General features: G+C 30.1%; 8 protein-coding genes, 2 long non-coding RNA genes and 1 pseudogene across 16 annotated transcripts in view; 6 read left to right on the plus strand and 5 right to left on the minus strand.

Moving 5' to 3' along the window:
- Positions 1–11,840: 11,840 nt before the first annotated feature.
- LOC114127776 (epidermal growth factor receptor) lies at positions 11,841–89,333 on the plus strand. 5 transcript variants are annotated; one of them, XM_050198156.1, is made up of 18 exons: positions 53,909–54,426; positions 72,222–72,704; positions 82,334–82,669; positions 82,741–83,066; positions 83,183–83,380; positions 83,439–83,740; positions 83,807–84,042; positions 84,102–84,234; positions 84,303–84,591; positions 84,708–85,073; positions 85,167–85,309; positions 85,389–85,668; positions 85,796–86,093; positions 86,161–86,391; positions 86,460–86,743; positions 86,845–87,064; positions 87,209–87,391; positions 87,671–89,333. In XM_050198156.1, exons 2-18 carry the CDS (start codon positions 72,566–72,568, stop codon positions 87,982–87,984), a joined length of 4,278 nt encoding a protein of 1,425 aa, XP_050054113.1. In that variant the 5' UTR covers positions 53,909–54,426; positions 72,222–72,565; the 3' UTR covers positions 87,985–89,333. The 5 variants fall into 5 exon arrangements, with proteins under 5 accessions (XP_050054114.1, XP_050054113.1, XP_050054112.1 ...); XM_050198155.1 differs by having other exon boundaries at positions 53,917–54,426; positions 85,392–85,668; positions 87,668–89,333; XM_050198154.1 differs by having other exon boundaries at positions 53,919–54,426; positions 87,668–89,333.
- LOC126549325 (uncharacterized) lies at positions 76,122–79,862 on the minus strand. The gene is made up of 3 exons (XR_007603473.1): positions 79,772–79,862; positions 76,280–76,371; positions 76,122–76,198 (listed from the first exon to the last, which is right to left on the minus strand). It is a non-coding gene; the product is annotated as an uncharacterized LOC126549325 (long non-coding RNA).
- Positions 89,334–94,328: 4,995 nt separating the features above from the next.
- On the plus strand, positions 94,329–100,564 carry LOC114127775 (uncharacterized). 3 transcript variants are annotated; one of them, XR_007606979.1, is made up of 6 exons: positions 94,371–94,621; positions 95,254–95,393; positions 96,427–96,634; positions 96,933–97,045; positions 98,050–98,256; positions 100,471–100,564. XR_007606979.1 is itself a non-coding variant. In XM_050210752.1 (6 exons), exons 1-5 carry the CDS (start codon positions 94,546–94,548, stop codon positions 98,173–98,175), a joined length of 663 nt encoding a protein of 220 aa, XP_050066709.1. In that variant the 5' UTR covers positions 94,377–94,545; the 3' UTR covers positions 98,176–98,220; positions 98,548–98,756. The 3 variants fall into 3 exon arrangements, 2 of the variants coding, with proteins under 2 accessions (XP_050066710.1, XP_050066709.1); XM_050210752.1 differs by lacking the exon at positions 100,471–100,564 and adding an exon at positions 98,548–98,756 and having other exon boundaries at positions 94,377–94,621; positions 98,050–98,220; XM_050210753.1 differs by lacking the exons at positions 98,050–98,256; positions 100,471–100,564 and adding an exon at positions 98,548–98,820 and having other exon boundaries at positions 94,329–94,621.
- Positions 100,565–106,331: 5,767 nt separating this feature from the next.
- Positions 106,332–108,033, plus strand: LOC114126706 (nucleoside diphosphate kinase). The gene is made up of 4 exons (XM_027990709.2): positions 106,332–106,630; positions 107,339–107,440; positions 107,507–107,619; positions 107,687–108,033. The coding sequence occupies exons 1-4, from the start codon at positions 106,496–106,498 to the stop codon at positions 107,808–107,810; spliced, it is 474 nt and encodes a 157-aa protein (XP_027846510.1). The 5' UTR covers positions 106,332–106,495; the 3' UTR covers positions 107,811–108,033.
- Positions 107,322–110,152, minus strand: LOC114126697 (abasic site processing protein HMCES). The gene is made up of 7 exons (XM_027990701.2): positions 109,861–110,152; positions 109,622–109,719; positions 109,138–109,372; positions 108,840–109,034; positions 108,488–108,712; positions 108,242–108,387; positions 107,322–108,136 (listed from the first exon to the last, which is right to left on the minus strand). The coding sequence occupies exons 2-7, from the start codon at positions 109,639–109,641 to the stop codon at positions 108,034–108,036; spliced, it is 924 nt and encodes a 307-aa protein (XP_027846502.2). The 5' UTR covers positions 109,642–109,719; positions 109,861–110,152; the 3' UTR covers positions 107,322–108,033.
- Positions 110,153–112,130: 1,978 nt separating this feature from the next.
- On the plus strand, positions 112,131–114,802 carry LOC114126688 (transcription factor IIIB 90 kDa subunit). Its single transcript, XM_027990693.2, has 3 exons — positions 112,131–112,435; positions 112,914–113,578; positions 113,651–114,802. The coding sequence occupies exons 2-3, from the start codon at positions 112,930–112,932 to the stop codon at positions 114,475–114,477; spliced, it is 1,476 nt and encodes a 491-aa protein (XP_027846494.2). The 5' UTR covers positions 112,131–112,435; positions 112,914–112,929; the 3' UTR covers positions 114,478–114,802.
- A 622-nt stretch (positions 114,803–115,424) lies between these two features.
- LOC114126716 (JNK1/MAPK8-associated membrane protein) lies at positions 115,425–118,528 on the plus strand. Its single transcript, XM_027990718.2, has 7 exons — positions 115,425–115,844; positions 116,197–116,272; positions 116,368–116,639; positions 116,723–116,950; positions 117,092–117,267; positions 117,341–117,417; positions 117,493–118,528. The coding sequence occupies exons 2-7, from the start codon at positions 116,243–116,245 to the stop codon at positions 117,715–117,717; spliced, it is 1,008 nt and encodes a 335-aa protein (XP_027846519.2). The 5' UTR covers positions 115,425–115,844; positions 116,197–116,242; the 3' UTR covers positions 117,718–118,528.
- Positions 118,529–125,396: 6,868 nt separating this feature from the next.
- Positions 125,397–130,783, minus strand: LOC126548883 (uncharacterized). Its single transcript, XM_050196935.1, has 9 exons — positions 130,403–130,783; positions 130,220–130,312; positions 127,147–129,387; positions 126,977–127,087; positions 126,609–126,919; positions 126,243–126,552; positions 126,077–126,181; positions 125,513–125,987; positions 125,397–125,452 (listed from the first exon to the last, which is right to left on the minus strand). Exons 1-9 carry the CDS (start codon positions 130,560–130,562, stop codon positions 125,422–125,424), a joined length of 3,837 nt encoding a protein of 1,278 aa, XP_050052892.1. The 5' UTR covers positions 130,563–130,783; the 3' UTR covers positions 125,397–125,421.
- A 274-nt stretch (positions 130,784–131,057) lies between these two features.
- On the minus strand, positions 131,058–132,798 carry LOC126550761 (uncharacterized; annotated as a pseudogene).
- A 6,407-nt stretch (positions 132,799–139,205) lies between these two features.
- On the plus strand, positions 139,206–141,895 carry LOC114126896 (cathepsin B-like). Its single transcript, XM_027990939.2, has 7 exons — positions 139,206–139,356; positions 139,410–139,670; positions 139,762–139,977; positions 140,070–140,270; positions 141,015–141,159; positions 141,246–141,362; positions 141,428–141,895. The coding sequence occupies exons 2-7, from the start codon at positions 139,530–139,532 to the stop codon at positions 141,646–141,648; spliced, it is 1,041 nt and encodes a 346-aa protein (XP_027846740.2). The 5' UTR covers positions 139,206–139,356; positions 139,410–139,529; the 3' UTR covers positions 141,649–141,895.
- Positions 141,731–144,179, minus strand: part of LOC126550477 (uncharacterized) — a 2,882-nt gene continuing 433 nt past the window's right edge. Inside the window, exons 1-3 of the long non-coding RNA XR_007604596.1 lie at positions 144,066–144,179; positions 142,648–142,858; positions 141,731–142,581 (exon numbers count right to left, since the gene is read on the minus strand). The exon at positions 144,066–144,179 is cut by the window's right edge and continues 433 nt beyond it. This is a non-coding gene — a long non-coding RNA (uncharacterized LOC126550477). The remainder of the gene's footprint in view (positions 142,582–142,647; positions 142,859–144,065) is intronic.

Consider the following 144,179-nt stretch of genomic DNA (forward strand, 5'->3'; position numbering starts at 1 on the left):
TAATTCAAATCATTATCTATGAATAGTCAATTAAACTAAATTAGATAAAATGTAACATTTTTCAAGAACGAGAAAAATAGATAAAAAAACTAAAAAATAAAGAGTGAGAAAAAAATTAAATTTAAAATAACCATAGTGAACTTTCAAACAAGGTACGAAACTACAAAATATACAAATTAGAAATAGAATATTATTATCATCATTCATCACATTTAAAAACATTTGTTTTACATAAATATAAGTGAATATTATAAATAATGAGAAACCTATTTTCCAACTATTTAAAATCGCATTATAAATTAATTTCGGCTACAATGCAATATAAAAATTTTAACTTAAAAACCGATTAATATTAATGTATTTCAGCAACGGCGATTACAATGCAACAATAATTCACATATAGGTAGATACCAAATAATATTTTTAAATAAGTACTAAGAAGGAATATATCAAAATATTTACTGTAAACTACAAATGATGATTAACTAGTACGTTCTAATTTTTATTTTATTCTTGTGATCACCTCCATAGTGAAGTTTCAAACTTTGTGCGATGTCATATGATTTTAATACAAAATGTATTAATTTATTTATTTATAAATATTCTATTCACTACCTAAAAAGCAGGACAAAAACTCGAGGAAGATATTTACGTTTTTATAACATAAATTGTAATAATTAAACATTAAACATTACAATAAATTGTTATAAAACGTACAGGAAGTCCAGGATGTCCAGGATATTAAAACCTTTATTTCCATAACATATTATGTTGTAATTATCATTAAATAGATACAATGTATAATAATGTGAATCAATTCTGATTTATTAAAAATATAAATTATTATCATGTTTACAAAAACCATTAATATGTTTAACCTAACTAGTTAGCAAACGATAATTTGTTTTAAAAAGGTTTCAAACATTATAAAATGTTTTTAGTAAAAGTTACAATAAAATAAAACGATTGTATCTTGATTAAAAATAATGACACATTATTATAAAACTTAAAACGTATCCTCAATTAGTTTAATAGGCCTCTAGGGTGCGTCCCATTCTTTGGATAACTACAGCGTCAATCGTGTACACGAAAATGTATGTGGCCTGCAAGGAAAATATAAGGAGTAGTTTTATAAGTTTTATTTAGTACATTAAACTATATAAAGTAATCGTTAACACGAAAAAACCTCCTATGTGGCAAATTTGCAATTTTGAGATATTGGTATCCATGGATTCAGAAAAAATAGGCGGTCATTTTGATAAAAACTCTAATATGCTATCACCATTGTAGAATACCTCTTATGTGGTTAAAATGTTGATCAAAATTACATAGGAGATATTGGCATGCAGGTTAGGCATGAGTAGATGTATAAGTATCGCGTATGAAATATACACATTGAAGATTTTTCCATGTTCATAAATGATATTACTTCCTATGTACTGTTCGGCAAAAAAAAAAAAATTAACCTAACATAATCTCCTACGTGAAGAAATATTTACAATTTATACAATAAATACAAATTATCAATTTTTTACTTTAATTTTTTTTCAAAATAAAAATTTATATTTTTTTACATTTTTTAAAACGTTTTTCGTCCCTCTTGAAAAATTAGGTTTTAGCTCATAGGAGATTAGTTCGTGTCAACGACGGTATATTATAATATACAGTAAACGTTGTTTTTATTTTTAACTATCCGTACAATTATATGTATCTATACGAGGTGCGCCTTTCAATATTATATAACAAATATTTTTTTTTACGTAATTATGTAAAGTATTTTTTTTTAATACACAAATAACGTAATACCTATGTACTTTACTTATAGTTGAGACCTTTTTAAATGATTATTAACCCATACCAATGCTATATTCACACTTCATGAAATATGAAAAAAGAACACATACACTGTAAAAAAAATTGTCTTAGTCTTCTACTTAACTTTTAACCTTTATATCAATTATTATTTTCATTCAATAAATGTATGATATACATATATCATTCATCATACATTATTTATTTATGCATAACAGCTTTTTAATCAATATTTGTATACAAAACATGTAATAAAAAAAAAAATTATCTATTTCATAAATATATAATTTTTTATTGTCTCCGTCTTTACATAATATAGGTATTTTTTTTTAATTTTTTTTTTATCGAATTTCATCATTTTTATTTTTGCTTACTCATTCTTTGTAGTCCATAAATGTTAAGTTATAATATAATATAGAACATAGATAATAATGTAGTATAGTATACTATGTGCATTGTGCATGTACACAAAATAATATAATATAATATAATATAATTTTAACTTCTTTCAAACCTATAAATATTTTTAAAATATCACAACTGATATTAATTTGTTATTGAATGTGGTCTATAAAATAAGGAAAACCGTGAGAGGTATAATGACAATACAAAAATATTTAACAATTTTTGATGATTCATTATTCATTGTACATATTTTCTTATATTTTTCTGATTTATTTCATTATTAACATATTAATATACTTATTAGTCATTACTTGCATAGCTTTATTAACGTTAAACATGGTATTGTCTAAACTATAGTACTTATGTATACAATAGACAATAGTAAATAGTATACTAAATAGATATTTTTGACAAATACCTATGTCATTCAACGAATATCGGATATGCTGTAATGCTATATACATTATACATATACATTTTATGTGGGTTTTTTTTTTTGATGATTACATTGGTGTACAAGAACAATAAAAATACCGCTATTTAACGATTTAATATTTAAAAAAATTAAATCTTTATTTATTTGTTTAAACACCCGTGTAATAGATACTCCAGCACAGTAGTTATATGAAATATAACATAGAAATATAATATAAAGGTAGTAAAAAAACATGGCTGCGTATAAGTTGATTCCCGGGTCATTATGTATTTTTTTCAGTATAGTATATATTTATTATATTTATTTAAAAACTTATTATTAAACAATTTAATAATTAAGTAAAAAATTATAATTAAATTTTTTTACTAATTTGGTAAAAATGTATAACACATTGTTTATAAAAATTGGTATCTGGTAAAGAGATTAATTAATAAACCAGTATACTGGTAAATCACTTCTCTCAAAACAATTTGTTTTTCTTAGAATTTTTGGTTCTATTGCTCCTGAATTTTATATGTGTTTCCGACTGCACTTACAACAATAGGGAATCAACTCGTACATACCTTTTAATGACCTGTGAATCAACTAATATGTTAAGTAGGTCTCGAGAATCAACTCACTTACTGCGCAAAATATTAAAATATGAGTTGAAATTAATCAGGTATTAACATTAATATTAAAAATAATTAAAAAGTGAATTTAGATATTAGATATATAATATATATATATATTATAATGGAGGCTTATAATAATTTCTTTAAGACTTTTTGTGTTTAATATATCAATATTAATTAAAATATTACATTAACGCGAGATACGGTCCATTGAATTCGGTCCGTTGACCGTTTAATAATTTCCCCTAAGTAGATTTGTGTATTCTTCAAACGTAAAATAATGAACATAAATGGTAAAATTATACTTTATTATATCTAATCAACATATATTATATACAGACCAATCATACATAGTCGTAATAATCACGTAATCGCATATTTTATTAGTCCAGAAATTAAATCTTTATTTTGATTACAAAGAATTATATTACATTATATTATATGTAAATATGTATGTAATAAATTAATAAGTAATTAGTAATAACTAATAACTATAAAACACTATCTAATAATGATTATGACTTTATGCCGTTATGGGCTATAAGCCTATAACATTATTCTTTTTAAAAAAAATTACATAACCTAACAATTTTTGACAGTCAGCAGTAATGAAAAACAGTAATATTTATATTACTAAAAATATTACATAATATCTTTATGTTTATTCAATGTTGTAAATTTCATTCTATATTGCTTTTTGCAAACCTATAGTTTAGCTGTGAACTTCCAAGTTAACATATAATATGGTGACGATGTACATAGTACATTATACAATATGTTCAAACTAAGAGGTACCATTAACTATTTCTTCAGCTGGATGACTTTTTAATGAAATGAGGTTTTCAAAACATGAAAATATTAAAATACATATTTTCGGACTAATTTCAAACGTTCAACCCTTTCGGCACACTCATACTAAATACAACTTATTATTTTTTTTTAATGGCTACACAATTCTTTTTTTTTTACAAATTTCGAATAAAAAGTAAATAACTGTTTGAATACCGATAAAATATAAAATAAGCTCTTATTTATTTACTAATAATTTACTCTCATTTTCACCATTCACATAAAAAAAATTGTGTTTACTTATGTTTTATATATGTCTGCAAACACTGTGTTATTCACTTATTTAATAATACCAGGTATTTATTTCAATTTTCGATTATAAGTAGAACAAGAATATAGTTAACATTAATTCGTTAAAAACAATTTTTCATAAATATATATGTATTAAATTAAATTTGTTATTTTTGTAAAATTGAATTAGAAAAAAATGTTTAATACAAAAATAGAAAAAAATAAATAAAAATACTCTACCTTAATCCAAAGACAAAAAATTGTACTGCTATATGAAAATATATATAAGTTGTATTTGCATTGAGCGTATCAAAAGAGTTAAACATTTGAAATTTGTCTGAAAAAATGAAATACAGTATACCCTTTTCATTCCCCGAAAACTCCATTTCAATTTAAAATCATCCAACTAAAATATTGATGATGACTCTTTGCGTGAACACACAAGTATAATATACTAAACACACGTCTTTCATATATATTATATAGGTATATATAAATATAGTATACAAAAAATTAAAAAATAATAATAGTATTCGACCTTTCTAAGAACCAAGTTTATATTGTGTCTATCTAAAGTACTTAATACCTACCCAGTATCCATTAAAAACATTAAAACTATGCTTTATATAATTAATGTAAAAAGTATATAAATATTTCTAATATTGAGTATTAATATTTAATAGTATCAAAAGATTAAGTATAATGTTATATTAACCTAACTTTTACGACGATAATATTAATTGTAAAATAAAACAACCATAATAAACAATTAATGTTAATTAATGATCTTTTAAAATTTAAATCGATACTTTAATATGAACTCTAACATAAAAGCTAAAATCTAAAATTTAAAATTAAATTGTTGAAAGTTATACAACCTTCACCTACTTACATAATATTATTCAAAACAATTTTTAATAATAAAATTGTTCATAAGTTTATCTTTCACACACAAATAATAAAGGTATAATATAATATACTAGAATACAGTACCTACATATATATATTCTAGTAACTAGAACTATATAGATTTACGGATTTAAATAACTTACGTTATTATTTAATATTTATCAAATGCTCGATGCATATTATAATTTTTTTAAATTTAAAACTTAATATACCTGTATTTTTTAATTTTTAATTTTGAACAGAACATTTATAAACACAATGAAACGTTTCATGGCATTAAAAGAGGTGTTTTCGTCAGTCTTCCCATCACAGCCTATTGCAGACAGCTGAACATCAGGTAAATGGAGAATCATAAACGTCCAGATGGGTAACTATACACTATTATTTACTCGTGAACGTCAATTTTGATCTTTCTTTTCTCTTTTTTTTTAGAAATTCAATATTATACACCATTAGACACAAATAAAATAAATTTAATTCTGTATAATAATATAATAGTATGTACGATTTATACTTTTGTCTAAATAACTCAAAAAATTATCGGTTTAAAATAAAAATGTCTTGAAAATCTATTCTTATAAAATGAACGAGATTCCGCATAAAAATAACCACGCCATTATGGCATAATTATTTGTTGTTATCACTTATAGTTATAATAATTCATTGTTAATTAGTTTTTTAATTCTTCTTTATTAAAACTAAAAATAAATTATGGAACAAATATTAAACTAATATTGTGGATTTCTTAAATATTTTGCAATGCTAATAAACGAAGACTTGATCATAATTATTAATGTAAGGTTTTCAAAGTTATATTTATTTAAATGTTTCAAAATTATCAATAATAACAATATACTATGACTTCGCATCAATACATCATATTATGCAGGTTGGATAGTTCCTACAGAAATAACATCAAATAAACGTTATATAGTAACTCGTATTCAATAAACCGTCACAGAAATAAAAAAAAAATCCTACATTTTTTTAATAGTTTACTTGATTTATGCGATTTTGATAATTGGCGAATTCTAAATAGCACACTAATATTAATTTACTAATTTTTTTACCCATTATAAAAACTTTAGTTATATTAAACCCCTTAATAAAAATATATATTATCTAAATTCTAATGTTTGAGTAAGTAAATATTATATTTTTACTTTACTTTACTTTCGTTAGTAATCGTAGCTAGTATCAAACAGTAAAATAACTTTTCACGTGACCTACATTATTATTTAGTATACATGTATGTTATTAAGATATATGTATAGTACAACTTGATATAATAAAGTGTATATAGTTTTTAAATTTACATTCAGACGGTTATACTTAATGTTTTGACGCTATCCTAAGCATATTATAATTTATGCAATTCATTAAAAATGATGTGGATTTTTAACCTATTCAAATAAGTGTAATATTATATCATGGTTTTTATACTTCCATTGGTGGCATAATATTTATGCTTGATGTCATAAAATTTTATATACCTATTAGATATCAGTCCACGAGCAAAATAATTTTACATATAACATATATTGTTATATAATAAATTTTATGTAGGGACTATAACTTTGTTGATAAATTTTATTTAGACGTTATACTTTTATGTGAAAATAATGAAATTACTAAGAATGTGAATTATTACTGTATTATACTTATGTGAGAACTGTGAGTTGAATTTGATAAGAATGATAAGAAGAATAAATTGTGAAAATATAAAAAAGTGAAATACTTATTGTAATGTATAATAAATTTTATAAAGTAAACATCCATATACAAATATTAGGATCTAGACAATTTACTATAATACGTATGACTTGAATTCAAATAGATACCCTATGATACCACTGATTTTTTTATTTTTATATTATATTATTAAGGTTTTGACATATTATTTACCAAAAGAAATTAAGTCATTACAAGATGGATATTTTTTAGTCGTTATTTAAAATTTAGAATAAACGTCCGATGACGATCATGTAAAGTTTAATGTCATATATGCGAATAAGAAAAGCATTATTTTAACTCTGCAATAGTTGTGTTAGACCACTCAGATCATACAAACACTCTATATTCTGATTTATGCAGATTAATGTAGTACTAAAATTAATTATTTAAATTTTAAAAAATTTTTAATTTTAAATTCTTATTTTTTAAGTATATTTTTAAAGTATCATTTTTCAGATTTTGTATATCCTTGAAATTCGATGATATACTTACCTAAAGGTTCAAATTATAAACGATATTCTATAAATTCTAAAGAATAGTCATGTGCATTTAAAAAAATAACAAAGAAAGAAAATGGGATACGATGAATGAAGTATATAATTTTTTATTAATGGTAGTAACGATGCAAGGGTAAACCTATTGATGATTTCGATCTTTATTCACTAACGATATTCGAGGTGTGTGGGAAGCATTAACTCGGATTCGATAAACACGATTCTTAGGATTTATAAAAACAAAACCGCTAGACCAATTTATCAAAAACCTCAATCTAAATAACGCATTCCATAGGTACATAAATACAGTATTGTACCTACATGGCTACATATTATATACACTTGTTTAACATCAACACAGTTTTGATTATAATTCTTAGTGAAAAAAAATGTAAAATTACCTTTTATATGAGTTTTTTAAACGTGATGTTTTATAGATGTACAAATATATAATAATATATTAAGTATGAATAAAACAATAAAGGGCGTTTAATAATAATTAAAAAAAAATACAAATGTACTTATAGGTTTATTAATTTAAAATAAATGAAGTACCAAAATAATTTAGCAATTGTATTAACATAAAATTGGATATTATGAATAAAGTTTTTTCGTATATGAATAAACATAATTGGCATACTTATTGTAACTTGTTAATAGGTATTACATTAGCTAATTGTACATTGTAGTATTATACTATTTACAATTAAGTTTAAGGCATTATACTATTATTTGAATTAAAAGGTACTTACAAAATACAAAAATAACAATCGCTTATATGTTTGTAATTTACTAGTAATTTACATGTTTCTATTATTATTTTAGAATAAAAGATTATACTAATGCTCTAGAATTGGCAAAAATTATATTTAGATATTATTATAAATGATTATATTTTAATTTTCTTTTCGCAGGCCATTATTATTTATTGATGAACAATACTTAAATAAAGGTAGTTATTACTTATTTATTTAAACGCATAAATACTAGAACATCCGACATAAAATGTATAATGCTTATATAATTATATGGTTTTAAACATTTGAATCAAATACTTTTCAATGAATAAGCACTTATATTGAATAGTAATTGTACAGTATACACAAATACATTGAAGACTTGGGCAGATTTCTTAACGATATGGAAAGTAATTGTTAACAGAAAATATGTCAATTAGTAACAAATAATTTAGTTAAGTATTTCAATACAAATCTTTTTTTTTACTAAACAATTAGCATTAAGGCAGCTGTGGCCATTGGTCTAAACATACAATAACTTAAATTACAACATATTATAATACATTAATAGTACATTAGGATACATATATAACAAATGTATTGTTCTATTATATCAAAATGCATTTATTTAATAGTTACTATACATATATATACACACACACGCCTACTTCGGGATTTTATATTCAATAGTTTATTATTGTCAATGACCAGAGTAAAAGATTATTATTATAAAAGAAAACAAAATTGAGTTATCCTTATCAGAAAGAATTCTGGACACAAATAATAAAATATATGTGCAATTATTATTTTACAAGACATAATTTTGTATGATTTTTATTGAATTTTCTGATATCTACTATAGTACTATATAACCTATATAATTGTATAAATTTTTTTATACGAATTAGTTAATCAAAAAGATTTTTTTAGGAATCGAATATATGATGTTACGTTAACATTATTGTTGTCTGTTAACCTAAAATATGTATTCTGTATAAAACGTGTTGTATATTTTCAAATATAGACCTTTCTAATTGAAAATTATATGCTCATGAGTATACTACAATCGCATGTTCACATGACGTACCACGTACACTGTTAAATTTTACTTCATAACGAAAAGTATCGTTTTTTTTTATATTATATATATTATTATTATATAACTAGATCGGATCGTTTTGCACACCACCCTGAGACTAGTTGATATATATATATATATAACAGTGCTAAATAAGAGACTAAAGAATTAAAGAATATACATGGTGTTCCGTATAATAATAAGGGTGGACTAACATAAAAGACGGTCGAAACCGATTCGCACCGGTTGAGTTCATGAATGATGAATCAATATTCAATAGGAATAGGATTACCTATATAGACATAATATAATATATAGATCGTGCACAATATGTAGTTTCTAAAAACACGAAGTTTTTTTTTTTTACCAGACTTTATTGTCATTTTGAAGTAGTGGTATTTTGACACTTAATTTGGTAGGGTTCGTCTACCAAAGTACTTAAATACTCATGGTATATTATATAATATATAGATAGTAGTATTATTTAAAAAATTAAATCATTTATGGTACTTCAGGTATTTTAATTAAATTTTTATAACATTAATTGATTAATTTTGTTCATTATTATTTGTATGGTACTGTTGTAGCGTGATGCATAAGTATTTAATATTATATAGTATAAATACTCATTATGTGAATCGTTATCACAAATTCACATCATTCTATCTTCTACCAGAATAATTTAAGTAGTATTTCCATAAACATTAAATATATTCTATATAAAAGACATAAACCGTTTAAATTTATTGACTCGAACATTTTAATACATAATTTATAAAAATAATAATTTAATAAATAATTAAATATATAAATGTATAATGTATATATATATATATATATTATGTCACACTACTTGAAGCCTTGAAGAATATTTCTCATACTTTAAAAAGAAACTAATTTAAATAAACCACGTCATTGCGTTAAGATTATTTTGTGTTTTATCTGTATAACATTAAATAAGAATATTTTCATACCTATTTATACCCAGTATAGATATACTAGTATATGTTTATACTTCATTAAATATACCTATGTGTTTTATTGTAATTGAACTGACCAAAGTCTATAATCTTCCGATCGATCACTAAATTTAAAATTTATTGAACATTTACTATTTCGTGGGACTAAAAAACAATTTAAAGTTAACTTCCACTCAAATTCATATATTAATAATGTCGGGTTGGTTTTTCATATAAATGTATCTTAGGGATCCATAGGCTACGGGCGGGTGCATACAGAATACAGATACTATGTATATAAAAATAATATAGTATGATAGGTATATGAATGTAAAGTATTAAAATTTGTTTTCCTGAAATTTAAATAACATAAAAATAAAATCATTAAATGTGTTTATCACAAACAGGTGTGAAATGTATATTCTCGAAAAAATCTATATAGGTAGTGTTAACATAAAAACTATGTATCATACAGTGTAACATAATTACTTTATCAAGGTTTTTCTCGAATTTAACAAACTTACCCATAAATATTAATAATTTATTCTTATATTATGTATACAATATATACATAAAAAAAAAGAAGGCTTTTTTATATACCACTTTTATGACGACACTATTGAACTTTTTACGATTTTTTATTCGCAGAGTTGTACCAAATACTTTCTCTCGTATTCTAATAATACTGTGACCGATAATGTATGAATTGGATTTTCTAAGATTTAAAGATATATTGATATATAATATTGCGTTTACTCGTATATTAAGTAAAAATTAATCAACTACGTTGTACATCAGCTTCTTTACTGTAAAAAATTAAAAAACCTATATAGGAACACGCAATAAATTAGTATTTATTTGTCTGATTCACCCCCGTATAGGTACATTCTAAGACGACATTGACGGTATAGTCGGGTAGCATTAAATACGACGTTTGGTACCTATTACCTATATACAATTATACAATAATGTTAGGTTGTAACAGTGCCATACGCAATACCAGCGTATTGTGTACATTCATATTTAATATTATGCGCATTAAATATAATATAAAAATCATTGTACACGACGTGAAAAATAATACTAAATTTTGTTCGAAGATTCGTTTGCAAGAAATGCGACACCGCGTTCTCATTGCAGCGCGACTACAATCGCGTAAAACAATGTAACGGTCGTGTTCGTTTGATTGTCGTCCGCGAAAGAGCTAAACATTAAAACGATATGATATTGTAATAATATTTTAGAAACAAAAAATCTTAAGTAAGTCAGTAATTGAATAAGAGGAATACGTAATAATATAATATAACATCATACTATACCGTCTGCGAGCCGTATAATCGCGCGTGCGTGCGCGTTTGCGCGCATGGGTACCGGGAAATTCGCACGCTGCCGCGCCCAGTCGAGACGCCCCCCACCCACTAACCGCGCACGACCGACTCACGCCGATAGATGGCGTGGCGTCCGGTGGCGAAGAGTGTGCATTGTCATACGGGCTCGTACGACGCGGTTACCGGTTGCCACCGGAGAAATAATAATAATAATAATATTATCCGCGCACGCTGCAGTCGTGTGGACTGGTAGTACCAGACATCAGTAGTACGGTATCGCTCTGCTAGTGTATCGCGGTCGACATCGCCGTCGTCGTCCTCTCGATCGGTATCAGTGCGCGTTTTTCGTTTTATCGTGTGCGATTATTCTCCCGTGTATTATTTTCGACTTGGTCTCTTAAATCGTTCGTACCGCTAATGTGCGGCATTGCGTCTTCCGGTTGAATAAAAATCGACTTAACGACATCGTCTCTCTCACACACCCTTCGACCGTCGGGACACCTGTTGTAATCGGTCGTAGTCTTCTGATGGTTTCTGATCTCGTGTCGACGCGATGGTAATTTCGTCGTCAACGGCGTCGAACCGTTCGCGGCTCTACTGTGCGGCCGAGTGACGAGGAGCAACGGGAAACCCGATTGCGTGAATAGACGTGAAAAAAATACCGTCCGTTTTCCGACCACCGTACGCGTGTACGTTGTCTTGTTCTCGGGTTCGAAGTGTCCGCGATACGATGCCGGGCCTACAGCAGTGGATTTTCGCGACGTTGCTGTTGACACACGCGGTGCTTGAAACCCATCAGGTGGAAGAACGAGGTGAGTGATGATTACGATTATGACGACAAAACGATATTTTTATTTTTTTACGATAATTTATAGGTAGTATTATTTAGGTGTATAAAATATAGTATATTAATCGTCGCGATATTCATGATAATCCGATCTGCTGATCAACTATGCTGTTGTGTTAATTTAGACGCGTATTATCCGTACGGTTGTAAAAATAAATAATTTCTTATATATTATTATGCAGTATTGTTAAATGTATATATACGCCGTGTTCAGCGGGTGATGTAATGACGACGGTGGGTGGTGGTCACGTGTCGGTGAAATCTTAACCGTAGGACGTCAAACGATCTTCGTGGAGGGTATATTCGATATGGTACAATATAATATTATCATCATTCATCGACCTGAACCGAAATTGATATAATGAACAATTTAGAGGGGACAACTGAAAATTCTTAATTACTCTTTTTCAAAGGGATTTAAACGGAATAGACGGATAAGCCGTTTACAATAACTCGTCACGATATTATTTTATCTTTTTTTTTACATCAACACATACGGATGTGATGTTTAAGTATTGTGGATTAGGTTGCGATGACTCTCTTCGATCGAATTCATACGATATCTTTGCAGATAAAGCAGTGTACATTATTATCGTATAGATAGGGAGGCACTTTTCTATTTCGGATTTACAATAACGGGGTCAAACACTTGATATCTCGCAGTACACGGTATCATTTATTTGACTTGCTTGTTATGCCTTTTATTCTTCTTTATTGTCTATTGCATGCGTGTGATACGATACATTTATTTTTCAATATCGAATAGATAAAAATATGAATTCCATGAATAACCACTTGACTCCGTAATTTAATTAATAATTATAAAAACGCATTCTTTTTTACTATTATTTAATAGACTCGATACAGTACCTATTTACAAGTACATTATTTACATCCTTAACAATGAAAATGTGTACACATACCTAATTAGGTACTGTATCGCTTACTTAAAATGTAAATCAGTTTTAAAATTTAAAATTTAAATACCGTGCTTGAAACTATTGAATTATTCATTTTTGATAAAACTTTTAATTCTTAAGGTACAATCCAAATAATAATAATAATAATAACAATAACTGACAGATTAATTGACAATTAAAAATTACATCCACTTTACGTCTTTACATATTTATTCACATTATTATTAACTACATTACTAAACAGTAGCTTGTTTTTTACTTTGGTTTTACTACGTGATTAAATTGTTAAAATATATAACTATTTTAGGTACGTTGTTGGAAATAACATTAGCAATAATAAGAAATTGTATGAAATTGTATTTATTAGTATTGTTCTCGGTATTGTTAGATATTTTAAAACAGGTAGGTATTAATATTTGGTTTTATAAGTTACTTGGTGAATTATTTAAATTCTTGAAGTAGTAATATACAGTTTCAATTTTACACCAATAAGTAAATATACAATATTTAAAAGTGTATTGATTACTTGGGCAAAAATCGAAAGAGGTGTTATCTACTTGGCTAATATATTTCAATTAACAATTATATACATAGCCCATAGGTACTCCGATATTATAATATACCTACCATGAAGTAAATTAGCGTATAATTCAAATAGGTATAACTTAGTTATTACTTATTTGATGATTTTGGAAAACAATTAAATTGATAATTTTGACTAGGTTGATATCTACCTACGGCGTTTATAAATAAAGAAAAGTTATATTAAATAACTTTAGGAATTACTAATTATAACAAAGAATTATTTAGTTAATAATAAATAAAGAATTTGATTTATTTATAAAATCAATTCCCATTTTTACTTAACTCGTTCAGACATCACATATCCGACTACTTTAAAATTTGAATCATTTATAATATGTCCAACGATATGGTGGTTATAATAATAACAAAACTATTTAATTAATGTTAAGAAATATTTCTTACAGATTGTAGTATTATAATATGAAAATATTATACATAACTATTATGTTTATTTATACACCTTTGTTCGCGGGGAATAATTAATGGACTGGTGAAAAATTTTTTTGTTAATAGAAGAATTCCCATTTCCATTCAAAATATATGTTCTTTTACTTATGGTCTTGTTTTATTCCGTTTCCTCCACGGACTCGGCTCTGGTGTTGGTACACGTAAGACGAGTTTTTATTCATCGCAAATTTCGCCCTGTCTCGATAATATTCATAACTATTACTTTAGGTCGTTTACTCGTTTATGTTAATGCTAATGCAGGTCGTAGCTAAAGGCTAAAAAAATTTGCATTATTTGTCTTTCAGCGCACAATAATAAACGTGCATTATTTTCAAGTGGTATTCTTAGAATGTTTAGGTGATATATAAATAATAATATTATTAAAAGCGTAGTCGCCGCGATCGTATTGTATTGTGTTGTCACAGCAAGAGGTCCAGTCACCAAACAATTCTTGCATTATACGATCTATATTATTGTTAGTAGTTATCAGTATCGCAATCGTGTTTTGTTTATGACCATTTTCACTTTTAGAAATACGAATCTTACAATGCGTAGACACTACAATAAAAACCAGGATATTATTTGAAAATACCGTGTTTGTAGAGGTTTTAGATAAGGTCTGAGATTATGATTTAAAATACTTCTCCAATTCATAAATTTTTTGATTTACAATAATGTGTGTTATTTTTTTTATCTCGATTTTAAGTTTTCATAAATTTTTACAGTAACAATAAGCTTTAAAATTTATCTAGGTACATATTTATAAAGCCCATACATTTATACAATATACTAAAAGTGCACATATATAATTGAGTAGCTTAATATAATATTATGTGCATAATTTAAACTAAAAAGTGCTAATTCTATGCTAAGTTGGTAATATATTTTAGATTTACATTGATGATAGTAAATGTATTAATAAAAATAAAAATAAAGTTGTTATTTTAAATGATAACAATTCAACTATAAAAACTAAGTCATAACAGATACCTACCTATCCATATTTGTCAATTGTATAATAGTTTAATTTACGCGTGAAAATAGTAACTTGTTCTTAGTCGGTAAATATTAAGGTTTGATTCTGATCAAAATTTGATAAGTCAAAATGCAAAATGGTACTTTTTGTCCAAATTAACAATAAATAAATTGACACGACTATTAAAAAAAAAATTAATTATTTACGTTTAAGATTTGAGATTTTGTTTTAAAAAATATCTTTAAATACTTATTTAAATTGAATGTCGTTGCATAAAAATATTTAGCGTTAGTCTAACATTTTTTTTGATTTTGATTATCTTGACTTTTAGTCATCAATCATAGGTAATGAGTCTTATAAAAATAAATGTATTGAAACAACATAAGTATCTACAGAACTCTCTCAAAACGCCGTCTTGTAAGTTTTAATTTTAATTTTTAATATATAATTTATTAATCAGCATTATTTAATTTTATCATAACACAGTAATAAATGTAAAAATACTAAATGCTAAAATTGAATTAAATTTTTCTATAAATCTTAGTTTTTTATTTTAGTGGTCATGTATAACAATGCATATGTAGTCTAAGACAATCCAATATTAAGTGTAAACAAAACAAGTATAGACTAAATAAATAATTCTCAATCCAAAAACTACAATTTAGCTACAAACATAATTCCGACGTGGCGTCAACTATTATAGTTGGTAGGTATATATTTCAATGCATCAATACATCATATTAGTATACGCCCGCAGAATTTAATAGTACTATGACAGTTATAATCATTGTTCTCCTCGTTTACGTATCCTTCTGTTACGACGACGTTTCCGTGTCTATCGGTCCCTTTTGCTGAGCACGCGGTTCAGATACCACTCGGGTTCTTTTCAAAAAATGTTAAGTAAAACTCGCTATTAAACCGTCAACGGTTTTAATTATTGGAACCGGATGGACGTCACGAACATCCGAGGTGTAAGATTACTGTTTATTTCCTCTATTCAGGGGTGTTGATGAGAGGATGTAGAACCTGAGTAGGAAATGTGCACACGCAAGGGTTGCGGAAGGCGCACATATTTCTTTTATATGAATAATTTTATAATCATATTATATACACGGATTATCTTGTGAACGCCCGGATTAAGGGTTTGTACGTGATCCGGTTGGAAGTGTGCGTGTATGTTTTTTGAAAAGGTTTTTATATTTTTATAAGTGGCGCCCATAATGGGGTTGGCGGCCCCTCTTCCCGCTTTGAGACGTGGACTTTATTAAGTATAACGTTAAATGGGGCTTTTTAATATTTAGGGATACAAATAATTAAACGCATCGTCAAATCTGTATATTGTAGTATCTATTCATCGTAATGCTCAATGAAATGCAAAGGATGCGTTTAAAATATGAGAAGACATAAAATATTGGATTATTCATTTGTGTAGAAGGTATACGAGTAACCTCCATAATATGGAGACTACTTTTAGTAAATCTTTATAGGTATACTTTCAAAAAACAAAAGTAAATATATTAAAATATATATATTATATATATGTATTTATTTTTTGTTTTTAAAAGATATATCTAATGTACCTATATCCTAGCAGGGAACATTAAGAATCATGTAATAAATGAATTGCTTAATGCTTAATGTAAGAAGCCACCCATGTAGTGGGTGAATTATTCTTTTTTTATTTATTTTTTTTAAACTTTAAACTGTAGCTGATGACTGCAACAATTTATTTTAAATTTTCTAACAGATCAACAGAAATCTTGATTTTTTCGTCTTTAAAAGTTAAATTAGATATGTTTAAACAATAAACATATGTATCAAAATGAGTGTAATTAAATTTAACAATTATTAAACGTTATCTGTACGTTTTATTATAAATTAAAAGTTAATTGCAGTTGAAAAAAGTGAACAAGCTACCAATCGCCACGATAAGTTCTATAATTCTATACATAATATATTATATATAAATATTATTTTATTCATTTATAGATAAGTTAATATAAAGGCCCTACTGTCCTAGTTAGTGGTAAGTGGTCTGTAATTTATTTCACAAAAGTACATTATTTTTTATGTGATATGGTGTTCTTATGTGTTTCTTTTATTGGTAATTACTAATCACCTATTTATTATATTTTAATTTCGCTCTGTAATATGACCTTTTATCTAGATTTAGCAGAGTTTGTAACATGCAATGATTAAGTTAATTTATATTATTGAAATTTAATTCTTTAAATCAATAGACTGCATATTTTACTAACTTTTTCAATCAAAACATCTTCATCTTTGATATAACTTGTTGATATTATTTAAGCAAAGTTTATAATTATTTTCAGTTTTACAAAGTTTAAATTGTATTTGTAATACATTTTAAAGTAACAGTTACGTAATAATTTTATACTTTTTAATGCTTTTATTTGGATATCGAACATAGATAACTATAATGTAAACTACTATAAGACCTCGTGTAAGATTTGGTATTCTTATATATATATATATATTGTACTAGTATCGAAAAACTTAACTCACCAATGAACCACAAGGACAATAATCTTACTTAACTATTGAAATTAAGTAAATTTAAATATGGTGGCTTATGAGTTATAACATTTATTTATAGAATATTAAAAACATAACAATTTCATTACCTCTCATAATCTACGTTATTATAATTGCTATCCAACAATAAATAAATGCATTATTAAATATGTATTTTATATAAATAATGAACGGTTCACTGTGAACCGGTTAAGTTAATACCTATTTGAATTACGCAAACTTGTTAACCCTAACAAATAATAATAAAAAATGTTATTTATCATTCAATATTCACGGTTCAAATTACGGTAAGTGTCTATGGTGCACTGTATCGCGTCTTTTTTTATGTTCTAAGATAGTTAAAATTATACTCTAATATAATCAAGTTCTCTGACCTTAGCCATGGATTAGGTAAGTGTGTAAGATCTAGACTTTTTTTTTAATTTTGGTTCAACTATCTTCGTGATGATGTTGTTGGTGTCAAATTTCGTCGAACTGTGAAAGAATAAAAAAAACATAACAACGGTCTTGTGGGCAACTGATTAAGGTCGATTAATACGACCCGTTGGCGACATAATATACGCTTGTTCTTTGTCGACGAATCAATTTTTTTCCAACTTCGTTCATCGAGATTAAAATTATGTCATTGATTTTTTTTTTTAAATTTAAGCAGCTTGGTATTAAACAAAACAAATCGATTTGCCAATTGTATATTTCAAAAGATATGTTAATTTAAAAATACACATAGTTGTTCACTATAAAAACTATTGAAACTAGTTCAGAAAAAATTATAATAATAATAATATTAACTAAATATAAGTTGGACGTTTAGGTATAGTATGATACATAAATATTTATTGCATATAGTGTATTTATTTTAAATGTATGTATAACTTATTTACTATCACATTTTAAATAACATTTTTTTTTATGCTACAGTGTTTAATATTTTTTTGTCTTGTAAATTGAACTTGTTATTGTAATTTATATTAATCGTAATAATAATTATGTTATTTATACAACAATTTATCATTTATTTATTATACAGTATACACCATTATATTTAAACGCCTACTAATTACAAATATTTTTTTTTAAACTTAAATACATTTTATTATATAATGTATCTTAAAATACGCTGAAATAATTCAATAATATAATGTAATGATTAATGAATATAATGACTCTCATGATTGACGTCCTACATACAATTCATTTTGTCACAACAGTCCACTTTTGGAACCAATAAATTAGGATCATAAAAATTGGATGTTTACAACGTATTTAAGAGACTCGTGCAAGTGAGCATACCGATGTGGTGCCACTTGTCACGACTCATGAACGAAAGAAAAAACAGGGTTAGGAACCACCTTATTTTAAAGTGGCGTGCCTCCGTATAAACGGCGACAGTAATAAACCAGAACCAATCGGTTTAATGACAGCGGCTGGTCAGAAAGGATGTGAATTCCTATAACAGGCGCCCGACCCTCCCTATAATAACCATGTATCGGGTGCACTTCTCGCGCAATCTTAAGTGGAAAACGATTTCTATTACCTGTGGACAATGCATTGGCTTCCAACCGAGAAGGTATACTGACCGTTGGGTTGGGCAAAATCAATTTTTTCTATGTCGAACATTTATTATCAAATTATTTGAATTATTTTCTTAGAATCCTTTTAAATTATATTCTTTTTGTCATGACTCATGAGTAATAATAATAAATAATTCGAACAGTGTGGTTGTCAAAATATAAAATTGGTATTTATTCAAAAAATACATTATTATTTCGATGAAGTTATATTTTTTCAATATTGCAAGCTACTTATATAACAATTTAATATCGTATTATTTTATATAAAAAGCTCGACTTATGAATTATTAATTATACTTGTAACTCATGATTTATGTATACACTCATCATTCGTATGGTTTTTTTAAAACTAAGTGACACGTCGAATTATTGTTAATTTCAAGTATTTTTAAGGATAAATACAATGCTATTATTTTTAGAAATAACGGCTGATCTCTTCTCAGGCTCCTCTTAAACAGCATGTTGATCGGCGCTAACCAATACAAAACAGATGTGACCCAGACGATAAAAATTTAATTTTGTTTTTGTTTTTTTCTCGTTATTATTTTGACTGTTTTATTAATTATTTTAAAACGAATTTACTACTAATATTTTTTACAAAGATATAGTTGCTTATCGGTGCAGCTTTTTCCGTGTACTATTTGTAAAATATTTTTTCAACCTTGAACTTTCTCAACTAAGATCAGTATCTTGATCGACAAGTGGCGATTATTTAGTATATTGTGTTGTATATTTTCTAAGTCTCTCATCTTCTGTCTCTATATATATATAAAAAAAAAAAAAAAAAACGAAAAAGAAACATTCCTTCAGAATTGGCGTACACCAACCACTCATGGCAGTAATTAACTAATTTAGTACTGGGTCACAGAATTGTATAGATGGCTCACCTAATTTTAAAAACTCGCTCAATGATACTTAAAAAATGTTTGTACGTATATTAAGTTTAATTGAAAATTAATAATATTGAATTATTGCAGTACATACAACATATAGCCATATTTTATTGAAAACAACTAATATAATATATATATATAAGTATCGGTATGGTAGGTATATTATATTATATTATAATATATTCTTATGTAGTCATTGTTGGTAATTAATTCTAATTACTTAATGATGTTTGATTCAAATGTTTACTCTTTTTTATAATTGCCCAATACCTAATAGTAGAAATAATAATTATTTTATATTTACCTAGTCAAATTATATACTAATATTATAATAATTAATAAGATATTACCAAAAATAACTAATAAGCAGTCATAAACTCATATTGTATAAGTTGCAACAAAATGATATTCAATGATATTTATTTATCTGACGTTAATTGAATACCTAACCTTATTATTCTTTAAAATATTCATGTAAAAACAAAAACCGCATCTAACTATTAAATTAAGTTGAATACTTATATTGTAGTTTATCGAGACTATACTATTACTGTATATTATTATGTATATTGTATATAGTTCTATGTATAAAAAAACGATTCTTAACGATATAGTATTTTAGCTTTAAATCTATACCGTTTAAAAATCAATCATCTGACGGTTAATAATTATTATTCTTGTATGATGCCTATATTTAAGTGGAATAAACAAAAAAGAACAAGAGCTCCACCATATTTTATTTAAACACAAGTCAATGACAATATTTATTGGCGAACAATGATAATTATACGATGCGATATCGCGTGCGCGTATACATATAGGTACGATACGATATATCTCGCGCGTCGGGGGCGGGGGAAGGACTTGATTTATTTGGTACAAAAAAAATCTCTCACGTATATAAATACACGGAAAATCAATGAAGTACCCGAACACGTTTTTTCTATTTCAGTAATCCGCTACATCCATTGTTGGACACTTTTTTTTGGGGGGATCAATTGAAAAATATACGGTCGTTTCGGAAGTACTCGAGTTACTCTCCATCATAACGCTCTGCTATATTACCTTCAGCACATCACGGCCGGTGTTTTTATGTACACCGTATTACGATTGTATATTATAATATTTACACGATGGTCTTGTTTGTGCCCGCGTGCACGCGAGATAATCTCGAGAGGCGGAAGGATTCCCACGACGAGGAGTCCCGCGCACCAGCGGCAGCAGCCGATGCAGCCAGCGGTAGCGCTCCGCGAGTGTGCATGCATGTGCGACGTTGCCAACGATGACAGGTGTGTAGACGGGACGGGTGTGGGTGGCTACGGCGGCTACGGGTGGTGGAGGGGCAGGTGTGTGCCGCGAAGCAGGTGGCCATATACTTCTCCGGGTTCTCACGACCTTCCATGCACATTATATACGCATAAGGTCCCGTTTTCGTGGATTTCTTTTTTTTGGGCCCGCGACACGACCACGGTCTATGCGTCTATATATGTATAACAATAATAACATAATCGTCATTTACATGCACCTAATTATAGTGTTATATTATGATATTATAAGAGCGCGCTTTTCGAATTGAAGGGCCCGTACGGTTTTTCGTGCTATACTCATATTAAGCCCTCTTCGGGATTCCGACGATAATAACCCACGAACGGATCATCCCTTTCAAGATCTGCGGTGCTTTTTAGCCCCGGATTAGATGGGAAAGCAAATAGAAAAAAAAAATCAAAAAAATAAATAGACGGGAGGTTTTAACTAAAGAGTTTAAACATTACAGAAGTCAATATAATTTTACTTTAACGCTCACACACACACACATATATATATATGTATATAAATATATATGTGTGTATTTTGTTCATGCTCAAGTATAACGTTTGAATTATTGTGTTTTCAAGAATACAATAATCCAAAACTACGAGCACTTTCAATATTAAAAAATAACTTACAATATGAAAGAAAAAAACAAACGATAACTATTAGTGACTTTTTAAAAATATGTCCTCGAGATGCATATTTTTTAAAATAACCGAGTTCTTTTTTACATTTAATTTGATCTTGAAGAGCATTCAACAACCGTCAGACACGACCTTGGATACATTTTTTTATATCAGTGAATATAATATTTACGAAGATTTTTAACTCGTCCTATATGATAGACAATATTCTACTAAGTTTTTTTTTTTGATTTTGTTATTTTTTAGACACGCGATGGTAACCGCGACTATATGTAACCACTGAATGGGATCTGTCATGAGGCTCTAGCTGGCCGGCCGGTGTATGCGCGTATATAGGGGGTTATTGTACTTGGACGTGCCCGGTATGAAGGTATGTTCCGTTCACACTTCACCGAACACGATGAATTGAAAGTACAAAAAAAAGTGTGTATAATATTGTAGGAAAACCTCGTCTGAATAGAAATTCCATTCGGTATAGACATGAGGCATAAAAATATTAGACGCTGCGCGTGTACCACCACAGAGCACGTCGTAGCTCTCGACGATGGGCTAATTAAAAAATAAAAATTAAACATCTAACAAGAAGACGATAGGTTCTTAAATTCCAGTATACTCACATTCGTATAGAGCACTTTTAGTCTTAATGATATGTCTCCACAGTTTTAATTTAATTTTCGTAAACTTATAAACTCTTAATTATATCTATATGGTATAATATTTCATAAATACATTTCAATCATATCATCATATAATTATTACAATTTAAATAAGAGAAATAAGTTAAGGATGTTTACTATTGGCCTAATGAATTTATGTACCTAGGTACTTCCTAATAATTCAGTAATATATATTCGTATTAAAAATAATAAGCTGTATAATAATTAATAAACAATGAATGACCATATTAAATAAAAAGAATTTTAGCAGTTAATTGGTTTTCTACATTTTCTGTATCGTGGGAATTGCGTGCAATTAATTTAGTTGACCCAAAATAGTATTAAAATTGTTACAACTACTTACAGTTCGACTAAACTAATGCTTTTAAAAATATTTAATGAAAACTTTGTTCAACCTATTTATATCCTAATTTCATAATAATTCTATATTTCACTCAGACAAACACTGCACGTTGTACATGCTAATTAGGTAGTTGTTTTTTGTTTGTTTTGCTTTAGATCTCTACATTTTGAGATGCTCTGACTACCAAATTATTAGCATTATAATTTCACAGCCCCTCGATGATACTTGTGTGTCATGTATTTCACTCGAGTTAAGTGTTAAAATAAATGGCGTATTTTATCTTTTTCATGAGTTTTATTGTTAGGTATATGTACTAGAATTTTTTGATGATGCATTTTTTTAAAAATGTTTGTAGTATAACTACGTTGATTAAAAGATCTTTAAAAGTTATATTTTATTAATAGTAAACTAAAATATTGATGGACGAATAAGAGTATTATTAAAGTATACCAATATTATCAAAACAGTTTTATTATTTTACAAAATAAATGGTTTTTTTGTTATTTTAATTGGAATCGCTACTTATACTTGAATAATAAATATAAAGTAATAATTAATAAGTACCTATTAACTTACTTAAATACTTATGAAATCGCGGACGAAGAAATTATCATTTCATAACGAAACTTTATAAAGTACTCTCAAATAATTCATTGCGCATAAGCAATGTTTGTATTTTTTTAAATATCTAGTGATGACATAACGTTTGTTAAATATTAATAATGATTAAATATCTCAAAAATACAATAGATCAATCGCTTATCGCGTAGTTTGAAAAAATAATACGAATACTTATGTGTAAAAACTAAAAATAATTGCTGCAAGTAGCACAAAAAGTATAATATAAATATTTATCAATTACCAACAGGTATTGAATATAATAAATACATATTATAGTACCTAATTCAGATTTAACTCATAATAAAGGATCGTGAATACCTTATTTGTTTATTTATTGTTTTTATTTGAGGAACTATGAGCATATTATACGACTCAAAACATATTAATATTTAAGTCCTATATTATTTTTGTATTTGTATTTAGATTTTAGAACATAATCATTTGTAATATGTGAGTAGATAATAATATATGTTCGTAAAATAGAGAAACTTTGATAAGTCTGTAGGCTATTTTCTATAATTTTTTTATTAAAATTGTTCTGATTTTTTACACTGTTTGTCTGTTTTTTTTTAAACCCGATCATTAAAAAAATATTTGGTAAACTGATATAGATGGTTTATTATACGAGTAGTGTATTTTCAAAGGGTTATTTCGATACGGAGAATTTTGACCGCACGCTAGTCCACTGCCGTTATCGGCTAGATAGACCCCCTCGAGTGTTTGTTTGTTTTAACCGACAATAATGATGGCTGCAACTTTTGAATGGAACCGGTTTCCTCATTCAGATGATGCCCTGGAGGTAAAAATACAAAGTAGATAATAATTATTGCCTATATTGTCTTGTAGCCCACCGCATGCGTATAACTCACCCGACAACTTAATTTATATTAATCGGTATTATTCTACCTTTCAATCCCGTCCCCATGAGCTATTTGCTCACGATTTATTTCCCCATATTCATTTTCCATTCATCATATTATTCTGTTATATTTGCATAATATATCGACCGGTTTTGAATTTGCTCATAGATTTTCCTCTTAGATTCGAAAATCAATTGCAGTGATAGAGACTATACGAATAAAACAGTACACATTTTATACAATTATTTCAAAACTTTTTCGTTTCTTAATACAGAGTTATTGATTAAAACCTCATGCCATCATCATATTAATATATTGAAATATTGTGATGAACTTATGAACTATCATTTCGAGTTGTTTTTTATATGTATACTTATTTATTACGCCCGATAAGTAAGTAAAAAAATAATTATTACGTAAAAAGAAAACTTAAAATAAATACCATACGACAAGATAAATATATTTTATAAATTTAATTCGTTACATTATTCTTTATCTGGAAAATTATCAAATCATGATATCTAATATATTATCTAAATATTCTAAACACAACAAAACAAAGAATGTTGATCATTTAAAATGTTATCAAAATTATATTTTCAATGATTTTTAAGTATTTAAAAATAAGACATTATTGCAGAAAATATTGAATGGACAAAAATATAACTTTTATAAAAAATATATAAATATATAAATATATATATTTTAGCAATCGATAAATTAATATTTTTGTGATACTTAATAAATTAATTCTTTTTGGACGTCAAAATGTACTTTAAATACTCGTAGTTTTGGTTAGTAAATAATATTTTATTTATCATTTGACACAACTATAATTTTGTTACTTGTTGGTTTTTTTTTATGAAACTAACGAAATTTATGCAGTTGAATGTTTGTAATTTGTACAGATAGTTTTTCAAAACAATTTAACTATAACTAAAATAATTTAAAATACTATGTGTTGTACAGCGTTAATATTCTTTGTAAAAATAAAAAAGTTCTAGTGTTTTTTTGAAAATAATATGTGTCTTTCTAAATAATTAAACTTGTTTTTAGAGGTAGATTTGATGACAGTATAGATAATAATCTAGCAAATACGTGACCAGATTATAACATTACTATTCACTTGTCAAAGACCATGTATACCAATGGTAAAGCCCATAAACATTGAGTCGTGTACACAAATGCATCATAAATAATTTTTAAGTACCTACCTATATGTTTGTATATTGTTGAATAATTATTTTTCTTGAATATCTAACAAAATAATGACTTTATTTCATGTTTCATATTTTATTTAGAATTTTAATATCTATATTTATCCTTATTCGCCGTTGGCAAATAAACAAATAGAAATTGAAAAATACTAGGTATGCCTATAATTATTTGAGTTTAATATCATTAAATAAAACTTACTCATTTTTAAACTTATTTAAAATATTAATATAAGTAGGTAGTTTTATATGTATTAATAATATATGTTGTAAAAGTATGAATTAATACTGTTTTTAAGTATATTAAAGTAGGGTAAAGTATAGGTTTATAGAATCCAAAATTAATTATAAAAATTCGATGTCGCCATGTAATTATAGTAATATTTACGTACACGGCGTCAATTAATTATTAATAGTATCATTACATTCGTTTCTCCAGTGTAGGGTAATATTGTGATTTGTATTGTTTGTGTTTTTTTATGAGTTATTCTACATTTCAAAACATTAATACGAAAAACAAAACTTGACATTCAACCCAAAATTTTCTTGTCCCGCTATCAAGAGGTTAAAACTTAAAAAGTAGATGGATATTTATTTTAAAAAATCTTATGACAGTTACTTGTTTAAAGTTTAAATGTATTATGTAATAATTTGCCTAAAAATAGGGTGGGAAAATCTGGTAAAGTAGATGTTTATACTGATTTACATAAACAACACATAAAAAACATCGTTATAATTAATAGTTCTTAAAGATTATTATTAATACAAGTATGTCTATCCGGTAAATAGAGTATACATTTAATTATTAAAAAACAACTTAAATATTTAAATATTTGTTCTGAAGAAAGGATTTTTTAGGAACGTTGTAAAAAAATTGTTCTCATAATAAAAAATGAAAAAAAAAATGTGTTGAATATCAACTGACTGACATTATACATGTTCACGAAGGAAGTTTCTTTGAAATGTATTGTACTTCAAAAGACCGTTATATTTTCTTTATTTGATTAAGTTCCGGTCGTCACGATGAGAACCTCCTCAATGCAATTTATTTAGTGAGCGAGGGTTATTTAAATGTAAACCACGCCTGCTCCGGTTCTTCTTCTTACGCGGATTTATCAAACCGATTATCATATTACTTCCGACAAAATCGTAAGGACAAACTGAAACACAACACTGTGCTACATAACATAATATAAAACGAATATAGTATTTATATAGAAAAAATTAATATTCTCTAGTTTTTGAGGATATATATTATATAATATAGCTACGTCATTATAACATATTTTTCAACTTAGCGCGGGATTTTAAGGCACCCTTATAATTACTATAGAAATCCGGAAATCCCATATGGACGACCCACATTCGTCATTTATACACGTCTCCGTCTGTCATTTTTTTCTCACAGTAAAATATATGGCCAAATGTGGCTCGTTAAAATCAAAACCAACCTGAGTATAATATTCTACCCACGCTCACGTGTATATTATACAAAACGGTTAAAAATTATGCCACATTCAAATCATCAATAATGATTTCTTCATTTTGATTTTTTGGGTTGCTGCTTTAGTGCTACCATACATTTCTCAAATTATTTATACTAGATTATAATGTAATCATAACTAATTTTATCTGTCGAAACAGCTATTATTAAATAATGTTTTATCAGCAGGAATATTATAGATAAGGTGGCAGACGGCGGTTGCATAAATTCTTTATCGGATGTGCTCGAATGCTTGTACACACCAAAATAAACATATTTCATCCCCATGATATGCGTAGGTTTTCTCTGTCTATTGTCGGTATAGACTTGAATCAAATATTTAATATACGTCATAATATAATATCATGTAGTCATAGTAGCATACTAGCATACCCCCGGAAACTACGTATTACAACTGTATACTTCATCGTTTACGCATACGAGTATACAATAAAATTATGTTCTTAAACGTGATTAAATTCAAGTACCTACGGTGGCTATCGAGTATCGACGTCTATAAATCTAAAACGTTACTATTGTATTTATTATTATAAATTATAATGTGTATCTGCTTAAGTTGTTAACTTAGTGGGAAATTAAAGTTTGCCTGTCCGTCTAAGATAATAAAGTTTGATATAGGTCTATTAGGTATTAATATCATCAATGATGCGTGTGGGTTTTTAAAGGTTTATCGGATTTGTCGAGGCACTCGTTTGAAAGTGGTAAGTACGTAATATCGCGATTCGTTTCGGCGAGCTATCGCGGGATCTCGTCTCGTTATCCAAGCCTTGAAAACTCGTTAAAAATTTGTCGTGTAAAATAATTATAATCGTGACGATCACGCACTTCATTCAATTATTATTGCGTTAACATTTTTCATATAACGCAAACTTAAATAAATACAACGTTGCACGTTTTCGCTCAAGTAAATCGCTACCTATATAATATAGTACTCGTGTACCTCTATGACGTACAATACTTTTCTTTGAATATAATATAGTGTAGCTCATATAATGAATATAATATTACAGTGTATTTACGTGATTTCTTGCAGGAATTTCTTTTTTTTCCTGGATTAAACGCTTTTTTTTGACAGCGGTATAGAAGAGACTTCTCTCGGGTTTGAGGAGGGCCCTATGTGTGTGTGTGTGTGTGTGTATGTGTATGAATGCGAGATACTGTGTACGGCGGCGGCGGAGTGCGTATATACTCTTCACATGCACACGATCGGAGCGGCAGCAGCTATTTTGTCAAGGGGAGTCGCCGGAGCGTGGCCGTGTTCTCTCCGGTCGTTTTCGGTCCCGGCAACGTTGCCAAGTCTCCCCGGTCTGCACCACATCGCGTGTGCGTCTTCTCCAACAGGTAGTCGTCGTCGTCGTCGTCGCGACTCCGATATAGCGCTGCTACCGTGTACCTACTATACACCCTACCTACCTACCGCTGTACCGACGATACTCGTCCGAATTCCATTCTACGACCGCAACGTCTCCGAGTGCACACGCACGCATACGCGTCATTGCAGCACATACTTATATATATATATATATGTATAATAATAAATATATAAGTATGTGCGTGTGTATTAAATATTTATATATCTGTATATTATGTTTATAACATTCGTATCATTATGTATGTACGGGCACATATTATGATGATTTATAACATCGTGTACGCTCTCAATGGCCGCCACTGCCCGCTGGTTACTCTCGTTCTTGTTATTATTTCCCCTGCCTCCGACATCACCCTCACACCCCTTCGAGCTCACGTACCCGTTTCGGTAATCGTTTTGAATCGATTATACGTAGTTATATGATATATTATACCTAGGTTCGTCTGGATCCGCGGTCTTAAGACGTCTCTCGACACGACCGCGACGGCGGGTTTCGTACAATATATTATATATGATCGTCGTCGAATGACGAGTTTCTTTTCGAAATATGCGCGCGAGCTACGTTTTGGTTTTCAATTTTTCATGATAACATACCTGCGCCTACACAAATAATATATACACTCCGTATATAGCTGCTAGCCGTGGCGGTACTTTATACATGGTGTAATTGGTGTAACGTGTACCCATATAATGTACTTATTATTGTGATAAATTTTGATTTTGATTTTATTCTAGACCGCGTGATTTATAGAGCTCACGTATATAAACGTATAGTTGTAATCGTGTGTGTGCGTGTGTGCTCGCGTATCCGATCATTCCGATTGTCTTTTATACATCATTATAATAATATATTATAATATTGCTTCTACATCGTAAAATGCGTACCTGCAAGTTCTAATCGAGGTTCCAATGTGGGACGCCGCGGATACGCGGTGAAGTTATTATTGTTGCTATGTATACATAATATTATACGTTTTACGACGATCCTAACTCTGATTCCCGATGAGAAAATGTATTATGCATTAGAGTTTACATCTGACCCGCAAACGTCTATAAGCGCTATGCATTTTTAAATACGCCGCAGACAAATATAAATATTGACGTTTTTAATTGAATGGTTTTAATTAACTGTGCGCAATATGAGAAAAATCTTAATAACTGCAGCTATACTTGCTGGTTGAGATACATTCTATGCCGAGATGTCGATGTCGTAATATTGATTTACAGCATAATAATAATATGATGGCCAATGTTTTTCTTTATTATTGTTAATGCATAATGTTATATTATAATATAGCTGCAGCTTCGTCGGTTGTGAATTGTATTGTTTATCGCGTTTCCTACTACTTGTGTGCGATTGTTACGAGGTTAATAACTGGGCTAGGTCGGTAGACTACAGTCAGTCTCCGTGAACCATTTTGTAACAATAATGGTTATATTATTTGTTTTGTTTTATTTTTATCTTTCCTCTTATTATTTTTTTTTCATTTTAATATATCTAGTAATATTCATAAGATTGTATTATTATTCTTAAGACGAACCTTGTAAATTCGGTCGCGGTTGTTAAATATCAAGGCAACACATGCAATATGATCGTAAAAATAAAATAATTCAAATTATAATGCAACCCAAAAGAAGTGTAATGTATATTTGTTTACTATTTTGAGTCGTTTATTTTAATTCTATATGTTAACGTAATACAGTATAAAATATTACTTACCTAATAAGTATAAAAGCAAAAAACACGGTATATTAATTGTAGCCTGTTGGTAAAAGTGGGTTTGGTAATGAAGTTTCTTCAAAATATATTCAAACAAATGTATTTATGATAGTCTATATATAATAACATTGACCACATACCTCTTATATATGCAATTGATTTTAAATTTTTCAAAAACAAACATTTGTATGCAAGATCAGTCTATGTATGTAGACGGTAATATTTTCAAATATGCGACTGTTATAGCAGATCCAAAATATGTGATGAGCTGTCGAGTATAAATTTATTAGTTCTTCGTGAACAACATTTAAAACGAAACGAATATGATTTTATTTTATAAAGCTTTAAATTAACGACTATTGGATGCTATATATTAAAAACCACGAAAAAACTAATTTAACAATGTTCTTTGCTTCGATGGTTGGAAAGCTTGCAATGTCAAGCATCTGTTGAAAATATACAAAGTGGAGGTTACCTATTATACTATAGCTTATGTTGTATTATGTCGCGAGGATGAGGATATAATATTACTGAAAATCGTTGTTTCTGAAAAATGAACGTGTAAAGACTATTCTAGTTTTTTTTAAATAATTATTGCTGGCACACTGAATATCATATTCACGTGGCCGTGAAGTGAAACCAATTAAATTCTCACAAGACCGCCTACTGCTGACTATATTACTACTGGCATTAGGTTGTTTTTAAATACAGAAGGCACGTCTAGTTTATTGAAAAGTACCCCCCGAGGAAACCGTGTTTTGACGGTTCGTTAGTGTTTCCTGTTTGGTGTCCCTTATTATTGAAGCGGGGAGGTTGTGCAAAGCACCCGGAACATCGCACCTGTGACCCCGATCTCGCTTCCCCAGAAAAAAAAACAGCATAATATTGTAGGAAGTACTCCCCCTAGTTGTGTGCACACCACAACAATATTCTGTGAACCACAAAATAATATATAATATTATTAGACAGGTCTTTTTCTAACGGTGACAGTATTTTATCCGTCAATATCTCCGCGGTACACAAGCGTCGCATTTCTTATGTCCAACGGGGAAAGTGAGGGGTCGTCGACCAAAAACAGGTCTCCAGCTGACCGGTTTTGCTCGGCGGTTGACCATTTACAGAAACGAAACTCGCGATCGCGGAAACGCGAATCAAAGTCAATACTCTTTGGATTGATGGGGAATAAAGGGAAAAAAGCCGAGCCGACAGTTAAAGAACCTAGTGAACGCGCACAATTCTACTCCGCATGTGTGTGTGTGACGTGTGCATACTATACGTATACAGTGAACATTATAGAAAAAATATCTCCTTTCTCCGAAACGTTTCATTCCTTCTGTCGTCGTCGTGCACCGGTCATACAAGCCAAGTATGCGAGAAATAGGTAGTAGGTTCATTGAAATATTGATATTCTACAGTTACTGCAGCACCACCCGTTTTTGTTTTTAAAAACCTATGTGGAATAACCGAATAAATATGCATAGGTACATGTTAAACATAACTGTCAATTTATAATTTATTGCCTCAGAATTACGTTCATTGCCGTATATATTTATGTAAACTATGGTAGGTACTGACATAAAAATAAGTTAGCTAAGATAACATCATATTATAACGCAATAGATAATATAAATAATAATAAGATGTTACCTACAATAGTCCCAGTGTAAGGTTAATTTTAGTAAAATGTTAATTGTTTAGTGGTTAATGCTAATAGTTAATTGTTTTGCAAGCGGAAAAAATATATTCAAGTTCTTTAAATAAGTTACCATTATTATTATATTAAATCACACTATTATGATAGTCCTGTTTCAATTTTGGAAATGCTGTACAAATTTATTGTAAATTGTAATTCTTATAAATTAAAACCGAGCAGTTATTGTAACAAAACGTCAACTCGTTAAGGAAAATTAAATTTTATTTATTTTACGCCGTTTAATAGCAACACGTGCAGCAGTTTGAAACAATATATTATGGACCGCAATATTATATCTTTGTGCGATTGGTCTGTGTAAAAAAAAAAAAAATAAAATAAAAACGAGCACGTTAATTTGAAATCTAATCGTGTACGAAATGAATCGCGTCACATGTAAACAAGGCTGTTGTTAAATAATAATAATAAAAAAATACGAAAACTAAGTACAAAAAAACCAAAGACAGCGGCTTTTGAACGTCTGCCAGATACATTGCCAATGGAGCGTGTATACCACAACGACAAATGCAACGGCAACGCCGACGGGTCCGTGTGTAAAATATCAATTTGCCGGTTTATTGGGCAACGAATTTTTAACACTCCGCCAAAATACATATTGTCTTGCTAAACACATGGTTTGATGTTTTGTTCTTGGACTCTCGCATGATTTGCCCATCAATATCGAACTTAATAATAATTGTCATAAAAACAAAAATTACTTTGTTCAAAAATCGGTCGTTTATACTCACTGCGGTGACGAATTAGCGCGTTGTTTGCATGTAAGTAGGTACTTGCAAAACTAGTTTGAACTCTAAATTCCTATTCGGTGCTCCAAAATAGATGCAATCATCTTTTTTTCTAAACAATTTTTTGTATTGACTGCAGCATTATACTCGTACCTAAATTATATGGCGGATGTTGTTATGTATTTCTTAACAAGAATGTTAGAATTTACAGTTGCAGCTCAGTGATTCCTTTTAACGACTAAAACTCATTATGACGAAAATGATGAGTATTTTGTTTACAAAATTCTAAGTTTTTTAAAATAACATTTTTGAAAAATCATAATATTTTTTACTATGTCTATTTATCGTCACGGTATTCGTTCTCTTAATGCGTTGAATTTGTACGTATTATTATAATTTTCGTCATGTCAGTATTCAAGATAGAGTCGTAGGAGTATTATACCTTTCAAAAAAAAAAAAAAAAACGACGTAATAACATAATTTTTGAATTGTGCCGTTGACACGCGTATATAAGAGAATAGTATATAGGGAGTAAAATTGCAGTATATCCGGACTCCCTTAAATAGCGCCCCCTGCTGTGCAGATCGTTAATGGGGCAGAGGTTTTGTACACGCGCAATTCATTCCGTCTGTAAATATTATTGCGTAATTATTTAAAAGGAATATAGGCATAATTAATATGAATTCAGTACTTACATATTCTATATAAATATGTACAGCCTATTGTCTAGGTACGGTTACAGATGGTTTTATTCGAATAGTAAGTTTGTTGAGTTGCAAGATTAAGTGCGAATGTGCTGTTACGTATTACTTATTAAGATTTGAGTGATGGCAGTGGTATCTACACCATAAAACAATCTTGTACTTATATAGAGTAATATAAACTATGGTTTATATAACCTATATATAACTATACCTATATAATAATACAATATCGTCAATATCTATTCTGTTGTATTTTATAATTGTTAAATATTAATTATTATAAAAGAATAATAGTTTTATGTCAAACATAAATAAATACCTAATTAATATTTACACCTGTATGTGAGAAGATAATTTTTTTTTAATCTCATTTATCAATATTATATCAAGCTTTTTTTATTTCCATAAATGCTTTGTATTTTTAGCGCGATGTTTATCGGCATATATTACTCGAACATAATAATAAATTATTATCAATGATATGAGGTTGTTTGAACGACGCGATAATTATCATTGGTGAATTCTTCTCCCATTAGTCACTATCTTGCGTGTATGGATAACGTATAAAATAATATAGTATCATATTCTATAATATTTTATATTACACGCTACACTTTATGATATCGTTTCGTCTCGCGGTGGTTTACCCCCTGGTCCTTATGACGGTCGGTAATCCGGACGGCTGATGGAGATGGAAGTCTTCGGTGGCAGGATTGGAATTCTAGATAAAAAATCGACTCTATACAATGGTGCGGGATAGTTAATGGTTTAATTGAGTATCTATGTACCTACATAGTTTTTAGAGCAGAGATTCCCGACCAGGGTGCTCCGAACTTTATTTAGGGTTCCGCGAAATTATTTGAAATGTATTTTTATCATATTTTTTATGCAATAATAATTAAAAATAAAAATATATAGTTAATTTTCAATGTAATAATTTGTTTTATAAAATATAATGTGTGTAAGTTATAATATATTATATAATCTGCATCATATTACTTTTGTTTATACTTATGCACTGTTAAATAAAACCTAAGTTGTCAATAGGGTACCTCCAGATTTTTAGAAAATGACTAAGGGTGCCGTGAGTCAAAAAAGGTTGGGAACCTCTGTTTTAGAGTATATTATACGCATTATAATAATATAGGTACACTATCGGTGGCGGCTTCAGTCCGCGGTGTATTATTAGAATATCATAACGGCGCAAATCCAGATTGTACGTCGTCGTAATATTAATTCCTACGCGCAGAATGAGCGAGCATATTATCATACGTTTAGCTCCCACAGCCTCCACGGTCAAATCTACCTCCGCGTTTGTAAACCGCGAAGTCCTTCGACGCTCATGTTTTGCCGCGGACTCGGGAGTGCGATACGTCGTAGCGTGGGCGCAAATATTATAATGTAGTCGTTTTTAGGTTAATTACCACGGTTCGATTACAATAGTATGCTATTATAGTATTATTATATCATTATGTGTTACACACGCGGCTCGGCGCGGCTGTTTCGTAGTTTTGTTTGTCCAAGTACAAAATATAACTGCGGATTGGTTCAGGACAGGTCTCAACGCGTGCGTTGGTCGAAATTATTCTTCTAATCAAAACATTGTCGAAAATACGAAATCTGAAAAATATTGCCGCATAGTTCGTAGGAATTATTCAAATATTCGTTTTATTGTGTAAGTGTTTCTTAAAAGTCAGGCAGTGATCAAGTGATGTCGCGGTATTTAAACCGAAAATAGTTGAACGATAATTACTGCGTGATTTCCGTCGTTAATTTTAGTACATCATAAAGTCATTAGACACTCATAGTTAAAATAATTCGTATTTTCATATTATAATATTTTGAAAATTTTGATAACAATGTTTAAACGTATATAGTAGTATTTACATACTAGTAATTGTCATGTACACTAATGTTTGTAGGTAGATATTATTATTATTTGAATAAAAAAATACATATATTTTCTCTATTTATTTTGTACATACGTCTGAGCCTTACCATATTATTATAATCAAAACATGTATTTAATACGTATAGAGTGTTTAATAAATTATATTAGTTATGTAACACAATAACTATTATCCTATAGCATTATACACATATTATAATATTTTGTTTCTACGATTTTTTTTTCACGGCCATTAGTGCGTGCAGTATACCGTGGTGTATTCGTGGTTTCACCCGGTCTCATCGTACGGCGATAGATACCGTCATCGTATTTAAACGTTTTCGCTGTACATTTTTATATCGTGTCGTCGTAATGCGCGATCAGTCGCGCGATGGCCTGCAGCGAACCACGAGAAGGAGAGACTGGAGAGGTGCTCCCGCCGTCGTCTCCCACGCGCACCGAAATATTATTTTTCCTCTACTTACACCGGTGTGTTACGACGTCGGGGCGAGCGCACCTGTAGATTCCGCGTTGTTATGATAATATAATAATATATTATGTCGTTGCGTATTATAATATTATGTGCGTGTGCTGGTCGAGGGCACTCCGAAACGCGCTCATTTCGCCGGTAAAAAATTAAATAAATAAACACAAATGACCATCATTGACGGTTCGCGGCGCGGATATACGTATTATTATAATAAGTCGTATATTACGTGGCACAAAATCGTCACGTGCGCCCGCCGATTGGCGATCGAATAAACTTGTGTAATAATAACAATAATTTAGTCCGCGTCACCCGATGACTTTACCTATATACTTACTGTATTATAAAACCCGCAGTCGATAATAATATTATTATTGTTGTATTATGACACGTCGGGTTCGCGCCTAAGACACTTGACGTGCCGACGCGGCGTAGGTATATATTATTATTATTACTAATATTGTTAGAATATTCAATACGCGACGGATGACGACCACCGTTATTATTGTTATCGTTTATAAATGTATAACAATTAAAAACGCACATACCGCGGGAGGTAATTTTTACACTCTCGATTCGTGTCGGTTAACGAGACGTCAGTGGAATAATTTACAAGCGTGTAGTGTCGGCTTTAACGTCTTTATCAGTGTCGCGTATAACATATTATAAATATTATATTGTTGTTTTAGATTTATTTCTAGATAGTCCTTCATTATCTTTGCGAATATAGTTTACGTGCGTTTTGACAAATGATAAGAATTTTATTAATTTTTTTCTTCCCTTCCGCCGATCGACAACAACGTAGATAAATACCAATAGATTTGTTCACAGACAAAAAATTATTATTCTACAACGTTAGGCTACGAAAACGCCCGATGACGCTCTGTGTAGGCAACCCGACTGCCATCGGCCAACAAACGTGTTCGTTGGGTTGTGACGAGCGCCCGTTTGGGTTCTCATGTTTTTATCATATTGAGCACCACGAATATTGTTTTAATATTTTATAGTTATACTCACCGGTCGCTATAGAAGTATAAAATTAAAATATCGATTAAAGCCCATGCCCTAGATGGCTAAATAATAATATTCTTACCATCTTTATGTTCAAATAAACGATACAAAATGGATTCTTTTTAACGCTCTAATTTACTATGTTGTACATCACTTGTACGTTTAAACGTTTGTGTTAGACGGAGACATCAGGTCATGCGGGTGTAACTACGTCTTCTTAAATTAATGATACCGTAGACACATTAATGCGACTCGTAATGTGTAAGTGAGTTTGTGTCACTGTGCGTCGATTACGCGTGTAGATATGGTTTTTGGTATATCACAAAATTTCATATTTTTATAATATTTTGTAGGTGCCGCGTAATTTTTAGTGAACACTTTACGATTGCTGGTAATTTTCAATAAATTAATGATTATAAGTTTACATTGTAATACGATATGCCGCTGTGTGTGAGATAACAGTCACATTTATACGTAAAACAATATTCAAACATGTTTTTCTCTTTGAGCACTTGTGCAATACTGTACCGTAATAAGATATTTACACGTAAATTGACCAGTCAATTTAACGTTGAATATTTTTGTGAATGATTTTTCTAAAGAAATTAACTTTATCTACCAAACGAATGAATGAAATAACTTCATGACAAATTGACAAAACTCTATCGGTTATAATTAATCGTATTGCATACTTGCATAATATACTAAATGACGAAGCTTTGTGCGTCAATATAATAGAATGCCGTCTAATATAATATCAGCCATCAGATAATACCAGGAAATGTGAGTGTATTGAATTCAATAATCCCCCTCTCCGCCATCATACATGTAATTTTTATTTTAATGAATGGTTAATAAATAAAAAAATTTCGCATATTTACGATGTAATGGACATTTTGTTACACTGTTTTACAAGCCATTATGAATTGTGATGTAATGGCAAATATTATAAAATCGTCAAAACGCGCGCGCTAAACGGTTAGTATAGTTATACAACATTTTTTAACGATGATGACCTAACGTTATTGTCTGTATATTAAGAATTTATTGTAAGATTTTTACTGTTGAACATTTTCGTTACCGGTAAAGACACGAACTTACAATTTTTATTATGATTCTAATAATGCATTCTCAATAAATTTCTCATCCACTTATCAATTAACATAATATGATATCGCGTCTCAACTGTAGCTGCAGGCCGAAGAAAAGATTTACAAATTCGATGTGGGCTTCTAAACACGATATCCCCCATCGTCATCGGATCTAAGATTGCGTTACAGAACTATATTTTATAATATCATTTCTCCTGCCCGCATTTTACACCCGATCGGTTCCGGCCACGTCGAGTAGTGGCTCCGTTTCATAATACGTTTGTCACGAAAATAGTAGTGAAGATATTATAGTTTTAAGCCAAATTAACCGCACGCATTTTTAAGCATGAATATCAGCTATTGAAGTTGAATATATATTAAGTAACAATTTAACAAGTACAAAATAGCCACCCATTGTGAGCAATATAAAAGTATACTGCTTTTTTAAAAAATATTTTTCAATGTGATTTTTGAATAATACATTTTTTAACGAGTTCATTTATATCGTTCGAGAAAGAACACAACTCAAATTTATAAGAAATTAGCTTATAAAAGATAAATAAAAAATTGTAGATCATACGAATATACGATTAAAATAGACTGTCTTTGGTAAGTACCCATTAAGTACCTACCTGGAAAATCTTCAGCTTTCATCGATTTTTATACTTGGACGAGAAGTGCATTGTTAAATTATAAACCTAACCTAACCTAATCTAACAGCGATTTTGTTCAGCATATTATGACGAGAACATTTTAAGCGCCATCATACTATATTATTAAGCACAGTTTCCTTATGCGGTGCTGACACACATCCTTGGCCGACAGAAACAATGTTTTATACACATTAGTGACAATATTTATTGGCCGCACATATTATTACACAAACCTGTAAAAATTATTCAGTTCATATGTTTAATCTTACATGTAAACGTAAAGTCAATTTGTCATCTCCCGCATAAAAAAAATTGATTGTTATTATATTTTATTATTGTTGTTTGATGGCAATTCAATGAATTTGTTTTTGCTTAGTCGTTGTTCTCCTTGACCGTTTGCTTGTCACGCTAATTCGACGGTGACATTTTCCTCTTATTATACGTTTATTCGTCATTTCGTCTATCGCAAGAATAATTGTTCGTCACTTGTATCGAATGTGTTTATATTATTTTTATTTAAATGCATAATGTCCATAAAATTAATCGTGAGTGTTTGGAGGGGGAGCGTTTGAGCAATATTATAATAATGTTATGAATTAATATTGTATTCTCGAACTGCTGTGAAATGTGTTGCTCGTTCTTACGCCTTGAATGGAAATATAGTGATGTGTACGAATCCTATCAAGTCGCGCACTCTAGCGATGACTCGGTGTTAGACCTTGTTGAATTTCCTCGTAATAAAAAAAAAATGATGTCGTTTTTCAATCTACAATGTCTGTTGCTCCGTTTCAGTCGGTTATAATATTATGGTATGTATATTTTCGAGACGTTTCATCAGAACGTCGTGCGCTTTGCAAGAAATACGTTAATAAACACGTTTTAATTATAACACAGTGGCACGCGTGTACGAGCTTTATTTCGGTTGAGAAATAACAGTGACTAATTGACATCACATCGTACGACCATAATAATAACAATAATAATAATGAAATGAAATGAGTACTCGTTACAGTACATACGTACATTGTACATAATATTATATACGTTTATGGGTATTTCTTTAATTAAAATTAATTTATGAAAGTCGAGATATGACACAGGGAATCATTATTGCCATTAATGCCGAGCAACATATATATATTATTGAAAAGCTATAATTATGTTTCCGACCATATTACACTATTATTATTATTATTATTATTATTATTACTATATTGTACAACACATATCAACAAGTTCGTAGTCCGTGCGGTACATAATATAAAAACATGATGTGTCGTTACAACTTGCAAATGGCTACGACGCGTCGAGTTAAACAGTAAATGATACTATAAGTACCTGTATATTATATTTAATTATTATGCGAATAAAATTAGAAACACGATTAACACGGGAACCAGTTTGTAATTTTTTTTTTTTTTTGTATTAATATGCATAAGTTTAGATAAATGCGGCCGTTGTACTTAAACTACTTAACTACGTACTTACTGCATTCACTGCAGTCCGACCGAAAACTCTTATAACATTGTAGATCGTATACTATAGGCCAAGTTCGGTCTTCGTTACAGTCGCGACTATTGATTGCAATTTACAATAATCACCTATTCGCCGTGTCGGTTGTTATAATAAATAATAATATTAGTGGTAGGTATCTTCTATATCTGTACGGTTTCAATTGAGTTAGCGGGACACAAAAACATCTGCTGGAAACATGATAAACGCGAGAAACGGCGCAAATCACTCTTTATAGTCAAAAAGATTCATCAAAAAATAATCGGAAAAAATTCTGGTGGTATACTTAATAGACGGATAAAAGTCCGAGTAAGTCAACATGTCCCATATACAGATCAAGCCGTTCTCGTACCGCGTCTAACTAACGAATAGGTTGTACAAATTAAATTCTCTGTCTATTTTCAAATTTAACTCGAGGTTTAGTGGAAACTAATTTACTCAGCGACGTTTAAAGACGTTTGTTTAATTACAACCGTTTTTCATCGTTACAATTGGACAGAAACAAACATACTCATGGAACCTGCAAAACACAAGTCCTCAAAGAACATGAAATCGCTGTTGAAAACGTTCGACTGCTGAAACGATCGTCCACCGTTACTTTGTAAAAGACTGCTCGTTAAAAGTCAAGTCGTCGATCGTCGGATTACGGAAACACATCCTTTAGTTGAATTGCGATCGCGTACAATATAATATAGTAATATAACCTTGTGCCGTTGTGGAACGGACAAGGCCTTTGAGCCACGCTTAAACCGGAACGTGAAAAACAAAATAACGTTTAGTCGGGAACCGAGAGGAACGGTCTACAATATTTCCGCGACGTCGCGCTCGCTCGTGGCGGCAGATGGCGGCACGCGTATCGCGGCCGAAACGATCTCAGCCTCGTGTACCGCCGCTCGGTTCAGTAGCCCCGTCGCGAAGACAGAGAGAGAAAAACACAATACAATAATAACAACAACAACAGACATGGGAGCCGCCGCCGCCGCCGCCGTCGAAGAGAAGTGGTGGCGACCGTCGGCGGTGGCGGGAAAACTGGTTTTTCCCTTCACCACCGTCGCCACGCACCTCCCCGCCAAACGTCGTCGCCGCCGCCGCCGCTCACCTATACCTGCAGTTTATAACCCTATGGTATTATCGTGTGCCGGTCAACACGCACGCACTGCACAGGTATTCTGGAAAGAGCAAGTGTCGTCGTCGCACAGGTAAACCCGATGCCGCCGCGGAGTGGGGAAGACACCCAACGCTGGCCGCTCCTCTGCGCGCGCGTGTACAATAATATTATTGTCGTGAAGAGTTTTTAATTTTCCACGCATATTGAGGTACACCGCGTCGGTCCCCACCCCACGGCCGTCGCGGGGCCGCGCGTGTCGTATACAGAGTGGTCGTCCCGTGCGCGCGGTACACGCGCGATTTGACGTAAACGCGCCACTGCGCGGCTTCACCGGAGGTGTCGTCGCCACTGGGGCGATGTGGTTTTTCGCCTTCTGCAAATTTCGCTCGACGTGCGTTTAAGAGACTCGGGGCCGAGTTTCGATCGTATTGCAGACGAGTGGCACGACCGCGACGGGGATGAAACGCAATCTGCGGCTCTGTCGACTCCGTCGTACGCGGAGTCATGACTATGTAATGTGAATTACAATTATAATATTATTATTACACGTACGACTATTATATTATAATACCTAACAATAATATAATATTATGAATGCCAACGAAACACCCGAGAAATCGATCGATTTTTCGTCGTTATACACAATTTTTTTCAAATATCATTCGTCTCGTATCGTATAAAAATCGCACTACACAATTATTATGCAATAAAACTGTATTTATATTTACCTAGCTCCTCCCCCCCACTACACATTTTCTAGATCCGCTAGTAGGTCGAAGTCTCGCGGAAATATTAACCGACTACCGGCCGGCCACGCCGCGCCGCCCGGCTACGGCGACCAACCGTCGGAGTTATGCGCGCGTCACGCGAACCGCCCTGTACACGCGTATTGGAAACCGCTTATTGAAAAATGTGCGCATGCGCGTAAGCCTTGCATTCCTGTCGGGCCTTTCGTCGTTACCCATTGTGTTTGCAACCGCCGCCCGTCGCAGCGATTGTCCGCTCCTCGCCAAATCGCACTCGGCCAACGGGCAACATCGCTTCGGTCGGGTGCTCAACTTTCGCACTGGACAAAATGCAAATAGGTATTCTGTTCGCCGAACGGAAAAGAATTTTTCCCTTCTGAAAACACTTCGAAACTATAAATACTCGTTATTATGTTGTTATATTATCTTTACGGTACGGCGTTACCGTATATTATATGAAGACGAGTGTCCTGCAGGCCGCTCTGGCAAGACTCGAGACAAATTTTTAGAATTTTTTAGTTAGTGTGAGAACTGAAACAATATTGAATTTCTTTGTATGAAACAAGAAACTGTCTAAAGTGTACTACTTTTATGGTCAGATCCGCGATTAATTAGTATTTTTCCCCACACGACTACAGATATTATTATGTCATGTGCGAGTCTTGTGATGTTATATTATATCCCTCGTCGTGGTTTTAAACACTTTTAACGTTATTTTTAATATTATTATAGGTAAAAGGAATTCATAAAGTAAAACAAACGCACGTCTAGGCGCATATACAAAATTATACTTGCTACTTCCTTATATCTACTTGAATTGTCTGCAACAGTCAAACTCAAAACTGATGATAGACTGCACTGTGTTTGAGTTTTCCAATACAATTGTATTGTCGAACAATAGACCCCGTTGTTAATAATAATTTTTAATAACAAAATCAATAAATGAAATAAAAATGTATGCACTCGGACGTAATTTAATTATATAATTAATTAATTACATTATACGTATTATGTTTTCATTACATGGATGTTTTTAAGTATTATAACTTATTTGCCAATTAATTATTATACCTGTTGTAGTAGTTCGATAAAAATTAATTAACGTGTCAATAAATTGTAATTTATGGCGTTATTGAAACATATGCGCATAATATAAACATGTAGGTACTTAAGTATTATAGTCGTTAAATGTGTTCTCATCGTACCTATATCATTGTATTTGATAAAAGAAACTAATGATATCGATATATTGAAACATAATAATATGCTGTTCTAAAAAAAATAAATAAAAATAACAATAATTGTGAACGTTATTTTTCATTACGAATAAAATAAAGTAATGCTCGTCACTTATATCAGAAATAAATATTAAATAATCCATAATGTAGCTTTCAAGTAGACGATTATTAATTATTATATCTTGATTAATGTTAAGGCCATCAAGAAATCCTGTGATACCTCTAGGCTGCACATACCTGTGATACTTCTTTCTTATGGTTAGGTCAGAATTATTATCTTGTACACAAATAAGGTATAGACGCTGGTATTTAAAAACTCTTTTATCGGATCCTGCGAAGGATCGTTTAAATATTTTGTACGTCCGTCCGGCCATATAATAATACGCTGTACAGTCTGCAGTACCATATTACTAATAGCCGACGTTTTGTTTTTACTTAAGGTGTTCCGTCGAATTTATTATACCTACGAGTCTAGTTTATATTATTTCATAACACCTAATGTGAGTGTACGATGAAAATATTTTCTTAGATCCATCTCAGCAGATTCTTTTTAATCTCGAGATGTAGTACATATTCAGATATGAATACAGATAATTTATAGATACATAAATACATTTTACTCGGATAGAATCCTGAAATTATTTGAATAGATTTTGATGGCGATGAAATGCATTTCGCTTGTTGGTGTGTTGCGATTTGAAATATCGAAAAATGCGTGTTAAAACTATAATACGAGTTTTAAGCTATAATATTATTAAAATGTTGGCAAATTCTTTATCAGGGTGAATAAAAACGTTGTGTGATAACGATCCATTTTCGGTTTGACATGATATTCATGTGTCGGCTGCAATGTATTATTATAAAATGTTTTCCGTATTTGGCCAAAGTTATAATTGAAACTAAGTTATAGTTGATTAATTTTATAGTATTATAATATAATTTGCCAACTCGTATAATTAGATATCGATATACTTATATTATTTATACGTGTTGACTAATTGCACAAGTATAGTTTTAACTATACTACACCACTGTTTGTTTTGTGTTCGATTAAAACACATTAAGTAATTGTTATAATTGGTTTGCAGTATAGTATAATATTATAATATATAGTACTTTGCGTGATAGCGTATCTTCAAGAGTTTACAGCCACCTTATAAATTTAACAATTTTATTTGAACGAGCACCTACAGAGATACACTCTTTCTAATGTACAGATAGATCTCACAAAACTTTGTAAAAGATTATCGCTACGTTACAATACATATAGCAGGTACACATGTATCCTTGCGCATATGTATTATATCTAATGTACCTACCTACCTATTATATTATATATTATAACTCGAAGTCGATAAAATCTGCATATTTATGTTTAACCGGACAACTTTACTGCAATAACATACGGCTCTACGGACACCTACTGTAATAATTATAATAATATGTAGGAATTGTTTAATTGTTCATTCGGTAAATGCTTGTGCAGGGATCGTTGGCGGTGACGCTGTGCAGGCTACAATCAGCTGTACGATATTATTATTATTGCATTTTTGATTTAGCGCCTCGCATAAAAGACTAAAAAAGACAACTGTTTACTTATCCGTTTGTATGCGTACCTAAAATCGTGACTTCTTCTGATATAGTTAATTACCTGTGTATAAATATACTATTTTAACATGTTTTGTGTTTCAATTCACTCACTGACAATATGCTTATTTAAAATATGATTTTCTACATAGGTACTATAATTATATTAATATAAAAACACCTACAAATTTGTTCCAAATTACTGAATTGATTTTATGTAGCATTGGTAGTATACGAATTTCAAGTTCCGATGAACTTTCATTTTAATAGTACGAATATTTTAAAATTAAACTTTTTTTTAACTTAAATTGAAAAATGATGGTGTAATGGAAATATGGACATCAATACGAATAATTGCATGATGATAAATAATTTTTATCGAAAGCCAATTTTATAATTTCCCTATAGTACAATTTAGTGACAAATTCATTATTTTTTTTTTTAATATATACCTATTTATCGAATGCAACGTATGATGTTTCTTGGAAATCAATAAAAGGCCAAGACTTTCACGACCTCGAAATTATTATAAAACGAACGGTTTTCAATTATTTCCGCTATACCTCTGTATATAAGGTCAGGACCTAATTAAATGATTTTAATTTTTTACCTACCGGTAAATATATAATAATATCATTCTGCATGCGTATTGTTTTTGATTGTGTTAACGATAGACATTTTGTCTTTTAATTTTTGTTAAAGTATACTACTATAAGCGGTTACTATATTAAAAATAACATTATACAAATATATATAAAATTATGGATGTATATTGTATAACATGATTTTTGATGTATAAATACAGAATTTTTACAGCTTTTGATTCTGTAATTGCGTTATATTTATAATATATTTTATATATTATAATAAATATTATTATGTGTTGTTGTTCATAAAAATAAATATATACGTATATATAGTTTATCGTTAAAACGCATTAGTAAAATACAGATAAACTGTTTGAAATTGGAATATTGAATAGATTTCGTATCTCGTTTCGTATTTTATATATTTTCAACACCGACCGTGTGAATATAACGCGTATATAATACTTTTTTTAACTGTGTATGACTATAGAGTCTATAATCTATATATGTATTGAGTATGTTTATGTATATGAACCGTGCACCACGACACGCACATGAGGGTAACGAACCTATTTGGGTAGTATATAATTTGTTGAAACTAATAACTAATAAGACAGTTAATTTTAAAACTAGTATTGCTATAACTATATTATAATATATTAATCGTGATTTTCGATATACTCATAATTTAGCGTAGTATTACCTACCTGTATCTCACTTATAAATCTAACTGTAGAAAATATTACATTATTTTCAAAATAATACAACTTATATATACTTATTCGAAATATTTAAGACTCTGCGCATTATACCTACCTTTAAATATTTCAAAATATTATTTTTATTACTAAAAGTATCTATGCATATATAATTTATACTGTATATACATACGTAATGTTTGATATTTATATAAATAATGTTTTTTTTTATCTAAGTATATATTTTTATCGAAAAGGGAAGAGATACGCATGTTTATATTGGTCTTCGTCCATCGTTTTTATCTAGAATATGTGTTCGCCGAATACAGTTGATATACGTCAAGGGTATGTTATTAGGGTGTTGCTGCCGAGTGTTTGAGTTTTCGTTTGGTAAAATGTTTTTATTGTGTAGTTTTGTCGATGATATACTCGGGTACCTACTTCATACTATATAATATAATGTATGGAGAATGGCCATTTTTTTTTCATATTCATATTATATATAATACTTGTTTTCTTAAATGTTGTATATTGCCGAATTCGCGAACAGAAGGACGCGAGACAGTCCCTTCGTCGGGGTTCGGCCTACCTAAAACACTTGATTGAAAAGACGCGTCTAAAGGATTTCTGGGATCGTCTGTCCGCCGCGGTCGGCCCTTTTCATTCGGGATTATAATATACGAACCCTCGAAACATTATTTCGTGTATAACAATAATTGAATAAAAGGTATCATTCGCACGCAAACACAACACTGTGGTGTATAATAATAATAATATAATCTCCCGGGCACACCTCATAAACAACAAAATACTGAAAGGCGAATATCAATAGCGAGCGTGTGGAAAAAGAGTAGACTGCAAATATATTTTATTGTGTACAAAAAGAATATTATTATAATGTTAAACACGTGTTTTTTTTATGTTTGATAATGATTTTAATATTGTATAATTGACAAACAAAATTTAAAAGATAAAGGTATAGATACACTATATTATACAAACGCACCGCACATACAACGATATCAGCTAAAATCATTATAATATTATAATAATTATGATACTAAACGCTGAAGTTTCGTTTCTGTCTAGACTATTTTCGGTTACATATCAGCTTACCAATCTGTCAAAACGCAAATGTGGGCGATTTTTCTTTTTTTCTTGCGTCCGTCTCTAGCTGTTTAAACCGAACAATAAAACTGTTGACAACGATAAAAAAACTCGTATTTTTACATGATGGATGCGGGAGACGTCGTCTTACGGTCTCGTAAACATGGTTATCAATCGTATAAACTCGTACCGATATATGTATTTGTTTCGGTCAAGTTAAAAATATTTTAAACCGCAACATGGTGGTTTACTCGTGTGATATTTTTCAGTAAATATACAACAATAATAATAGTAATACATATTTTATTTTGTCGATACGACGTTTTCTTTTTGACAATAGCTGCATAAAGTCTCTAAACAAAAAAAAAACCGAATTGTTGTCTAACAACTTCTATAATATTCATTATAACTTATAATCGATACACATTTTGTTATATTATTTCGTCTTGGCGCATATTATTCAAAACGCGCGTACAAAAATATTAATGTATTATAGACCATATAACAGTAATAAAAAATAAATAAATACTGAGTATAGTATTGCGCAGCAGTCGGCGTGTATAATGCGAACGGTTTGTACAATCAGACGCACGATATTTATATTATACATATGCATTTTATCTTGATCATATTATATTACAATATATTGTATTAACTCCGTCGTCTACGATTGTATACTTTGTCTTATTTATATTAACGCATTGTTTTTATTTTGCAGGTAAGGACACGGTTTCCAGGTGTATATTATTATAATAATATATCTACGCATTATTTCTCCCATGAAAAATCTCTTTGCAACTCTTTTGATTATTGTAAGTACATGAATACATGATATAAGTTTAACACTGTATACCCTCGCATATTATAATATTATATATAATACACATTAATAAGTACCTATAATGTACTGCAGCATGTTGCATGCTTATGATTAATATTTTATATTGTTATATAATATAATTTGTGGTGGTGGTGGACTGCTGTTGCTACATCACTTTCCGGACTTGGGGCAGAATTTGTTTGGACCAAAGCAAAAGAAATGACATCCTTTTTTAATCAATTTTGGTGAAATTTAAAATTAAAAATATTTAATAACTTAACATATAATGGCATTTATATTGCTTAAATCGAAATTGTGAAAATAATAACCGCATATCTAATCAATAGTCACATCAAAATTGCACACATACAGAGTGATTCAACAAGTATACTCCCCCTTTTTTAATAACCCATTTGTTCGAAATCGTATTTTTGAAATTTTCAAATATGTTTCTGGAGTGTCTCCAAAACACATTCCTTAATCAAAAAAATTTCAAGAATTTCAGTATGTTTTTATTATAACTATATTTAAAAACCCCAAAAATAAGAATTTGTATTAATTCATATTATTAAATGAAAAATAAAGGGTGAACATGATTTCTCGTCCAGTTTACTTTTATGTGACACTGGCCTATTGGTCATAAACGAAACGGCGATAATGCACAATACAATTCTATATTTATATGCAGTCTAATAGATTATAATAATATAAATGCGTCGTATGTACCGAAAATGGTCATACGGCGTGTAACCGCCGCTTTATCTCGCGTATACGCGCGGTTATTCTTACCAAGGTTTTCCGCATATTACAATATACGTACGTGTTTATATGGTTGATACATACTATAAATTCAAATTTTTTTAAATAACGGTCATACGCAGCCATGTGAAATCGTTTCCTTATTTTTATAAAAACCGTGTGAATAATATTATATATATAATGCGACTTCGGACCTTATTCTACCTTGATGCCAGGCCCGTAACGGCCGTAACCAACGAAAAAAGTCGGACCGGACACACTTGTATTATGTATGTTATAATAGCACTATCCACTGTAGTGGTTAACAGTTGGACGAATTCATTTAGCCGAGACGACCATTTTGCATAAGGCTGTTCGGTGGAAAATATCGCGGTTACTCGCTCGCTGTTTGCCATATTTACAGTATAATAATATAAGTTCGGTGGTCTCCACCTGGCGGACTTCGCCGATAAATATTTCAGCGACGACCTTCCTAAAACGTCCGTCCGCAAATTCCATATATACTGCTGACATTCTATAAACCATCAAGCACGCTGGTAACGGTAATATTAGTCTAGGTGACCGCCGTTTATACCATGGTAACCTTATTAATGTTTGTCGGTCGCCAAGCCGTGCCAAGTTATAGATGTAATGATCACTGCATGTGTCCGTATTGTGTTCTATATTATATATCTAATACGTGTGTTAACGAAATGTTGGTAAATGGTAAGACATTACCTAAAGTTAAATATATTTAAACTACACTTTGAGAACCTAACGAGTATGTTGTACAAGGTGACGAAAGTATGCTCACTGTTTTCGACTATAACCAACCGTTTGAATACATAGTACGTATAGACGTATAATGCAGTGCGACAAAATTTCAGTGGGACGAAAGTCTCAAACGAGGCGGTTTTTAAGGGAGTGATTGCCTTGAAACTCGATTATACATTTTTGTATTAAAAATAATAACTTATGCCAGTTACGAACAAAGTTGATAAAAAGTTTTAAAATATATTAACAAGAATAAAATGTAAGAACGTTTAAACATTCTTTGGTAAGAGGACGAAAACAATTAGTTTTGCATATTTTTTTGTGCCATAGTGCCTACTAAATTCGTCCCCCTTTTAGTTTTGTCAAAATCGCTACTGCTCATCCGTATCAACTCTGTTGAGTCGTAAAAGTAGGATGAACATCTGCAGTCACCCGTGTTGTTCACAGGTCCCTAGTAGGAATAGTGACATCGACGATGCTTCTTTAGAATTTATTGTATTTACGTATTATATACAAGGTAATATATATATATACATGCATTATGCATGTATATTATATTGTATAGATTATGAGAATCCAAGTAAAACATTGTTAAAATAGTTGCGTGACATATAAATATTAAGTATATTGTTGTGCATTGTTGTCGCTTCGTAGGTATATTATGCATATTGCATATACCTACACAGAGTTCACCCCATTTTCTTTTTTTTTTAAATAATAAATTTATTTAATTGATAATTTTAAAAAAATATCTAGAAATATTGTTTTTATCTATAGGTATACTTTACAATTCCATAAATTGTTTAAGGGGATGAATATTGAATATGCTTGGTGAAAATACCATATTCGGCACATTCGATATATTATAATCGTGTATAAATCGTGGACATAAAACCTGATGCCTAAGAGTAACTCATTAGTAATTAGTAATTATTTCATTATATCAGCGTATAGCTCCGCCAATAACGGTACACTAATTATTGGGTATTAAGTGCAAATTCGGCGAGGCGATTGATGAAAGTTTATTATATTTTGATTTTTCATAGATAATAACGGCACATACACCTGCATCTTATGTTTAGTAATAATATAATATTTTAATAGAGTATAGTACCGATCGTAGTATACCTATACGCATAGATTTTTTTTATTCTATCGTTTGTACCTAATAAAAAACAAAGCCTTTGCGTTGTATTATTACTACACTTAAATTTTGGATTATAATACTATTTGATAACAAAGATTAGGTACCTATATAATATATATATATGTACACATTATAAAGATTAATCAACAAATAATATTTATTATTATAAATTGACAATTTCTTAAAAAAAAACCGATAATCTTCCCATACAAATAATTGGTCAAAACGGGTTATAATTTTTTAATATATCATTTGTCCTGCAACCGGTCCAAACGTGCTCTGCCTGCGGTCTGTAATGATGGTCTTCGAAATTACCAGGTAAACAATTCATTTTAATTACGTATTTAGTTTTTTCGGCCATATAATAATATATGATATTATGTACGCGCTATGGACGGCCTCTTTGACGTACCTATAATGTTAGTCTCCAATATTCCGAACGTTTATATACACTAAAATGTGCGTTTCATATATAGTTGTACGCATACCTATACGACGTTCTTCTCATCTCCATTGCTCTCTCCTAGTTTCTATCTTTGTTCCTGTGTTTTTTTCTTTCGCGTACTACCGGCCAAAAGCGTGCAGTTTGTGTACAGTGCACCGAAGCAGCATCAGATGAAAAACGGCGTACGTGTTATTGTGGGCGGCTCGAAGAATCCGCGTAGATCGGCGCCGGGCGGGCACATGGGAAATATAATATATTGATAGGTTTTATATTTAATATTATATTCCACGGACACATCGAGCCATATTTCGACTGTAACACTCAAACACATACGCGTATTTTACAATAACATTGTGTATTATATAGAATATATACCTTCTATACGCTTCTATATAGGTTATATACGTATATATACATTCGATTCATATTATATATTAAATTTAATAATATTTTTAATTTATATATATATTATTATATACGATCGCCTGGTATAACACGACTTGTACTCAACTCGTTTAATCCGATTAGCATCTAATTAAAAATTACTCGTGTAATATATATACACACATATAATATGTGCACGCCGCGTCAATTATTAGTTATTGATATGCTGTGTTCGACGCAGTTACCGCGGCACACCAATAACATAATATATAATATTGTGTATAGATATTATATACACTAGCGTATAATAGCCAATAGGAATGTTGGAATGGAATGTGCGTGTGAGCGCTGCAATGACGGACAACCGTAGTTCTTCTAATACCTTCACATTGAATTTATGTATAATATAATATATTATGTGTTTGTATACTTATAAACGTTACGATGAGTTTTGGAGTTTTAAATTTAAACTACGCGTCATTCGAACAGTCGTCGCATCCTCAGGACCATAATGATGAATATATACAAATGTGTAGGTATATAGCTGGTATATCTAATATATCTAAGATACCTGCTTTATGCATATCGTTCAGTCGGGTTCGAATCTGGTTTTAAACGTACTAGATGATGCTTATAGGATACATAGCTAGTTTTACAGACACGCTGCTGGTTCTTGTTTAGATATTATATAAGCACATTTTATTTCTCATCATAAATATAATAATATACGTCATGGTATTAGTTTCCTTATAAACAGTACCCGTTCTATATAGTTCATAATATTATACTATGTGATACGAATTCGGTGCATTTTGAATAATTTATTAATTCGTAAACCATGATGCCTACTTATCCTTTTTATGTAGTCGCAGCATATTATTTTATCTATGTTCCCTCTATATTTTGTATAATCTATCTATTATATCACATCCTATATAGGATATTATTATTATGATGTATACGTTATGTGTTTTTACTTAAAAAAATATGTTCACCGTTGACGACCGAACTTAAAGCCGTTTTAATAACCATATATCGTGTATCGGCGTTATCGTTGTGTTGGATGCAGATAAATACCATAAAAAAATCAACGTTCCTCATAAAAGTATTAGTAACACGCTACACACTCGTGATATAATATACGTTGTCCTCCTACTTCACTAAAGGAATGTATATAATTATAAGCACTACGAGGCGATAATTTTCAACTCGCGCCGTCCAACATAATAGGTGTATTATACACTTTGGCGTTTTCTCGTTGTCTCTGTGAACCTTATAATTTGTTTATTCCACAGTCACGACATACACCGAAAAACATATATACATATACAAACGACCGTCTTGAACGGCGCACGTTAATATACAAATAGTAATTAGAGAGATTTTTTTTTTTTTTGATTTTTTTTCGACGTTCACGTTTAAATGTCGTGTACACGTTTTTTTTCACGGTTTGAATTTTCATTGGTCGTGATCGCCGTATGTGTCAATCTGGTACGGGTTTTGACTCTTCGTCGCCGCCGATAATACCCATAATAATATGTACGTCATAGGTACAAAACAACGACGACGACGCGGTGTAGCTATAAACCAGAAAAATAAAAACAATAATAACACAACCGAAAGATTATGATATATAGAGGTACCTATACACTATACACACACATGAAGAACCGATATCGTTTGCCCACGGTAAATACGCACAACACCTTATCGCCAGCCGGTTATTTTTTATTATTATTTATACAAACACCCGTCGTATAAGAGTATATATTATTGACATTTGGACGTCGTCGTCGTAGTCGTCAAGTGTGTACACAGCATATAACGTCATTATATACTACATGCGCATAATATATACGCTACACTCCTCGTACAAACCGCGATGGTATTATAATGATGGTTATAATAAACACACTCACGAAACGAAAAAGATTTGTTAAGGGCACGCGCCCCCTACCCTCGTCCGTTCCGTAACCCCGTGTAAGAACGGCGACGGTGACAACGACTACGAGATCGCAAATGCGCGCGAAACGCGGTGTAGAGTTCGAAAACACTCGACCCGGTCGTTGTTCGCCCGTTATACACCCACCAACGCCATTCGACGCATACACACACACGCGCGTGCACGCCACTTACCTGACACATACCTGGTGGTAATGTTTGTAAGTGTATACATGTTATATGGTCGGACGGCGACGCGGTCTCTCACTCCTACTCACCAACGCGTGCCCGGACCAATCCGCCGCCGCACAGCCTCCGCGCCTCCTTTCAAGACCGCGCTCTTCAGTCCGTGTCCGCGACCCGACCCGTCGGTGCGTCGTCGTTCGTCCTGCCGCGCAACCGTATCCCCGTCGTCGCACTCGCAACGACTGGCCAATAATTCGCAATAATAATATAAAATATATACGGTCAAACGTTCGATTGTCGTATAATAATAATAATAATATCGTTTTAATTTATTAATTTTTCACTAACCACCTGTAATCCGTTCGGCACGTATACCTACCGCTCGTGTACGGAATTCGATTTTTGTGCGCGCGGTTTTTCGTCTGTGCGCCAAAAGGATATCGTCGTTCAAGGGCTGCGTATATAATATAAATATATAAATAAATATACAGGTAAGTCTGCCAGACATTTATATTTTATTACACAAAACGGACATGAGACGCGACCAACGTAGCTTATATTATATACTCGCCGCCACGGTTACCCAAAAATGCTTACGATCTCAGTTTTTTCATTCCACCATTCCGACCAGGGTTCGTTATTATATATATATACAACCGTTGCAGTTTTCATCAGTCGTGCAAGTTATCATTTATTATTATAACGTACGTCTACCGTTATATATGTGTATAATATACTCGGTATATACTTACACTACTGCGAGCGATTAATTTCGTGTTTACAGAACGACGCGATTTTGATACGGTGTGCTGAACAAATAAACGCAGGTACACCGTGGCGGGCAACCACTTCAAGCGTCCTGCTATATTACCTATATATGATGTTCGCGACCGTACAATAATAATAATATGATAGTAATGCGATATTCGTTCGAGTGTTATTGCCACGATTAACATTTAAAACTGCGCGATCACAATAAATACAAACAACAAAAACACACAACTCTGTATGTCTCTAAAATGTAGTAATAAGCCGACGACGTTTTCGTTTTGCACTTACGCACAATAATACATAAAATAATATAACTTACAATGTATATATAGGCACATAATAATATTGTCTTGTTATTTTTTCGTAATAATTTAATTTCTGTAAACAACTACACGCTCACAATCTTGTGGATCTTGACATATAATACGTATACTGCAATGCGCGAGCTCGTGTGTGTTTTTTTATTTATACATTCGGGCCTCGGCCGACGGGGTCACACAACATAATATTTGAATCTGTGCACAGATTTTGCAGTTATGTTGACGAACTGATGTTGCACGTACGTCATACAATTTTGTTCAACTGTCCTAATAACACTAAATACACCTAATCTTTATCCTTTTTATCCTTATTTCCGGATTCTTTTAAATATATAATACATATGCGCCCATTTATAATATATAGCTAAGTGTATTCTCATTTTTGTATTGTAATTATTTCACAATGTCGATACACGCGCACGCTGCACACACACGCACATGTCGTTCCTTCTAGAAGGTGGGTAGGCGTTTTGTGGAGGTAGCATACACATACATACATACATACACTCAGATACTTCATATAAACTATTACGATTTATAAACACACGCGCTACACGGCCTATTTGGTTCGACCTAATATTTTGTTATTATTCACATACACACGCATGACCAAGAGCTGCATTATAATATCTGCACTCGAGATGTGTCGTTTTCATCATCTTCGTGTCTCCAAATTCGGAGAGTTCCCGACTCTCAGCGTTAACGCTATCATATCGCTCTATCGTCTAGGAAAGTGAATAGAGTGGGCGTTAAAAAAAAAAAACATGTTCCCAGTGTGATTTTATCTCGAATAGTATAATATTGTGTACATCAACGTCTTAGCTATACCATCGTTAAAGTCTCCAGGTCATTCGAATGACATTTCTACTTGCCGGTTCCCTACTAACTCATTCGTTCGTTCGTGAATCGTGTTACCATCAATAAATAAGAAATAAAAATGTAACCAAATATATTATCATTCATGCCTTAAACTACGACGCAGAAATACACTGATAATAAAACAAAATAATAGATCATACCTGTATATAATATAAAATAATAACAACAATAATAATACTTGTCGGGTCTGATCTATTATTATATCATCTCAATTTCCATTTTAACTGTGCAGATTAATGCTATATTATTGCTAAGACGTTCATAATATATATAAAACGATCATATATATGTACTATATATAACGTATCATATTGTATGTGTTCTGCATATAAATAGGTTCATTATTATAACGTTCGAGCGCCATGTTCAAGCCGCATGTTACATTGTGTAAAATTAAATCCAAGAACCACAATATTTTGAAAAAGGATTGTCGTTAACGTTTCTATATGTATAGGAATATATGATACTTTCCGACGGCCGGAAGAACTTGCGGTAAACACCGCCCAAGCTTTGAGATGCATATACCTGTATGTGTATTTTTTAATTTTGTATGTATATAGATTTTTTTTTTTTTGAAGGGAACGGTGGCCTATACTTTTAAACTATACAAACACAATGCCAGTCGTTACTATTATTGTTATAAATAACAATAACACATGACAAGTGTGCGCGCGCGCTGGTGTGTGTGTGAGTGTGTGCATGTGCAAGTGCGGGGGTAGGAACTAGGAGCCATGATATACCAGTTCCATTGTCCTATCTCGCGAGGCTCGGCATTTTCTCTCCTTCTCTGTTTCTCCTCCGGTGCAACCAGCCCCTTCTTGGTGTACATTGTTGACCTATACAATGGTCTTCTCGATTTTGAATTTCTATACACTCGCTCTCATATATATATAATAATATAATGTATGTTCATGTATATGTTTATACATACACGATATAATATATTTATATTATATATTACATTATAAATAAAAATACATAAGCACGCTGCACATATCTTATGCGTGTATCAGTTCGGGAGCCGAGTACACGGAGACGAGACACGGTTCGACCATAAACCATGATATGGGCAATAGATAGTGTAGCTTATTGGGATTAGAATGTAACGGCGTCGTGTACTCGTAAATATGAATAACCTAACGAAATATTATATCTGCTTGGTTCACATGATAATGGCTTTTAAACGAAATTCCAACATTTTTGCACTATACCCACACCCGTATTTATAAATATAATATACCTTCGAACGTATGTTTAAATGTAATATCATATATATACATAATATATAATATTATATATCATTATAATACATCAGGAGACCCTTTTCATTTTCTCGCGAGTACCTATATGTATAATATGAGTCTCTTCATATTAATAATCGAACCTCGGCGGTACTCACAATAGAGATTATGTGTGTAGTAGGTACGTGTATGAAGAAGAGGGGCCCGAGGGGCTATTATATCGGCTGGCGCCAAAATACCCACACCGCTGTCATATGCGAGGGTCACAGATACATCTTTTACACCTGTTGTGTGGTGCGGTTCGAGAGAGGAAAAAAAATCCAGTCCTGAAATTAAATTACTATCTGCTATTATTTGGTAACCGCCCACGAACACTTCGTGATCACACGGCCCAGATACAGCATACTTTATTATTAGCCAGCGTTAAACTAAACATTAATATAATTTTATATGGGCGCTGAGATAAAAATGTGTTTATGTATATAACATTATAATATATATATATGTGTACAATATAGTTACATACAATATATTTCCTATAATATTTTTTTATCTAGTTCATGTAAGCGTGAGCCATTTTAAATAACGATGTTCGTAAGTTATTACAAACATTTTTGAGTTATTTTGGCGATAAAATTTAAAAAACATTCATATAGTTATACACATATAGAGTATACATTTATTTAGAAAAACAAGTTGAAACTAATACCAATAAATAATGAAACGACCTATTGTTTAAATTTTATCGATTGTACCTATCTAAAAATATATTTATACTTGATAATTATTTGCATTTTAAAATATAAGTAAAACTATAGTAAACTCCATTATGAAACCCGCAAAAAAATACAATCGTTTGTTACAATTTATTCTTGAACAGCAGTTGTTCATAGGTTTTAGGATGGCGAACAGTGATTATACTGATTACATTATGAAAAAAAAAATCAGTGTAGGCTGATAAAGAAACAACCCACCTATACTAAATACAAACACAAACTAGGTCAGGTGAAGGAAGTATTAGGCTGAAGCGCACATGTATATATTATAAAAGTTCAACACTTAAATACTATTATACAGCTAAAATTGACTCATAAAATAATTTTCATCTTTAGAAATTACAATAATTTAAAATTTTATTTATAATATATGTATATACTTGTAGTTGATATTTTATTGTCGATTTAATATAGGTACGTAGCACTATGTATTTTATATTTTGTTGTTTTTCGAATAATTTCCATATTTTGGAAGACACGAGTCAATCAAAGAATAAATGACAGTTGTATTGTGCATAACAGTCCTCGAGCTGCGTATGTATGTAATATGTATATTGTATACCTATTATACACGTTCACGCTGCACACCGGTCACGACTGCATTCTTTCTGCATCAGAGAAATTTTTATTTTTACGGAAAAATACAACACACGATCAACATTTCTTGAAAAATACGAGTACACGATTTGTTATGACCACTTTATATACCAATAATGCAATCATAAATCAGCTAAGAAATCCTTACCAAAATATGAGAAGAAAAAATAATATTATCTTACTAAAATTATACGTATACCCATTAACCATGTATATTATTATCTCATCAGGATCTTGATAGTTGGTTATATTTTCATTTTTAACTGGAAATATTTTTTATTTAAAAAAGTTTATACTATCATATATCTACATTTGTATATTATTTAGAAATATATACCTACTTATAATTTTTTTCCCAACATATATTAAATGACATATTTTGTTTGAAAAAACAAAATTATATTTATTATCATTTTACACAGTTATTTTGATTTACCAATGTACTACTATTTTATGATTTTTAGGTTAAAACTAAAGTGGGTTTTTAAGATTTTAATGGAATTATTAAACAATATAAACAAATTCTCATTACTCGTACAGTCAACCGTCGGTATAGGCAATAAAATGCGATAGTATGCTTCTTACGCAAGTTATTCAACCGGTTTATGCGTGCCTGAGTCGTAAAAAATATATTTTTTATATAATATATATGTATATGTATGTATAGGTATGCATTTGTCAGTGATTTCATCTCAGTACTTATAATTTTTTCTCCCTCCGCTGTGCATTTATCTCTTCTAAAAATATTATTTCTTAACGTTAGGTATATATGGTGTACCTATACGATGTTAAGGGATATAATATTATCAACAATATTATAATATTTGAATACGATTTAGAAAGGTCTTTGGAAGTGTCAAAACGTCTTACGGTTAGAATGTCGAAATTCCGGTTCCCATGCTCCCCCTTTACGTCCCTTCTCTTGGATAACTTAAATTGGTCTTTGTTTACGGGCTGTATAAGACAAAATTACAAAAAACTGACCTGCAAGAGGAATCGGCACAAAGAACAAGTGCAAATATTCTGTTAGCGATTGTCTACATCGAATTCTCAAAGACAAATAACATTTTTCATACAATTTTTTTTACTCTTCCTTTCTGAAGTTTACGCCGCGCCGACCGATTAAACGTTGCCTTTTTTATTTAATAAGCCAAAAAAAGTACGCCATTTTACAATGATAGTTTTAAACGTCTCTATTTTTTTTAAATTCAGAATATAATTTTTGTTTGTAACATCAATGTGTTTGGTTTGTTATCAATTTTCAAAAGAATATCCAACACAAAATATCTAAGATGATTATCGATTTGGCTGACTGAAATTCTATACATTACAGAATTGCAGATGTCATAAACGACTATAATATAATTCAACAGATTACTATCCTTCTGTAGTTGATAGTTTTTGGGACGGATAATCACCAGAGAATTTAAGCTGTAAAATTATTATATAATGCCGCATGCAATATCTTGACATACAAAATCTTTTTATTGTTACAAAAATTTTTAAATATTATTCTATGATAACGGAATAGATTAATAACTTTGAAATCTTCTGGGGAACATTAATTAACGGTTGTACTTAATTGTCCGCTATTTAACAATATAAGCTAGTATTCTTAGACTAAAATGCAAACTAAAAGCCACCGCCTTGTTTCTAAGGATGATGTTGTGTGGATTTCATATTATATTAATATCATGTAAGTTAGAAAAACTTATAATCTCATTTATACAATTTATTTTTTACTCCTGACCCAAAAATCGGGTTACTAATACAAGCCGTATTGCATATGTATTTAATGCATGATATATAGGTAGGTACGTCGTATAGTGGAAAGTTTTCAAACCATTAAACGTTCGGTTGTATATTTTTTAATCCATTTTCGCTTTATATCTCGTTTTATATTTTATTCTCATTATTGTGGCAACATTTCTATTTTTATTACTTTATGCAACCTTCATAAAATGTATATACCTAAGCAGGACATTAATACAGAAATAAAACAATAAAATGTCAACAGTAATGAGTAATGACTAATAATGATAATAATAATTGCATCGTGGAATTCAATATTTTTTGCCATTTATTTGTTTGACTCTGAGCAATTGAATTGGAATTCTTAAATTTCAGTAGAAGTCAATATTTTATCCTTAAAAAGCATCATTGAATTGATCCTAAATTTTGACTATAGCATAATTTGGCTCCAAATAATTGCATTTTAAAAATACATGCGGATTACTACTGTGCAGTATTAAAAAAAAAAAATTAAGTTAGGACATAACATCTTAAAACGACTGAAGTAACTGATTTGATGTTAGAAATATTATTTTTGTATTGTTTGTATTTATATAAAGTATATAATTTAACTGTGAACTGTCGATTTTGAGTTTCCTTAATATCGAGAACCATTCTGAGAGTCCCCTATAATTAACTAACCAAAATTATCATATTAAACAATAAAAACGTTAAGTATAAGTGTATATATAACCATTATGACGTACAAACAAATCTGTTTGCTTATTCAAATATTAAACATCAATAATGTCTTGAGCGATGTGTGTAAAATACACCGCTCAATAAGCGTTTTGTATTCGCGCGTTCGCAGAAAAGACAATTTTAGGAACGAACGCGGATTCCATAATGCATAATACATATATAATAGTATAGAAAAAATGAAAAATATCGGTATTTATATTTTTCCCCTTCGTGGAGCCGTCTCCCAGCGGGAGATCGTTACTTGTTGATTACCAGAATACACGAGCTACAGGCATATACAGAGGAAACATATACTGTGAACTCCAAACTGGCAATAAACCGAATCAATAAATCACAAACACGTACACCTGTCGAAATCTTCGTTTGCCATTGGTGGTCGCGAGCCGCCACAGTAGGTATGTTCCTCAATCACTCTCCTTATCCCTCTCCGTATAAACTTTGAAAACCACAATTGTAAATATATGTATATTAGAATAATCTAATAATAAATGATATTGAATATATTATATTATTATTACTTTTACTATTATTTTCCGGTGAGATGACGAAGAAGACTCTATATGATACGTCATACTTAAATATACTGACATTACTCATGTTTTCTGCGAGTATATCTCGGTTCTCCACACTTCTACTAATCAATTATACTTATACACAGTTCTAATAATTTTGATAATTGTTTCGGGTTCATACCTTGTATAACTACACATGTATACTTGTTTGTAAGTGTAATATTAATATTGATTTTTTAATAATTGTATTATTTATTATAACATCAACGATGTTATAATATAGGTAGTAGCGGGCGAGTTGGAGAGTAATATAATATAGTTACTACCAATAGTAATTAATCACGCATAACATATATTATAATTCGCGTGTTACTTCTCCCAAAAAAGTTCTTGGAACAAGCCATAGTGATTCCGTGTTCCGTTATCAACCCCAAACATTCGTTCGCACGTATCTACTTAAACCCCATTTGCCGCTAGATTAAATACGAGAAATAAAAAAGAATATACGTTTCCTAGAACCGACCAACTCGTGTTAGGTGAAAGTGTAGCTCGCGAGCGTGGCGGCTGCACGCGGGTTCACCCACAGAGATTTGCGAAATAATAATAATAAGAGAAAAAACAACAACAACGAAGGTGGCTGTATCGTATAGTGTTATGGCTACGGTGCCGCCCGGATGCGACGTTTCGTTTCCACACCTCGCGCGTCTCGTTCCTGCAGATATTATTATACGTTCTCCAACGCATTCTTCGGATATATCGTCCGCGAACACTCGAACCGCGTTTCCGTACGTCATATGTCGTATTTTACAGCGCGATACGTACACTACCTATGTATTATATCGTTATACACATAATATAGATTATACATCACTTTAAACACATCGAGTTGACCAAAATCGTTTTATACTCGCCCGTGCATATTATATAGACGAGGGTCTATTACTATTTTTTACTCGCGTTTAATAAGTACTTTATAATTATACGTACGCGGCTGAAGCCTTATTCGTACGACATGCACGCGACCGATGGCATTCATTATACATTTATAATAATAATTATATATATATATGTGTGTGTGTAATATTACCGCGTCGTCCTTTGTTCCGTACGCAACAATTCACGAGTAGGTATGATTATGTATAATATCGTGTACTATAATATTATTATTATGTATACGGCGCATACTGCTGTTTATAATCGACGATGATTCGAATATATATATGATATGTTATGCCGCTTTGCGAGCCGCGTTCGAGATCATTATTATATATAAAGACGCGTGAGAAATTAAAATGTTTTAGAGCCGTGATTTTGACGCGAGACGTGTATATGGCTATATTATTATTATTATTATTATTATCGTATATGACTGACGTGAAACAATCGGACACGCCGTTTGCCCCGCTCCGCGTAATATTTCTACCACGCCGCGCTCGTCGTAAATGATATTAATTCGTCGGCGTTCTCCCTTTTAAAACGGGGTCGTCTCGTCAACAGCTACACACACACACATGTACATAATAATTCGGTCGGCACAAGTATTATACCTCGCCACTATAATACATGTACACACACTTATTATTATTATATATGCCTTGCTCGATGACCTTTCGATCGCCGCCGCCGTTTTAATAACCGTCCATAATATATCCCGCGCGGACGATTCACATCGGAAAGCAATCAATTATTATTTATTCGACGAATACCACCTATGGCTGGCCATCTATACGTACGTTTTCACGATCTTCTGTACGTACTTACGCGTCACAAACACGCCTATCACGCGCGTGTACACCTATATAACGTATTCAATATATATATATATATATAGGGATATGTGTGTAAAGGTATATAATATGAGATACGTCATCCGCATGATGTCGGAGGTTGAATAATTATAACGATAATAGATACACGCATAGGCGCATTTTTTCGGAGGTTAGTACCGTCCAAGGTCTCCGAACCTTCCTCTCCGGCACCCGACCTGCAGTGCGTTGGTCGCCGCAAACTGACGATTCTGGTTTAGGTGGAACTTGCCGGTGGGCGTATATCGTCGGTTACGTACAGGTATATATAATACTTGTATACGGTACGATCGTGCGTGTGAGTACGTGTATTTATAATAATATTAACAATAATATCGCGTATCCGCAGCGTGCTTACGGCTTTGACCGGTACCGCGTGTGCGCATTGCAGTGCTATTGGAAACGGTCGCGGCAACAGTTGGCGTACGGCGATTGCGAGGCGTTAGGGCTTTGGAAGTCGTGTCGGTGACGTGGACGATGAGCCGCGTAACAGACCTCGGTGTCGACCAACCGATTTGTGCAGAGGAGGAGTCACGCGTGCGGACCGTGTAAAAACTAAAAACTATTTCGGGGGAAGTCATATATTATTATAGTAGTCCGGCCGGCCGGCTAATTACCGAAGAAACGTTCTCGGTCGCGCGGCGCAAATCAGATCGATATCGTCGAGCATGATATTATAATATTTTTGTTTTTGTCGTCCGAACGGCGGCGGCCCGCGGACGACTGTAAGTAACAGACGCGTACACGATAATAGTATAATAATATGTAAAAGTTTTTTTTAATTGGTTTCTGGTTTGTATTTTTTCTCTTCTTCTCCTCGACCAAGGTTATCGATGGTATCGCCGGCACCGGATTCCGCCGACCGGAGCTGTAATACCACTGGAGTACCACTGCATATACATACCCCCGTGCGCCGCGCGAGAGTATATTTTAATAATATGTATATCGGCCCATCATCTGTACATATTATATATGTATACTATTATAATACGATAATGTATTCGATACGTATTTGCCGATTGGTTTTTGTATAATATTATATTATAATATACGTAAGAATTTCATTGTCGATCGTTGTTCATTATTCCGCACGGGCGCAATATAAATAATATTATATAATGAACGTTATGGAAAAAAAACGGGACGAGTAGCTGGCTATTTATTCTTTTCTTTTTTTTTCTTTTTTTTTGTCGCCCCTGACGTTAGATTATAATTTCTTTCGCATAAATCGTATTTTTTCGTGTTGTATCCGCCGTATAACAACCGTGTGTTTATTACATATCGTGTACCAAAATAATACATAGTTAGGTATATGTATAGTGGTTGTTTAGTGCTGAAACGAGTACCGGGTGTCTGCGCGCGACTGTACATTATAATAATAATATATTTAGGTACACACATTGAAATCGAAGACGGTGAAAAAAGAAATACACCGCCTCTCGGTCGTTGTACATCGTACGACGACTGCGCACCGTAAAACCAGAATATTATATGGGTACTTTGTCTCCCCGTTCGTCGTCCACGGGCCCTCGGCGGCGCGGCGGCCGTCGAAAATTAGTGGGTATAGCGCGATACCCGCGAGTTTCGAGTTTTTTCCTTATTTTTGTATACATTTTTCCCTCCTCCGAATCCGCCGGCCGTCGTTCTCGTGTAACGTTGTGCCTATGGACTTGGGCGCACGATACGACTGCCGCTGCGCGTTTTTAAGCATATTATACCTACAGACAAGTGTGTGTTTCAGTGTATTTTCGGGGCATACACACCACTCATTATACAAATTATTATACATTATAATATTATTATGTGTTGGTTCGACCGCGCCGCCACTCGTGGACCGCGGTATGTATATGTATATTATATACACGCGCATACAGCTCCTCCGCGCCGCGGTAAATACTGAAGTCGAGGTGTTCGACTTCGACTTCGCTACCGCCGCCGCCGCCGCCGCCGGTGTAAAAACGTTCTCATCGGAATGCGCCGGACCAGTTTCCCCGCTCTGCTGCTGCAACTGTATAGGTATTATATTATACTGGTACGACGACGATCACGGTCGAGTTGTATACACCGAAGAGTCATCCGGAGAAACAAACACAATGCTACATTACGCGTGCACACACACACGAGCGTACTCGCAAATATACGATACCATATTATATTGGTACAATATGTATATATATTTGTATCTATATGTGTGGCATGAAATATACGGCGCGTATGCAAAATAACCCTGCGCGATATAATAGCGACGCATGTATATATAATAATAATATATTGTTATGTGCGTGCGAGTGCAACGGATGCACATCATCGGGTCTCCGCCGTCGTGTGTCGTTTAATTGGCGACAGTGTGGGCGGGGCGCGTTTGCGCGAGATCGTCTATAGATATACATATATATATAAGTACCTGTATTATAATATAACGTGTATTTATGCGTGTATAATATATATGTATGTATGTGTGTATAATACGTACCTACGTATACTACATTGAGAGAGAGAGAGAGAGAGAAAGAAAAATAAAGAGAAAACGCGATCACGACAATCGTGGGCACTTCCATTGTCTTCGCGATACACGCTGCAACACGGGGTTTGTTTTCCCGCCCGTTTATATTATATATCTCAGGTCGGCCCATAAATCTTAACACCGCTTGTGCGCTTTACATACCCATATACAAGCATATTATAATAATATATATATATATATATATGTGTGTAAGACAAACGCATACTATTATTATTATGTGCAGCCATATTATAATAATAATAATATATAGGTACCTATATACGATATCTCCAGTCCGCTATTGTTATAAGTGGTGCGCCGCTCTCTCTCGCCAAGGACACCAGACGGCTCACTGATAACGCGTATCACGAGCTCGTCCACGACTGTACAATACCTATAAAACATCTTACCGCATATGTTACTCGACTATGCATCGTTCTCGTATTGCCTTTATGTTTATGTGTGCGTTTTTTGTGGTATTCTGTAATGTACGTTTTGGTTTTCGTGCGGACATTACATTTTGTGTTTATACACTACCTATATTATATGCATTATAATATTATTTCTCAAATCCGTGTAAATCGTGTGCGCCATTAAAACTCATGTCGGACACGAATACCAGTTTATTGTTAGAAATCCATTAAAAACCCGACCGGCGACCGCCGTATACCTACTCGTACCTACATAATATATTATACTATATATACATACGGTACGAAGATGAGTTCATTAAAAAACAGAAACATTGCTGTCACCCGATACCCAGACAGATACATGCGTATAATTCCGACCCCAGAAAAACTATATGTATTACTATATGGCCATTGGTCATTGTACGCCGCACACCAAAATATCAAATCGAAAACGTACTGCTGCTCCTCTGATGACAAATGTACCTACCGTCCAGTTTTTATATTACATAAATAGTAAATACGGCATAACAGTGCTGTAGATTTGTAAAAATTGTGTACAGTGTATTACTACAAAATATTATTACGATGTTTTACTGTATACACTGCAGAAAATTGTGTTTCGTGCATTAACACCGGTAAAAAATATAAAAAAAACGAACACACACGTTATTTTATTTTAAAACTGTTACCTACGTAGGTAGTGTTTATAATTATTATTATATCTATACAGCGCTATAGTATAGCCGCCCACGACCGTAAGACTAGAAAAAGAAACCAAATCGAAAACTAGATTTACATAAAATGTCGATTTCTCAATCGCGTGAAGGATCCCGAGTCTCTTCGTCGAGCACATTAAACGTGTGCCCGCTGCAATGACTAGATCCGAAAAATGTTTACGTGATTGTAATAATGCCTACAGCTGACACGTATAGGTATTATCATTTAGGTTCAATAAATAAATGTATAGGCCGTGGTACAATGATTGGTGTAATATTTTTTGTATTATATTAAACGTATAGTATACAGTCGGTAATACCTATTTATACATCTAATATACACGTATACACGCGTTTACGAAAACCTGTACGGAAAAAACGCGTATGTCGAGTGTCGTGAGTGAGTATAGTCTTGTCGAATGTGAAGGTATGGGTAGGCAATATGTGTCGGACTAATGAGAGGTTCGAAGACGATGTGGACGTACGGAGAAGGGCTACGTAAAAGAGGTGTATATCAGATAGAATACAAGAATATAATATATTAACTGTAAGGACAAAAACTGGCGGCGGTTAACATCATCTATAATAATTTATAATAATGTAATATATGGCCGTCTGACTAATTATTGCCGTACACTGGAGATCGAATATAATATATAGACTCGCGAAAACCATAAAAAAAAATCAACGACGCTATCCCCGAGGCGAAACCCATCTGCCGCCGCTGCACTCGAAAACGGTCGCCGTGCTTGGTATGCGTTTCCAGGTACCCATCAAATGTATTAAATAATTATATTTCGCGTACCTATACCTTCCTATATTTCATTTCGTTCTCGGCTCGTATACAAAACGATTAATAGTAAACGCCAAAAAAAAAAAAAAATCCGTTTGCAAAAAACCGGGGCGTCTATACCCATACACATAATATAATTTATTATACCTTAAGCGCCTGTGATGTATAATATTTTAACTTATAAACGATTTACTCGCTCATACCCATAGTGCCACCGTCACTTTAAACGTCGTTTACCGCAGTCATTAAAACCGTTTTATTCCCAAATGTTTTTTTCTCTCTGCTCTCGCGGAACACTCTGCCCCAAAGGTAGTAATTAGGTACCGCGCGCCGACTATTGGACGTGTAAATATTGTTACTGACGCCGCCGCTACAGCATCGGTCGCTGCTGGCGATAGGCATAAAATTAACGCGTTCGAAACGCGAATCACCTACAGCGGCAAACAGCTAGGTATCATTTTTATTAATATAATTCCACACGCCCCCCTCCCCTATATTATAATGCAGCCAAATAGGTACACAGACAGCGCGCACACATATTTTTCGTTTACGTGCGAGCAGGTACCTATATACATATAATAGGCTATACGTTGTACGCGAGATGCAGATAATATATTATATCGATAAGAGGGTAAAAACATTTACGACCAGTTTTTTTTTTAAAAATGAGAAACGTTTATGTATAGGTACTTGTATATAAAACATAATAATAATAATATTATATTGTTTTCTCTGCGGCCAGCAATAAAAGCCAACATCCCTCTCCACTCACCTCTTATAAGCTAAGATCAGTAATATACTGCCACCATAGCGGTGGAGGTTGTCGGACGTGTTTTTTTAAAAAAAAAAATGAAAAAAACTTAAAAACCACCGTTAATATTATATTATTACGTATTCTATTTCTGTTAAATCTTCTTCGTTCGTCCCAAGTCTAAAACTGTACGTCTGTATCTGTATAGTCAGGCTGCATTCAAATATCTAAAATCTCTCAAATCTCGTATACAATATATAAAATACTAAACTGTTATGAAATTAAGATATTCTTGGTAAATATCTATAACTTATAAGCATCTTATTAATGATATATTTAAAATGATTTTACATTTTTATATTTTTATCTTTTATCTATGCATAAATTTGACCAAATTATATCGGTTGATTATACATTTTAAACGTGTTTTCTCTTTTAATAACAACACACTAACATAATTGTCACATTACTAAAATTACTTGTACCGTGTATACGACGGTTAAGAGAAACGATTTTTTCCACCTATATTTTCAAATAGTAATATACAAATAAATCGAAAAATAATCAATATTGTGTACGATAAAATAATATTTTATAATATGTCATTATTCATAACACGAATGTAAAAGTCGTAATAGAGTTTTAGTATTATTATCGATTAACATAATAATAATAATAATAATAATAATATCTACTATATGTATATATTATATAGTTGTGTGGGTAGGTATGTAATATACTTTTGGTAAACACACTTAATTGAGTTCCTACGCTATAAATTTCCCGTTTGAAACAGTGAACTTTGTTTCACAACAGTAGAAAAGAAATAGACAAATTTAAGCGCAATATATGTGTACCTATAAAATAATATTCACACATTATATTCAAATTAAATTATAACAATCACCTTATCATTGTAGTCTAATCCAATAAAACAATTACACGATATGATATGTTTCTTAATGTGATAATTATCCATAAATTATGTGTATTTTGTTTTTCAATATTTGTTGTAATGAAAAATGTTATTTCTTGATTTTTAAAGGTAATGCGTAAAGAAATTTTATGATGACCGGTTACTGCGTGTTAAACACAACACACAAGCATTCTCTGATGGTAATCAATTTGAATAATGTTTGTAATTTATTACAATCTTAGTCAAAGCCATTAAACACGTATATAATACATTATATGCTTTTAAGAGCTAACTTCTGTTAGCACTCGTGAAGTCATTTCAGACTATACATTTTTTATGATTATTAGAAAATTTGTTTTTATATCAATTAAATAATGTAAAATAATATTAAATAACCAAAGTCTTAGTGAACGCATGTACAATAAAAAGATAAATATATATAATATTAAATAGAAGGAGACTAGTGTTCTATTTTATGGTAATATAAAATCTTCTGGAGTAGTTTTAATCCGTCAATAGCATGTACAGCATGTTATTCCATTACTATATACGAACTCATGGCATTTCGTATACCAAGGACGGCAAGAATTTCATGACTATAATACAACTGATGTCATATCTAGTAATATTTCTGGCGCCATATATATTGTCCATTTTGATAAACGTGTTCGCATTTGTAGTAATTATTACACATTTGAGGGAGGATGAGGCGAAGTACTCAAATATAGTATAACAATAACTATTATAATGACCGTATAATTTCGTTAATTAACTGCCGCGAAAAATATTCAAATCATTATTTAGGAATTCATCGATTAAAAGCCATTATTGGTTTTTTTCATTGCAACGATAATTAGCGAGCATTTTTTTACGGCGCCGTTTTTAAACATATGCTTACGCAATACCATGTATTTTTACGCACTTATAATAAATAATCGGAAAAACTGACGACTACACATTTGCGCACTCAACACGACTGCTATAATGTGACTAATGTATAATATAATAACTGCAGTGATAACGAGCAGTGCGTTAGTAGACGAATTTATAATAATATTATGTAGTATAACTAATATGAGTGTACATGTGTGCAAACGAACGTTGTCAGAGTGCGCCATCGTTAAAGTTATAATATATTTTCGAAAAGAATTAAATTGAAAAATACTTCGGGGTACTTCTATCATTGACTATAATTTGTATTTTATTATTATTTAAATAAAGCCACAGCAACAGTGGCCACTGGGTGATGAGAGACTATAATATAAGGTACGTTATTACGGGTTCTTATTGATTACATTATTAAACGTAGGTATGGTTTAATACAATTTGTTATAAATTATAATAGTGTTCTATTAAAATTCAGACACGAAATATGATGCGTATTAGTCATAGATTGTTTAATATTGTGTATGGACAAATTTTGAATAATAATGTCCTGAATATAGGTATTTATTTGAGTCGTTAATTGCCGTGATAATATAGCTTAAAAAATTGATCTAAACATACTAAAGTGTTGCGATTTCATTTTTATGAATGTCTTACACAGCCGAACGGTCTCCAAAAATAATCGTCATTACAACATAGTTACGCCGCGCTTTTACATAATACTTAATAACTAATAAGTAATGACAACAAGGTGTATACACATGACAACGCTGTGGAACTCGCGCGTGGGTATAATACACACAATAATAATATCATACTAATATCATCATCTCCTTTGACAATTTTACCATCTCAATATAAAAGTGTATCATTATTACTCGCGGCAAATAATGAGATATTATATTCATACAATCGGTCGTCACTATATACACACATCATTGTTTTTCCTACCCCTTAAGGCAACACACACAAACACACAGGTATATATATATATATTTATATGTATAAGTTATATAATACGCATACGTGGAATGTAATTGGTTTTTGTGATTCTACGCTACAGACCCGCCTCTCAGTCAACCGTGCATTTATACATATATATATATATATATACGATAATAAAATTTATCGAATCGGTATTAATATAATAATAATTCGTCACGTTGAAAAATTTAATTACGACCCTCCGAGGTGGATTCTCGCGCTGTGGTGGTGGCCGAAACACAATATACACATGATGTATACTTATACCTACATAGAATATATACATACTACCTGCTGTGGCCATATTGTTATTAATATAATATGTACCTACATATTATACGCATATTCGTCGTTACTTTATCGGACGGCGGCGTGGCGCACAGGCACAGCGGGTTAACGTCAGCGCCCCCGGGGGACGAACTCATCGGCGGAGAGACGCCCGTGGAATGTCTGGCGATTTTTTCTACATTGTTTTCCTAGCCGAAACAATATTACGATATTATTTTCATTTGTAGTATATGAAAAATGTATTTTGTATTATTCGGGGTTGAAACAGAAACAATAAACACGTATATATACATTTGAGTTTTTTTGTTTTTTTAAACGTGTACTGTGTACACAAAAAATATTATAACAAAATAATATGCAAAATCGGCAAACGTCGCAGTCAGTGTTTATGATCTATAACATTATATTATACACTCTCTCGAACGGTCGATGGTAAAGAAAAAAAAATAATAATAATAATAAATAACTCGCTTATGTGCGCGTGATATAATATAAAATATACGTTGGTCACGTCTCAAACAATGGCCTACATTTGTTCGCACTGAATATATTTTTTTTCCTCGTCGCATCGTCGACGGAAGAAATTAAAATAACAAACTCTATACAGAATATGTGTGTGTGATGTTTTTTTTTTCTTTTACAGAACCGATAAGGCGCCCGTTGCTCAGTCCGAACCGGCAGAGCACCGCATTGCACGCGATATTAGCGCTCGCCGACCTCAGCTATTCGGTTTTATCCAGTAGGCACAGATCCCGCGGGGACGTGCGTCGTGGAAAAATAAAAAAATCCGAATGCTCCGACGGTTGCGCTAACCCGTCCGTATATAATATAATTAATATACATAATATATAGGTATATACCGTCCGCGTCGCGTCAGAACGGTGTACACACGCTCCTGTTACGAATCGTATTATCTAATCGAATATGTCGTGTGACGAGCGATGCGCCTGTGTAACCGCGGTCCGTGCGCTGTGATAACATGTTATCATGAATGCGGTTTTCCCGTCCGTTTTCCTCCGGCGACTATGGCGGTGCAGGCTGTTGCTAGTTGCCGTCCTGGTGTTCCACGCGGCCTCGGCGACCGCGGCCGGCGTCGAGAAAACGTCCGAATTCGTCAAAGGAAAAAGTAAGTGTTGCTTTCCATCGGGTCGTGGTGCATGTGTAATTATTACTTAATATAATATTATGCTTACGTTGTTTATCATTATTTATATTATACTGCTTATATTATTGCCTGCTTCCTCCCAACACCCATAAAGAGTTGCAAAGAGATATTTTAATGGCCGCCAGTAGTATATTTTATACCACTGCCGCCCCTCCAACGTACCTATACTCATTATTACTTATATTGCGTTTGTAACGAAAATTGTACTTAAATATAACGATTAATAAATGTTCTTTTATTATGTGTTTAATCGTCCGTAGTATTTCGCGATCATGGGCGAAGTACTACAATGATTACCTAATTATTATTACTTAGAGGCTTAGAGCACACAATATATTGTGTATAATGTGTAAAAAATTTAATCCACAGTTGTAAAATCTATAGATGTGCAAAAGCTATGAAAAAAAATCATAACATTTATATAATATATGCGTCATCGATATATTATAGAGTTGTGTTTTTATTTAATAACTGATTATTGTATAACTATAGAACAGTCTTATCTTATAACTTTGTAACGTGTAGGTATAATAATACTAAATGTGTATTTGTCAATTGCTTTGTATAGTAATAATGTTGTATAATATGTTAATTTAATTACCTACTAATACATGGATTATGTATATACTTTGAACAAAACAAAACAGCATAGTAACAACAGAATTAAGTGTTGGCAGATAGTTTCTTCCTTAAAATTAATTAACTCTGATAAATTCGTTATTCAAATTAATTCAATTTAATATTACTTTAGTATATACCTATATAATATATTATTACACAACTGTTTTAGTACATTATTATACTTATCACCAGGTTAGGTTATGTTAAGTCATCTCAAAATAATTATAAATTTATTATTTCATAACATAAGTATTTGCCCATGGTTAGATTTTTTATTTATTTATATTTATGATAACGCACTTTAAATCATGTATATTAATGTGTAGTATATATTGACACCCGCCCTATAGATCTGAAGTTTCATTATACTACGTATCTTATCTATACTCGTATTATACCAAGGTTTAATTAAAATACAAGTTTTGTAAACAGTTTTAAATCAATAATAATTATTTATTTAATTACTTAATTTTTATAAACTGATATCAGCTTAAGAAGTATAAAAAAAATTCTGTTTTCAAGTGTGGACAGTGTAGTTTCTGTTAGAAAATTGAACTTAGTTGGTAGTTTGAGGAATCAAAAATCAAAGATTCCCAGTAACCTAATCTAACCCTAGAGATTTTTTTTAATAATTTTAAAAAGTAATTTGGGGGATAAATAGTTTGACATTTGAATTCAACGATTGAGACGATTAAAACCAGCATTTAGCATAACGTGTTTAACTTTATTATAATATGCGTACACAATAATATATTGTTAGCAGTTAGCATCTGAAAATATTTTTTTTTGTTTTCATAACATTTTGAATCATGATAAATGTGTCTGTACACCATAAATATAAATAATAATAACAATAATTTATGACATTTGTACCGTAATATAATTATTTCGGCTAATTTTGTGTTCTATTGAGCCTGAGGAGTACTCGAATAAAATAGTCTCGTGATAGCACACCGCTGAGAAGTTTGCACATTTTGCTTATTCAACTAATTCTCAACAAGTCATATATTTTTATGTAGATTTATCCTATAGGTATTTGGTATACATGTTTTTATTATTATATAAAATACATGTTACCAATCGGCTGCGAAACGTGTCGAATGCAATCGCGACGGTCGTGAACACGACATCAGTTTTTGTTGCAACGTCTCCCGCGTGATATATTTGTGTGTGTGTGTGTGTAAGTACCTACGTCCTACATATAGACGTAATATAGTGAAAAATGTATGCGATAATCCCTGATTAAAATTGTTTTACGGCATAGCTATCATAATATTATACTAATTGTAGAATAATATTATGCTTAAATATATAATCTGGTTCAACGTACAAAATTGAGTGCTATGCACACTAATGTGACGTATTATTTTTATTTTTTTCTGACGATTAAAATGTATTCTATATTGTTTCACCATTGTTACTATAAAATTAATTTATTATGCGATTTCGAAACTATTGTGTCACCACCATGTATTATTGTACATTAATTGTCGTTATAATTTCATCAACTGTAGGACCAAATTTTTGGAGAACCGTACCCCTAATATATATTTTTTTCTTTATCCTTCTATTAAGTTTGTATATTTGTAATTGGCTTGAAATAAGTATAAATATACATTATTTATATACTATATTAATTAACAAATTATTTATTGTCTTTCTTTACTAAATTGACAATATTTCTTTTACTAATAAAGATAGAAACCGAACTTAGAAAACAGTCTTTACGCATGCTTGTATTTATTAGCTAAAACATTACGTGGTTCAAGATGTAACATATTTATGTATAGTTATTTTTAAATCTATACTTGAAAATGGGATGTTTAAGTACAATTTATGGGAATATTCCAAAAATTAGAATTTGAATTAATGTAGTTATAATTTAAGAAAATAGTGGGTCTTTGCCCTTTAGTGATAATTACCTTGTATACGCTATAATATGTCGTAGCAACTAAAGATTGGCTCGTCACGTTTCAATAAAAATCTTCTCGACATGCCTAATAGTTAGTGATTAATGAGTGTAAGGAAAAAGTATTTAAAATAAAAATTGGTACAATATGAATAAAACTCGTCGATTGTCTGTATAAATCCGACCGTTTGCAATATTTTAAATAGTTATCGGTATTTCTACGTTTATAATTGTACCTATATTTGTATGCGAATGTACTGCACCGTGTTCGAAACGGTTTTTTTTTTGTCTTTCCAGCTCGTGTGCGATTTCTGAACCGCTCACGAATCTCTTGTCCGTATATACATCGTGTAAAAGGGGTTTTGGTCCGTGCTACGACCTCACGCGTCATATCGTGTACGGCAACATATTTTAATATAGAATATTTTAAACAGTATAATAATAATAACGATGAATAAAATATAATTATTTCGGACATTGGTATAAAGAGGAACGGGTTTGCTGATGTGTGCGTATGAGATATTAAATTATAAAAATGAAAATGTGAAAAAATTCACGCTCGACTGAACCGCGGCCGCCGTAAAGAATATAAGAACAGCTTGTTACCCGGTTGGTACACGCGTCCGTTCGCGTTTGACGGGCCACTTCACAGCCGACATGTTGTATAATGTATTAATGTACATAAATCCTTTGAAATGTTGGAAATTAATTAAATATACACTTTTCTCCCAATGTTCTTGTTTGTACCATGATGACCGTTTGTTTCGATTTGTCTGCCGACTTGAATTATATTTAAAAAAAAACTTATGATGAATTCTCCATACTGGTTTTCGTATTAAATTTTTGAATTACATTTCGATAAACTTCGAACCGTCACAAATGTACTAGCGGGTAGCGATGTTCGTTAATTACATTTGAATATTTTCTGTAAAAGTATGTACAGGTACTTATAGGTGCGCATAAAAAAACACGTGAATCACTGAGTTTGATTTAATATTTTAAGTACCTATAGTATAAGATCATTTTTTGCAAACATTTCTCAACGCGCAGATTGGCATTAAAAACCTTGTAATCTATTCAGTTATTGTCATAACGTGTCTGAAACGCAAATATACATGTAATAATATAAGAAACCTTATAATTTAATAATATGCATCTAATAACATTTATATGAATGTTGTTGTATATAAAAAACCATTTCAAGCACCTACATATTATATTCGTTATTTTAATATCGTATAAGCCATAGCACGAGGAAGGCACCTATATATAATATGTAAGTACCGGTACGTACATAATGTACTTTCATATATTATTAGTATAGTTACATATTATAATAATACATATTAGTATATTACAGTGACTTATTGCGACCAAGTTTAATTAGCGTCCGAGTTTAAACTCCACCACCACCTGCAGCAATGTGTTATGTTTTTATGAATATGTTATTTCATTCTTTAGGTATCAACTATAACTTTATATACCTATATTGTCCGAGACTGTATTATAGTATTACTATTAACAACCCTATCCTTATGTATATAATTATGACGGGATTGTCGACTTGTCGTTTCCTTCGGCGTCAAACGCATTGTTATTACATATTAGGTAGATAGGTACATTTTTTTTAAATAGTATAATAATAACCTATTTGAATAATTATTTTTTTTTTGTCGTAGTTAATTTAATTTATGTATATCATCGTAAATCATATTACCACGAATATGTACCCCTGCACAGTTCAAAGATCTTTGCTCCCCAAAATATAATATATAAACATAATATTAGACCGTAAGACAACAGATATCATGTTGAATCGACGCAATACGTGTACCTAATTTGAGTATATATAGAATATCATAATATTATATTAATCGTTGTGTACGTGTCAGAAATCAAAATCGTATAATTACACCTCGAGGGTTAGTTCGTTTTCAAACCTATGCATACATACACGGCGGCGGCGGCAGTGGTTCTCACGAACATTGATGACGATACAGAGTTCGTTTTTTAGTGTCCAGCCGTTCTATTATATTATAATACAATCGTTGTTGTAATTTTTATCAAAAAAATCTCGCCCTTGGGGGGTGGTGGTAGTGTTAGTGGTGTTGTAGGCATGATCAGCGGGGGGAGGAGGCACTCTTGGACTCGTCCGACTCTTCATATCCCTCGAGCGTAGGCAACTGCGTGTCCTTGCTCTTGCAAACGCGAGACTACGATTTATACATAATATTACTGCGTAATGGTCCTTGCTCCGCTCGTAGAACAAAAACAAAAATATAAAAATCTAAGTGTGCAGAGAGGAAAAGAAATATATAATGAAAAAACCCTACTCGTACACACACACACACACACACACACACACACACACACACACACACACACACACACACACACACACACACACACACATATAATTATTATACACAAAGCCTCCGGGGACGATGACTGGGCACATACCTATCCACTCGAAGCGTACCGAATACCATGTACCACATATCGTACGCATTATTATTATTAATATTATTATTATTGTACTCGGCGGCGGCGGCCGGTTTTAGGTCTGTGTGCCCGCGTCGTCAGTGTTGTGTTGTGTGAATGTGCATGTGTGTACCGGTGGCCCCCAGGCTTGGTCGGGGTTCTCCGCCGCGTGTTTGCTGCAGGTGGTTCTAGTGTATTATATTTTTATATTTCTTATAATATTTCTTTCGCCGTGTTGCGTACAGGTAGGGATAATATGATATAGCCCGGTGGTACAGACTACAGACTCGTGTGATCAAGTCGTGTGCGTATGGGTATTATGTACAGTAGGTATAATAAATAATATTGTATTTTTTTCTATACCGTAAACGCGTTGTTGTTTCTCGTCCAATGAAAATATTATTATTCCTTATCAGATAATATATATAAAATATAATATTATAATTATTATTCGTCGTCAGTGTAATGACTGATAAAACCGGTCCGTCGAAATGCAGCGTGGAGACGGACAAAACTGCGGCTGCTGAGGCCGAAAACGATCACTATCGCGATCGACGAATCGCTCACAACCTCCCCTCGACCCGACCCGCACAGCGCACAGCTGCCACACCGCGATCAGCGCCAATACACCGGCAGTTCGCACTCGTGCGTTTCCAATTGTCTTTTATTACACGTGTTTTGAACAAAATGTATACAAATTTCATGTGATTTAAGTCGACCAGTTCGGCGATTAAGTTCACGAAATTATCATGTAAATTAATTTGTAAAAATATCATAACGGGTGGCCTTGAACGCGGGTCGCGCATTTTTGTCAACTACCGCCGCCGTGGCGTTGGTCCGAATTCGCGTCGTGCGTATGCCGCAAAATATTATAATAAAAAATTATAATATATTATTTATATTAATACATATCTATATACACGTATATTTCCACATGCATATTACACGTAGATCAAAATATTATCATATTATGTTATTATAGTACGTGCGTTCGAAAGTGTGTGATGACGGTATATTATATGATTCCGAGAACCGGCGACCCACCTAGTATAATATGACGTATTATGTACTATTAGCGTCGTGTTCCGACTATAATACAGTGTTTTTCGTTTTAACTGAGACGAAAACAAGGGAAAAATTCTTTTTTAAATACAATCCCGTAAAACTACGATACTTTCATACGCTCGTGCTCCACGAAGACGTGTTGGATTCACGATGAGTAAAAATTATAAAATCAACATATTAAGCACATAACATTATTATTTTATACCTTATCATTTTGTGGAATCTCCCCAAAAAAGACAACTACCTATCTAGTTAAAATATCGAAAATGTTTGTTTGCCAGAAGACGTTATAATTTTGCTTATCATAAAATATAGCTATACGGCTTATAGATTTCATATATTCATATAAATAATATAATATACATAAATATTATCGTATATAAGTGTTATACTGTTATAAGTATTCGTATCAGATAGACACTTTTAAGTTATAATATTATTCGAATACGTTGATCTAACAAAACATGTTTAATTAAATCACTACTACTTATTCGTGGTTTGTAGTTTAATTACAGTCTTCAACATTATTTAGTGTAGTTAAAAATTCTCGTTCTGACATTCATAACATGAAATATATACTCGTATTATCTGTAATTAAATATTAAAATACTAGCTAACGATTTTATTAAATAACAAAATTTAATAAATAATAAAATTCGTATTAATGCAATAATGCAATCTGATAAGTTAATTAAGAGTTTTAGACTTATAAACAGTTATAAAAAACTTCATAAGATTGTTGTTTTACATTTTATTCAAACAAAAATGTTTATATATTTAAAATGTCATAGTTTCGCTGGTACCTACCTACTACTACGGCCGTACAGTTTACGATGTCGTTCAAAAATAGTTAAAAATATAACATTGACTTGTTTGAGAAATAAAAGTGTCTCTAATGTTAAAAACAAAAATATTAGGATATAGGCGTATAAAAGTATAATATTATACCTACCTGCATACTTCATTACATATACAAATATTTGTAAATATTTAAAACTCCTTAGTGAGTGGCAGTTAGTAATCGAATTGTTTTTCAAATTCAGTTTCGTTGATTTAACACTTCATCATTTGACTTAAGGTGTTACAAATTATTTGTTTATGGCGAAAAGCTGTTGTCATAAAAATGTAAAATAAACACTACTCCTAATTTAATTACCACACTAATGATGTTAAAGTTACACGTAATTTCTTTTTCTTTTGAAGGCCAACAACTTAATTTTTTTTCAAGTGAAAAGAAAAAAACATTCAAATTATATGTAAATCAAATCAAAAAATGTTAAATAACAATAATCTTAAAAATAGATTTCCTATTTATAATTTTAGTCTCCTCATATTTTTGTAGACATCAGTCAACAGAGAAAGTATTCAAAATGGAATTTGCTAGAATTTGACATGTACACGTAATATTATTAATGTTACGGTAAAATATTATTTTTTTAAATACTTCTTCTCAAAGTAATATTTTTTATGCATTTGTCTATGTCCTACACATAATAAAAACTCCCAAAATATTTTAACGATTTTATTTCTTTGAGTTTTGATTATTGTAAAGAAACGGACAGACGTGGGCGTACGTCAGTTGCATTTTTTGTGGGATCCCTCGCCACAGGACATCAAAGTAATTTCAAATCTGCAGTACCAGATAGAAGTACCTTAGACCCCTTGCGGATTATACCCTATCAAAAAAATTAATTATTCTTATTAATAATAATTTTGACAACTTATTAAGTACCTACTTATACACATATTATATTTTCCCTAAGACTTAATCATATTAATAAATTATGTATTGCAAAGAGATTAGTAGATAAAATAATATTAAATTATTACGATAATACCGACTAATACCTATGTGATTAATCGATATACACCGAGAGGAGAAAATACTTTAATATAATAATAAATATATAGTGACTTCAGTGTTTTCAAAAACTGAAGGTATCCGTTTTAAATCTTGAAACCAGTTCTTTACTCGCTATAAAGCAATAATAATCTGCTATATGATGCTTTTTGTGGATAAAGCAATACTCCAGCGAACGTTAAAATAACATGAAATCAAAACCGGTATTTTCAATTACTCGCAAATTCTTTTAAAATTTAGTAGACCGATAAAAGCCACATTGTACTGTAAATTACATCGGCAAAGAACTCACGACTGGTTTCTTAAATCAGACTCAATTAAAAACCTTTTCGTGCGAATCGCTATAGGTTTAAATACAAATCGAGCTCAGTTAGCATTTAAAGATCGTAGACATATATTATGATAATATCAGAAACATTCAATAATATTATAATGTTAATAGCTTCTACTACACGTGTTGCTGTGTTATCGCAGGTGCTCGTAAGTACAGCATATATTTCAGAGTTAATTGGCTTACATTTATTCGTTATACAAATGAGTAAAATTTTTAAAGCGTAGACTGCAGTTATAAGAATAAAAACGATACATTTTTTATAATTTAGTGTACCTATTGTAATATACATATATCTTTAATTGTACCCTCGCTCGACAATAAAAATTCTTTTTCTTCATTGTTATTAGTAGCAAATGGTATGGAACATAAGAAAATGACTAAACAATCATACTCACATTTTATCGGACCTGCACAAATACGTATTGATATCAAACTGTAGGTACCTGTTGTTATATTTCCCCTTCTATATAACACAATAATATCGTCTAATTTCTATCGGGTCGGTCATCGTCAGCAAACCGCCGAGGACTTTGTACCTATAGTATGTACAATCAACAAGTCCGAAATAAATAGCGAAAAAGCACGAGATCAATACATACGTATATCGATCAATAGTCAATACCCAGGAGGGGAACAAGACATTTTTTAATTAACTGTTTCTATTAGAACTTTGTATTGTGCGCTTTGGAATTCGATCTTTGGTGGACGGAGTAGCAGAATAGGATAAAATGAACTGCTTTTTGGCGCCTGCAGTGCGATGGATTTTAATTAAAATTTTGATAACACGACGCCTGTTTTGCTGCTTCGTATTGCCTTACATACGCACACTATATTATTCCATTATTGTTACTATTATTAATATTACCATCGACGACGACAACAATACGTAAACGTAACAATAACGTGAGAATGACTAGCGTCGTCCACATCATCATCATCAACATCATTGTTATTTGTTGTTGTTTGGAGGGTACTCAAAACCGTCGCGGTCACACATACCATTGCATGAGGATTAATACAATTATTATGGGAGGATATGTCGTGTATGTGTGTTTGGTGGGGTGGTGAGAGAGACGTATAAGAAAAGTGTGAAAAGATTAATATTATTTCCCGATCGAAAGGAGTTTCCGCGATGGAATTCATAAAAAAAAACATAATTTTAGTGAAAGTATTATGTAATAGTATAATTAACTTCACATACCAAACTATTCGCTATATGTTGGTTGTTAATACATTTATATAATTATATGTCCAACATCAATTGTTGGAATCACAATTTTTTTATATGTTATAAAATTTTAGTTTTCTAAACTTTGCAGTATGTATTGGTACCAACGGTCGTCTGTCCGTGCCATCGAATCGGGATCACCATTACCGGAACCTAAGGGACCGTTACACCAATTGCACTTATGTGGATGGCAACCTGGAACTGACATGGTTGCAGGACGAACACTTGGATCTGAGTTTTTTACAACATATAAGAGAAGTTACCGGATACGTTTTGATCACTCATGTGGACGTCAACAAAATCGTGTTGCCTCGACTGCAAATCATTCGGGGCCGAACTCAATTCAAATTGGCCGTCAAAGAAGAAGAGTTTTCATTACTGGTCATGTTATCAAAAATGAACAATCTCGAATTACCGGCTCTCAGAGGTAAGCGTTTTTATTATTTTCAAATGCGTGTCATTCTTAATATTTTTTACTCATGCAATACATTTGTATAGACATATTGGCTGGCAATGTGGGCATGATCGATAACTATAATCTGTGCCATATGCGCACCATTAACTGGGATGAGATCATCACTGGGCCGGGGGCCAGGTGGATGTACATGTATAATTTCTCGAACTCTGAACGGGAATGTCCACCTTGTGACAAGTCATGTACGGGCGGTTGTTGGGGTGAAGGTCCACACAATTGTCAAAAGTTCTCAAAGATCAACTGCAGTCCCCAATGTTACCAAGGTCGATGTTTTGGGCCTAAGCCCAGAGACTGCTGTCATTTGTTTTGTGCTGGTGGTTGTACAGGACCAAAGCAAAGTGATTGTCTCGTAAGTATATTATAATATGTATATTGTGTATATATTATATTATATGTATAACTATATTATATTAATATATCCAAATTTACTTTGAAAAAAATGTATATATATTTATAATTTTAAAGGCATGTCGAAATTTCTATGATGACGGTGTGTGCACTCAAGAATGTCCGGCAATGCAACGTTATAACTCCATAACTTACTCCTGGGAAACAAATCCAAATGGAAAGTATGCGTATGGCGCAACTTGCGTAAAAAACTGCCCGGAACATTTGCTTAAAGACAATGGAGCATGTGTGCGGAGTTGTCCACCAAAGAAAAAAGTAAGAATTGTGCTTGATTTAATATTAATACAATTTTCTAAATTATAACTTGTTGTAGGCTGTTAATGGTGAATGCGTGTTGTGTGACGGTCCATGTCCAAAAACTTGTGAAGGTGTAGCAACAATACATGATAGCAACATTGACGGTTTTAAAGACTGTACCGTAATCGAAGGATCATTAACTATCTTAGATCAAACATTCAAAGGTTTCCAACAAGTGTTTGCTAACTTTAGTTTCGGCCAGCGTATCAAAGCTATGCATCCTGATCGCTTGGAAGTATTTAGCACGTTAAAAGAAGTAACTGGCTACATAAACATACAGGGATCCCATGAAGATTTTAAAAATCTGTCATATTTTAGGTAACGTTTTGTAAAATTACAGTATTATTAATATATTGTCTAACTTAATAATTTTTACTTCAACAGGAATTTGGAAGTAATTGGTGGTCGTACTGTTACCGAATACTTTGCATCATTGTATATTGTAAAGACTTCATTAACTTCATTGGGTTTGCGTTCATTAAAGAAAATTCATTCTGGGAGCGTTGCAATATTAGAAAATAAAAGACTGTGTTATGCCCAAACCATAGACTGGGAATCGATAAAAAAATCATCGGAACATCCAAAGCTCTTGCAGAATAACAAAAATGAATCTCTTTGCAGTAAGTATTCATTTCTAATCACAATTTTGAATTTTTTTTTACGTTGTATCTATATATAGTTTTAGAAAATGAAATATGCGACCCGGAGTGTTCAAAACAAGGTTGCTGGGGACCAGGACCCCATCAGTGTTTGTCTTGTAGAAACTTTCAGTATGACAACCAGTGTCTACCAAACTGTAGTCATGTACCTGGGTAAGTAAAACATTATAACTGTGAGATTTGAATTGAGTCTGACTATTCTTGTTTTTTTTTTTACTCAGGCTTTACGAAGCTGGTGACAAGACTTGCGCGGCTTGTCATCCGGAATGTGACGGTGGTTGTCACGGGCCCGGTCCCGAACATTGTACATCATGCCGTAATCTCCTCGACGGTATTCACTGTGTATCTCAATGTCCATTAAATAAATACAGTGCTAACCAGTCCAGACCTAGTGAGTGTTTGCCCTGCCATTTGAACTGCGTTGGAGGTTGTGGTGGTCCAGACAACACAATAGGACCTAATGGTTGCCGTTCTTGTCACAAAGCTGTTCTCAATGCTGATGCTTCAGTTGTAAGTATTTATCTATTATTAATTCTCTCTTCAATGATTTATAAGAAAATCAAAGTCTTATTTTTTCTCACCTGTATACGATCTTAGTAATATATGTGTACATCTATTTTTTATAGGAGAGATGTCTACACAAGAATGAAACTTGTCCAAATGGTTACTATTACGAATGGGTTGGACCGTTGGAGCAAGGTGGTGCTGCTTTGCGTGCGCTGGCCGGCAAAGCTGTATGCAGAAAATGTCATCCACGATGTTTGAGGTGCACAGGTTTCGGGTTCCATGATCAGGTCTGCCAACGTTGCGCAGGCTACAAACGTGGTGATCACTGCGCAGATGATTGTCCAATCGAGTATTATGCCACTACCAACAAGTTGCCGAATGGAGAAATAGAACGAGAATGTATGCCATGCGATATTCTGTGTAGAGGATGTTATGGGCCACATGCATCTCAATGTCAGGCGTGTAGGCATTTCAAAATATTTGAGGTAAGTGTCACTATCAACAAATCTCAATTGAGTCAATTGTATACATAAAATCCTGGTACAAAACTAATCCACACGTTCTATTTTAACTTACAGCCCAGCGGCAATCCTTCGGATAACCGCACCGCGTTCAACTGCTCTGGTCCTATCTGCCCGTCGTTTGCCCCATACAAGGTGTACACCAAGGACGATCCAGATCCATATTGCTCTGCTGACGACGTTAGAATGGCTTCTAAACTGTAAGTTTACCATAAACACTCCTACTTATTTGATATTTGATTTTTAGCCATCCCCGACATTATTTTTGTTTGATTTTAGTAGTGATTCGGAGCAAATACCGTTGATACTGAGCGCGGTTGTAGTGTTCACATTTTTGGTGATGGTATTACTTATGATACTTGTATGGCACTGGCGAAGACGTGCACGAGCCAAAGAAACAGCCGTAAAAATGACAATGGTGCTTACTGGTATGGAAGATAATGAACCACTAAGGCCTTCAAATGTCAAACCCAATACAGCCAAACTAAGGATCGTCAAAGAAGTAGACCTGAGAATAGGCGCTGAACTTGGAAATGGAGCTTTTGGAGTTGTGTACAAGGTATGATACACAATTTAATTCTTTGCATAGTGTTGATTAATTGTAAATAATTACGTATAGTATAGTGTTAGATACACTTACTTAACTGAAAAAATGTATAAATAATAATAAAATCTTGTGTATATAGGGCGTCTGGGTTGTTGAAGGCGAGAACATTAAAATACCAGTGGCAATCAAAAAGCTGCATAAAAAAGATGACACGTGTGGTTATGAGAATACCAGCAAAGAATTCTTGGATGAAGCTTATATAATGGCTAGTGTCGAACACGACAATCTAGTAAAGCTGTTGGCCGTGTGTATGACATCTGAAATGATGTTAGTCACCCAGCTTATGCCACTCGGATGTCTGTTGAAATACGTGCGAAACAACAACGACAAGATTGGTTCAAAAACGTTCCTAAAATGGTGCACACAAATAGCCAAAGGTGAAAAATTTAAAAATAAATGCTAGTGCAAATTACCGGTATTCTAAATTAAAAATTTTTTATTCAGGTATGGCATATTTGGAAGAAAAACGACTAGTGCATAGAGACCTGGCAGCCCGAAACGTGCTTGTGCAGAATACCAACTGCGTGAAGATCACCGATTTCGGCTTGGCCAAACTCTTAGACGTCGACCAACTAGAGTACACTGCTGATGGTGGTAAGATGCCTGTCAAATGGCTAGCTCCGGAATGCCTTAAGTATAGAGTGTTCACTCATAAAAGCGATGTCTGGGCGTTTGGTAAGTTGACTTTTACTCTCATGTAGAGTGATCTACTCAGCGAATCAACAATTTTTTTTTTATTTCAGGTATTACCGTATGGGAATTGTTGACTTATGGTAAACAACCGTATGAAACCGTAGACAAAAAAGAAGTTTTGGGTTTGCTGGAGAAAGGCGAACGATTACCGCAACCTCCTATTTGTACCATTGATGTTTACATGGTAATGGTTAAGTGTTGGCTAATAGAAAAAGATAGTCGGCCTAGTTTCGAAGAACTTGCCGACGAATTTGCTAAAATGGCAATCGATCCTGGTAGATACCTGGTCATACCAGGTGACCGTTACATGAGGTTGCCGTCATACTCGTCACAGGTAAGTGTTCGACGCCTAAAAGTGGTCAACGATCACGAGTGAAAATAATTTCGCTTTGTTGGTTCGTTTTTTTACGGTTTAATTAATTATTTTTGATTTAGGACGAAAATGAGATTTTATCGAACCTGGCGACAGAAGGCGCAGATATGAGTATAATGGAAGCCGATGAGTACTGTATGAACCCTAAAATGGGTAATAGCATGCCGGGACCGTCGAGGCTGGGATCGAGTAGCACGGCGGGTGCTGACATGCTAGGATCTATGCACGGCAGACACAACTGGGATCGCGAGCTCAGAAAATTCGGTGACATACATCGATTAGGTAATTACCTATTATACGAGTAATAATGAAATAACGATTGTAGGTGCATACCAGGTGATCATTGTTTCATTTGAAATATCGTGCAAACGGTTTATAAAATCACAATTATAATATTGACCCTTTATTATGTTTTTTTCCTGATAGATTGCGATACTTCCGACGATCTCAGTAATGGAAGCAAGGCACAAGTGGGCACATTGAAACTAGACTTGCCCTTGGACGAGGACGATTACCTAATGCCGTCCCCGGCCAATGACGAAATCGACAACAAACGTCGGCACGCGCCTGCCAACTATATCGATTTGATTGGTCACCAACACGCTGAAGGTAAATCATCTTTATTCTGAGTATTTTATATTAATCATTATAAAATTGAAAGAAATTGAATTGAAGAAAAAAATTATAGTAGATGTATATTATTATAGTTAATTAAAAATCATTCGAAAATTTTAATAAAAACCAATGAGCTAGACATTCAACTGATCGAAATCTTACGTTATACAAAATCTGCTCCAAACACTTAATTTTATCTTGTATTGTACCGATAGTAATTCCCTGTCACTTAATATTTATTTATAATAATAAAAATTATTGCATTTGCAGCAGAATACGCCAACGGTAGCCTACCGAGGCCTCCAGGTCTGACCAAAAACTACCAACCAGACTTCTTGCCAGTCCAGGTGAGCAGCGTGGACAACCCGGAGTACCATTTGACCGGTGGCGAACCTTCTGCCGCGGCACCATCTATAGTCTCCGGTGACGGTAGTGGTTCTGTTGAGGCATCCTGCGAACCGCAGTCACCCGTGCCCACCCCTAACGGCCGTAGTCTGGAGGACGAGTCCGACCACGAGTACTACAACGATTTTGATCGGCTGCAAAGAGAGCTTCAACCGCTCAGACGAAACGAAACAACCGTTTGACGAACGGCTACCAAACTCCACCCACACCCGGTGGCGTCGAACTATTTTGTAAACGTTTAAGTTTTGTTCTGTTAACTCGTTTTTAAGAATTATTAAGACAATTATTATGAGATGACACATGAAGCGACAAGTTTTTTTAAGTTTATTTGATATATTATCATAAGATATATACATAATATTGTTTTATTTATATTTTTATTTTTAAAACTATTTATTTGTATAACGCTGTGCCATTTTCTATTCCGACTGTACATTATATTATTATTTTTATTATCATTATCATTTGATAAATGTAAAGAAATATTTTATACTAATTCTAAGGTTCTTGTTATCGTTAGTGTATACAACAATTTTATTGTGTAATATGACTGTGTAGTTTGCCCATAATACAATGTAGTAAAACGGATCAAATAAAGGAACCGTTTTCCTCAGAGATAATGTACTTAAAAATAAATCAAAATCTTTTTTTTTTTCCCAAATGAAAACCGATTACCTTTAAGATATATGTGGGCAAACAAATATATGTATAAATATATTTTTTTAAAGGCTGTGATATTTATTTTATTAATGTAAATATGTTTTACTCGAAATTTTTCGAAAACGTATAAATATGTTTATTGTATTATTTGCATACATGTTAGTTTTAAGAAAACAATAAACTATATATTTTTTCATTGTAATTACTATTAACTACAGCAATATTTTTGTTTTATTATAAATTATAATATAGACTTACCGAACATATTATGTATATGAATGGGCATACATAATTTACCAGCTATGCATTAGTTTATGTTGTGTGACCTATTCAAACTTTAGATACCTACGTGTAGGTTGATACATGGAGATTTTTAAACTGACCTGGTGTACTTATATAATATAATTTAAACCTTGAATGTATATATTTTTTTTTTTTTAGATCTCTTAATTTTCCATGTATAACTTATAATTGTAATTGTTAGATTAAACATACAAAAACAATACTTGCCATCAGCTACACACATACTGGGTATGAATTTCAACATGTTTGATCTTTTGTCTGCTTGTGGTTAGAAAAAAATACTATTTTTTATTAGTTTTTATAAATTTACCTAATACTAGTAAGTGCCATTTATTTAATGTGTTTTCCATCATGAATATTAGAAAGATGAATTACTGTACGGTTGCTATTATTATTACATTTTTTTTTTTTTACTTTAATGTTAATCTTTTAATAAGTCTGTTTGGTAGGCATATTGTGTGTGATTTATAAACCTATGTGTGTTTGTATACATTGTGTACTAACACACATACTTGTAATATTCATTTTGTAAGTCTGTAAAGTGTCAATAAAAACAAGTTGATTATTATTTATGTATTGATTTTTATTATTTCTTAATAATTGTCATAAATCATAATAGTTTATATGGTGGGCTTCTTTATCTATAATTAAAGACAAAACCATTTTTAAAATCTCAAAAATTACAAAATATTTTGTACCTAGGAAAAATGTTCTATTTATACTTAAAATTTGAACATACAATAAAAGATTTTTTTATACGTCTTGCAACCAATATTAAAAAAATTTCTGCTGGAAAGTTAAACTTATAAATTACATTTTTATGACAAATATTTATGCATATAACTATTTTTTTCTCAATGGATTTTTTTTTTTTTTTTTGTTATAATTCAAAAACGAAAAACTGTTAGTTATTAACTTTTCACAAAATGTTAATATTAATTACATTATCATTTTTTCTTAAGTGCATAGAACATTTTCAAGATGTTTTAACTAATTTTAAGCTTTCTATTTATATAATCTATATTTTTAAAGTCTGAAAAAATATATAGACAATATTAACAATTTTTAACCCCTTTATAAGTTATAAATATGCAATTAAATATGCAGTATTGCAGTTAAACACATGATCGCAAAAGATAATCGCGATTAGTGTCATACCTATGGAAGGCAACTCGTAAGTCGTAATCACAGTTGTACTAGTTGTAGTACACTCAGTATGACATAAGTGACTAATTACTTTACGCTACAGATTATTATCGTGATAATAACAATTCCTTGTCACCCGAAGTCTCCGTAAGTAATTATAACGTAAATTCATCTGTAGGACCTGTTGTAAATGTTTGTGGATAACACATAAAAAGTATGTAGGCACCTACCTAAGTATTGTACACTTTGATTTATTATTGTTTTTTACATTTTTAAATATTTTTTTAACACTGCAGTACTATATTAGAAAAGTAGAAATCAGTTGTTAATAAAGTTACTCAGGACTCAATGCACACTTAAAATATTTAATATATGAAAGTAAAATTACCAAAATAGGTGTGTAGGCAAAATTGATTATAATGAAAAAATCCACAAACACATTCAAATTTTAAAACGTCTAAAATTATTTACAATAATGATTTAGAATTTATGAACCAATGACGAACCCTACATGAGTATTAATAATTTTTATTTTATAGTAAAACGTATATTTCTTCAATTCGTATAACTTACTTTTTATTAGATACAACTTCTGAAAACATATATAAATTCGTCATGAAATTTACTTACGATCGTCTCTTTTATATTATTTAAAATGTTAATAACACAGCATTGTCAGCGTTTATAACAATAAAATAATTAAAAAGGTTATCTAACTATTTCTTTTTTTTATAATATTTAATTCTAATTGAAAGGTTAATACCATAATATCTGCATATGACAATCAAAAAAAGTGTTAGATAAGTAAAATGAGTCATTGCACATGTCTAGACCCTTAGTCTGTCCCAGAATAATAAACATCGCCGATTGCAATGCGGCAAACGTGTTTCCGCATCGCTGTTGTTAATTTTGATCTTTTTTCATTTAAATTTTATAATTGAAAAAAATAAATAAGTGTTAACAACATTTTAAAATCAATATTTGAAAACGATTTATTTTTTTAAATACTTTCACTATCTTTATTTTTACATATTTTTTTTATCCGCATTCCATGATATCCTGTCTACTTTGTAAATTACTCCGGTTGGTAGAGGTATATGATGGTCTCGTAAATCGTAATTTACAGATGAAACTCTAGATTTCAGATTCTAGAGTCTAAAGTAATCATAATCACTAATTAGTGTTAGCCAGTGTATTATATTCTTCTTAAGCAAAGTCAACCCATAACTAAATGATATTTTTTATTAGTTTGATTTCAAACACTAACTTTAATTAATTAAATTAAAAATAAAAATAAATTTGATAAATTAATTATTTTAATTTATAAATTTATCATTGCATTTGGAAAATATTTTTTTATATAGTATGTCGACAGTATGGCAACGATATTGGCTTGGAACAGTGATCCAAAAGTTTATAATGGATATAATTGGGAAGAATTCTAATGATGAAGATAACATGCAGTACATGGATGAATTATATATTATGTTAAAATACAACATGATATTATAATACAATAAGCAAAGAATAATAATTTTTATAATTTTTTTTAGCACATAATTTTACTAACATATTATCACTAATCTATAATCTTATCATAATAATATAACACTATCCACGAAGTCTGTGCCATTGGATATATAATGTACTGTGAATTATATTACTATATAAGGTTATAGATTAAATTATGTGCTAAAAAAATTATTAAAATTATTATTCTTTGCTTATTGTATTATTATATTATGTAATATTATTGGCAAAACCTGTTAATTAATTATAACATTATGCTTTTATATTATATTATAGTATATAATATATAGAATATGTTTTTTATGCTATATTATAATATTATTATATTATTTTATAATTATGTTATATTTTATATTATATTATTTTATTAACATAGATATATTAACTACACAATATATTATAACATAAAAAACATACTCTATGGTGGTGTATTGGAGGGTATACGGGGGTATACGGCGTATACTCACTTCTCAAGTTTGTTTTTTTAGCGTATAGTCTCTAAATAAACGGCGATACGCGGGTATACGGCCGTATAACCCCGTATACCTATAAGAATTTTCAGTGATAAAAATAAAATGTTCTGTAAATTTGTAATTTTCATTTATCAAAATTGATAAACCTGCAGTGCGAGAGCTATAATTGAGTGCTCACACTATTCACGAATCTTGTGAATTTTATATTTTAAATTAAAATGCGGACTAATTTGTTATAAGAAAATCAAACATTCAATTCGTTAGCCTACTTTGTAGTTTTTATGATTAATTTTGTGATATGTGAGTAACAAAATACAATTCTCAACACTTGGAATAAAATACCAGCTCAACACTTTAGTGCATATTTTGACTATTTTGGTTTTAAGGACCATAATATATTTAATTAAAAAGGCATGGTTTAATGTGTTTATGTTTTTCATTGAGTTAGTTGTTGAAAAGTATTTGTATATTTGTAATCTGATAATTCGAATAGAATTTGGTTGTTACTTTATTCGAGCGAAGCGAGAAAAAAAATGTTTGATTTATTTTTATAGTTACAATATCATTGACACCTAAGATCTAGAAGGCGTATACCCAAAAATATTTTTAGCAATACACCACTGTAGTTAATCTACTCCATAGCACCTATCACGATCTTAAATCGTGGTACCTATATAGAGTATATATTATTATGATGTTTAAGTACATATATAGATACAGTCATACAAAGACGTATGTTTCTGTGACGAAGGGCCTAGGGGCTAGGAGCATAGATAATATTATCTATGCTTAGGAGGCCGTTAAACCGGGAGAGTACAGTATTTAGATACTTTCGTTTTTTTAAACTTTTGCATCCCCTTTTGGATATTTAATCCTGATTAATGACTTCACCAGATATTTTAATGTATAACAAATTACCATACATTTCGAAATGATTTCTTGTCAAAATCATGGTTCATATATAAATATGTGTCATCATGGTGGTATGTCAATTCATTTTTTTTAATTGTAGCAACCAGCGATTACTGAAAAGTATCTTATAGTGGCACTTAGGTGTAACGGCCGCTGTTAATTTACTTAAGTTATAATATATTATGCTAATTGAGTTTCCTAAGCATAAATTAAAATAATAAATAATATATATAAATAATAAAAAAATAAAATGTTTTCGTTTTTATGCTTATAAAACGAATTATTTTTTTCATAACACTGATGATATTGCGATTTTTACTAGCTTAAAGTCGCTAAAATCAAGACGGGTAATGTCTGATGTCACTTTTATACATAAAATCTTGAACGGTGTTAGAGCCTATGCTGATATATTTCAAAAAAATAGTCTTAAGAGGTATCCTCTCTTTAACAGAATTAACCCACCTTTTGCATTGCTTCATTCTACAAACAATTACTTCACACAGTGGCGTATTTAAGATTTTGCTACCCTGGGAACACATTTTTTTTACAACTGTTTAAATCAGTTTAAAAATAAAACCTTCCAGTTAAATTTACTGCTCCCCAAAAAAGTGTTGCCCGGGGCAATTTCCCCCTTAGCCCTCCTAAATACGCCACTGACTTCACAAATAGTCCAGTATGTCAGCTACAAATAACTTGTAATAAAATTCCTAATTTTGATTTTTTTCCGATTTCTGTTCTCAGCTAAAAACTTGTATTTATAATTTGAATATTGATGTTTAATTTGTTTTCAGTTATTTCTATTATTTTCTTCATGACGTGTTAATTTAACTATAATTTTAGTCTTTCAATACTGTTTGCTTACCCTTTTGGTATTACATATTTATTTTATTATTTTTTCAATTTAATAAATATCTACTATTATTATTACTTTTTCTATAATTTTTTTTTTTTTTGACATTCAAACAATATTTCATAGGTATTTGATTTTCAAGGTATTTGATGGAGCGACTTTTTTAAATAAAATGAAAAATTAATTAAAATTAAAAAACGTATTTAAAACCATGACATAAACATTTGGTAAAAATTAGTATCAATAAGAGTCTATTGTTATTCATATTTAAGGGACCTACACCAAAAAAGAAAAATGGTTTTACGTGGAAAATGGAAATTCAAGTTTTCTCTTAACTTTTTGTTTGTTTTTTATCAATTATTTTGAAAAATTATATAGAAATTTTGACCTCTCAAAAGTACAAACTGGATACAATTGATTATCAATTATCAGAAACCATTCTTCGAAATTGAAGATCGAAACATTTTTTTAACTACTTATCGTGTTTATAGACACAAATACACGCACACACACACACACAAAACACAAAACAAAAAAATTGTAAAATCAATACATTTATCGTTCCGCTCAGAATATATAAAACTGTAATAAACATATTTATTATAGATGAAAATCTACTTCACAAATAATAGTAAAAATACAAGTATAACTGTTTATTTTTGTAGTGGCTGAAAATAAATAACGCGCAACCAAATATTGTTGTCGATGGTCGGTTTCTTGGTTTCCACAAAACGATATACAAATTACAAATATTATTATTCAATCTATTTATCATAACAGTCAAGTGCACCGTTTACGCAAATCGATTATTTCAATTACAACATTTCTTAACGAATTTACTTTTGATCGCGGAAGTGTAATATAATAAAATGGATCATAAGCGAAAGCAACATGTATCTGAGGATCATCTCAATACAAAAAAACAAAAAATCAGTCATATCGTCGGTAAATAGTATCTCAACGTTTTCGTTGTTCAGTAACTAAATTGTTTTTAGTTCATATTTGAACGATCAGAAATTTTCAATAAATATAGCTCGGATTTGATTTTATCACAATTGAATAGATATGGAAACTCTGAAAATCGATCCGAAAACCAAAAAATGCACAATAACTAAACTAAATTGTATAACAATTTCACTACGAAATTTACTCTATTGATAGTAGTGCTATACTTTTGTTTTTAACAGACAACCAGTGACGAAATCGGGATATCCTAACATAACCGTTTTAGGGAAGGGGGTGCATCATTGTATACGGCATAAAGTTTGTGGGGTTTCGATCGTATAAAGAAAAAAATAAAGTAGATATTTTAATTATAAATATTCAAATTAAATGTTAATTATTATGCCCTATGATGGAAAACATACTCTTTAAGATGATGTTCAACAAACAACCTAGATTTGCTTTCAAAAGTATAGAAAGGGGAGGGTAGCACTACTGTGTACAATATATATTTTGTAGAGAATCAATCGTATACAGTCATACAGAAATAACTATTAAGTAGATAAATACATATTATGTTATTATACAATATAAATTACTATTTGTTCTATGCTATAATTTGTTAAAATCCGAAGATGACGAAAACAACGAATCTCACGAAGAACACAATGAACCTCATGAGCAACACAATGAACCTCGTGGTGAATACAACGAACCTTGTGAAAATGAGAGTTCTACAAAAATAAATAAAAAATTTGCGCATAAGGCACAAAAGGTATGTACCTGCCTAAGTATTATACACTCTGATTTATTATTTTATTTTACATTTTTAAATATTTTTTTTTTTAACACTGCAGTACTGTATTAGAAAAGTAGAAATTAGTTATTAATATTAACTCAGGACTCAATGCACGCTAAGAATATATAATGTTGGTACGAAAGTAAAATTACCAAAATATGCAGGTATAATTGATTTTATTGAAAAAACCCACAAATAAATTCAAATTTCAAAACGTCTAAAATTATTAAAAATTAATAATAATCGAGAATTTATGAACCGATGAATACATGAGTATTATTTTTTTTTTGTAGTAAAACATATATACTTTCTTTATTGTTTTAACTTACTTTTTATTAGATACAACTTCTGAAAACATTAATAAATTCATCATGAAATTTACTTACTATCATCTCTTTTATATTATTTAAAATGTTAATATTATTAAAAAAAAAAAAAAAAAAAAAAAAAAAACTTATCATTTTAATATTCACACATTTGGTTTACACAGCATTTAAAACAATAAAATGATTAAAAAGGTTATCTAACTATATTTTTAAACAATGAACTCTAATTTAAAACTAAATATAATAATAATAAAAAAAAAATATAATATAATAATATAATATATTATTTACCATAATATCTGTGACTATTGAGAAGGCATAAGATAGGTGTAATGGTTCTCACCTCATGTTTGGGTCCCTAGTCCGTCCCAGAATGATAAACATCGCCGATTGTTGTTTGCGCATTGGTATTGATAATTTGATATTTTTTCATTTAAATTTCATAAACGAAAAAAACACACAAGTGTTAACAATATTTTAAGATCAATATTAGAAAACGAACAATGTTTTTGTACCTACCAACAGTGTTTGTTTTTAGTGACGACTCAAACATAGTATAGGTACTCTTCTTTAGTAAAGTCAATCCATATTTAAACAATTTTTTGTTATTGGTTTGATTTCTAACACAAAACCTCAAATGTATTATTGTATTAAATTGTTTGGAAAATATCTTGCCTATATAGTTTGTCGACGCTATGTCAAAAATTGATTCGTGGAATTGTGATCCTGGTATTGATATCGCATACTTTTGGAATGATGATTTCGTTGATCTTGCCGAATATAGAAGAATTTCATCAACATGTACACAAAAATATAAAAGAACTATAATATATGATAACGGCGGCATGGCCATAGTGAAAAAAAGAAAATTCAAAGATCATATTTCAACCTGTAAGTAAACTATTTTCGTTTAATCATCATTGAATATAGATATGGTTCCCTTAAAGTCAACACGATAATCAAACGTGTAATAAAGAAATAGACGAACATATAGGTACCTACCTAAATATGTACTTTCAACAAACGACCAAAATTTGTTTTCGAAAATATAAAAAAGAGAGGGTGCAGTATATACTGTGTACTTACTATATATATTTTATAGAGAATGAATCGTATAGATAAAAATTATTATGTAGATAAATACATATGATATTACACAATATTAATTACTATTTGTTTTATGTTACAGATATGTATCGTAGTAATAATTCGTTGAATTCCGATGACGACGAACAAAACGAATCTCATGAAGATGAGAGTTCTTTAAAAACAAAAGACAACTTTGCGCAAAAGACACAAAAAGTATGTACACTCTGATTTATTATTTTTTTTTTTAATACTGCAGTACCTGCTGTATTAGAAAAGTAGAAATTAGTTATTAATAAAGTTACTCAGGACTCAATGCACACTTGAGTAGATGTAAAATGGGGATTTAGAACCTCCTCCCCCTTAAATTTACATGTAAAAGGATATGCATGGCCTGTATAGGCAACAACTACACAGCTCCTCCCAAACTTGTATTAATTACTCAATATAGGCAACCCGCAACACGCATAAACCCAACACCATCACCAGATCCTACACGTAACCGGCATATATTTTATACCTTCTCCTTCAAACCCCCACCTTTTTAAGAAAAACAATGACCATGAAATATTTTTCCCCTTCCCAATCAATTATATTTCTTCCCCTTTTATTTACACACACACACACATAACATATTACATAAGTAATCTTACATCACACACACACACGCACACATACACAACAACCAAACATATTATATATATTAGTTAACATATCGATACCTATTTTATTCATTTACCAATAAATCATACGTTATGCATAGGAATGTTTCACACACACACATACACGCACACACATAACAGCTTCACATACATTAAACCTTTTCAAACATACATTGTCCATAACAAACCCATAATGAGGGATGTGGTATCCCTGTCACCAAGTCCGTCCCAGAATGATAAACATCGCCGATTGTTGTTTGCGCATTGGTATTATTATTTTTGATATTTTTTTCATTTAAATTTCATAATCAAAAAACACACACAAGTGTTAACAACATTTTAAGATCAATATTAGAAAACGAACTATTTTTTTATCTACTATAACAGTGTTTATTTTTAGTAACGACTCAAATATAGTATAGGTACTCTTCTTTAGTAAAGTCAATCCATATTTAAACAATTTTTTTTATTGGTTATTGATTATTGGTTTGATTTCTAATTCGAAACTTCAAATTTATTATTGTATTAAATTGTTTGGAAAATATCTTGCCTGTATAGTTTGTCGACTCTATGGCAAAAATTGATTCGTGGAATTGTAACCCTGATATCGATATCGCATACTTTTGGGATGATGACTTCGTCGATCCTGCCGAATATAGAGCAACTTCATCAACATCTACATGAAAATAAATTAGAATTGTCCATGATAACAACCTCGGCGAAGTCAAAGTAAGAAAATAAAAATTAAAGATCATATTTCAACCTGTAAGTGAACTATTTTCGTTTAATTATCATTGAATATATAGTTATGGTTCCCTTAATGTCGATACAATAGAGAATAGATAAAATAGACGAACACGTAGGTACCTACCAAAATAATATGTACTTTCAACAAACGACCAAAATTTGTTTTCGAAAATATAAAAAAGAGAGGGTGCACTATACTGTGTACAATATATATTTCATACAGAATCATTCGTATACATAAATTACTATTATGTAGATAAATACATATGATATTACACAATATTAATTACTATTTGTTTTATGTTACAGATATTATATGTATCGTAGTAATAATTCGTTGAATTCCGAAGACGACGAACTCAACAAACCTCATGAAGATGAAAGTTTTTCAGAAATATCTATAACATATAATATAGAGACATAATGGTATGAAATTTAAATTAACATATAACATAATATAATAATACAATAAGCAAAAAAAATTATTGAAATTATTATTCTTTGCTTATTATATTATGTTATATGTTAATTTTAATTTTATTCCATTATGTCTTTATATTATATACAGTATGTTTTTTATGATATAATATTTATATTTTGTACTATCATTTATATTTACTTAAAATCATTAATAATTGTTTAAATAATAAGAAGATTCATTATAATCATAATTACACAACTGTTTGTTGAGTTTTTTCAAAATAAATTTAGTTATTCGTATTTTTAACAGTGAAATATGACTGCGATCATTTCAAAAATACTCAATACTAATTAAAGGAACGTCGCACTATTGTATAAAACAATAATAATATGTAATATCTCCAAATTTCATGTGAAAGGCCACAAATAACCGTTTTTTTAGAAAAAAAAAACACATTATGAACAATATGTGGCGAAGAAGTAGGTTATGACATTCAAAATTGAACAGTTATGATCTTATATAGGTACGATGACGAAACGATGTACCATCATAAAAACGTAAAAAATATCAACATAAATTTTTTCAGTGATTTGTGAATTTTTAATAGTTTGTAAGTGCATAGAATTCACAGCTTTGGTTATGACAATTAATATTGTAATATATATATATTCGTTTGATGCTCTAAATTATTTCAACAGAATACAGATAACAATCAAACTAAAACGCTAAAATATATCGTTTTTTCGTGTATTATGGCATATACTTTATTAATATTATTACAGCATAATTCACTGTTTACTATAAAATGTACTCACAAGCTCACCCTATAGTTTACTATTCGCACAGTTACCATTGTGTTTCCTAACTTTGTGTTTGTACTATATGTGGTGGTCGATTAAGTAAGGGATACATTTTTGTGTGTGACCTGCTCCACGAGATATTATAACATGTTTGTCAATGTACACCCCCCCCCCCCAAAAAAATCCTTATTAACCATTTTAGTGATTGCAGTTACTCAGTAGTTGTTGCAGTTTTTTTTTTATCATCCGGTTCAATGGACAGATACCATATCCTACAAGGCGTTTAGTATAGGCAACTTATATGATACTTTTGATAAAATTTCAATTCGTTCTAAAAATGACTAACAAGTGGACGTCGTATCATTACCATAAATGATTATTCTGTTTGTAAAATTTAATTTTAATGGTGCTTTGACATTTGAGTATACTTCTATATTATTATAATAAGCAAAATTATCCATAGTGTTCCTACAATTTTTTTTTATATATATACTTTTAAAATATTAAAATAATAGACTATTGATAAACCGAAGTGATGTGAAATGATGAAGTTTTTTTCAATGTTTATGCTTTTTAATTCACTGTTATTTTTTTTTTTTTTTTTATAAACATTTTTAAATTGTTTGCAAATCGAAAAAAATTAATTAATACTTATAGCCAATAGGTATGTTATTTTCTGTATATTAAAGAGTACAATAATCATAAAATTTTAGTATAATAAGAAAAATTATTTCCAAATATTTACGATCTTTGCCAAATACTTATTTTCCAACTTTAAATGCATTTAAAATAATCATAGTTATTAAATTTGGGACTTTTTTTACTACTTTATTTCCACCAGATAAGATTATTTTTTTTGGAGACTTTTATTCGGGAATTTGTAATTTATATATTATTTCCGTATTTATAAAATCACTGAAATTAGTGAGAACAAATAAAACTAACACATTTTATATTACGCAGTATAGTCATATAGTAGACAATATACATGGTATAATTAACATGTTTCAGAAGTCTATAAATTTGTAAATATAGATGAAACGGAATGGAATAACAAATAGAAATAAAAACACTGTTTAATTAATATACCCATGTGCTATAGGTATTAATTTATTTAAAATTTATAATACAAATATATATACATAAAAATAGATAAATAATAATTTCTAAATAATTTAATGTACAGTCTTCTATTTTATTTTTCTAGATTCATAGTCTGCAACATGATCTTCAAATGTTGAATATCTTCCTCGGTAATAATATTTAAATTTGACGTTGAATAAAAGATACCCATTGAGTCTAAATATCTTTTTATTTCTTTGTTTTTGTCGTTGTTGATTACATTAGTGTTTACATGTTTATTTTTCTCGCTTGTAAATTGGTTGTGCTTTTCAATCAGGTTTTTGTTTATATTTAAAGCAATAACTTTAAAGATTAATTTAAACCAATAATTGGTACTGAGAAAAGTTAAATTGTCTTTAAACATAATGCTGTTGCTTTTTAAAAGGTCTTTGTAATTTTCGTGTTTGATATCTACACAATCAACATAATTCTGTTCATAAATATTTCTTAATTCCACTTCTACGTCATAGCTTGAGTATTTGGCTATATCTACGATTATTTCTTCAGATAGCCAATGTAGTGAAGTATTTCCAAATTTCTCTTTTATACAATCAATCCAATGAGGTTTAGGACCAACTATGTGATACTTTGAACAAAACGGTTTTTTAAAATCTTTACAGTCGTTGCATAGATTAGAATTCGGACATTTTGAACCAATATTTTCATTATTTAAAATATTATGGTTTATATCCTTTATACATTGGTCCTTTGTGGCTACTCTTGCAGTATAAAGATCCGTTGAGCCAAATAACAATTCAAATATTTCTGATAGTTCAGGTTGTAAACTGTTGAAATACGTCCATATTTTGATACAATCGTCTCTTTCTGATTTTACACCACCCTTCATTTTTATTATATAGAATCTTCAAACTAAGCGCAAGTTTTGTTGTCAATACGTGCAGTGTTGTCACGCGATAATATTTGTCCAAATCCTGAGGTTTTTCTTAAAGATCCTTGTTTTTCCTGAAAAATGTTTTTTAATATCGTAGTATCAGAAATATAGATGTTCACCGTCGAGTTAAATATAATATGACTGATATGTAGGCGTATTCCACAAGTATAAAAATATTTAAATATTTTTTTATACACTCTTATATAACATCAGTACATATTTCATAAACATGAATACAATTTAAACGGTTCCGTGTCATAAAATCTTCGAAATAATATCTTTGGTCAAAATATTTTTAGTGAAAATATTTTATAACCACAGTTATATAAAACAACATATATATGTTTTCTATATATCTGTGCTTATAACTTATGACCAAAAATGTCTTTGCTTGAAATATCAATTATACTGATTTTTTTTAAAAATCGTTATTCATATAATTAACTTAATTGTTATGCATATTATCATAGATATCGAAGGGGCTTATAGATATTCAAATTAGGTAGACGAATCAGGTATAAAGTAACATTTCCTCAAAAGTCAAAGGCTGTGACTAAATGATATATAAACCGGCTAAAACGCTCAGCTGTAGTTAAATTACAAAAATCCCACCTAATAATCAGATAAGGTTTTTACAGTTGTTGTCTTAATGAAATAATGTGTGACATATTTACATATAATATTTATACAAAAATATTTATATGATTAATATGTGTATACCTAGCAATTATTCTAATATGTACAATAAAATTTGAAATGTAGAATAGCTGATCGCAGATATAATAATGATATTTTGTAATAACACCAATAACTAATAAAGCTAATAAGCTGATAAAAATCAGTATGAATGATATTTTATTCAAAGACATTTTTGTTCAAAAATATTTTGACCAAACATATTATTTTGAAGATTTTTTGACCAATCACCATTTAAACGAATGTTATTTTTTGCTGTTTTCATGCCACTAAGGCAGCACTGATTTTATTTTTATTGTTATCAGTCTCTGATAAATTAATTTATTGTCATCAATATTATCATTTCGATTTAAGATTTATAATGGTTCATTAAGATTTGGTGTGTATTACTGTTGGAGTAACGTATTTCTTCCGTCGATTTTTTATGTAACACCCAATAATATTATGTTCACGCCACACGGTATTAATTACATCAGTGACAAATGTATTAGTGTGTTGAAAATGAGATCGGTGCACGGCCGCGGCGACCAGTTTTCTTCGGCTCCGTGCAGACCACCTGCTGATTCAACTTGTCGTGTTCTCTCGGGACGCTCCGGTCACCTGTGCGTTCGACTTGCTATTTTGTATGGCAAGTGGCAACCGCGTCCGACCGTGTCGTACGAAACAATGCGGCTCAACGCATCTTAATATACTATTTAAATCATTTGAGCTCATCGGCAGTCGATATTGAAATAATGCGACGCTCTTGTCTTTGGCGACGCGTCGGAACAAAGCCACGCCCATACGCACAGTAGATGGCCGCCCGTACCGATCTCATTTTTAATACACCATATTATAATAAACTTATCCAAAAATGTATTTTATGTTATCTTATATAATAAGATATTGGTGGTTTGATTTAGTGTGATATGGCCGATGTTGGTAATTAATACGGTAGATTGTATTATATTATTTCATTTATGAGGGATACGTAAACAATTTTTTATCACAAGAGTTCAGAAATGGCAGAAATATAAAATTCAGCAACCTAATTTTAATATACCTATTCAGAAATCCAAATTTTTTTCTGCCAAGTCACCAAAAATCAAAACCTCCTGGAAAGTAATATTCCTCGAATCCGGCAGTTCGTTGAAAAATGATGCGTTAAAGCCTAGTTGCCAAAATTCCTAGGTCGACAGACCAACTCCAACGTCTCTGACAATTGTAAGTAATGTCGCGGATGTTGTCACTTGTTGCCCAGTCCAGTAATCCTTCTTGATTTGAAATATTCTACTTCGACTGCAGATTGGATGCACTGGGTGTCTGGGTATTGTTGAAATGTTGAGAGTTGGATTCTTGAGTCGACTTGTAGTGGCTGCTGCGGAAGTTTTTTGCTAGTTTTTTGACGTTTAAATGCACTTTTCTTTTTCTGACCAGAGCCAGTTTGTTCAAGTGAAGCTGTTAGTTTTTCATGTTTTGTATAGTCTTCCACTTAGAGAATATTAATCATAATATTATGTCGTATTTAGTTGACTGTAACATAATTACTTAAATCAATTGTTAGAATTATATAACATTTGAGAAATAGTTTGTGAACGTTATAGTGTAACATAATAAAGGGTTGTTTCAAAAGTGCTATCTACTGTACTTACTTAGAACTAGTTTCATTGACCTAGTTACGTTGTGGACATCATCCACTAAGGGCGCTAAGAAAGCCTATTTTGATTTTGTAATATTCGGTATAATGTGTATTAGATAATGTAATTGTATGCAATGGAACTAGTGACGTATAACCAACAATCCCTGTGGTCACTAGATCCCTCGGCACGAGTCAATTAATTCCCCTGTCGGCTGTCAGTAGTGATGCCCACGTTTTCAGTCACTTGCTGCGTTACGCTCGGATAAAAAAAATCGAAAACATCCCTTGACTTGTTGTGTAAAACCACCTTGGGTATATACTATATAAGGGTATTTATAATAGACCAAGGGGAATCTAAACACAAAATGAATAATTTAGATCCCCAACTAGGATATTGTTAACTAGTTCCCTATAGGGTTGCCAATTTTTAATTTGGAAAATACCGGCCCAAGTGTAAGAAAAAAAAAAAAAAAAAGTCATAATTTCAGTAAATTTTTATTTGATATAAGTATAATTATTAGTAATAATAATATAATAATATTAGTATTACATTATGATAAAATAATTAAATAAAGTAGTAGGTAAAGTAAATTATAAACTTTTAAATGTATATTAAGCTATATTAAAATATATATATATTAATGTATACAATATTTATTGACAGCAATATGATAATTGATAACCAATTTTACAAAACGATATAATATTAATATATTTATATCGAAACTCTCGTTCAGATGGAAAATGGAAATACTGGCTTTTTATATAATTTTACAATTATTATTTTGAAAATACCGGCTTTTTATCGGTTATTACCGGCAACCGGCTTTTTAAGTCTATGGATGTGAATTACCGGCCGGGCCGGGAAAATACCGGCCGGTTGGCAACCCTAGTTCCCTATGTGGTTATTTAGATCCCCTGTCAATAAGATTAGGTATATATACGGCTTTAGATATACGGCTTTCTATCTAAAGCCATGGGTATATAGTATAACCAATTTAACTATTAACTACCCTGTTTATATAAATGGTTAATAAATTAAAACTTTTTATTTACCTATTTCTATTTTCGGTAATTGTGACAACGTACATTTATACGTTATTAGGTACTTATTATACGTAGGTTTGTTCGTGAAATGTAACATTTTCACAATATTCACTTCACTGACGTCTGCCAAAAGTATAAGTATGGAGGAGTGTCGAAGATTTAAAATATGACTGATTTACACTATTATTTAATTTGTATTTATTATTTTATTTTTATAAAACATGCAAATCTGAAATATTTGACAACAAACGAGAAAGATGTAAAATTTTCTCGAGAAAATGATATTTTACAGCGAAAAAAAGAGTGTGAAGCAGTTATATTTTAAAAAATAATTTTTTTTTTTTTTGGCAATATAATATTAAATCTTGCCAAAAAAAGATTAACACTTGTGTTGGGATTTTGGGAATTGCAAGTTCGTTGACATTCTTATTCTTTTATGTATGGCATTGCATTGTATGATGTAGGTATTATTGGACAGTGGAGCTGACTTCTGTAAAATGGTATGAACATTAACAACAACTTAATATTTATGGTGGTACTTTAGTGGGCTACTATACTGGAATAATTAAATGTAGGTAAATAATAATATTATGTAGCCATGTAGGTACATTGAACTTAACCTTACCAAATCGCGATAACCGAAAATTGTCGGAAGCCGGCACAATTGAAAAGCACCCAATACTCTAATATAAATAACTTATTTTACCTACAGACTACAGTAAATCTAATATATTTTACTAATGTTAAAGTATGCGTTTAGCCTTTTTGGTATACTTATTTGTGATTAAAATGTTAATAGGTACTTATTAATTATTCATAAAGTAATAATAGCATGTTCTAATATCCCCCGAATTAAAAAAAAGTGACCAATGTTTTAATATTAATATTTTACTCGTATTTGTTAAAATATTTTAGATCCGACGCCAAGTTTTCGAGGTATATTTTTAAGCTAAGTTTACTTTTTAACAATAATACACTCTGTGTACTGTGCTCATAAATTTAACCACTAAAGCTGATAACTTAATAAAATAAAATAAAAAAATTGTTCTTACAAAGGAAATCGACATTTATTTTCGTATATTTTTATTCGTGGTAAAATATAATTTTCTTAGTTTAAACTATTATAATTTTCATTTGTGCAAAAATGTGACAATGGGTAATGATAATCTACCTATATACTTTGTGAAGTATAAATGGATATTCCGTTAAGTAGTCCACTTTTCATCTCAACTTTAAAAATGTATCAATAAATTAAAATAACTGTTGTACCTTAATACCTTAATAAACGAATAATTTACATATCCATAAGCCATAACGATTAACGACATATTCATAGAAATATATTATAGTTATAAAATAATCCATATAATATTATAATCTATACTTTAAACAGCGGCGTTGCGCTGTTTGAAACTTGGAACAGCCAACGCCCACGTGTAATGATAATAATAATGATGATAATAATAATAATAATAATAATAAAAATAGACAATATTATCAAGTTTTTCTAGTACATCCATGTCCATTACGTTTTTTGCGACTACTCGTTCTAGTCATACTTAGCATATTGGATCTTTGGTGTTACTGGTGTTAGAGTAAAAAAGTAAAATATTGCCTTTTTTTTTGTTTGTGCAGATTGTGTTTATTAATTCTACAGAAAAATGAGTGGAGACGCTTATTCAGAACGTACATTCATCATGGTTAAGCCGGATGGTGTTCAACGCGGCCTGGTAGGCAAGATAATCAAACGCTTTGAGGAAAAAGGATTCAAATTGGTTGCAATGAAATTTATGTGGGTAAGTACTCATAGTTCTTAAATAAAAATATTTATTACTTTAATCAGACAATAACTATTTACAATAGACAAATTAAGTAGAGCACTGCCATTTACATTGAGATCAAGGGTGGTGTGGTTAAACTAATGCTCTACTGTTGTACTACTTATACACATTGTGCATAAAATGTTATGGCATTTTAAATTTCAATAAAAAAACTGTTTTAAAAAATAATTAAATTTCGTTGTTATAGTAAGTTTTATTAAGTTCAAAATCGGGAATTACAATAATATAATTACAAATATTATCTAAAATTTAAGACTGAAAACATTAGGTTAACATTATTTTAATAGTTAGTATTTTAACAATACATTATACATTTAGTATTTATAAAAACTATGTAAAATAAAATCAATAATAGTAGCCAGAGGTAGGTTATAGATAAATTGAATTGCTCAACTTCTTTTATGTTAAGAACAGGGGTTTTTAATGAGTTTAAAATGTTTTTTTCATTAACATGGTTTTAACTATTAACAGTTTTTTTTTTAACTTTCGGCAAGTATTTTCAATTCTAATAAAACGTTATAAAAAAATGCACTTGTTTAAAACACTTTGTAGCCTCGGTTCAAAGCATGATTTTGTATATTTTCTCCTGAAAAAAATATATATTAGGTATATTAAGTTAAAATTAATATTTTTAAATATCAAGTTACTTATTATTTATTCCAGGCATCAGAAGAATTGTTATCAAAACACTATGCTGATTTATCAAGCAGGCCATTTTTTCCTGGCCTTGTCAAGTATATGTCTTCTGGACCTGTAGTACCAATGGTAATTAGACACAATGTTTTTCACTTGATTAAAAATAATAAAAAAAATTATTTCATCGTATTATAGGTTTGGGAAGGATTGGATGTTGTTAAGACTGGACGTTTCATCCTTGGTGCAACAGACCCAAAAAACTCAAATCCTGGTACAATTAGAGGTGATTTATGCATCCAAGTTGGCCGGTAAATATTTCCTAAATCAATAAACATTTTTTTTTGATTATAATTTTTAAATTTTTAAAATTATTAGCAACATAATTCACGGTTCGGATGCTGTAGAATCAGCCAACAAAGAAATTGCTTTGTGGTTTTCGGAGAAAGAAGTGGTATCATGGTCAAGATCCAGTGATTCTTGGTTGTATGGTGAAAACTAAAATATTAACTAAACAGTGATTATTTAGCATATAAACAATTACTTGATCAATAGTTTTAATTTGGGTAGTTATTATTAAAAATATTAAATAACTGTTGCGTTGTGCTCATTTGCAATTCTTTAAAAAATGAATCAAATATTAAATCTTTTATTGTAAAAATATTATTCTTATAAATAACATATTATGTTGTATACATCAATTAAAATTTTATGATATTGAATAATTATTTTTTAGGTTTTTTCCTCATTTGATCTTCATCATTATTATCACTATTTTTATTCTTTCCTGATAACCAAGATGTCATAAAAGTGCTGCTTTTGTTAACTCTGTAAATAAATAATGAATTTAAAATTACTTTTTAAAATAAACAAGTTAACATATTTGGCCTAAAATCATACACATAATTAAATTATATAACTTAAGATACATACATTTTTGATATTGGTTTATTGCAATCTACGCTTTTATTACGCGAGTTGTTGACTATGCTTGACACTTCATACCAGGTCAAATTATCAGTAGGACGAAGCATAGAGATAGCTTGACTTGCAGACACCCTTCTAGTATCTAACCAATCCTATGTAATAAAAAGAAGTTTAAAAAGAAGTTTAAAAAGAAGTACAATTTATTACTAAATAAACATTAAAATAATGATTATTTTATGTAAAAGGACCAACCTCTATAAGTTGTTCATTTTCTAAAACTGCAGGAATTCTGTGATGAAGTTGAGAGAACGTCTTACTCGATTCCATTGTGATAATTGAATAGCTATAAACATCTTCTCCATCAGACGATTTCCATTTATTGTAAATACCTGCTAATTGGAGTAAAGATGGTCCACACCAACCATATTGCTCTGACCATTGAGCTGATTCCCAAGCATTTGTATCATAAACTGAAACCTATATAAAAATATTTTTTATAATAAGTTTTCATTTATTTAAAGATTTGTTAATTACCTATTACAATTATTATTTATGACTTTTTGGTTAAATACAAAAAAAGTGGTTACTTCTATTCAATACTAACTCCATTTTTTTGGGGCATGTATATAAAATATGGCTTTTTCTTTCCAGGTCCTTCTGTTGTTTTCCATTCATAGAAACCTTCACAAACTATAATACATCTTCTTCCTTTAGTCAATGGTTCACTGTACAGTTTTGAAGTGGTTATATTTTCTATTCGACAATTATTTGTACTTAATCCATGATTGTTAAAATTTCCCTAAAAAATTTTTCTTAATTTAGTATTAAAAATAAAATTACAATTAATACTATACAATCATTATTTTTTATGATTAATATTTTTTTTATATTTAGTTAAATACCTTATGCCAGGGAGGTATCATACCCCATACCATGGGTGTCAATATCCTAGAAGGGTAGCCTACAAATTCTTCGCCAGAAACGAGAATAGGAGTTACATCAGTAGGTGCTGTGTTGTTGGATTGTTTAAATTCAAAATTATCATTCATTTCATTATGCCATTCTGGTTGACGATATAATGTGTCTTTACGATCTTTATAACTCGTTGCTTTGCAATAAGTTTCACATTTCAAGTTACTAATAAAACACAAAGATGCTTATGATATAGAGTCATTATTCATAAGTCAAGAAGATTATTGTTATATTAGTCTACAGTTAGTATCCAGCACCATCAAACTAACAAAAATACAATTTATGAAAAATGCTATCATGAATACCTAATAAACACAGATTTGAATTTTAAGGATGTAAATCAATTGAATAATTATGTTATTTAAGATATTTCATATTCGTACATGAAAATAATTATAAAGGTAAGTTACTCACCAAGCAGTTCGGCCACACATTTTCTTTTCACATTCAGTTCTTCAATTTCGATATAAAACAATAGGTATAAATTTCACCACATAAGTAATATACCTTACCTATTAAAATAAATTATAACTTTAATAACCTGCTGGCTGCTAACACTTATTAAACTAAAATATAAACACTAATCACACTCTAGAGGTATGACATTTTAATGACTTATAAATAATGATTAATTAATAATTAATAAATATTACATTAAAATATAGTATTCAACATCATTGTAATACTATTCGTATAGCGTTTTGAATATTCCGAAATTCAGTTTTTTTCAAATTCTAATTTGGAAATTCAGAATGACGGAAATGAGGAACCATTGAATTATTGATCTGATTGAAGAATTACGAAAATTACGATATTACAAAATGATATATTAATATATTATATTATTATGACATAAGTACATAACAAAATTTAATATTGATATGTAATAAAACTAATAAAACTCAACGACCGCATAATAAGTAATAATATAATATTATTGGAATAATATTTCCCATGAATCATGATGTAATAAAATTTATTTTATCATGATATTCCCAATTAGTGATGGTAAGAAATAGCAATAGCAGCTATAATAGCACTGCTATTTTACCATAGCAATCGCAGACTGCTATCTAGTTTAAATAATAGCAGTGATTGCTATTTTATGTCTATACATTATTTACTTTTAGCGTGCAGGCTACACTGACGTCTGGCATAGTGGCTAAACAAATTATTACAGAAAAATAGCAGCTACTATAATACTGCTATCACAGAATATAATAATAATATGTTATCCTGTTATCAATAATATTAAATATAATATATAATATAATTTGTCGATGACGACATTCGTTACAATAATTATAAAAGTACAAATAAATATATAATATAATGTCGATGACGACATTCGTTACAATAATTATAAAAGTACAAATAAATATATAATATAATGTCGATGACGACATTCGTTACAATAATTATAAAAGTACAAATAAATATATAATATAATTTGTCGATGACGACATTCGTTACAATAATTATTAAAGTACAAATAAATAAATAATAATTAATTTTAAAATTCAAAGTGTTAGTTGTTTATAGATTCATATTTTGTTAATAATAATTTTTAATTTTTAATAATATAATAATTAATAAGTTAAATTAGGTATTTTGGTTAAGTATATTTTTATTTTTATTAACTATAAGTAGGTAGGTTCTATTCTAAATAATATAGTATGAAATACCTCTTTTGATGAATTAATTTCTAAATAAAATTGTATTGATTTGTAATTAAAAAAAAATTGTATGAAATACCTCTTTTGATGAATTAATTTCTAAATAAAATTGTATTGATTTGTAATTAAAAAAAAATTGTATGAAATACCTCTTTTGATGAATTAATTTGTATCCAATGATTGGTTTTGATGTGGGATTTTAAATTTGTAACACTTGTTTTAAAAGAGTACTTCCTTTTACAAATATTACACATTGCATATGTTGTATTTTCAACTACTGTGAAATGTGCCCAAATATTACTAGTTTTTGGTTTCATAATGTATATTTTAATTACAACTCAAAAAAACTCAAAAAACAAAACAAAATCATAAAATCAAACAGCAGAATGTAATTACAGTATGGTTTGTTGAGTACTAAAATGAGATTGAAAACAGAATATCTTTTTGTAAATTTATTTGGAAAATTTACAATACCAGTTTTGCAACAATTATTTATATTTTTCATTTCCTATATAGTATAGTTAGTACTATAGTACTAGAGTAATAGAGTACTATAATATAATATAGTACATATTATTTTGAACCCTAATTATGTCAAATATTTTCTGGTCTTATCTTAATAGCATCAATAACAATAGAATCATTGATTCAATGTTAGGATGCACCCAAAGGCCACAATAGATACCTACAATATCTTACTGAAACTATATTGTATGTATTAATAGTTTAAAATATTAATCCAAGTAAATAATAAATATATATTTTCTTCTCTTTGTTCATATAATATAATATAATCTTGTAATGTAATATTATGTATGAAACTGTATCTAAATAATACAATTTAATATGGTAATATAAAACAATAATATGAAATTGTTCTTGTAAAAGCCAAAGTGTAATTTTAATTATAAAAATATATATTTTACAAATAGATAATAGCTGCTAATATGTGATAATAACGAATCAGTAATGGTGGGTATAGAAAAATACAAAATAGCAATAGCTGCTATTTATCACTGCTATTTTACAATAGCAATAGCAATAGCTATTGCTATTTAAATAAATAGCATTTTACCATCACTATTCCCAATTCCCAATTCATTCGTTTGGAATACCTCGTTATTCCCGCTCAAAAACTGATAACGCAGCCAATATTATGGTTTACAAACCGCAAACTACATACACGATAAGTAATATCACAGAATATATGACTGTGGTGAATGGTGATATCATACAGGAATAATATAAGCTCCCCGTGTACAGCAGCTGGACGTAAACACGTTATATGTGTACTTCTATCACAGAATAGATTTATAATAATAAGAGGAGGTGTAATTCTATAATATTATTAATTATTATTTATTTTAATACTTCGACAAGTTCGACATCGGCTGATCAGTGATCGTTCAGTGGTCGCCAGTCGCCACTCGCCACTTGGCAGTTTGTCTGGTCTCCGTTCTCCTTTCTATGGATTTGCTTTGGCGGTGGTTAGTGTAGTGTGTTCGTAGTGTTCGTACCTACGTAAACGTACCTAATCTACAACGTGAATCTAGTAAGTAATTTTGTCTACCTAGTTTTTAAAGTCTTTTGATCCCCACACATAACCCGGGGGGTTGGATTGTGACGTCTTATTATGAAATAATGAAAGTTCATAATCGTTTTACGCCACGAACGATATCGTGTGACTTGTATACATCATGTTTTAGTCCCTCGTCCAAGTGCGTGGTTATAGACACCCCATTTTATTATAAAGAAAATAAATAATATGATTAATTACCCTGTTTTATACATTGGTTTTTGTATACTTTTGATCCTAAAAAATATTTCCACTCATACCTATCTGGTGCGTGTGTGTGTTACTGGATATACTACTTTACGTCAATAAATCGACTATTAAAGTTTAGTCCTCATCATTTTCATCAATGATCTTCATAATCTAAGTTAGTCCTGATCCTCGATCTGATTAGTTCTGTTACTATTTTTTTTTTTGCTTACCGACAGTTATTTTAATAATTTTTTTTAATAATTAGATTTAAAGCAGCAGCCATGAAGTGTTCAGACTGTGGTTCTCTGAACCTCGATTCCAGTGATGGACCAACAGTATGCATGGACTGTGGTGGCGTCATGGACGAATCACATATTGTGTCTGAAGTTCAATTTGAAGAAACTGACCATGGATCTCGTGCTGTTGGGCAGTTTTTATCATCTGATTCTCAAGCTGCTAATTTTCACAACTTTGGCAGCGCTTTTCACCATGGCATGAAGCAACCGTCTCGAGAAATGACTCAAGCAAAAGCTAGGCGTGGTATACAAGTGTTAAGCAACAGTCTCAACCTTAGTCCTCAAACTTTGGAAAACGCTTGTGTCTACTACAATATGGCATTGAAAAGACATTTTACTCGCGGAAGAAAGAATGCTCTGATCTATGCAGCATCTGTCTATATTGCGTGCCGTATGGAAGGCACTATGCACATGCTATTAGATGTAGCTGATGCTAGTGAAGTTAATGCATTTGAACTAGGAAAGACATATTTGAGAATGATGCAAACATTGACTCTGACAGTACCTAGTCTTGATCCCAGTATTTTCCTTATGCGTTTTGTTAATTCTCTAGATTTTGGTGATAAGACCCACAATGTGTATACAACGGCCATGCGATTATTGCAAAGAATGATGAGGGACTCAATTCATACAGGTAAATTTATTCACTAGGCCTATTATATAATATTATACATAATACAGTCTAATTTCTTATTTCATATTTTAGGTAGAAGACCATCTAGTTTGTGTGGTGCAGCTTTATTGATTTCAGGGCGTATGCATGATTTTAACCGTACTACTGATGACATTATTAAAGTTGTTCACTGTCACCATGCTACTTTGAAAAAACGGTTACTGGAGTTTAAAGACACACCTTCTAGTATGTTATCAATAGAAGAGTTTATGTCTGTTGATTTAGAAGAAACTCATGATCCTCCATCCTATCGAGTAGCTCGTGCTAAAGATAAGGAACGCATAGACAAATTTTTTGAAGCCAACGATAGTGAAAAAGTGATTGATGAAGTAAAAACTGCAATTGAAAAAGAACTAAATAAGAAAAAAAATACTACAGTTTTAGGTGTCAACTTGGTAGAAATTGCAGCAACAGCATCTCCTGAACCTGGAGGTAGTAGTAAACCTGCCAATGTAGGGCCTTCATTGGAAATTATGGGTTTATCTGAAAATAAACGGTCTTATGAAGATGATGATGAAGAGGATTCATTGTATGATGTCGTAATAGACGAAGATGAAATAGATTCTTATATTCTGTCTAAGGAAAGCCATGAACTCAAGAGAAACATGTGGATGAAAATGCATGGTACTGCTTTTAGAAAAATGCAATTGAATAGAGAAGAAAGAGCAAAGAACCCAAAGGTTATTAAAGCTAAAGAAAAAAAAGCAAGAAATTCTTTACGAACACCAGCAAAGACTGCAGCTGAAGCTGTGGAACGAGTTTTGAAAAAGAAAAAACTTTCATCAAAAATTAACTATGATATACTTGACAATCTTGACAGTTTTGTTAATTCTGATTCTTCATCCTTACCTGGATTATAACTTATATATTATGTAATATAACATATAAATGTTATTTTGTTGTATTTAGTAGCTATATAAATTACCTAGGCATGTAAATATTTTTTTTTCATACCTAATATACACGTTTTTGTATGGTATAACATAATGTATTTTGCTATGGAAAGAACTAGATGAATTGAATAGTTACTAACTCAAATATTTTGTTTGTAACAAGCATCTAGAAAGCTTTTTGTTTAATTTCATTCTATCTGTAATAAACTCAAATTATTTTATTTGTATTAATTATTAGTTTCCTATGTAATTTTTTTATATTAAGAATATAACATCCATGACACTTGTATAATGTTTGCTTTATTTATGGCGTATTAGGCAAAATAATGTCAAATCATAAATTGTATTTTGTTCCTATATTTAATGAGGTTTAATTCTGAGTTTAGATTAAGAGATGAAATATCCATGTCAAAAATACAATTTGGTGTAATAGAATAAGTCTTGCAGTATATTCCACTATTGCAGAATTGTGTAGTTGCAGTTAATAAAATATAAGTTTTCTATATAAAAATTATATGTACGTTTTCTCAAAGAAATTGAATTTAGTATACAAATGTAAGGATGCTAAATTGCTAAGTATAACATATTGTGGTACATTCATAAACCCACTGAACCAAATACAATATAGTTTTTTTTTTTTTTTGTATAGTTCAGTGCATATAACTTATATATATTCATGAATCATGGGTGTATTACACACAAGAGAGCCTATAACATAATATATTATATTATTATATGGGCTCTCTATTACACACTATAGTACTACCTATAACATCACGGAACAATACGAGCTATGTTCAGTACACAAATTCGATACCACAGATAATGTTATCATCAACATTTTCTTATTATCACAGAACTCTATGTTATCAAAATCACTAATTCTAATATTAAGAAAATTCTATCAATTAAAATTCTAAAGTAAAATATTCGTATTTTTAATTTTATTATACGAGTTATGACCAAATAGTTTATAATAATTCAGTCAAGATTCAAAATTAAGACTGATTGAACTGATCGAAGATCAACCAAGACCACGACCGAATTATTACAATATGTCAAAAAAAATTTTCGTCAGTGTTTATATTACTTAATATACCGTATACATTTTAGTATAATGTACTAGGTATTTCGACTTTCGCGGCTACTAACATTTTTAAAAAGCATTAATTAGTGTTCTACTGTTCTGAATAATTTTTAATTTTAAACTCAGTATACACTATAACTGTTAACAAGTAAGCTTTTTAAAATGAATGATGGTTTGTGTTGATACACAGCTAGATAATTAGTACCTACTGCAGGTTGACACAACTAATACATTCATATTGCTTAATGTGAGTATTAGTTTAATTTATTTCATATTTTAACATTGTATTCTCCTTTTTTTATCAACTACATATTTCATAGACATATAATATGTTTACGATACATTTACCTATTACTGGACTATTAATCATTGTTACAGTAAATACCAGTAACCACTTTAAGAACCTGTATAATCGGAACCACTCCTAAATTATATCATTCTGTGAAAATAACATTCTATTCAAAACATAATTTCAAATAAATATTTCTGTTAAATTTCTTGATTTATATAGCCCCATATCCTTCATTATTGATACTGCTTATATTATCTCATATTATATTTATTTATTTTAATGTCATTGTTAATGTTTATGCTTTTAGGTAAAACATAATCGTATACAATTTTTGCGCATTTTGACATACTGTAATGGGAGATTATTACCAACATTTTCTTAATGTGAGTTGAATCTGTTGTTATATAGTATAACACAATGTAAAATTTTTTTGTGAAATATGCATTATTAGTTAATGGGTTTAATTTTGTATTTTTAGAATCATAACAATATTGACCATATACTCGAACTGAGATGTCCAGGTTACTATTGTGGTCGACGAGATTTGGGTAATGGACGTACAAGTGATTGTGGCTCATGTCCATCTGGTACAAAAGTAAATTCATTTCACATTTGTCAACCATGCACTGATTCACCATCGTCATATGATTACATGTATCTCCTATTTATGGCAACTGTGCCTTTATTATTTCATGCTGTATACATAGATCTATCTTTGTCATCAATTTTATGGGCATTCAAAGGAAAAAGGTATTAATTTTTGAATTTTTTTATGTAGTTCTATAAAATAGTTTTAATTTTATTGCTTTTAATACTTTATATTTTAATTTCAGTGGAAACTCTCAAAAAAAAACGAAAACGAAAATTGTCTTAAATATATCTGCAATACTGGAAATATTTATTGCAGCGGCCGTAGCAGTCTTAGTTGTTGACCCTATTGGCCAACTATGGATTCGATCGTGTCGTACACAATGGCTATCTGATTGGTATACAGTTTTGTATAACCCAACACCAGATTACGGTGAATCATTACGATGCACTCAAGAAGCTGTATATCCATTGTAAGTTTTATTTATATTTATATCATTCATTTTAAATTATTGAAACTATTTATTATTAATGATATTACTTATTATATTTATTAACATATTAGTCATAATGTGTAATTTAACATATTTTTATTTTTGGTTATCAATTTTCAGGTATTCCATGATTTTTATTTTTTATTTCACTTGTATAATTGTTTTACTCACGATACGTCCTTTGCTCTCTGCTTATTTTGGTCTTAACAGAGGGGCCTACTTAAAAACTATATATGCTGGATTATATTTTTTTCCTATAGCAGCTATAATTCATGCATTTCTAGGAGGTATTGTTTGTAAGTATATTTAGAAATATTTTATTTAAATTATGTGTTATTTAAATTAATTTCTATATATTTTATTAAATAGATGTCACCTTTCCTTATATTGTAATTGTTGTGTCTGTAATATCAAGTGCGATTCATTTTGCTACAGAAATAAATCAGGTATTTAAATATTTTATATTTTATATTAACTATTTCATTAAAGTTGTGAATAATGCTCTATTTTTAATTCAACAGTCTGCAAAGTATTTGATTGTGAACACTGTATGTGTGCCAAGAAACATATTGATTGTAGCCGTACATTGGGTCAGTCATGGATTTGGTATTGTAGCTATAACTCAGTTGGAAAATCCACCAGTTGACTACGCTTTATTGTTACTTGTTCCTTTACCAACTCTTTTCTATATAGCGACTACACGCATAAGTGAGCCATCAAAAATACTTGTATTGTACTGTAATTAGTAAGTTAATTGTTTCAATTTAAAAAAAAAAGAAAAGAAAATGAACAAATGTATAATTATTAACCATATTTTTATACTGTATATAAATTGTTATAAAATGTTATATAATAAAAACATTAGCTGTTTAGTGAGTCATTATTTAATATTTACTACTTATCAATAATTAAATGAATTGATATAATGTTGATTTTCAAAAAACTATAAAGTTTTATTTTTTAATACTCATAAGTGTGCTGTGTGCGCCCAGAAAGTACAAATTGTGTTCTGGCATATCCTGTGATATTTTATCAGTTGAAAATGCCTATCTCAATCAAATTACCAATATATTAATTGCAATACATATACCTTAATTACTAAAATCAATATAAGATTATATTTTGAAAGCAAATTTGAAAAATTAAGATAGTTCACTGGTTACACTTTACTTTTTGAAAGTTTATATACAGTTAAACGTATAGATATGTAGTGACTAATATTATACATTAAAAATTGTTATGAGTTAATTATAATTTTGTACTGAAACACCAATCGTTTAATGTTTTATTTTTGATTATATTTTATTGATAGCATTATTCATTTATTTTTCCTTTTTGATTGTATTTTAACTTTAATGTTAACCAGCCATGAGTCATGACTACTATTTCAAAAATGATTTGTGGTAGTGTGCAACTTGTATTTTTCTATTTTCTGTTCATTACACCAGTCAAGATAATCATGAATATATTTTATTGAATTTATTTTTATATTTGTATTATTATTTATTATTTAGCATAATACAGTAAAATAAATTATTGTTATAATTTATAAAACAATATTATTACTTCATTATTGTTATATTATAATTAACAATTAGGAATAATACAATTGTATACAACTATATAAATAGCTAAATCTTTTGATTGATTCATTTATTTAATTAATTATATCAACATACTTAATGTTCTTACAAGTTTGAAATATTATAAGAGACAAACTTTGTGTTTAATTTACACATACTCAGATTGAAAATTAATCAATTATGATCAATTAATGGCTAATCTGTGAACCACAATTGATTGCATAGTTTTAATATAAAATATCAATATAATATTTCAAATCATCACAATCATAAAGTATTTTAAACATATTAGCATTGACTTGATTATTAACTTTAGAAAATATAATTTAATAACTCAGAAACTGCTATTTCAAATTTCAATTTATCAAAATTAAAAAAAAAAAATTCTTGTTAAAATGTACTATGAACAACTATTATAATAAATTATAATAGATCAATGATTAACTATACATTTTGGAGATTACTCTTTGTAGCATGTACCTAGTAGTTAGTACGTTTTTACTGTTTTTAGATAGTGTTGATAATTGATATTGATTAGTAATCACTAATCTGTTTACTTTCTCTGTTTATTATTTATGAAAGTGTAACAATTAATAGACAAATTTGCTAAAAAAAATCCACTACTTTCTTATTTCTAATATTTTTAATTCTATTCTATCAACATATTATCAAAGGTTATTATTCAAGGTAATAATATTATCTAGAACACCACTGTGGCACTGTAGTTTTTTTCCTTTTTTTAATTTTGAATCAAGTAATGCGTATTTATACATATATATATAAAAATTGTGTTTTATGATAAAGTGAACACATAGAAAATAAAATTATATATTTAAATTGAAGACAAATTAAACCCTTAAATCCCTTTTAAGGTTAAACCACTATTATAATATCACTATATCAGGTACTAGGTCGGTTCCATTTATTATTTACATTATTAGTGATGACTTCAATACAATTACAATATATTTAAATTTATAATATGTAATTAGGTAATATCATAAAACAAATTAAATACTAAGATAAAAGCATTTTTTCCCAGACTAGTATATTGCTTACCATGACAAAATAAATTATTTTGTCATGTTGCTGAATGCTTACTGTATTATTATTAAATACGAATTACGATATATTATCTATGAGACTATGAATTACAATTACACTAATTCCGTGAAACCTAATATGTGATTATATTATATTTAAAACATTTACGAATAAAAATAATTTTAATTTTTTAAACATTAAACGAAGAATCAAAAATTCAAAAATTAAATAATAAAAAAATTAAAATAACGTTTTTGGAAATATAATATTTTAAAGTTTTTAGTTTATAATTAACAATATTAACATACAATATCAAACATATCAAATAATTCAAATAATAGAATTGTGAGCCATCGTTTATCAGCTGATTATAATAAATATCAAAATGGCAACACCTATAAATTTACGGCCGTCCCCCACTTTTTTCAACTAGCATTTGGGCACAGAATAGAATAATTAATTTGTGAATTGTGAGTTGATGTATTGCTATCTACAACCGTGGTTTTATGGAACTATTGAATTTATGCAATTGATATACTTTTGGTTTTAACCAAACCATTGTTATCATTTTGTAATTTGGTCATTTGGTATTTTGGTCTTATTTCTTAAAAATTATAATTAGTAATTATTATACTTTTAATTCAGTTCATAGAAAAATTACATTTAGAATTTAGATTCAGTTTTACGATATTAAAAAATAAAAATACCAACAAATATCTATCTATTAATTGTACGGCATAATTATTTTGTCCAGTCCACTGAGAATCTTACACAATTGCGAACGCATTGTTGAATTTTTGTAGCGGATTGTGAAGCCTACTAAATAATAATCACCAATCTCGGATAAGAAATGGCGAGTAAGTATCATTCCAATGTTACATTTCATTATTTCATGCTCGTTTACATTGGTATATTATGATCGTTTGATTTTTGTTTTCTAGGAGGTAACGCTAGAGATCTTGCGCGCGAAAAGAATCAAAAAAAACAGCAGGAAATAGCCAAAAAAAAAGGAATTTCGGATAAGGGTTCTAACCAGGGCTTGACGTTGGAACAAAGAAAACAAAGGTAGATAATCACTAGATACACTGTACCTAATAATGACATTTTTATACTTAAACTTAAGAAATTTAACACTTCTGGATTTACATGTTAGTGTGTTTAGGATTTCTTTGAAGGGGAAGTATGACTAATATTGTCTCTGTTCAGACCTGCTAGCATTTCATTGTCTACTGACTAAGTGATAAATGGATATAATAACTAACTATATAAAATATATAACTAATATAAGCTAAATAATAAGATGGAAGTTTCCTAATTTTCTCCCTGTAATTACGTCATTGATTGAATTTAAATGTTTGTTTAATTTTATTAATTTTCACAATAGGTAGTGCTTAGTATATTTGTAATATTGGAAATGTTCCAATTACAAAGTTGGTCATTATAGATCATAATATATTATTTCATACAAACATCTCTGAAAACATTTCAATAGTCAATCAATAAATTCAATAATTTTAATTATTTTTAATGTAGGTATAGGCACATTAAAATACAAAATTATTTTTTTTTACTGATTTTCTTTTTGTTTTGTAGCTTTATATTTATAAATAGTTTATAAATGTAATGTTTGTAATTAATCATGATAATTAATAATAAACATGATTATTGACATTTAGACGACATGAAGTATATTTTGTGTCAGTTGGTACATTTTTAAAACTGGTTAATGGTCCCTGTAGTTTTTTATGCAATTTTAATTTATCTAAGAATATCATTTAAAAAAAATAATAAAATATTCTTCTCCCCAATATTCAACTATATTGTAATTACTAATTACTATAAAAATATACTGAAATAATTTTGTGTAAGAAAAATTATGTGAACCACTCATTTTATAATCCAGCAATTATTTTTTATTATTTATTTTAATTCACTATATTTCTAGCTTTAAAATCTTAATTGATATTTTAATATATGGCCTATCAATGTTTAATTTTGTGTAAATTTAGTTCACTATTAAATATACTTATAAAATTATTTTATTTTCAGAGATGCTGATAGGATGCGAGAAAAACAACTAAAAAAACAAGAAGAAAAATGAATAATTTGATGGATATTTGTGTCACAGATGTATTTTAATGCTGAGCTCAAAATAAATTCAATTTTATATTGTGTAATGTTGCCATCTATAAATGTTTATACTGCTTTTAGTCTTAATTATCATTATCCTTATAGAGTATAAACATGATTTTCTTTTATAAATTACTTTGAATGTTATTAAATAACTTTATTTCGTAATATAATCATGAGTATTATCTTGTATACTAATTAAATAATAATTTTCAATAATTACTGTTGATATATCAAATAAACACTAGATCTTGAAATTTAATTTGTGATGTATAATATACCATTTATTTTAGAATAAACATTTCTACCTATGTAACCAAATGTAAAACTAATTCTTAATTATTGACAAACATTTAAAAATTTATTATTGTAAAGTAGAACATCTTATAGCAATAATAAATAATATTATTAGTTTACTAATAATTTGTCTACAATTAGGACTTCTAATTCTATAATTAGAATAAACATTATACAGAATGAAACTTCTTCAAGTTAGTTTGTATCTAAACTAATTCCTTGGATTATGAAGTTATTAAAAAAATTAATTTTGGTATATTTAAGTATTTTAATATCATATTGGGTCATGATATGGCATTGCTAGTTCTATGATGTATAACTACTCGAGTTCTAAGCAATGAAACAGTATTAAACTTAGGTACATAAACACTTGTTCCGAAATCCAACTCTATTATACCCTACAATTTACAAAATTAATAAACACAGAATTCTACAGCTTATCGCCTAAATTATCAAAACTTGGTAAAAAAAAAATGTACATCAAATATTTTAATGTGATTATTAGTTATTAAAAAATGTCTATTCTATGAAATTATAAACTATTCGTTTTACTATGATCTGAAGATTATCTTAACTAAATAAATTAAATAAAAAAGATTATTTATCTAAATCAAAATTAAGTATAGTAGTCTCTGATTAACTTATTACCTACCTTCATTTTTAATACTCACTATTTTTTCAATATTGTCATTCTAATCCATAATAAGATACTTATATCACTGTTACTTTTTTTTAATAATTTTTTTTTTAATTTAAATTCTTTTTCTTACAATTATTTCTTAACTTATCTCTCATGCATTTTTAAGTTTTTAACATACGAAGATAATTTTTTTTTAGTTTTACTTATTAGTTATTATCTCATTTATCCCTAGATATAAAAACATACAATTACTTTTAAGTAAAAAATTCTTAATCATTTTCTAAATAAGTGGTGAGCGGGGGGGGGGGGAGACATAGAGGGCATAGAAACAGAAATTTGTATACAGAATTAATTTTTTTTTCTGATACGACTCAATAACAAATAGCCATATATTCTTGACATTTTTACAAATGTTTATGTTAGCATTTTCTACCTATATAAATTTAATTAGTATATTGACTGTTTTTTAGCTAATTATAAACATTAATTTATTTAAATTTTTTCAATAAGGTTGTTCAAATGCAGTATGAGCTATGAGGTTTCTTATAACTTTATATTAGTGTTGTTAAGAAAAGATTACTGGATTTTAGTTCCTTTTTAGAGGAACAAATAAAGGAATTAATTCCATTATATTTTAAAGGAATAGGAATTTATTTATTGAAATTTACATTAATTTTTATATGTGTTTTGATTTTTGAGTAAATGTATAGAATTATAGATACATTGGGATTAGCCCCCTCCCATAATTATTTTATTGTGGTAAATTGGTCTTATTATATTGATATAATATTGTATTATAAATGATACATTGAAATTTTATATTTTGGATTTAGCACTCTCAGTATATTTGATCATCCTACGCCTGTGAATAAAATATATATTTAATGTTTAGAAATATTTGAAATAATATTATTTTGTACACATTAATTGGACTTATTAAAATATTTATGTATAATAGGATCATTTTTTAAACTTTTAAGTATTAATAAAAAATTGTAAACTGTTAGGTGAGGAACCAGATAGTTTTTAGAGGAATGAGGAAAAAAAGAGTTCCAAAAAAAAAATGAGCGAAATTTTTAGGATCTAATTCTTATTATTATTTATTCTAATTATAATTTATCAATAATATTATCGATTAATAAATGCAATGCTTTCGGCAAAAATTAAATACAAATAGGTACAGTAGCGGTTTTACGGGTTGGGGGGGGGATAGATCTCTCCCATGGCCGTGGAAACTGAATCTTGTTTTGTAAATTTAGTAGAATAAAGCTTATATACCTACACATGTTATGTACGAAAATATTTTATATCTCCCCGCCCCCTTATGAGAAAATCCTGGATCCGCCACTGAATAGGTATATTGTAAAATATAAATGTATAGAATAATACACGCAATTTTCTTCTCGCAGAATCGTTTTTTATTCGTACACCCACCTACAAGGGCACACTCAGAATTTTTTTTTTGAGGGGGAGGGTCTAAATTAAAATCATTATCTTACACAGTTTCGACTAACGACGTCGCGACGATAATAATAGACAACAGAGGTCTCTCCCATGAATCCCAGGATTCAGAATGACAGGCATAAATAGGTATCTATATAATATTATGTTATGCCTAAAGTTTCAACTTCGATAGTTGATCATTTTTTCATAAAATAATATTAAGTCAATATACCTAATAAAACTATCAAAATGTTTGGGGGGGGGGGGGCTAGTAAAGCATGTTAGCCCCCCTCATTGAACTAACATTTAACATTTACTGTCACATTGGCATCAAAAGTCAATGACAAGGATACAAGGCGCACTCGGCAACCTATTGTACACTGAAATGAATGAAACTATGGGGGTTTATGTATGTATTGCATGGTCTTTAGGACATTTCGACTTATGTAATAAATATAATATGTATTATTTATATGTGTATTCATTGAAATTTATGATAATATTACATGATTTTATCTAAATTATGATATTTTTGTGTAGTTTTAAGTATGTTATGATATTTTTACATGATTTTATAAGAAATTTAGCAAAATATGTTGATGTTTATATGAAAGTATTTAATTATTTTTGTCAATTTGGTATTATGTGAAGATGATTATGATGATGATGGTATTAATCGGTTGTATGTGTGTGTGTGTATATGATCGTTCAATATGCTAAACATTTAACACTGATGAATTCTAGAATTTCTATTTTTAATAAGGAATGATAAAAATTTCCTATATTTTTACGTATTTTTCTACTTACCTATGTATATAACTGATGATTTTTTTTTTTTTTTATTAATTCAGATTTCAGAGATAAAATATAAAGAATAACACATGCGAGAAAAGGAAACAATATAACAAAAATACTAAAAAGATTCGAATTAGGATAAGTGACTTTATTACAAAAAAACAATTTAATATCTATAGAGATATTTTACAAAATATTAAACTAATTAATATTAATAGAGACATTTCACCTTATTTTAAAAATTAGTTTTATTTCTATCTAATCTTACTATACTTACAAAAAATATTTTTAAAAAAATAATCTTTACAAAAATATATATATTATATAATATATGGAAATAATTTATAGAAAAAATATTTACAAAAATTCAATAAGTATAAAAATGTATAGAGAAATAAATTATACAGAAGTATTTACAAAGAAATAATTTATAGTAAAATATATTTATAAAAAAAAAAAAAATTATATATACAGGCATAATCTTTACAAAAAATATATACAGGAGTATTTACAAAAAACTAACTATCTAGTTCTGCTTCGAGTTCCTCCCTATAAAATTCAAAATTGTTAATTAAAAAATAATTAAAATATATATATTTATATACTCACTCTATAGAATAGTGTCCATGAGCTAGGGTGTGTACTTTGTCTTCAAGTATAACCCTTTTATCATCGAAACTGTTATAAGTTAATTTATTGGATTTGATGGTCTTTAATTTGTGCTTGAATGAACGGATAGAGACGTTTGATGCTGTTACTTCCAAACTGGGATCACCAAACAAACACCGTTTATGATCTTGAAAAGTCATGTGGTTTCTAACAACATGTCCACGGATTCCTTTTGCTTTGATTTTCTCCTTATCTTCTAAAATGTAAGCGTAGGACTTTGAACGGAGAGCACAAAACTCTCTCATAATACGTCCATCGGTTTCATCAGAAAATAGCCCAGGAATCTTCTTTCTCTCAGCAATGTAACACGGGTGGTCACGGGGTAGATTTGCAGTGTCCGTTCGATTCAACAAGTTGGGATTGTTCAACAGATCATTGTAAAAATCATCAGTTTGAATATAGTATACCAATGAATCTAAAATAATAAATTAAATTAATAAAAGTATACCAATGAATCTAAAATAATAAATTAAATTAATAAAAGTACTAATAATAATAATTTACCTGTATCTGTATACATGAGCTCAATTTTATCATCATAATGTTTCTGCATTACGTTATAGTGATAGTCATACATTAAACACTTGGAAATTTCCAGCACTGCAAAACCTGATAAAAAATTAAAAATATTAAAAATATGACAATAAAAAATTAAAATGTTTATATTTACCTATATAAATAGGTTTACAAAAATCAATGATTTTGTTTTCTAATGCAACTGCATTTAGAGTTTCATTGTAAGTAATACAGTGTTTGAATGTTGACTGATTTATCAGTTTTTGTAAACGACGATCACTAGACACCAGTTCCATTTTTATTCTTTTCCGCATAGACTCCATGGTTTTCCCAAAAACCGCATTATTTAAAAGTTTGAAAAAGTCTTTCTCAAAGTCATTTGCTGCTTTTTTTCGCATCTCTGTGTTTAGTGCTATGTATGGAGCCAGCCATGGTGATTGATTAAACTGAACTACTCTATGAACCTATAATAAAAAATAATTATATTATAAATGTAAAATAAAAACATTTATATATTTACTTTTTTAACTTTTAGTCCATTGACTATAGCTTGCTGAAGGTTTCGGTAATGAATAATATAGTTTTTTTTCGACTGAAGTGTTGCCATAAGTTTTTTAACTTTTGAGCCAGCTGGGATATTGTTTTGAGGAAGGAAAGGCAAATCATTGTGTTGATCGTGGAGTTCTTTCGGATAAGTAATGTCAACTTCATATATCCGTCCGATGGGTGATGTATCGTTCAAATCATTCAACCCTTCTATATTAGGTTCAACCCACTCAAAGCCACCATAGGGCATGTACTGTGACATTGCCCAACCGTACAGATTATTACCTAAAAAAATAAATTAATATTAAAAAATAATTAAAATATATCTATATGTATACTTACAATCTTGATAAATTAACCATGATTTGGACTTTTTTGAATCATAATCTAGGGTCTTCTCATTATTAGCTTTAGCATACCTCATACTTGCTTGTGTCAAACCGCCTCGAATTCCTATAATAAATTTATATATATTATATATGTAAATTTTTATATATAATTATTATAATTACCCTTTTCAATCATCAGCAGCATATTATACTCAGTGAGTAACTCTAATTTGACTCTGGTGTATTTTAACATACAATCAAAGGAGAATCCTGGTGCTGTATAGTAAAAAGATGGGTCCAAACAGTATGTGGTTAAACATAGGTCTCTGAAGTTCTCAAACACGTCAGCCAACAATAAAACATCAATTTTCAGATATAGATCACTGTATTCACCCAAAGTCTTGCATCCAAAGTGACTCCAAACAGTTTTTGCATGTTCATAATCTTCTTCTTGTATATGTGATTCTGTTAGTGTACTATAGAAATCTGCTTTCTCTGGTAAATGGGTTTGCTCCAGCTTGTTCCAACCATCCGTATACTCATAAGGGTAAACACCTTTATGAGTAACGAGTGGCAAGTCTGCGGCATTAAAATGTTTAGCTGTTTCTCTAAACTTATCGAATCCTGGTGTTAATAAATTTTCCGAGAGTGTTGATAAACTTGAAGCCATAAATCTTAATGTGTCGATGAACCGTATTGAAAAGTTGTTGGAAACGTGTTTTGAAAATGAGATGAATTTTTCTTCACTGTTTGGTATTATAGAAATTCTTTTTACATCGAGACCGAGTTCAGTTACAATAAAATGTGCATCATAATTCGATAAATTGTGAAAAAAACATGGTACAAAATTTGGTGTTTGAAGCTTGAGGTTGCAGGTATTACACAATGTTTGTAGAAATTTACCCGATAAGTGACAGTGATCAGCAACTTTATGGTTTCCCACAGAGAAACCGTTTTTACATAAATTACATGTCTTACATAAATTATGTGCTTGTTGTTGTTCTGTAGTAAAGGTTATTGGTATGTTGGTTTGTAGTAATTTTTTAATGTTTTCAGCTATTTTAATGATACTCTTCACAAAATGTTCACCTACATTCTGATTATCTTCATCGCCACGAAAAATTATAGGTGAAGTTGGAATATTAAATTGTTCAAGCAGTTCTGCGGGAACGTCGATATTTGCTTTAACCATAAAACCATAACTCATGGCCTCGTGTTTTTGAATAGCTTTTGTATTGTTCCCACATTTTTCATCGGATTTTCTTAGTAGTGCTTCAAAATCAGCATATATAACTATCGGATGTCGTTGAGTTTTTTTCCATGCGTCGAATTCTAACATCGATCCGGGGGTAGGCATTCGAGGTAAAATTGGTTTGTGTGTTCCGCATATTAACTTGTGTTCTTTAAATCGTATGCTTTCATTTAATTCATATTTATTAATATTTAGAGGTTCGAACGATGTAAAGCATCGTTTACAAAATACAGCACTTGCTTTATGTCGGGTTTTCTGTGATCGCACAAGTCGGGAAAAATTAGAGATGTAGGTAAAATGAGAATTTTCATCATCGGTTATTAGTAACAGGTCGAAATGATCTGTTTTTTCTTCATCTACCACCTTCAATGGAAACACTTCATATTTTGGAAATTTTTGCGGTGGTTGAAAATGTTTTTCGAGTCCGTAAACATTGACAGTTACATTAGGATTATTTTTTTCAAAAATGTTAACCTGATGTAATTCTGTTGGGAACGTGAGACCAGAAAAATTATATTTTTCTTTGTGAGTTGTATAATTTTCTATACGTTGTTTATTTGAACCCGTAACATGTTTTGCTAATATAGCCCACTTGAAACACTGTTGGTCTGAGTTTTGCGGGTTGATTACAGCTTTTTTGTTTTTAATGAAGTTCGGTAACGGAATATAAGATGAAGCGCTCATAGGCGTATATTTATATACGCCTAATAATAATCCGTCAATACACTGTAGCGTATAACCACTTCCCTTGCTAGAATATTCGTCTTGCTCAGACATTAATTTTATAATACCTTCTTCAACAATTTCCCATACATCAGTTTCGGAAAAAATTGGTCTAGCTGAGGTCTTAAATGAACGGTTCTCTGATGAATTATCAACATTCGGAATATTGTATGTAGCTTCCAGCTTTAAATTAAACTTGATTGGATGTTTAGACGCTTGTGATTTAAGTAACTCGACTAATTCTGATTTAATCGAATTAAAAAATTCAATATAGTTTTGAATATTTTTGATATTTTTTGTGTAATACCATACGACTTTTCTATTTGCAGAAGACAAAATTTCGATAAAGCCGGGAGACTGTATAAGAAGTAAATGTGCTTTTTTAGCATTTGCCACTTTGTTTGAATTTTCCTTATGATATGAGCGCTTATGACCATTGCGAGATTGAACTGAAAAAAAAAATTAAAATTGTATTGCTAAAAACTATGGAAATGCATGTAACAGCTTGAAAAACTATAAAGTTTTTAATGAGAAAGAAAAGATAAATTGTTGTTAGAAATATAAACGTTTTTAGTAAAAATACCTGAAGAAAAATAAAGAATTCAAAAATATACATTAATAAAATGAAGTAGGTATATTATCTATTATTACTTACATGTATATATATATAACAGCAAAAACAAATATGATATAGACCTCAGTTATAGTAATAATACACAACGTTCTTTTGTATAACATGAAATAATAGTAACAGTAATATAGGCTGGTGTTCGTAATGGTTTATTAAGATCTTTACATAAATAGTATGCCTATTTATGTTTTTAATGGTATTATATATTAATTGTGTATATGTTTTTCATAAAAAAAATAAGATATTCATGTTTTATTATTATATATTATGTATAATATGATCAAATATATTTATTAAAGTATCGGTTTATACTTAAAAATATACCTAATAAATTAAAATTATTTATGTATGTTTTAATAGCGTTATGATAATAATCGTATGGAAATATTATCAATTAATATATTACTTTATGAATTTATCAAAATTATTGAACAATTTTATGAACATTTTCAACATATATATATATATATATATATATATCATCTTAACGGGATTAACTATAATTATGGGATTTATCAGGATTTTATCTAAATTATTATATGTTTTCCATGATTTTATACAACTTTGTATATTTTATTAATCGTTCTATTTTTTATAAAATAAAATAAGAACCTATGTTATATATATAAAGTTATGAATAATATATTTACCATCATAATCGTAAATTTGTGCAGCTGGTTTAATAAAATCTTGAATTTCTCGCTTGGTTATGGTTGGTTGTTGTTGGATTATAATATTTGAAGCTGAAAATAGTATTATTTATTATTAATTTGATTATGAATATTTTATCTGATAAATTTGTAAATTTTTATTGTGAAAAAAAAAATACTTACGATGTTTTTTTTTATTATGTCTGATGAGGTTATCTCTTCGCGTAAATATTTCTGAGCAAATACTGCATACGATTTTAGTGGGTGATTTGTGTGACTTGGCATGTCTCTGTAGATTTTTGTACATTGTAAAGGCTTCTTTGCATACACTACACGAAAACATGATTATGTTTAAAACTGAAGAACACTAGTCGAACTCGCGAAACAACACTGTACCCTTCAACGAATATATGGGTAATGAATTATAGAAATTGTACTTTAAATAACAGTATGAAATAGTTAGAGCTTAGGAACTCTGAATTAACACGACTTGACACTTGAAGGGTGGTACATGGACTGATTACATTTTGCTTCATGCACTACTTTTTTATTCGCCGACAATACTCAAATATGACTCAGCAGTCAGCAGGTGGTTCTGTAGTTCTGTACAGGTTTGTATTTGGAACGGACTTGGTTACAGAGATACCACATCCCTCATTATCAGTGTTGCCAGATTTTTAAAACCTAATAATCGTACCAAACTGATTTTATTTATCGTACTTAATCGTACAATCAGGGCCCCAAAATTATCGTACAATATCGTACGTTATTATTCACATTCACATAATGAGTAATGACATATTATAATCACATATTATTATAATAAAGAAAAGTTTTTTCATTCGTAAACTGTTAAAGATATTAAAGAAAAAGTTATAATCAATAATTAAAAATACAAAATAATATAATGTTACAAATTAGCTGTTTATAGTTAGTTATAATATTGTCATGAAAAATAAATTGTAAAATTCAATAGTATAAATAAGTAGATGCATAATAAAATGAAGTTAAATAATATAAAATACAATTTCACAACTTTTAAGTACCTAAGTCATTTTAAAATTATCACATATAAAAAATATAAAATTAAATAATTAATTAGTCATCTGGAATATAAATTGATGTATTCAAATTATTTGTGGACATAATATCAGGTTCAGTAATTGTAGGATTATATGTAGTAGGATATAGAACTGCACTTGTCATAGAATTAATCATTCTTTGAGTTGGAGTAAAGTTAATACAATTTTGATCTTTGTATATTCCTCCCTTTACACATTGTTTTGCTAAAAGATTGCCATTTATTGTAGATGTTATGAGACGGCATCTGTGTTTGGTCTTAATTCCATTTACTTTAGAGAATACACGTTTGCAGTCAGCATTAGAATGCGGTAGACTTAAAACTGCCAGCACGGCTGTAGATATTAAGTAACTATCTACAGCCGTAACTGCCAGTGAAAAATCCGCAAGTTCTTGAAACGTTTTGTGATGTCCTCTATATTCTTTTATACGAGACCTTAATAAAATTTTAAAATTATTAATTTTTTTAATTAATTTTAATCAAATTTAATATTTTACCATAGTAAGTCTGGAGGATCATCTGAGTACTCCAATGTAGTAATGCTTTCTAGAAAAGAGTTATGTTCCAATGAAAGAGCTCTCCACTGATCATCAATTTTGTGAATTAGTTCATAATCTGTTTCATCAACAATTCTTGGAAATAATGTTACTAATGGTTGTAAAGAAGGATTGTGTTCACGAAAGTTCAATGATAATGCATGTTTTGCAGTTAACATTGATAATTTACTTAAATATTTATCATCCATATTATAACGTTTTCTAAGTTCTTCAGCTGCTTTTTGTAAAAACTGTCAGCACCGATCAAAAAAGTGGATCAACTCCTCTTTTTTTTTATAACATTAGGCATACTCATCATTTGTAATACTTGTACACCTAGATACATTTGATTATTAGGTAATTGATATTCTTCTACTCTTGGTTCTATTTTACTAAGTTCTGTGCTCATGACATAATCTCTTTTCAAAAATGTTAACAAAATATCAGTATAAAGAGAACGAATCTTTTCATGTAGATCAGTAATAACAACTTTTTCTGTTTGGAAATATTTATTAAAATCATTAAATTTTGGTAAAATCCATGATAAAAAAACTGAAATACATTTTAACTATTGGGTCATTTAAACCCTGATAAATTTGTTCAGTAGTCAGTAATTTTTGACTAAGATATGTATCATTAAAATATAATTGGAGTGCACTCCACTGTTCGAGTATACGTTTCACTACAGCTTCCAATGACAACCAACGTGTTTGAGAAGTGTGAAGTATTTTATGTGGTTTTAAATCTAAAAAGTTTTGAAATTGTCTAAGGGCACATTGACGTTTAGAACTACTATGGAGAAAAGAAAATATATTTCTAGCCAAATCCTCACATATGCGTGGCAACATCTTACATGCTTCACTAGCACAAAGATGTGCACTATGGCATATACATTTGAGAATTACAATTCCAGGGCATAATTCACGAAAACGTGAAGCAACCGAATTGTTTTTGCCCATCATGACATTACAGCCATCCGACGCAAAACCAATTATATTGTCTAATGGAATTTTTCTATCAGTAAATGTTTTTATTAAAGAATTAAATAAACGTTCACTGGTTGCAGTCGGTTGCACTGTAGGTTCTGTTCCTTCATTAGAGTTCTTTATATTAAAAACATCATGTAATTCCTAGAATACTGATTCAATGCGTTTTGTTTCACTGCTATAAAATCTGTAAATTTCTTATAAAATCATGTAAAAATATCATAACATACTTAAAACTACACAAAAATATCATAATTTAGACAAAATCATGTAATATTATCATAAATTTCAATGAATACACATATAAATAATACATACTATATTTATTACATAAGTCGAAATGTCCTAAAGACCATGCAATACATACATAAACCCCCATAGTTTCATTGAAACTAGTGTATTCTTCATCATATATTTAATGTAAACTTATTCAGAGTAAATTATTATCATTTTTTAATTTTACAGTATACACACCATAAACCATAATTGTGTGTGTGTGTGTGTGTGTGAAACATTCCTATGCAATGCATAACGTATGATTTAGGTGCTTATTCGTAAATGAATAAAATAGGTATCGATATGTTAACTATATATAATATGTTTGGTTGTTGTGTATGTGTGCGTGTGTGTGTGTGATGTAAGATTACTTATGTAATATATGTGTGTGTGTACTGCGTTTAGTATGTATGTGATGGTAAATATGTTATGTGTGTGTGTGTGTGTGTGTGTGTGTAAATAAAAGGGGAAGAAATATAATTGATTGGGAAGGGGAAAAATATTTGATGGTCAGGTGTCATATTTAGTCGAAATCAGAATATTATATATATTATTTTTCTTCAAAAAGTGAGGGTTTGAAGGAGAAGGTATAAAATATATGCCGGTTACGTGTAGGATCTGGTGATGGTGTTGGGCTTATGCGTGTTGCGGGTTGCCTATATTGAGTAATTAATACAAGTTTGGGATGAGTTGTGTAGTTGTTGCCTATACAGGCCATGCCTATCCTTTTACATGTAAATTTAAGGGGGAGGAGGTTCTAGAATCCCCATTTTACACCTACTTTACTTTAAAAATATTAATAACATATTATACTATTATATACATTTACATAATATACTAAAATATAATTATATAAGTATAATTTTAAAACGTAGTAGCCTGACAAGTGATATTTATGATTAAATATTTACAAAACATCAGTTTCCAGTAAAATCCATTTTTTAAAGTTTTGGTTATGTTGTTATTTAAACAGAAACAAAAAAAAACGAGGACTTCAAATCTCTATCAAATATTTGTACAAGTGCCTATTTTATATGTATAATCTAATTGTCAAAATATTTTGACAACTTTTAAGTGTTAAAACGTATATAGACACTTGACAATGTCAACATTTTTATTATTTAATTTTCATTAATGATTATAACATTTTTAACGTAGGCATGTTATGTAAGTTTAAATATGTAATATAAAGTTCCTTATAAAAAAATCAGAAGGTGTTCAATTTTCAGTTTTAGTATGAATTTTTAATAATAAAATATTTTGAACGTAATTTTGACGAATTTTTTGAAGATTTTAATTTTAAACGCATTTAAAAAATAATTATGGATTTACTCTCCATATTAATTTTTTTTTTAGTATCAACCGATTGTAACTTCATAGTTTAAGAGGAACTTTGTATTAAAATTTCAAATTTATTGATTTAGCATACATTTTTAATCAATATTCACAGAAAAAAAATAAAACATTTTGAATGTCTATACTTAATAAAGTATAAATAGCGAAAAATCTAATATTTTGAAAATTATACCTTGTAGGTATAGAAACTTTTAGTATACAAATTTGGTAAAAATATTAATTATTTACTGTTATTTATCTTTATATTATGATAAGATAAGAAAATCGATTTTTTTCGAAAACTTACTATTGTTTTGTGTAATAATTTATTTTTCCTTATTATTAAGAAAAGTAGGCGTACTGTCTAAAATATTTAGACAATTAATGTTAAGCTATTTACGATATTGTAGGTATACACATCATTTTATATTTCTACGGTATGCCCGTTTGGACTTAAAAATGCATACAATATAACAATAATATGGTAATAATATAATATATCAGGGGTGGCCAAACAGTCGATAGCGGACAATTTCAAAGTCGATCATTGTTAGAATTTATTTTTAGGGCAACGCGCCCTACATGTTTCTTAATAATTATAATTTATAGTTATTTAATCATAAAAAAAAATTCTACGGAATTCGACCCTTAAAGGTGAAAAGGTGAAGTATATTTTTAGTAGATCGTGACCAAAAAAGTTTGGCCACCCCTGTAATATATGATGTTGGAAATAATTAGCTCAGCCTACCGTATGAGTATTTACTATAGAAAAATTGATTACAAATAGACAATAGTAATAAATGTAAATATAAATCATCTTTGCCGAAGACCGTTTTTTACATGCTATGATTAATCATTGGTAACAAATTTAATAAATTATTCATATTATATTTCAGTGATGACTGATGAGTATTCGCTCTATTATACAAAAAAAGGAGTTGCTTGTTTTTTGTTTTGTTTAATTGACTGGTTCAAAGTTCAAACCTTTTACCAAATGCTATTGACGTATTCCAAAGATTTTTTAAATAAATTTCATTATTAGGGAATCTAATCTAGTGACTAGTTTATTCCATTTCCTACATTTTGGATTATAAAATTGTTGTAATGATTAAAATATTTCATAAGAATGTAATATATATCAGGTAATCTAAAAGTTCTTCAGAAAATTAATTTAACTCTGATAATTTTTGACGATAAAATAATAAGTAAGGAAACACTTTACATTTAATAAATATTTTACTTACAGTAAACAAGATCTAATTTAATTTATGTGTTACAAAAATGTATCTTATCATGTACATATTTGATAGTAGTACTGTAGTAGGAAATAGTAAATACGTTTAAAAAATACAAAAATAGTGAAATATAAATTATTATTCATTCAAATATTATTATTTTGAAATAAATAAATAAAAAAAAATGTATACATAACATTTTTCTAAAACTGTAGTATTCAAAACGGGTGTCACCGTTACATGTTTATTTTCGATGTTTTTAAGTTCTGAAAATATAACTTATAATAAAGAATCTTATTACAGTTTTCAAGATTTTTGACATAGAAATAAAAATATTGTTAACAAAATCTAAAACTAAAAAGTAGTTTAAAAGGAATAGGCAATAGCAGGTAAGCAATTTAAAATGTCCAAAGTCTATAAATTATTGTTCAAAAAGGTCTAAAAAAATATATTATGTCTAGAAAATCCTTGATAAATATTTGATGGAAATGACAAATCTCTATGGTTTTTAATTTCTATATACAAAATCGAATCTTAAAAAAAAATCAATTTGGTTAATATTGTGTAAATATACATATATCCTTACTGTTTAAAATGTAATCTCAATTATTAAGAAAAGAACAGATTAAATATCAACAAAAGTATGGTAAAATTTAAATAAATCATTGAAATATTTTTTAATAAAATCAAATCAATATTTTTTTAGCTTTAATTTAAAGGTTTAGTAGAGCGATTTTATTATAATTTTATAATTAGCTTATTTTTTTATTTTTTTTTTTATTACTGAAAAATGCATCAATATTCAATTTTAGGTTGATTTCTGTTAAATCGACTTCCCAGTTCTAGTTGAAATAATTGAAATGTTTAATCAAATAGGTACACCTGAATAACGGCTCTCAAATATTACAATTTCATTCAAATTAAGTTCCTAAATATATTTATTGTAGTTATCTATTGTATAAGTACCTTGTACCTACCATTAGCATCAACATTTAGCATGATCAAGACGACACCTCTTTTTTCGGCAAATCAGTGTAATGCCAACATTTGTTTGATCGCATTAAGATGATAAATACTGTTAATACTATTTTTGATTAAGGTTTTCTACTATTATACTCGTTCCAAGGCGGCTGGTGTAGAATGCATAATATAGGTATTTGTTGTGAGTGTTGTAAACTTGTGACGCAGTAAGGACGTTATATACATCCGTACATGTGTTGTAATTACAATGACAATAATGACATAGATAATTTGCGTCCAACAGAACCAATCTTGTGTTTTTAGCTTTAATTATTTTTGAATGAATTTTGGCCTATAATCAAACGTAAGGTCATAAAGGTAAGAGGCAAGAGCATTATTTGAGTTTGTTAGTAGGCTGTTTACAATATTTCAATAGGATCGTAAGCTTGTATGTATTATTAGCATTTTTAAATTTCATTATTGAGCGCAGCCTTTCATCTTACATAATCTGTAGGTTTAAAATATAAGCACCCCCTTTTGAAATTTCAATGAATTTTCACCCACGTAAACTGTATGACTTTAAAATATTTAAATAATGTAAACCTTATATTATTTCAGTAGGAACTGTATAATATGTCAACATCATAATATAATCATTAACCATTTCCATTCCATGCACCAAAAATCACATTAAGTATATTTATCCAACAGCTATTCAAACAGTTGTAATTTTGTTATTCTCTAATTTGTAGTTGTTAACTTGTAACATTTTTACATGATAATTAAACATTTGTTAAACAAGATTAATTTTTTTTTTATATTTGTCAAACACGGTTCTCGAAATACTTTTCAAATTTTTAAATGCGATCACAGTGTTCAAAAACGATCACCAGGCCGAATACTGCTCTATTGTATAAAATTATAAAATCATAAATAAATAAATATAATATCACCTCTATGTATATAACAATTATATAACCTACCTAGTACCTAGAATTTCTCAATACAAAAAAATATAGATAATTTAATTTGGATAAATAATATATTTTTAATTACAATTATAAATAAATTTGTAATTAGAACTAATATATAATAAAATACACGAATTTGATTTATTTTTCGTGATTCACGTAACCATCAAACATACCTATATAAGTATTAAGTATTATTATTTATTTATTTATTATTTCGGGTGACGCATACATATATTTTATAAAATGTACACTTATATCTAATGTAATTTAGTAGGTATACACTATACATGGTACCTACTGGGTACTAAGTTGATACTTTTGCTAATAAAAACAATAAAAATAAAAAATCGTAATACGTAGATAGAAATTGTGACCCTTCCCCTTTGAATAAGTAACAACACGGACGGACATTAATACGACTAATTGCTGTATATTATATACATAATACATCAACATAAACTATAACATATAATTTCATTATATACAGGGTAAGCGTTGAGTTATTTAATTAAAATAAAATAAAAATATTCTGTCGGACAATAGAGTTGGTTTCACTACTACTTCATGTTAATTTTGGTCATGTTTTTTTTCTTTTTTTAAAACAATCATATGCTTTTTTAGTTGCATTACCTATAAAGTATAAACATATATAATATATATTATATTAATATAAAGAATAAGGCATACAAGCAGGATACGACTCGTAGACGAAAATTATTAACAATTAACATATATTATATAATAACAGTATAACACGCGCTAAATAAATAGAAAATAATATGATGTATAGTAATTTAATAAAGTCGTGAAAAACCTAATCCTTTAAAATCCTAAGTATATCTGTAGCACTCGAACAATTTTATTGCCTATGTGCACCTGTAGCATAGCTACACAATAATACAAGTAGTGTTCGATTTCTTTGTATTTTCCAGTATACACAAATTTCGACGATAGAATTAAATATATAATATAACGATGGTAGAGTCTTACCTCCAGATACAATAATATGTATACGTATTATAGTGATGTACGCATATTGGATCGTAGTAGGGAGGGAAGATCGTCCTTCCATCAATAAGTTTTTATATCAATTTTTTTTTCTTTGTGACAAATATTATAATATGTATCATTGAACAAGCGATGAATTATAAAAAAAATAATATATTATGTCTTTCGCAGTCTCGTCCTTGCGATCGGACGATCGGTATATTAATGTTAAAAATCAGAATTTCTATGCAACATCACGTATATCGTGTAAACCGAACAACCCTATATTATTATTATCATTATGACCACCAACGGCACCAACCCCAAGACCGCGATGGACTACGACGGTGCATTGGAGTTATGGGACATCCTCTACGATCCGCCGGGGCGATAAAACCGGTCGAGGTCGGTTATTACATATAGTTACATATAGTTATTAGTTCCTATATAATGCCCAAAGGTTATCGCGTGAGTTATTCGTTGCTCACAATCACAGTGCGCCGTACATAATATTATTATCGTTGATCTGAATGAAAAAACCTCTGATCGAACCATTAGGAGGGCATAACACATCAATACATTGTATACATGTACACGTATATAATATCTATATATATATATATATATATTATAATCTTTCCGCGTGTGTATATAACACTGACGACACGGCTTCCCTCTTTAGTCTCTCGTCGGACTCTACGCGCACGTACGCCTGCGTTTTATCGTCAATCAAAGTCCTCTATAGAATAAACACGTCGTGTTTTTACGTTCGTATTATAATATTCATAATATAGAGCATTGATTAAACAACATATTTTAGTTTTAGTCCTCTGCCGCCACTCGCCAGAACAGGTCGCTTTGCACGCGGTACAGCTGCTGCAGTTCAGTAACCGCGTATAACAGCTATATAAAACCGTTTCCAGACGAAACTTACGACGAAATGTTCAAGCCGACGATATTCGCGCTCGCGGGCGTTTTAATTTTCGGTTTCGGACGCTGCGACGATGCGATCCGCGACGACATGCACCCGTTGTCGGATGACTTCATCGATCACATAAATTCGATACAAGATTATTGGAGCGTACGTCTAAATAACGCGTAGACCGTCGTGCTTTGTCGATTATGCATGATTTATAATATGTTGTTGTTTTCACGTATTACATTTATTTCAGGCCGGCCGCAATTTTCATAAGGACACTTCGCTTTCTTATATCAAAGGATTGATGGGCGTGCACGAGATGAACAAGCATTATCCAAAACTGGAACAACTTTTGTCTTACACCGACGCAGTGACTGATCTGCCGGAGAATTTCGACGCTAGGGAACACTGGCCGAATTGCCCGACCATTAGAGAAGTCAGGGACCAAGGCTCGTGCGGGTCTTGTTGGGTATAATTCTGTTTTACTAAAGTTTATTAATTATCTGCAGTTTGAATTTGCGCCCCGCGACAATTTTTTTACTTTTTCATCGGTATTTACAGGCTTTTGGAGCTGTAGAAGCTATGTCTGACCGTGTCTGCATTCATTCAAACGGAACGAAAAATTTCTATTTTTCGGCTGAGAATTTAGTTTCCTGTTGTTGGACTTGTGGTTTTGGATGCAATGGTGGCTTCCCAGGAGCGGCATGGAACTATTGGAAAAATAAAGGCATTGTTAGCGGAGGTCCATATGGATCTAAATTGGTAATGTTATGTATTCTTTGATTTTAAATTAGTATAAATTATATCTACTTTTTTTAAATTTGTGGTCATTTTTTTATCTGTTAGTAGTTAGTTCCTAATAGTTGTAATACTCGTAATTTATGAATCTGTTCATAATATTTATTACCTATTTATTTTGGTTTTTAAATATAGGTAGTAGGTAGATACGATTTACAATTTTGAATAGAACCCATTATAATAGTATGAAAGTATTTATATTTAGATATTTTATATTTTCAAATAAATAAAATTAACTGATAGGTGATATTATTATAACCTAAATGAATCTCTACCAAAATTATCATTGGTAATTTACGCAATTGGTTACTTTATAGAAAATAAAAATTATACATTGCAAACATTCAACGATTCATCTTTGTCCCTTGTAGGATATAGGAACTTTAGTGCTCTAGACTCTATAGTTTACACAGTTTATATCAACAATTGTGTACTGAAACTAACTTTGCAATATTTAGATTAAATATTTTTGATTTTCTGGTACTTATTTTTAATATAATATATTTCTCATAATAAACATTACTGTGAAATAAAATCATAATAAATTGATTTAATTGTTAATAAATTAAACTAGTATTTTAAATTTTAAATTAATCTTCAAGAAGATAATGGGTCTAACTAAACATGTTCGTGTGTGGCAAAAGCACGTCATAATTAAATCATAAATACTTATTTAATATAATATTATTCATTACGTTTTTGATACAGGGATGTATTCCATACGAAATTGCTCCGTGTGAACATCACGTGAATGGTACTCGAGGACCATGTAAGGAAGGAGGTAAAACTCCTAAATGTGTAAAAAAATGTGAGGATGGATACAAAGTGCCTTATGAAAAAGATTTACACCGCGGTAAATAATATAAATTCAATAAAATACAAAAATACTAATATTTTTATTACCTAATTGGAATTGACAATATTTTTTTTTAATATCAGGTAAAATTGCATACTCGATTAGTAATGACGTTGACCAAATCAGACAAGAAATTTATAGAAATGGTCCAGTTGAAGGCGCATTTACTGTGTATGAAGATTTTGTAAATTACAGAGATGGTTAGTATTAGTTTTTAATTATTAATTATTAAATACGCAACTTTTAATATTTTTTTTATTTATAGGAGTGTATAAACATGTTGCTGGTAAGGCTCTCGGAGGTCATGCAATTAGAATACTTGGTTGGGGTGTTCATAAAGATGATAAAAATGGTAATATACCATACTGGTTGATAGCTAATTCATGGAATACTGATTGGGGTAGTGATGGTTTTTTCAAAATATTGCGAGGAAGTGACGAGTGTGGTATTGAAGGACAAATTAATGCTGGTTTACCAGCATATTAATTTGCCTTATTTATAGATTAAACATTTACGAATTCCATAATTATTTACTATGAGTCAAACCGTTTTTATTATTACTAGATACTTTTTTTTTTTTTTTTTTTTTTAATATTCTGAGCGTATTATCTATTATCAACCATAAGCTAATTTTGATTTGATATAATAAATTATAAAATAAAATAAATAAGAGTACCTATTATATTATTATTTATTTGTGTTTAATAAATTGATTTGTATTTTGTACGATGTATTAATGCAGTTTTCAATTTTTTTTAAATTTATTAGATGACTTAAAATCATTGATTTTAGGTAGCAATAATAATAGTACAAAACTATTTGTTTTTGTTTATGCTATATTATAAATAGATAAGTGAAAAACCTTCCATTTACAAAATATACTTATTTTCTGGTATAAATTTATTATTATTGTAAGTTTAATTATTATTAATAGTAAGTCATATTTATTTTTATTTTATAAAATATCTCATTATAATTTTTAATAAAAATATATTATAGCAAACTAGAAACAGTTTAATTTTTTTATTGATAACCACAATATAAATTGAATATTAGTGACCACAGCAAAATATTATCAGGGATTAGGAAGAATAGACAAAGCTAAATTATATTTATAAGGCTAGTTCAATAAATATGTATATCATATAGTATATACAGTTTATATTAGGCACATAAATTTTATTTTTCATTCTCAAATATCATGTTTTTGTTACAAAAGTAATAATTTAAGAATAAAAAGTGAATTACTTTTTTAAGGTTGTTGATAAGTAAAATATAATTAATTTTATAAAACTGTCTGATTAAATAGGTAAATGATAAGTAATTTGATTTTGAACTTTACCTAGTTTTAATTTCTTTAACAATATTTTTGTTCTGACGATCTTTAACTGATAATTCTTCAAGTAAACAAAGTTTTTTCTAAAAGCCAGATAAATAAAATATTACATTTATCCTTATAAAAAAGCTTATAATGATATTATTTACTTGCATGATTGTAAAAACTGACAAGTTTATAATTGCTGGTTGATCATTTGAAAGTTCACTAGAAAGTAAAAACTCCATTACGAACTGCAACCAAAGCATCTTGATCTAGAGTCTAGAAATTCTAGGGTGATTGTGTTAGTGATTTTGTTATCCAAAATTATAGAGATTATTTTTGCAAAATAATTCAAATATAGCGTATTTGGTGTATTATCTAAAATAAAAACAATGATAAACTCAAATAAGATCACAAATAAATTGTTAACATTTTAGAAAATTAAATATATTAAAAATACATAAGCACAATTTTTTTTAATAGTGTCTGAAGTTCAAAATTTGAATTTAAATTATAAATATTTAATAATAATAAAAACTAGAAATAAATATACCTATAAGGAAATATTATTTTACTGTTTTTTTTACGAGTGAAGTTTTGATTTCGTAAAGATTAAAACTTTAGATAAAATATTTTCATTTTTTAACGTTCTTTTATAATTATTGTAATCCAAATGTATGGAAAATCTATTATTAAATTATCAATTTTTAGCTATTTGTACAAATTTTTTTTATAAATTTTAACTACAAAATAATTCTCAAATATTGATGATTTTGAACTTCAAACGTTAATAAAAATATTTTTTGAATCAATATAAGACTACCTAACTATGAGGAACTTTGTATTAAATTTTCAAGTATTTTGACTTGACCAAATTTTTTGTATCGATATTTATAAATAAAAAACTAAACAAAAACCAATAATTCAAATGCCTATAAATAACCTCAAAATAAGCGAAATATTTTGAAAATTAAATTATGCAAAGAAAATGCCAATCTAAAGAAACGGTGAAAATTTTAAGTATCTACGACTTATATTTATTGAATAATAACAAATTTTGAAAATCGTTATCGTTATGCGATTTCGTAAAAATTTAAAATTCAAACGCTCATTACATTTTTCCTGTAATGAGACTTCCGAGTTTTCTCTATAGTTATTTAAAGGAAAACTTAGTGTTGAATTGAACTGAAAAAAAGTGGATATACTTGACCAAATACCATAGATAAGAATATGGGAGGCTTGTAGATTTTCTAGGGGACACCGTACTACTGTAACGCTTCAAATTATAGTAGGTTGCCTATGTAAACCCCTTTAAACCTTATTTTTATTTTAAATTTAAAATTCTTTTTTTGCGGTGAATGGTGATAGACCTACTGATAATAATATACAAAAATTAGAAAAAGTTTCACTTTTTAGTATTCATGTTATTTACTTTATGGTTTATAGCGAAGTATAAGATATCTTATTTCAAATTTTATTATTATTAAAATGTTATCACTCGATAGTGAATACATTTTAGTTAATTAAATTTGTAGAAATATATATAGTTTGATATAATAAAAAGTGTAACAAATGAATGAATTACCTGTAAGAATTATATAAACTGGATTCCTAAAACAAGGTTTGTTCCACAGAGTAATGGGTACTAGAAGATTTGTTGATTGTTTTTATAATAATTTGATATCCCTAGTTATTCATA

Source organism: Aphis gossypii, chromosome 1, assembly GCF_020184175.1.
Source record: "Aphis gossypii isolate Hap1 chromosome 1, ASM2018417v2, whole genome shotgun sequence".
In the NCBI taxonomy this organism is placed as follows: domain Eukaryota; kingdom Metazoa; phylum Arthropoda; class Insecta; order Hemiptera; family Aphididae; genus Aphis; species Aphis gossypii.

Coding starts and splice junctions, on each gene's coding strand:
- LOC114127776 (XM_050198154.1), top strand. CDS start 72,566: ATGAATGCGGTTTTCCCGTCCGTTTTCCTCCGGCGACTATGGCGGTGC. Junction 72,705..82,333: donor CGAATTCGTCAAAGGAAAAA/GTAAGTGTTGCT, acceptor TAAACTTTGCAG/TATGTATTGGTACCAACGGT. Junction 84,043..84,101: donor CAAAAATGAATCTCTTTGCA/GTAAGTATTCAT, acceptor ATCTATATATAG/TTTTAGAAAATGAAATATGC.
- LOC114127775 (XM_050210752.1), top strand. CDS start 94,546: ATGGATCATAAGCGAAAGCAACATGTATCTGAGGATCATCTCAATACA. Junction 95,394..96,426: donor TTGCGCATAAGGCACAAAAG/GTATGTACCTGC, acceptor TTGCCTATATAG/TTTGTCGACGCTATGTCAAA. Junction 97,046..98,049: donor TTGCGCAAAAGACACAAAAA/GTATGTACACTC, acceptor TTGCCTGTATAG/TTTGTCGACTCTATGGCAAA.
- LOC114126706 (XM_027990709.2), top strand. CDS start 106,496: ATGAGTGGAGACGCTTATTCAGAACGTACATTCATCATGGTTAAGCCG. Junction 106,631..107,338: donor TTGCAATGAAATTTATGTGG/GTAAGTACTCAT, acceptor TATTTATTCCAG/GCATCAGAAGAATTGTTATC. Junction 107,620..107,686: donor TTATGCATCCAAGTTGGCCG/GTAAATATTTCC, acceptor TAAAATTATTAG/CAACATAATTCACGGTTCGG.
- LOC114126697 (XM_027990701.2), bottom strand. CDS start 109,641: ATGTGTGGCCGAACTGCTTG. Junction 109,373..109,621: donor ATGTGTGGCCGAACTGCTTG/GTGAGTAACTTA, acceptor GTGTTTTATTAG/TAACTTGAAATGTGAAACTT. Junction 108,137..108,241: donor AATAAACCAATATCAAAAAT/GTATGTATCTTA, acceptor ATTTATTTACAG/AGTTAACAAAAGCAGCACTT.
- LOC114126688 (XM_027990693.2), top strand. CDS start 112,930: ATGAAGTGTTCAGACTGTGGTTCTCTGAACCTCGATTCCAGTGATGGA. Junction 113,579..113,650: donor GAGGGACTCAATTCATACAG/GTAAATTTATTC, acceptor TTCATATTTTAG/GTAGAAGACCATCTAGTTTG.
- LOC114126716 (XM_027990718.2), top strand. CDS start 116,243: ATGGGAGATTATTACCAACATTTTCTTAAT. Junction 116,951..117,091: donor CAAGAAGCTGTATATCCATT/GTAAGTTTTATT, acceptor ATCAATTTTCAG/GTATTCCATGATTTTTATTT. Junction 117,268..117,340: donor ATTTCTAGGAGGTATTGTTT/GTAAGTATATTT, acceptor TTTATTAAATAG/ATGTCACCTTTCCTTATATT.
- LOC126548883 (XM_050196935.1), bottom strand. CDS start 130,562: ATGTTTTCGTGTAGTGTATGCAAAGAAGCCTTTACAATGTACAAAAAT. Junction 130,313..130,402: donor ACATAATAAAAAAAAACATC/GTAAGTATTTTT, acceptor TACTATTTTCAG/CTTCAAATATTATAATCCAA. Junction 127,088..127,146: donor GCTGCTGATGATTGAAAAGG/GTAATTATAATA, acceptor AATTTATTATAG/GAATTCGAGGCGGTTTGACA.
- LOC114126896 (XM_027990939.2), top strand. CDS start 139,530: ATGTTCAAGCCGACGATATTCGCGCTCGCGGGCGTTTTAATTTTCGGT. Junction 139,978..140,069: donor GCTCGTGCGGGTCTTGTTGG/GTATAATTCTGT, acceptor CGGTATTTACAG/GCTTTTGGAGCTGTAGAAGC. Junction 141,160..141,245: donor TGAAAAAGATTTACACCGCG/GTAAATAATATA, acceptor TTTTAATATCAG/GTAAAATTGCATACTCGATT.